This window comes from Hyperolius riggenbachi, chromosome 1 (assembly GCF_040937935.1).
Source record: "Hyperolius riggenbachi isolate aHypRig1 chromosome 1, aHypRig1.pri, whole genome shotgun sequence".
NCBI classification, from domain to species: domain Eukaryota; kingdom Metazoa; phylum Chordata; class Amphibia; order Anura; family Hyperoliidae; genus Hyperolius; species Hyperolius riggenbachi.
In genome coordinates this window covers 359,124,297-359,246,192 of record NC_090646.1, presented here as the reverse complement: position 1 = coordinate 359,246,192, position 121,896 = coordinate 359,124,297, and the positions used below count along the sequence as shown (strand labels likewise).

The window sequence follows — 121,896 nt, the reverse complement described above, 5'->3', positions numbered from 1 at the left end:
TTATTTATTATAGCACTGACATATTATGCAGCACTGTACAGAGTATAGTGGCGGAAAAAACAAGATATAGATCAATTAATTGTGATAAGTAGTGATAAAGTTATTGGCGAATGAACAGGAGGTGAAAATTTCTCTGGATGCATAAGGTAAAAAAACGACTTAAAGTGATCCTTAAGCCAAGTAAAAAAATGAGATTTACTCACCTGGGGCTTCCCTCAGCCCCCTGCAGCCAATCGGTGCCCTCGCAGCCCCGCTCTGACGCTTCAGGACCCGCCGGCGAACACTTCCGGTTTGGCCGTCACCGGCCGACAGGCATGGGAACGAGAGTGATTCGTCGCGTTCCCAGCCTGTATATCGCCCCCTATGCTGCTATTGCGGCCTCCTGAAAGAATCACTCGCATTCCCATGCCTGTCGGCCGGTGACGGCCAAACCGGAAGTGTTCGCCGGCGGGTCCTGGAGCGTCAGAGCGGGGCTGCGAGGTCACTGATCGGCTGCAGGGGGCTGAGGGAAGCCCCAGGTGAGTAAATCTCATTTTTTTTACTTGGCTTAAGGATCAAGTATTTAAATAATAGTAATCATTAACAAACTGTTTCCCATCCCCTACTTGCACCTCTGACACTGTGGAAATTCTTGGCAGGTTTTGGTGCGCCGTATCAATCGTTATATATAGAGTGCTTGGGGGGCCCCATTTAAAACTTGCACCGGGGCCCATAGCTCCTTAGCTTCGCCACTGGCTTCTGAGTTCTGCGATTCAGAGATTCAGTTACGCGTCATTCCAACAGATTTCCATTTTCCAAAAGGCAATTTTTGACTACTGCTGCAGAAATCTGTTTCTTATTGGAAAATTGAAAAAACGGCATTATGTCGCACATTTCCAACCATTTAGTTATGGTTGTAGAGTTAGAATCTTGGTACTAATTTTCAACACGTCACATTTGGTCATAACCAGTTTCTTTTGCTAGCACTGTCCGTGTTAAATATGCACATAAACTCAAAGCTGAAGTCATGTAGAGCCAAAATTGAAGTGCATTACACAGGTACCGAGTTCTTTCCTCAACAAAACGTCATACATTTTCACATACTCCCCCTGATGGTCACATTCGGTAACACGAGAATCTCATCTGAACTCTGCGCTGGCATCTGACACACTACAGCTTACACTAGAGCGCGATGATGCCAGCCCCAGTCTTTGACGGCAGCCATTTCTGTGAAGACTAATGTTTTACAATATGTTGGGTAGAGATCTTCACCACAATGGATTCTTTCTGCAGACAGCATGCAGACTTCCCTGGCGTGCAGCGTTCGGGGTGTGATTGGCTGACTGTAGCCGGATGCGGAAGAATCTCAGCGGTGGTGAGCTGTAGAGATGGGAAGTTCGGATCTTTTCAATGATCCGGATGATTCGAATCGGATCATTGAAGAGATCCGGATCTTTGATCCGAATCTCGGATCATTTTACTACCGGAAGCATTCGGGGGTGAAATGAACAGCAGGACAGGTCTGTGGACAGGAGAAGGGGAGGGAGTGGACACACAGAGAAGGGGAGAAGATGGACAGAGGGCAGGGAGTGGACAGAGAAGGGAGGAGGGACGAGCAGAGAGCAGAAATGTTTGCACGTAATACCCACATGCTGAAGTCATATGCTTTACATATATTTCACCTATATGTTCATCTGTACACTTTGAAAGTAAAGGTTGCACAGTGAAAGAAAGCATTCCCAGAAGATAAGTGCAGCTGTTTAGTGCCGAGTGCAGGAGGATCAGGATCATATTACGCTGCAATCACAGTGCCTGCAAAGTTACTGAGCTATGCTGAGCCAAAAGCTTCCAATGTGATCACTGTGCAGCACTACGGAACAGCCAGCCTATAATGGGCAGCACATTGCAGCCAGTATGTGTGCTCTACACATATCTGGCAGTGGCACCCATGTCCCCTCTCTCTCATCTACCTGTCTCCCTGCAAGGCTGCCTCCCATACAACAGAGCGATCCCTGCTTCCAGGACCCTGCTGCCCGCTGAGAGGGGGCGTGTCGCTCCTGGCCCCGCCCATTTTGCGATCCGAATCGTTCATTTTGATGATTCGGATGATCGACTCATAAAATAGATTCGGATCAAAGATCCGAATCGTTCATGATCCGGACAACACTAGTGAGCTGGCCGCTGCTGTGGCACAATGATCGCGGACCTGTTGTTATTCGGGTGAGAACGGGTAGGGGGCGTGTCTATTTGTAGTGGGATACAGTGCCAGGGGGTTCAGGACACATTTTAAGATTTTCATTTTTTTTTAAATTATAATAATTATTATTGTGTGCGTACATAAATGTACTTACACACTTTATTCACGCATTGCAGCTTTTACACGCTCTGGTCACGCTCTGGTGGTGGTTGTTTATATTTGCTCTGTTAATGTGCAAGATTTACAAACTACTTTGAGATATTTTTGGTATGAAGCCATTCCTGTTCCTTTAGTAAAGTGTGAGTGGATTGTTTTGCAGGTGTGCTACAAAAACACTCACAGATATGAAGGGTAGTTAGACATGTAGGCTTGATCCTGTGGGTGTCAGGCTAAACTAAGCCATATACATTTTGATGTTTTTCACAGTTGAGTACCACAGTGTGATGATTAGGATGTGGGAGTAATTGGCGCTATTATGTTTGAGGTGACGCAGTGAGAAAGTCAACAGGGAAATTCCGCTAACGAGATTGGGTGAACAACACCTCTAAGGGCCCGTTTCCACTAGAGTGAATCTGCATGCGTTTTCTGCATGCAGATTCGCATAGACAATACAAGTGGATGGGACTGTTTCCACTTGTCAGGATTTCTGTGCAGAAAAAATCTGCACGGCAGAGCCATCAGAATTCGCATACCGCATACTGCTATGCGATTTGCATACAATGTATTTATATTCAAAAAGAAGGAGGAGAGCACCGGTGTGGTGAATTTTTTTGCAACTTTATCAGATTTTGCAACCGGTTGCATTTATTTATAGGTATAGTTATCAGAAAGTGCAACCTAACCATTGCCTTTAACCTATCTGTGTCAGAAAATGCAACCCAACCAAACCCTATTCTCACACAGAACCCTCCCCTCTTGCTCAACTAATAACCCCCCTGGAGGGAACAATCCCCCCTCTTGCTCAACTAATAACTCCCCCCCCCCCCCCCAGGGAACAATCCCCCCTCTTGCTCAACTAATAACCCCTCCTGGAGGGAACAATCCCCCTTCTAGCTCAACTAATAACCCCCCCCCCCCCTGGAGGGAACAATCCCCCTTCTAGCTCAATGGGATCTGTGGTTGCAAAAAATTACAGGCCTGTTAACAGAGAGGAGCCACGCCTACACAGTCATACACTGTCCTCTATGGCAAGTTGCAAAATATGATGGGTAGCAAAATTTTTCACTACACCGGCACTGCTGTCATACACTTTAATCCAAAATCATTGAGAGTTAAAAATACACATTGTCCATACAAAAGTTGAAAGACACATACCATTGCTGGCTGTGGATGATACGGTGGGTGCGGAGGGTGCAGAGCCTTACGGCCGTTTCGCGCTTCTACGGAGGCTGCTCCGTAGAAGTGCAAAACGCGCGAAACGGCCGTAAGGCTCTGCACCCTCCGCACCCACCGTATCATTCCCAGCCACCAATGGTATGTGTCTTTCAACTTTTGTATGGACAATGTGTATTTTTAACTCTCAATGATTTTGGTTTAAAGTGTATGACAGCAGTGCTGGTGCTCTCCTCCTTCTTTTTGAATATAGATAAGACTTAGACCTGAGCACGCTGAAGACGTACAGTACACAGCACATACGCCCCAGCATTGGACTGTGCTGCCCCCCCTCCCCCTCACTGGATGGTAGACGGCTTTCGCAGTGCCAGCATCGCTTTCCTTCTTCTTACTTATATGACATACAATGTATTTAATAGGAAATTCGCATGTGGTTTTGGTATGCAAATTTTCATGCGAATTTGCACACGATTTCGCTTAAAAACAATGAAAAAGCACACAGGCACTGCCAGGGTTAAATTCGCATACATAGTCATCCATGCGAAATCATATGCGAATTCGCGTGAAAATTTGCATACAACTGCATGCAAAATTCGCATCTGCATGCAAATTTTTCCCGCGCCGATTCCCACCGCACAAGTGGAAACAGGCCCTAATACTCGCACAATATTTGCCCACATAGAATGCCTCAAATTGCAGACGGTCATGTGATTGGAGAACTGTTCCCTATGGACTTTCTCCTTGTGTTACCTCAATCATACAAGCTCTAGTTGTTTGGCTAGTCAGACCGCCATCAACTACTGTATGACCACCCTAACAGAGGCTTCCTGTGTCCACTGCTGCTGGCCGGGACCCTCTTACAGTTTGTGGCTGTGCTTTCTTTGTAAATGCCTGCCAGGATGAAGGATTACACCAATGCTTACATGAGTACCCGTTGCAACTGTAACCACCCCATATATTGTAGGACCTGTTACACGATTGAGATCTTCCTTTCCTTGTTTATGTGGGATACAGATTATATAGCTTTGTCTCTTAATTAAGAGTGCTGAGTTTGGTGTACTTGGCATTGATGTTCTGTTTTTATTATTTTGTTGCAGGACATTGCTGGTAAATGCAGGAGCTGTGTTGAATTTCAAGCTGTAAGTTTATTTACCGGTACCTTACTATGTTTTTAATCCTGAAATTGCAGATTGTGTTTTCAGGATGCAGTGAAAATGATTTTTAATAATGACAAGTTGTTCTAGTGCAAACTGGCCACATTAACCTCCCTAGATAACCTTCCAGATTTAGGGTCTAAAAGCCGTGACATTTTTTTTCACAAGCTTTAAGACCCTAAAAACAAGAAAATAAAACATACCACAGAGATATCTGCATCAGCTTCTGCAAATAACTCACCCAGGCACAGGTTTACCTTACCGCTCTGAGCTGCGGATTTCCATCCCAAGCCTGACTCTGGATTACTAACGAGGTTAAAGGGAATCTGAAATAAAAATTTCACTTTAAGTTTTATGGAAACCCGTGTAGAGGGAAGAACCTGACTAGCATAGAGCCTTCCTGATCCTCGGTCCATACTGTTGCTCCAGTGCTGTCCCTGGTTGAGTCTATTTGACTTGTTAGGTCAAATAGCTCTTTGGCACTTTTTAACCTCCATAGCTGTAACCCAGAGTCAGGCTCGGGACAAAAATCTGCAGTTCATAGTGGTAAACCCGAGCTGGACTCATGGTAGGCATGCAATGTGCAGGGTTGTCGCAGATCTATCTAGTGGTATGATCTTTAATGTCTAAAAGCTTGTGAAAAAAAATTGCACCACTTTTAGACAGTAAAATATGGAAGTAATCATACCGCCAGGGAGGTTAAAAGAACTTGCGTCCCAGATTAGTTCCGAAGAAGAGTGCATCCATACTGCACATGCACAAGTCCACGGTCGTGTATGCCTAATATGGATGCGCTCATCTTTGGAATTTTCTCGGGGATGCAAGTAGTTCTGAAGAGTGCCCAAGACCTATAACTTCAACAGGGGGTGGCTCGGGAACCACAGGACGGACCGGGGACCTGGAAGGCTCTATGTATCCAGAGCCTGTCTCTAAATATGTATGTATGAAACCTAAAGTTAATTTTTCACATTGCATTTGCTCTAAAAAAACTTACTGTCTCATTTCCTTTTATTGGAGATGCACTTAAATATGTTGCAATTTTGTGACTTCTTACTAAAAAAAATCGAGTTGGTTGTCTGTTAGCATCAGATACTGGTGAACATAAAAACTTGCACATTTTTTTTTCTAAAAATGTGGGTTTTTATGGAGAGTGAAGTTATTATACAAACACTCATATTTTAGGAAATGACCAGACTGTATATAAATATTGATATTAAAGCTACCTGTTTATTGTATAGGTCATCTTTGCTCTTATGTGTTGAGGCATGGAATCCTTTTATACACATTGAGGTTCACAGGGACATAGCACCAGTCATCCAGTCATCAGTGTCTTCTGGGAAGGCATGGACACCATACTTTCTGCTTCCCTGTTGTCTCTACTTATTGGCCTGGTGGGTGGTGTAGCCACAGCGCTGTTGCGAAAGTCATGTTTATTAAAACCCTGGATAAACCACACCCGGGTGCTGTGTGTCTATAATGATGTTACCTAGCACTCTCTCAGCCTGTCAATCCAAGCTGCAGCCTATCCGTTCAGCCAGTCAATCCTGTTTCCCAGTTCAGCCTGCCTGCCAGTCCAGGCCACAACTTGTCCTTTCCTGATAGCCTGTCAGTCCTCTTATATTGTCTTGCTTTCCTTCCAGCCTGTAACCTGTCTCTGTCCTGCCATCCTGTTAGTCCTGTCACCATGTCCTGGTCTAGGCAAACTGCACCACACATTCCTAGAACACTGGCTGACATCTGTTGGCAATGTAGCAGGGAAAATATGTCGGACACGCCACCTGGCCAAGATGGTCTGAACAAATCAGTGTAAATTATTACAAATATGACCTTATTAAAGAGGAACTTCAGCCTAAACAAACATAATGTCATTAGGTTACATTAGTTATGGTAATTAAAATCGATAGGTAATATAATCTCTTACCCACCCTACTCTGATAAGGTGTGTTAGCTTTGATAAGGCGTGCTATTTGTCTTCGTGAATCAAGCCCAGTGTGTCCACACTGCATATTACAACTGCAAATTAGTATATAGGATAGCAAGACTGAATATTGAAAACACTTGTATTGAAACATACAGTTAGTTAGGGCCATAAATATTTGGATAGAGATGTATTTTTTTTTATTATTATTTATTTATTTTTCCTAATTTTGACCAGCAAAGGTTTTGCAAACAAGTATTAGAAATTAACATTTTATTTCTAGTCTGTATTTCAACTGCATCTTGAGTTGTTACATTTAAAATTAATTGTGGCAATTTATAGAACCAGAATCAGAAAAAAGTTTGTCTCTGTCCAAATATGTATGGACCTAACTGTATATGGTGTAGGACAGGGGTGCCCACACTTTTTCGGCTCGCGAGCTACTTTAAAATTTGCCGAGGCCAGGAGATCTACCAACGTCTCAAATGCTAAGCACGCCCCCCCTCCCCACCCCCCCACCCCCCGCATAGGGCCCTCAGTGTAGTTAGCCAGGTATATGGGCCCTCAGTGTAGTTAGCCAGGTATATGGGGCCTCAGTGTAGTTAGCCAGGTATATGGGGCCTCAGTGTAGTTAGCCAGGTATATGGGCCCTCAGTGTAGTTAACCAGGTATATGGGCCCTCAGTGTAGTTAACCAGGTATATGGGCCCCCAGTGTAGGTTAGCCAGGTATATGGGCCCCCAGTGTAGGTTAGCCAGGTATATGGGCCCTCCAGGTATATGTACCTGCAGCGTAGGTTAGCAGGCAGGCAGAGGAGAAGAGGCGGCGAGGAGAGACTCTGGCAGGCCAATGGGATGCAGGAGAGAAGCGGCGGCGAAGAGAGAGGCGGCACGGCCGCTACGTCATGGCTGGAGGCGGAGCCGGGCACGTTACAAGCACGCACATTGCAGGCTGCCCGTCGCCGCCCCCAGCCATGACGTAGCGGCCACGCCGCCTCTCTCCTCGCCTGCATCCTTATTTGCCAGCAGCTAAACACGATGAGCTGCTGGCTGCAACAAACTTTTACGAGACGCGGCCTTACCAAGAAGGCGGTCGCGATCTACCGGTAGATCGCGATCGACCTATTGGGCAGCCCTGGTGTAGGATATATAATATACAGTATATTAGGCAGCTATATTTAATCCCCTACTATACTCATCTCGTTACACATTGCTACATACGTTTGTAACGGAAGTCAGTTTGAATCTGACATTTCAGTCTCTATTGTAGATTTCTCTATGAAGTCATTTGATTGAAACATCTTCCTTTTATGTGCACTGTTGGCTTTTAAAAATGAAAAAAAAAAAATGTTGACTGGCATGTTGCCCTGATGCAGGATCAAACCATTTATCCACAGTTCCCATTCATTGATCTAAGTCCCTGTGTCAGTGAACGCTGGCATCAATGAGATGCCTGTGTCATTGTGATGTTGGAAAGTAACACATCCACGCATTACTTCCTGTTTAGGGTACTAATAGTACGCAACAACAAGTAATGCATGTGTACATCTTTACATCTTGTGGTCAAATAGTAAAAAAAATAAATAAATATAAATATATATATATATATATATATATATATATATATATATATATATATATATATATATATATATATATATATATATATATATATATAATTTATTTTTTTCAATAAAAGCCCTACACATATTACAATGTACCCCCTACCTCCCATACTCTCCCATAGTTACCCACATGTCATTTTAAAAAAAAAATACATAAATAGTTGATTTAGGGACCGAACTTTTTAATAGGTATGTCAAGATGGTATATTACTGTTATTTTTTTTTTTTTAATATGGGTTTGTAAATAGTGATGGATGAAAAACTGAAAAAATGCAGCTTTATTTCCAAATAAAATATTGACGCCATACATTGTGATAAGGACACAATTTAAATGGTGTAATAATGAGGACAAATGAGCAAATAAAATATGTGAGTTTTATTTATGGTGGCATGTATTATTTTCAAATTATAATGGGTGAAAACTGAGAAATGATTTTTTTTATTATTCCCCGTTTAAAATGCATTTAGAATAAAATAAATCTTAGCAAAATGTACCACCCCAAGAAAGCCTAATTGGTGGTAGAAAGATACAGTTCATTTTGTGATAAGTAGTGATAAAGTTATTGGCAAATGAAAGAGAGGAGTGCTGACAGGGGAAATTTGCTCTGGTCCATAAGGAGGAAAACCCCTCAGTGGTGAACTGGTTAAGATTTGTGTGTAAGAGTTGGTTGACTAAATAACACTGACTTTATAAATGTTAGAAACTCCAGCTATAATTTTTACACTGTCCTCTTTCCTTCTGCATCATTTCATGAATTCTTTCAATATTTTGTTGAGTTGTTGATGTGCTTGAAAGACCTGGGGCCTACATTATCCTCCATGCCCTCTTGGCCGTCACAGATATGTTAGTGTCACTCAAGTATCTTTGTGTTACTCAAATATTCCCCATAAACTTTTTCTTGTTTTCTATCTATCAAGTTCATACGTTGTTCTGTTTTGTGAGATAATCTTTGTGTAATTTGTCTGCATCTAACAGTATGTGCTTCACATGCGTAATGCAAAATGGGCACCACGAAAATGTAGGCCCTGGAAATATCCGATATTCTACTATTGGGCAGTGGCAATTTCCAATTAGTAAAATATCGGTAAATTCCACCAATATTTTACTATTGCTAAACCTAATCATATTCTCACATAAACCCTCCCTCTACCGACGCCTAACCAAACACCACCGATTCCTAACTGAACAACACGCACGCATGCACGCACGCACACACACACACCCTAACTGAGCCCCTCACACTGATACCTAGCCATAACCAAACCCCCCAACCGTTCCCTAACCGAATCCCACAACCGTTCCCTAACCGAATCCCACCTATGCTTTACCATAATTCCACTGCAAACCTGACAATATCCGTGCTGCCTTTGCTGCTATACACTAAATATCGGGCGCAGGAAAGTTATAGGTGACAATGTTAATAGTGAATAAAAATAGAAATTACAAATTGTACTTGCAGTTTGTATAGCATGCGGCCCCGGTTCCCTCTGTTTTATAGTGGTTTATAGGCACTATTAACATGGGCACCCATGGGGCAACCAAACTTCCTTGGCGTCTCCTGAGCCCAAGTTTCAGGTTCACATAGCCATTGTCAAGTGACCAGCACAACAATGAAAATGGCAGTTGTGGAGAATGTTGCCTAGACTCTAAAGTCCACTCAATCACCTGGCATGTGTCACAAATGGTGAGCCACATAAAAACTCAGTCCTGTTATTTTTAGGCTGAATCCATACTTGTGTACCAGTTTTCTGTGTTGGGTTTTCTGCATGAGTTGTCTGACAGTGCTTAGACAAAACTCGTGTATGTGTGTGCTCTTTTTTTTTTTTTTTTTTTTTTAATTTTATTATTTTTATTTTAATTTTCCTTATACAATTTGGTCTGGGAAGTTTTCTATAAAATTTATATCCCAAATAGGGGTTTCATTTCTTTAAATTTACTAGCTACTTATTTTAGCCTAGCTGCAATAAATATTTTATTTCCCTCTCCTGTTAACAAATAAATGCCCCCACCCTGCAAAAGCACCTTATACTGGATGCTTCTGTGACAGCCAGATAATCTTGACCACCTTGCTGAATGCTACCCAGGAGTCTGGACCCCCCACAGAAATTAACATTACTGCACCTTCTGAACTGGAACACCTTGGCCAGCACTTCCAGATGTCAGCAATCGGGACCCTTAGCAGCATAGACCGCACAGAACTGGTTCATCACTGATGAACATTTGCCTCCCTCTGCCCCCCCCCCCCCCACCCATTTCTCCTTAGGGATGACAAATGATTGCCAAATGTGACTGGTGGCGCCATAGTATGGCAGCTTCGGCTCATGGACATTACCCCCCCATCCTTTCAGAACCTGTATGATCCAAATCCAATTCCGGGCACAACCCCCCGTTTGTGCTTGCCGAAATAAATGATTCCGATTATACTTATCCAACTGTAGGGCATAAATCATGCAGTCACATGAAAGCGCCCCCCCCCCCCCAATGATTCAGCAGGCTCACACTCTGGCTATTCACTCGCCATTCCCTTCACCTGGGCCACAAAAGGGAGGGCAATTGACAGGCCAGCTACTCCCTTGCCAAGAATCACCTGAGCTGCATTCTAGTATATACTGCAGGAGAAAGAGAGAAAATGGCAGCTGTCACCATCTTATTGACATCAGTGAGGAGGTAGGGGGGGGAATGAACAATGGTCTGATCCATGCGCCCTTTCCATTACCATGTAAACTCATAGGGAGATACGGTAGTTAAAGGGCTACTTATAGGGAGATAGTTAAGGAGATAGATTGATTAGATATATATATATATATATCTATCTGTATTGGCCACTCTTATATTCCCAGCAGAAAAGTCTTCTCAGATATCAGCTGATTTGTTATGCTGTAAAGGCTTGTACACATGTCGGATTTTCGCAAACGACCCGTCGTTTGGACGTCCAAATGACCGGTCGTTTGGATGTCAAATCAGGCGTGTGTACAGTCTGTCGTTCAGCTGATGAGACTGGACTTGAGCGATCCGCCAAGCGGATCGCTCAAGTCCAGTCTTATCAGCTGAACGACAGACTGTACACACGCCCGATTTGACGTCCAAACGACGGGTCGTTTGTGAAAATCCGACGTGTGTATGCATCTTTAGAGAACAGCTGATACAGAGGCTACAGAAAACCATGCAGAAGGCTGTCCAGCTCTGCTTCTCCCTCCGCTAGAAGCCGTCTGAAGCTCTCCTCGACAAATTTGCCCAGGAAAGGGGCTTCATGGGGGAAGGGGGAACCTGGCAGCTGATGGGGGAGGGTACAGTCCTGGCCAAAAGTTTTGAGACTGTCAAAAATATTGGAAATTACAAAAGTTGGTGCTTAAGTTTTTATAATAGCAATTTGCATATACTCCAGAATATTATGACGAGTGTTCAGATGAATTGCATAGTCCTTCATTGCCATGAAAATTAACTGAATCCCAAAAAAAACCTTTCCACTACATTTTATTGCTGTCATTAAAGTAACTGCTGAAATCATTTCAGTAATTGTCTTGTTAACTCAGGTGAGAATGTTGACGAGCACAAGGCTGGAGATCATTATGTCAGGCTGATTGGGTTGAATGGCAGACTTGACATGTTGAAAGGATGGTAATGCTTGAAATCATTGATCTTCCATTGTTAACCATGGTGACCAGCAAAGAAACGAATGCAGCCATCATTGCATTGCATAAAAATGGCTTCACAGGCAAGGATATTGTGGCTTCTAATATTGCACCTAAATCAACAATGTATAGGATCATCAAGAACTTCAAGGAAAGAGGTTCAATTCTTGTTAAGAAGGCTTCAGGGCGTTCAACAAAGTCCAGCAAGCGCCAGGATCGTCTCCTAAAGAGGATTCAGCTGCGGGATCGGAGTGCAACCAGTGCTGAGGTTGCTCAGGAATGGCAGCAGGCAGGGGTGAGGGCATCTTCACGCACAGTGAGGCGAAGACTTTTGGAAGATGGCCTGGTGTCAAGAAGGGCAGCAAAGAAGCCACTTCTCTCCCCCCCCCAAAAAAAACATCAGGGACAGATTGATCTTCTGCAGAAAGTATGGTGAATGGACTGCTGAGGACTGGGGCACAGTCATATTCTCAGAAGAAGCCCCTTTCCGATTGTTTGGGGCATCTGGAAAAAGGCTTGTCAGGAGAAGAAAAGGTGAGCGCTATTATCAGTCCTGTGTCATGCCCAACAGTAAAGCATCCTGAGACCATTCATGTGTGATGTTGCTTCTCATCCAAGGAGTGGGCTCACTCACAATTTTACCCAAAAACACAGCCATGAATAAAGAATGGTACCAAAATGCCCTCCAACAGCAACCTCTTCCAACAATCCAACAACAGTTTGGTGAAGAACAATGCATTTTCCAGCACGATGGAGCACAATGTCATAAGGCAAAAGTGATAACTAAGTTGCTCGGGGACCAAAACATTGACATTTTCGGTCCATGGCCTGGAAACTCCCCAGATCTTAATCCCATTGAGAACTTGTGGTTATTCCTCAATAGGCGGGTGGACAAACAAAAACCAACTAATTCTTAGAAACTCAAAGAAGTGATTATGAAAAAATGGGTTGCTATCAGTCAGGATTTGGCCCAGAAGTTGATTGAGAGCATGCCCAGTCGAATTGCAGGGGTCCTGAAAAAGAAGGGCCAACACTGCAATTACTGACTCTTTGCATAAATCTCATGTAATTGTCAATAAAGCCTTTGAAAGGTATGAAGTGCTTATAATTATATTTCAGTACATCAGATAAACAACTGAAACAAAGTTCTAAAAGCAGTTTAGCAGCAAACTTTGTGAAAACTAATATTTTTGAGAGTCTCAAAACTTTTGGCCAGGACTGTAGAGTCCGAGACACCCTATTTTTACAACACGGTGAATCTCTTCTTCCTGCAGAGGGTGCTCAGCATGGCAATACTTGCATAAGGAATCAGTGGCCCCTCCACCTCTATGCAGGTAAAGCTGCTGCCTTTCAGTGCCAAGCTTCGGCTGAGGTGCAGCTCTCCGATGCTTCTGACTCAGTGAAGCCAGATTGGAGATGCAGCTGTGGTTGGATCAGCCATTTGTTAAAGAGCAACTGTTAGGCATTAAATACAAAATTAATTTTCTATTGCAGGCTATCACAATGTTAAACAGGATGCTAACCAGGCAAATAAAAACAATCTTACTTTTTTCCAATTAGGTCTTCTCTCCCCATGCCCCCAGGCTCTATAAACGTACGCACGGCCGCAGAAGAGAAGTGACAGGCATGCTGTATCAGCCTGATTGGCTGAAGCCTCTGTCACTCACCTCTCTGCGCTGTGATTGGCCGCCTGGTCTCCCCTTCACTCTTCATCTTACAGTCGCTGTTAGTGCGTAGGGAGAGGGGGCAGAGGCTGTCTCCTGTCACTGCCTCGGCCCCCCTCCTCCAGAGGCATGTCCGCTCCCCCCCCCCTCTGCCCTTCTGCTGCCTGCTGCATTCTCCCTCTTCCCCATGCTGAATTTCGGGGAAGGATAAAGGCGGTGCACACAAACTCCTGGAATAATGGTTCCAGGCACTGCAGTTCCCTTCTATGCTCTCTGCACTGCCTCCGGTGGTAGTGCAGAGAACAGATGGGAACACCAGTGCTTGGATCCATTATTAGGTGAGTCTGTGCCTGCTGGCTTTATCCTCCCCGCTGTGCTCACAATCAGTGCGGGGAAAAGGGGGAGTGGGGGGGGATTCTTAAACCTGGGGGGCACAAGATGGCCCATGCCAGGAACAGAATTCTCAACATTTTACTATATCAAATTCAGTGAAATAAAAACGTGGACACTACAATACATATGTGATGTAAGTAGATCAAGTATATATCTACTTACAAATGTGTGGTTTTTTTTTTGGGGGGGGGGGGGGCACATATTGGCTAATAGTTTCTCTTTAAGTAATGAATTAGATCAGGCTTTCTCAACCAGGATTTCTGGAACCCCAGGGTTCCTTGAGTACTCTGCAGGGGTTATTTGGCATTTTTCTTCATCGTGGGGGTTGGGGGAAGTATGATAGCGAGCACACTATAATAGGGGGTACTGTAAAAAGAAGCACTAATTTGGGGGTCAGAATGATAATGAGCACATTAATAAAAAGCATTAGAATTTGTAATAAAGGGTACTGTAATATGGGGTGGTGGCATAAACAGCCACATCAGCTTTTAAAGACCATGCCAGGGCTTCCTTGAAATCCAAAAATTACTTGCAGGGGTTCCTTGAGGTCCAAAAAGTAATTGCAGGGTTCCTCCAGGGTGAGAAGGTTGAGAAAAGCTGAATTAGATGATATCCAGTCTGATTGTAGACTTTTCTGCTGGGGATATCGGGGTTGCTGCTTTGTTGATGGCTTATAGATACCGTAAATACTATATATTTGTGTAATATTTCTTGGGTAGGTAAATTAAAATACATTTTGAACATCTACATAAATGCATATTTGTTAGTATCTTCATGAAGCCATAAATCATCAGTGTAACCTTTTACTTTGTCATTGTTTCACTGACAGGAGGAGAAGGGAATCCCAGGGTTTTGGCGATGATCCTGCGTTGGCAACCACAGGTAAGTAATGCAAAACTGACTACTGGGGAGAAGCACTCATAGATCTATGCAGTGCATGTTTCTGGTTGCTGAACCAGCTAGTTATTATTCTGTACTTTTATGGTTCTGCAATTTTGTCTAGTGAGGGATTTTTTTGTCATAAAACAAAAACCAGTGATGTGTTTTGACATATAGGAACCAATTGGCTTTCAGCAGTCTAGCCTTGCCATGAAAGATGATTATGTCAGATTGATGTCAGCTATTCTAGTTTACACGCTTGTCTTTGACTTACTGAATGCATAGTGTTATTTGCCTATGGTCTTCAGCTTTGCCTCACGCCAATGTTGTAAATAGGTTGAACAAAGCCACAGGTAAGGACATTTCTTCCTGTTTTGAACTTCTTTTTAAATTCTTTCTGGAACTGGGTGAATCACGTCTTTTTTTGTGCCCAAGTCAGGTGCCCCTCTGTATGGAGAAGGTCCACCTTTAATGCAGGACTGAAAGCAGGAATGGAGCATTTCTATTTCAATAGCATTATACTGTCATTTTTATGATAAGAAAAAAGGCTAAGCACCTGTGAAAAGCTAAGGCTTGGTTCACATGCACAAAAAATAAACACTTTTTGTCCATTTTACAAATCGCCTAACGGACATGATCGTATTTTAATAATAGAATCTGTTGTTCACACATCATTTTGAAGCAGATCTATTATGGTCTTTAAATGCAAAGTCCCGACCTGCCTGATAATTTTAGATGAGCAGATGTGTTCTATAGAAGCCTATGTAGGATTTTATGTGGAAAACAATGGACCACTGCAACAGATATTGCACTGTCTGCTCCGGCTGGCCATTGGGACACTGACTCTGGTGTGGACCAAGCCCAATGCATTATTGTCCCTGTTTGCAGTTCCATTGTTTGGTTAGTCATTTGGATTTAGTAAGTCTGAGAAGCTCTGTGCTGGCATTTATTTAAAGGGAAATTGCTTTTTCTTTTGTTTAGCCAGTGTTTCAGTGTTGGCCCTATACATTGTATGGATAGGATGATGAATAATCTAGATGTTCTTATCAGCATTGAGGAAACTCAATATGAGACACCAGTTCAGTTCCATGTACTTGTGCAACTACACATACAAATAATCTCTTAAATCCAGGCTTGCTTTAATTCATATGGATGATTCAAGGAAGGGTGTATTTGAAACCTTGCCAGTTGTGATTTGTTCTTCATTTTAAAATGCTTACTAATTTATAAAATACCTCATTTTATAATACTTTATCTAATACTTACCGATCTTAATGCACCCAATCCAGTGCTTGATGCATGAATTTAAAATTCTAACTTAAGGGGGCCATACACTAGGCGACAACCAACAAATCGACCATCCAATTCGATTATTATAATCGAATTGGATGAAAATTGGTGCTGCCAAGTGCATGCCCGACAAAGCGACCAATTTTGGGAGAGAAATTGGCCGCACAGTCGATCGCGCATGTTGGAAAATTTCAGGCCGAGGTCGGTTGGTCCGGTGCACGATGATACGGCGGCTGATTTGCGAACAAGTGACGAGACGACAAAACCCCCGCCGCTGCCGCCGCAATGTATAAATGTATGCAGTGTGTAGTGCATTTATACATTACCAGTCCGATGTCAGCCTCCACGCGGTTTCCGTCCATCTCCGGGTTTCGCATACACGCCGGCGACGCTCTGACGTCACGAAGGCGCATAGCGGTTGACGTCAGACACTATGCGCCGCTAGCGTGTATGCGGCTGTTACCCGGCGAAATAGACGGACACCGTGCAGAAGCTGCTACAGGACAAGTAATGTATAAATGCACTACATTACATACATTTATATTTTTTTGGGGGCAGGGGCGAGGGGGACGTGGCGGCTCAGCCGATTCCCTGATGATTTCATGCTGAAATCGGACGGGAATTGGCCTGTAGTGTATGGGTAGATTCGATTAGAGGCAAATTTTATCTCTAATCAGAATCGATTAGAGATACATTTTTCTCTTGGTCGAATCTGCCCATAATCGTTCTAATGTATGAGCACCTTTACACTGATAGATTTGCAGCAGATTCGACCATCAGATTTCTGTCAGATGTCTGTCAGGTTGAATCTGACAGGAATCTATCTGATGTGTGCCACATACTAGGAACAGATTTCCAATAGATTTCAGGATGAAATCTATTGGAAATCTATTGAAAATCGATCTAAAGGCATTATTGCACCATTAGATCCAATGCAACTCTATGGGCCATCAATCTGCTGCCAGCAGCAGATCAACCTAGATCTTCCATCCTGTCAGATCGAGTTTCAATCGATTAGATCGAATCGATCGGTCGCTCGAAGGCTGAAATCGACCAGTGTATGGGCCCCTTTAATTCCGATTTTATTTTTTTTAGTGGGTGGGGGGATTTGAATAGAGCATAAAAGTTCCAAAACCTCTGATAAGCTTGGTTTTTAGGACAAGAGGTGAGGGGAGGGTACAACCCCTGTCAGATATTGCTAGGTCTCTGCCCAACTCATGGGTGTTAACAAAGACCAGAAGTGGGAGGAAATCTCTGTAATGGGAGTAAAAAAAGCAATAATAAATGACAGTGGTGCTATTTTTCTCTCTGTCTAAAACTGAAACATTTTTATCTTGGCTTACATAGGCTTTAAGCTCTCATTTGGGATACATGAGTAATACATTTAAAGTGTAACTCCAGTGAAAATAATGTAATAAAAAAGTGCTTCATTTTACCATAATTATGTATAAATGATTTAGTCAGTGTTTGCCCATTGTAAAATCTTTCCTCTCCCAGATTTACATTCTGACATTTATCACATGGCGACATTTTTACTGCTGGCAGGTGATGTCACTAGAAAAAGATGCTGCTTGCTTTTTTGGCAGTTGTAAACAGCTGTTATTTCCCACAATGCAACAAGACTCCCACAGTGTGATGCCAGGACTTCAGTGCTGTGAGGCACTGACATTATTTGTGGGAGGGGTTTCACCACAAAATCAGCTGTACAGAGCCCCCAGATGATCTGTTTGAGAAAAGAAATAGATTTCTCATAGGAAAGGGGGTATCAGCTACTAATTGGGATGAAGTTCAATTCTTGGTTATGGTTTCTCTTTAAAGATATCTAGTACATCTATACTGCCCCCCTCCCTACTTTTCCTATGTTTACATTATTGGTTTGAGGGTTAGGGGCTAAGCACGTTGTCTCCTCATTAAGGAGCAGCTTATTTATCTGCAGGAAAGCAGGTTTTCTTTACAGTATTAAGTGGATGCTAAACAGATAAAATGTAATTATACTTAGGATAATCCTACTGGAAAAGTATCCCTGGCTAATTAGTCACATGAAGTACTTTATTTTTAGATGAGCAGTGCTTTATTTTTTAGAATGCTATTATCGTACTTGTTCAGATCTGTGTGCCAGATCTAACGGCAAAATAATGGGTTTACTACGCTTGTTCAGTTGCCCTATTGCCAAGAGTGGGTGCTTTCAGGTTGCTTTATAATGCATCCAAATGGGAGTGTTTGTAACCACACGTGTCAGCAGTTAGTTTGGTTAATGCTCGGTGGGAAACTCGGTGGAAAACTGTCACGTCTAACAGGCGGCCGCCATAGTGTGTGTTTTTAAACCTAACTGGCAACTTTAGGACTCCATCAGGGTGCTATGCATCCTTTTTGCCTATGTCCTCATGAATGTAGTAGGGGTACTTTAAATTTGAAACTACTGGTAAATAAGGACTGGGAATCACTACAAACGATTTGCAGCAAAGTGCCGTGATTAAACACTGATTCACAAATCGTGATTTGGTTACTGCAGCAACAATGCGATCGTTCTGGGATTTCTTCCAAAATGGTGTAGTGCTAGTGAGACCACTGCCACAAGGATCAGCTCTTTGCAGATTGCAGGAAAAGGGCGAGTGTTGCAAAATCGCTCCCAGTGGGCACAAGCCTTTTGTGGATTCAATGGAAAGCTGTTCATGGTGTGCCAGGAGAGATCAAGCGGACACGTGAGACCTTCCCTGAAAGTGTTTTGTCTCCCCTAAAGCTTGTTCACACACCTGACTAAAGTCGGTTAAGGCGGCCAATAATCAGGCATGTATACAGCAGCGCCCAACCCACAAGGATTCCGCCTGGCGGATCAACTTACCCCCAGCGTGTGTGTCCCTGTTGTAGAGTATGCTTCTGTGTTTGACTGTCTAGTGACGTACATTGTGTGCAGCACTGTCTTGGGCTACACTTGGGTGTGCAGAATTATGTCTATGCCAGTATTTGAATTTCACATGCACAATTGTACTCCATCCTGACGAAGCCCCCACCATCTTGGGTATGATTTATGTTCCGCACTGTAGCAGTTTGCTTTATTAGCACCTTTGATTTAGCCGCCATCCAGGAGGCATTGTTAATTAAGGGCTGCAGCAGAAACAATTTATCTGCTTCTGGAGCATGTTGGTTGAAATCTACGTTCTGCATGTGGCTGTGCGGTTCTCACAGGGCATAGATTTGAACTTCCCTGCCGCGTGCTTCCGCCGCTACTGCCGATCGCGTCACTCTCTCCCTGCTGCAGTTCATTTGCCCTGCTGTCTTTATGACGGCAGAGCTCTGTGAGCCAGGCAGGAGCTGATTTCATTGGCTCCTGACCGTGTGATCATTGTGAGCCAATCACAATTATTTAAATTTATGGACAGGGTTGACTGGCGCACAGAGCTCTGTCATCATAGCGACGGCAGAGAAAGGGGCCTGCAGCAATGGGAGAGTGGCGGGTATGTGCGACGATTCGTTGGTAAGTGCCGTTTTGACATACCGGCAGTCTCTGGTCCTTAAGGGGCCAGAGACTGCTGGTACGCAAGTGGATAAAGTTGCTCCAACTATGATTATGCAATTGGCCTGCCTATAAAATATAATGTTGTTTGTGCTAATGACTGGTCATTTATATGACACTCCTGTCAATGGATTGGCGTGTTGATTTGTATTCATTAGTACATTAGGATCTCCTTTGTATATATGTATTGGCCTCTCTATACTATTTTCATGAATACAATTAAGTTACGTTTTATTTGCCAAAAGGCTCTAATTGGTTAATTAACGTTTCTGAGCCTCTGTGTTGGCAGCTTGGTGAATGCCAGTTGCAGTGTATAACCATGGATATGGGATAGCCATGGTCTGTCCCTGAAATATAAAAGCTGGCTGGCACATCATATTGGCTACAGACACCTAACATGTATGATTGGAGGTGGTCAGTCCGGGTTTCCGTTTGAGACATTTTGGTTATATACTGCCTTTCTCAGTACAGAATTTTTATAGACTATGGTCACAATGTTTGTCTGCATTGCTAACTTTCAACTAAGGGCCCTAACACACTGGAGAGCGTTTTGCGGGTCATTTTAATTTTAAAAAAACAACTCTTCCATTCACTTGCATTAAAATTGCTGCAAAATGGCCACGATTGGGATTTTAATGCAAGTCAATGGAAGCATTTTTTTTTAAAAAAACAGAACGACCCGCCAAATAGTCTCCTGTGTGGCAGGGCCCGAACACTGCTAACGCAACAAGTGAATTTAATCAAGACACTCTGAAATTGATGTGTATTCATTGTCTTGGAAAATACTTCAGCATTGCCATATGGAATATTTGAGTGGCTTTGGTCCATGTTTGCATGTGCAGGCCAGCAGTGATGGATAGAAGAGGGCGCTTTTCACATAGGGGGCCTGTATTTAATGTTTGTTATTCATGGGATGAAAGAAAAAATGTTTGTGACTATCTCTATGAGCAATTTTCTACATATTGATTCATGGTGTAACTAGGGTTCCTTCTTGTTGCAGTAGGTGGAATATATGAGTCTGTGTCTCTCTCTCTCTCTCTCTCTCTCTCTCTCTCTCTCTCTCTCTCTCTCTCTCTCTCTCTCTCTCTCTCTCTCTCTCTCTCTCTCTCTCTCTCTCTCTCTCTCTCTCTCTCCTCTCTCCCTCTCTCCCTCTCTCCCTCCCTCCCTCCCTCCCTCCCTCCCTCCCTCTCTCTCTCTCTCTTCTCCCTCCCTCTTTCTCCCTCCCTCTCTTCCCCCCCCTCCCTCCCTGAGCTGCAGCCACAAAGGCGCGCTCTACAGGCAGTAGCAGTGTTGGGGAACAGCTTGCCCAAGGTCTCCTCACTGAATAGCTTGGCTTATTGCACAGGAAGAGCCGAGATTCGAACCCTGGTCTCTTAACACTTAGCCAATATCCAGTCACCTACAATCAAACCTCTACTTAGTACTGGTATTCCCCAGTTAATGAACAAGATCAGGATTGTAGGTATGTTTAAGTGTAATTTGTACGTAATTTTTAACACTCTACCCCAGTGTGTCTCCAGTGTTTTCTTGTGCTTCCTCTGTACCTCCAGTGTCCCCCGCTTCCCCGTGCCTCCTCTGTACCTCCAGTGTCCTTCTCTTTTCCCCTGTGCTTCCTCTGTACCTCCAGTGTCCCCCTCTTCCCCGTGCCTCCTCTGTACCTCCAGTGTCCCTCTCTATTCCCCTGTACCTCCAGTGTCCTTCTCTTTTCCCCTGTTCTCCCTATGTACCTTCAGTGTCCCTCTCTATTCCCCTGTGCTTCCTCTGTACCTCCAGTGTTCCTCTCTATTCCCCTGTGCTTCCTCTGTACCTCCAGTGTCCCTCTCTATTCCCCTGTGCCTCCTCTGTACCTCCAGTGTCCCCCTCTTCCCCGTGCCTCCTCTGTACCTCCAGTGTCCCTCTCTATTCCCCTGTACCTCCAGTGTCCTTCTCTTTTCCCCTGTTCTCCCTATGTACCTTCAGTGTCCCTCTCTATTCCCCTGTGCTTCCTCTGTACCTCCAGTGGCCTTCTCTATTCCCCTGTGCTTCCTATGTACTTACAATGACACTCTCTACTCCTCTGTACCTCCAGTCTCCTCCGCTGTTCCCCTGTGCCTCCTCTGTAACTAGTGTCCTTCGCTCTTCCCCTGTGCTACCTATGTTCCTCCAGTGATCCCCTCTATTCCTTGTGCTCCATATGTACCTCCAGTGACCCTCTCTATTCCCCATGCCTCCAGTGTCCACCTCATTTATACACAGGAAAAAAAACTAGGTGACCATTACCTGCCCCTCCTACACCCCACTATGACAAACTGTTGTCTCTCCTGTCTACTCCCTGTAACAGACTAGACTTCTTCATTTGCATCCTCCTGAAACAGAGTACTATTTCTTCCAGCCCTTTTAACTCTTATTTGACACATGCAAATTCCCACCCTTCACTCTTCTGACAGTCACAGGGCCCCTTTGACAGCTGTTCACTACTGACAGCATCTTTTGTTCTTCACTAAACAGCTCTACACGGACTAATGCTACTGGTAATGCACAGCTTCACTGCAGGTCCAGGCTTGATCCTTGCTGGCTATGAATTGGTCCAAACCACAGCGTATTAAAAGCCAGCACTCAGTAGGTTCCATCCTGCGGTGAATTTGTGTTGTGACTGTTCATACAAATGCACAATTGACAACTGCTGCTGTTGTCAGTAGTAAGCAGCTGCTGAGACTATTCAGCTATGACTAAACCTGTGAGGTCTAAAACATGTAAGCTGTTACCATGGCTGTCTATGCAAGCTTTTAACTTGAATATGTTTAGCAATAATGTATACAGATTTTGTTGAAGCATGGTGCAGATGTATTTCACTTCTTTGCATTGTTGAATCTGGACTTTGTTCATCTCGGATCCAGTATTGCATAAGTTTAATTTTGTTGGGGGTTGAGCGGCATCTTCACTTGCCTTATTATTGGTGTTGGTGTAGGAAAGATATGACACAGAGGAGGTGGAAGATCTGAAAGGGGTAGAAAACTTTTATGGGTGGAAAAAAAAACAAAAAGGGTTAGTGTGTGTCACATTGATGGGAGAAGGGATGGGTCATATGTGTCACAGAGGAGGTGGTGGGAGCCATCCATAAAAGAAATGGGGAAAGAGAGAACATGCTGCCACTATTATACAGTGCAAAATTGTCCTTTGCTTCAATCCTCATCACTGATTTGTGTTTTCTCTTTTCAATGTGTAACTGCTTCTCCCATTTTATTTCAGGTGACAATATTCGTGAATTCCTGCTCAGCCTCCGATACTTCCGAATTTTTATTGCTTTGTGGAACATTTTTATGATGTTTTGTATGGTTGTGTAAGTATGAGCAGATATATCATAGCTGTAAATGCTGATCACTATAGCAACTTGAAGCACATTGAATGTTACTTTAGAAATACAACACTTGCAAAGTGACTTATGGTGGCCATACATGGTACAATAAAAACGTTCTATTATCCTGTTTATTCGATCTTAATGATCGAATGGAATGAAAGTTGAAATATTTTTTTTTCGATCAAGAAATTCGAACGATTATCCAGTTTTTTCGAGAAAAATCAGATTGGACATGCTGGAAACATCTTTATATTCGATCTAACGGAATAATCGAACTAAATTATCTAATCGAAAAAAAAAATTTAAAAAATTGTACCATGTATGGGCACCATAAGGCTAAGTTGACAAAAACACAGGGAGACTTCGTACAGCAGTTTCCAGATGTTTTCAAGCCAGGGACCCCTATTCAGTTAACTTTTCTCCCAGGAGATAATTTTTCATCTTCTCAACAAAATAACCAGTCAACATCTATCAATTGAAAAGTACTAAACAGTAGGTAAAAAATAAAAGTAAACTTAATTTGAGTATTTTCTTGTGAAAACATCTCCTCTGAGAAAACTCAAGATAAAAGTTAATTGAATAGGGGCCAGTATGTCAGATGTGGGAGGCTGCTACATCAGACTTTTAGCTGCTCGTCGGGCAAAACACCACCCCTCCGGGCCCCCAGCAAACAAATCATCATTGGGCCTACTGTGGCACTGCATTACATCTGATGATGAGAGTCCCTTATAAAAGCGATGTTTAGTGGTTTTGAGTATACTTGTTTTATGTATTCTCAATAGCACTTAAAGAGACTCCGTAACAAAAATTGCATCCTGTTTTTTATCATCCTACATGTTCCAAAAGCTATTCTAATGTGTTCTGGCTAACTGCAGCACTTTCTACTATGACAGTCTCTGTAATAAATCAATGTATCTTTCCCCTGTCAGACTTGTCGGCCTGTGTCTGGAAGGCTGCCAAGTTCTTCAGTGTTGTGGTTCTGCTATGAACTCACCCTTTCTGGCCCCTCTATGCACACTGCCTGTGTGTTATTTAGATAAGAAAGAAGAGAGAAGCTGCTCTAATCAGCTGGATAAATCGTCCTCTGAGCTGGCTGGGCTTTCACATACTGAGGAATTACAAACAAGGGCAAAGCTGTTTGCAAGAAGAAAAGAGCAGCCTGAAACTTCAGTGCATGGGGGAAAGAAACACACAAATGATCTCTTGAGATTCAAAAGGAATGCTGTATACAGCCTGCTTGTGTATGGATGTATTTTCTATGTGTGGGCATACTGTACATCAACCTACTTCCTGTTTTGGTGGCCATTTTGTTTGTTTACAAACAAACTTTTAAAAACTGTTTTTAACCACTTTTAATGCGGCGAGAAGCGGCAAAATTGTGACAGAGGGTAATAGGAGATGTCCCCTAACGCACTGGTATGTTTACTTTTGAGCGATTTTAACAATACAGATTCTCTTTAAAGCACATCTAAACTGACATGCGAATTGAAGAGGTAAACATGGGTACATACTTACTTCTTTTGTTTCTGCACTGCAAGAGTAATAGACCAGTACCTTTTTCTATGCAAATGAGGCAGTCAAGCAGCAGCTAGTGCAGCCCTGGCTCTACCTGCACAAAGATTTTTGATAACTACATAGCGCAAAATGTTCAAATGGTTATTATTGTATCTGTGTGGGAGCGGAATGAACCAGATTCTACCTTACACTGTCATGGCTATTATTTACACTTCACATCCGAATTGCAGCTAAGAATGTAAGTAAGTAAGAATGTACAAACTGCAGGAAAGGTCTGTACCATTACTACTATGCATACAATTATCTCATACTTCTATTTTTAGTTCACATTTTCTGTAAAAATAAAAATCTTAAAAGCAATCTGTAAAAGTAAAAAAGTTAGGTACTGTACATACCAGGGCTGTGGAGTCAGAGCAATTTTGGGTACCTGGAGTCTGTAGTTTCAATAAACTGAGGAGTCGTAGTCAGATGATTTTTGTACCAACTCCACAGCACAGTACCAACTGCACATGCATAAGTATGGCCACACCTGCACTGTAAGCCATACACATAGGAGAGTGTGGCTGCAAACTAGAAGAAGGTCCCAGCCAACGGGGGGAGGTCAAGAAGGACACGGGACACCTCTGGACTATCCAGAGGTTTCCCTTTATGTGGATAAGTATGTTAATTTTTTTTTCTTTTAAAGTTACTGATTTGCTTTAAGTATTTTTATTACAAAAAAAAGTTTTATTTTCTTGGAGCTTGGTTTGCACCTTCAACTGATAATGTGTTCAACAAAACCGAAAACCCAATGTTAACGTTAAATTCTGAAAGCATAATCCGAAATGTGTTTTAATGATGGGGTTTCCTGCAGCTATACACCAGTATGTACAGTACAAATGGAACATTCCTGCAATTAGTACAGTTTGCTGGCTTCCTTTTTCAGAAAGTGAGGTCTTGAAATCATACATCTTGTATAGCACAAGTCTACAGCACCCTATGCCAGCATAGTGAGTGATTATCTCCCCATCATCTCTTGTGCATAGATCTGTATATGAAAAAAGTGTGCAATGACCTGTGCAGCTAGTGAAACAAATGTGCAGCCTATTACCATGCTCCACCCTGTTCACTGCCTCTGACAATGCTATTTTCCATTACCTTCAATCACATTTTTCACTGCAATACTGGAACAAATAGACTTGTTCTTCCTACTTTGGGTGTCACATGGATATTCTTGGCTGACCTGTCCACCAGCTAAATCCACAGAGGGCTGAAAGCAAGTTGTACTCAAGCTGACAAGCACATTTTACTCATGTAAAAGCATACCTTGCTACTGTACAATGTTTGAATTGTATTCACTTATCAACCTTATTTGCCTTCTTCAATGTTGGGTTCATTTGGCCTTCAAAGAGGAGCTGTCAGCCATACTATCTCAGAAAAAAACACATATATAAGTAGATAAATACTTGCTCTACTTACATAACATATGTATTGCACTGTCCACGTTTTGATTTTAGTGATTTTTCTGCAGTAAAAAAAGAGAAAATCTTTCTTAGCATTTCCTATTTTAAGTGTCTCAGCATGAGAAATATTGGCCAGTCAGAGAGGAACAGAGGTGTGGGAGGGGAGAACAGGAGGGAAAGAGGCTTCAGCCAATCAGGCTGCATTTGTTTAGTCTGAGAGGAAGTATAGAAGCAAAAAAGGACAACCCAGCATGTCCTGCAACTTCCTTTTTGCGTATCAAATGTTGTGTGTGCCAAATAAGAGTCAGGTAAACTGGGGAATGATAATTTATCAACAAAAAAAGTAATAGTGATTTTAACTTTTGGATTACTTGGTTAGCATCCTTATTACTTGTTTACCAGATAAAAATAAAGAATTGATTTTTGATTTTATGCCCGACAGTTGCACTTTAAAAGCAGAAGAGTATGTTACACTACTGCTGTAGAAAAGCAGTGTCAACCATTTACAAAAAGAGCCACCAGGCTTTTTCATCGATAACTAAAGCTGTGTCGTTCTCAGAGTAACTATATTTTAATGAAAACATGAGCTTGCTGGGTAGTCTGTAACTCTGGGTGTTTTAAGTCCTACTCCATAGAACCACATTAATCTATGCCATGTACTGATGAGGATCAATCAATCCGAAACAGTCTGTATGCATGTTAGATTAGTGTGGCTCTTTAATGGGAGAAATCTAACTCCAACCTGAATTATTGCAAATACTTTAGGTTTTAAAAAAAGCTAATTTTTGTTTTTAATGCAAAAAAAAGTGAGAGCTTTCTTGTAACTACAAACTTGTCAGTCCAATCAGCAAGCAGAGCTCTAAACAAATAATACATTTACATTTGTGGTATTTATTATTTTCTTGACTAAAAAAAATCAAAAAAACTGACAAAAATAATGTGCTAAAGTTTCAGTTCCTCAGGTATTGCAGCTTTCCAATAGCCTCTGTACTGTTCACAGATTTCTACACCCTTCCCCCACACACAGCTTTCTGGTACAGACTGTCCCCTAGTCACAAACACTCAGGTTACAAATGTCTCATACTCAGCGTTGCCCTCATGTACAAAATGTACCATATTGGTTTTGTTATAACATGTTACAGAATCATATAAACTATTGTAGGCTTTTTAAAGTACATTGAACACAACCAAAAAGGATTGTTTGAACTGTATAAACATCTAGCTATCTATGTACCAGTATGTATAACTTCCCAGAACAGAACCTGTTTTGTAAGTTGGGGAAGCCTGCACTATCCATAGTTTACACCATTATTTTTTATATATAAATTTGTCTATTAAAAAACAAACCTAAAAAGTAATTGTAGCATTTCTTCTGCTATTATCAAGTGTTTTTTTTCCAACCTGTGTTGAAACAAAGTATTTACTTACGGTAACTGGCCATTTTGTGTTATTTTTTTTCTACTTTTTAGATTATTTGGGTCCTGAGTAGACAGAGACAAGAAGTACACTGGCTGGACAATGGATTTTCTACTCTACAAAGATCCTTTCACTTCCCACTCTGCTACCTTGGCATATTCCTGTAATACTTACCCGGTTCCAATTTATTTGTAAATATGTTTTCTGTATACTTGTAAATAAAGGACAATATGTGACTTAAAGAGCTTGGTGACCACAAAATAGTTTCTCAAATTAATTAAAATAACATTTCTAAAAAATCACAATATATGGAACATTTTGGAACGCTACAAGGTGGCATGGTTTGTAAAATGATTCTATGCTAAATGATCTTGCAAATCTCCTAAATGTTCTTCTCTTTGTGATGGGTTCTTCTACATTGCATTTATTTACATAAGCTGTTTTTTGGGTTCAGACTGACAGGTTGGTTACAGATTGGTTTTGTTTACTGTATTTGGTTGATGTTTAAATATACTACAACTTTTTAAATGCTTGGCAACAAGTGTCATAAAGAAGTAGGGATCTAAATTCATGAATCTTAAATGGTAATAAGTACATTTGTAAAACATATCTCTATGTATTTAAGTAAATAAAGCAAATTTGTAAATACCTTATTTTATCTTTCTGTTACTGTCCTTTGAGAGCTGACATTGAGGTTTCTTCCTATTTATAATCTTGTATTAATCACTTTGTGATATCTGTAGACACTAACAAGAAGACACAACAGTAAAGGACTTGTGTACAGTAAGGGAAGGTTATCCCATATAGCCTTCTCTGTACGCTCTCTCTCCACCCCCTCATTCCATTGCTGTCGCTACCCCCCCTCCCCCCTTCAAGGGGGGAGCAGGCATGTACGGAGAGCAGTCCTGATGGCCACCGCTCCCCCCCCCCCCCTGTTCTCCTCTTGTCCCCCTACTTTCTCTGGGATGCGAGTGCTTCCGAAGCCTTCCGAGAAGTCTGAAGGTGTGCAATTTGGGGAGGCGGGAAGGGGGAAGCAGTGGACCAACGGGACGGAAAGAAGACTGGGAAGGCTCTATGGGATCTAAAGCCTTCCCTCTCCTAACTTTTTTCAGAGTGGCCTCAGATTTGCTTTAAGGAGTTTGCTTAGCTGGTAATCCTGAAGGCATTTGGTGTATAGAAAGAATTATTTTATGGATCCTGGCATTGCAGATATTTCATGAACTAGCAGTACATAGGAATAAGTAGAATACAAACAGCCCCCATTCACATGAATGCTGTGCAGTAAGGCTGCTTTCACAGTTAGGGCTTGTTTCCACTGTTGCGACGCGATTTCGGCCGCATTCCGACGCTTGTAAAAACGCATGCGGATGTGTTTCCACATGCGTTTTTACCCGCGATTTCGCCTGCGATTTCGCATGGCAGGGTGCCATGCGAAATTAACCATGACACTGCCAGGGCTAAATAAAATTGAAAAAGGTGCGAAATCGCACGCGAAATCGCGGGTAAAAACGCATGTAACAAACGCATGCGTTTTTACTATTAAATACATTAGCGGCGATTCGCACGGATTCCCGACGCAGGCGAAATCGTTGGCTCTTTTGTGCGTTTTTTTCACGCTGAAAAAAACGCACCTCAACAACGCTACAGTGGAAACAGGCCCATCCACTTGTATTACATGTGCGGATCTGCATGCGTTGGACGCATGCAGATTCGCGATAGTGGAAACGAGCCCTAAGACGTTACAGGCGCACGTTAGTGCAGCCTGTAACGCAGCCCACCGCACAGCAATGAAAAATCAATGGGCTGTTCACAGTGCCCACGTTGCGTTACATTGTAACGCTTCACGTTATTTCAAAGTGCTGCATGCTGTGCGTTCTACGCGGCTAAGCCGCGTTAGACTGTTTGCACATGCTCAGTAGTATTAGAGGAGGAGGTCTCCCCCTCCTCGGCCAGGCACATGGCTAATTAATATTCACTGCACGGTGTGACGTGCAGTGTTTACTTCCTGGAGCGGCGCTCTGTGTGGCGATTGGCCGGCGGGACCACGTGATGCCGCATGCGTCCAAGAGTACGCATCACGGCATCACAGGACATATGAAGAGCCGCTTAACGTGGCTCGATCTGACGTCCAGCTTCTACCACACTATGCGTTGCGTTAGGTGCACGTTATGCGACCTTAACGTAGCATCTAACGCAACGTCTTAGTGTGAAAGTAGCCTAAAAGGATGAAAGAAGAAATGTTTGTTTATTGAGATGTGCTCCAATAATTTGAGTGGTTCCACAATGAGTAGTATACCAAAAGATTTAGCAACAAGTTGCTATACATGTGGCAACACAGTGCACTTATGGGGCATTAATGCTAGTTTGGAAGAACAATGTTGAGTGTTTAGGACCTTTTTTTTCCCCCTTTTATTTACCATCCTGATGAAGCCTTGAGACTCTACTGTCGTCTTAGTTTTCTGCTTTCCCCTATCTGGACTGAATTGTTTATATTACTTTTGGAATTGTTTAGAGAGCACATCAACAAACCTCTATGTTCTTGCTTGTGTTCCGCTTTGAGCTTACTCATAATCTGCTTTAAATTGAAACAGAGGGTTCAGAGGGATTTTGTAAAACATACTTATATTTTGTGAAGATGGACTTTAATGTTGATTAATAAATTAATTTTGTGTAAGCAAGAATATTTTCTTTTGCACCTAATCATCTCAGTCCATGTCCAGAACACCTATCGACCATTAATGCTTCATGTAGATATGAAATATGCATACCTTACAGATTCTACCATCTTATGCAGAGTCTTTTGAGGCTTAATGGATAAAGACCATTCTTGTTCCAAGATCAGTAAGTTGCAGAGTGGCTTTTCAAGCAGTTTATTGTCTAAAACAAATAGCTTTCCTGATCACTTTGGCTGTAATTTGCTGCTATAATGAAAATCACTCCATTTCTAATGGAAACAGGCTACTGGATATGAGCTTGGCCACATGGAAAGTGAAACTTTCTTACCACTTCCCTTCAGGCATACACTTTTAAGATGTGGTAAACAAGGAATAAATGATATAAATCATTTTCCACCTTGCCCTAATCGGCCTTGTTGCATTTGTCCACCACTGTGCTTCCAAAGTTTCTATCTAACAAAGAACTGTTTTTATCATGCATTATCAGACATTAATTGAGGGGACGATTAGTTGTTACACAATTGTATCATACAGTATGTGCCTACCTTAAGCAGATGGAAAATAACTGAGGGAGATATTTTCCCATCAAAAGTGATGCCTCAAATGTATTCCCTAAACCCATAAGAGAATCCAGTGGCTTTAGTTGAATTACCACTACTTTGGAAATAGATTTTCAGGCCTACCTCAACCACTTTTCTGAAATATAGTTTGTCATACAAAAAGATTACATTTATAGCTCCATAGTAGCCAAGGAAAGCTTGGTTTGCCCCTCTTCTACAGTACAGCTGATGTTTACATTTATACCACACTGCCTTCTGGATGTCTTGAAGGCAATGAACAATTGTCCTTCTGCTGGAACACTCTGTGGTGGGACAGGATTGGAAAAGTCTACCTCTTGTCATAGAAGATGTAATAGATGTTAGTTAATACTCTTCTTAATTATAGGATTTTTATTAGTGCTCTATTATGGGACACACACACAAATAAAAAACACTTTGACTATGTAAGGTTTGGTAAATGAGGTTAGAAATCACGCACTGAGGGGAACCTGTATGGAAGGGCCTGATAAATATTTTTGAGCTACCTTTCTCTAATAGGAGGAGGAGCATTCATTTGGTTGACCTCTCTTTCTTGGAGGAATCATGAAAATCCAAATACTGGTAAGTGTTATGAACTTTTGTAAGTAGAAAAACTGTGTAAATAGGAAAGGAGCTTGATTTTACAACATAAACTAGAAGCTGATTGGCTAGTTATTTTTAAGAAAGGATATGATTGACAGATAACCATTCAACAAGCAATTGGACCCTAGCTAATACTGCAATATTAAAATAAACACATCTGTAGTAGGTATACTCTGTAGTGCATAGCATAGCTTGGTTTATTTTTGTGGAAGGTAGGCTTACAGAAGATAGCAGTTATAGGAATTGGCAAGAACATGTTGAACCTGTTTTTATCCATTGATTATCAGCCAACCTCATGTCAAAGGAAGCTATCAGTGCTGCAACCAGGGTATTGTAGATCGTGTGTCATTGAAGATCAAAAATGTTATGTGTTGGGTGTCCCAAAGGGTTAATGATAAAGTTCTAATTAACAGTTGCAGGGCATGTCTGTTGGCTGCACACACAGTACTTGCACCTAGATTTTCTACTGAAAATTGTGATCACAAACGCACTGCAATGCAGTTACGATTTTCTTTTTATAACTTTTTTTTCCGTTTTTATGGTGAAACTGCATTTTTTGATGGTTTTGTAAAAAAAGGAAAACAAAAAACCCAAACTCAGGAAGAATGCAGCATGCATTGTGTTTGCAGTTATGGGGGAAAAAACCAATTTCATTAGCGTAAAAGAAGCACTTACTGTATGCTACCGCACAGGAAGAATGGGGTGAGAGGGGTAAAGAGAACAGTGCCTTTGTCCAACACTCAGATGAGCCGGCAGTCTGAGTCTCTCATTGACCATCGAGAAGGGCCACAGACCACCGTACATACTGTAGATTCTCAGCGCAGTACGCTCCTGATGATGTGGGCATTTTCCCATGCGCAGAAGATGCTGTCCCGTCAGGGGCTGGCAATGCTTCAGAGACTGCCAGGGGGATCTGAGAGAAGACCGGTGCTGCAGCGAGGGACACACGTGACCTCTAGGGGCTGGAAGAAGGTAGATTTTATTCATTGCCTCGGATATCCTTTAAGCCTGGTACACACCATGCAATTTCAAATCCGGGAATGGTATTTAGATCTGACATCGATTTATCATAGAAGAAAACAGGCGTAGAGATGTATGCAATATTTTGAAATTCCAATCAGATTTCTGGTTGGATATTGCTTGAAAATTGATCAAAAGGACATACACATGAAATGATAGTATTTTGGATTAATATTTTTCAGCATTTCTAATATGCTTGTGATCTGTCACTGGCAATCAGTGGGCTGTATGTATTATTATTATTATTATTTTTTTTTTTTTTATCAGATCTGGTCGTTTTTTTTCAATTAGAAGTGGGATCTTAAGTGAAGATAGCATTGTGTGTACCAGGCCTTTTAATGGTTTTAACCCTTCCCTGTATCTGAAATAAACCAAAACAATCTGGGCTTTGTTTCATTTTCTAATTTAGTGCTGAAAACTACACATCTGCAAATAGGTATGCTTTCAGAACAGGAGAAATGATGTAAATAATAATAGATGTTGGGTAACCCGACTCCTGTGTGTGCGCTGTAGTCCCCTCGCTGGTATGTGTGTATAATGCTGGTACACGCTACAGCCAGCACACTCTGCTGAGTGCTGACAGCTCCACGCTGCGCCTGCTCGCTGTCACTATGTGAGAAGCGGGGAGGAGGGAAGCTATGCGTCTGGACGTACGACGTGACGTGCGTGCTGCCCAGAGGAATAGTGACGCAAGACGTCGCTTGTGTGGCGTCACAAAGCGTGCGGCGGCGGATTTCCCGTCCTGCCTCGGGGCTCCCGGTCGCTCGGCTCCAGCTGGAGAGACGCGCCTGGGAGTCTCCGGTGTCGCCCGGGCCTGTGTGTGCCTCCCTACCCGGGAACATGCCGCGCCGCCCTCCGCAGTGATCCCTGGACAGAGGCAATGACAGCGGCTCCGGTATCCCCGCGGGAGATCAGGGAGAAGCTGGTGCAGGCCATCGATCCGCACAGCAATGTGAGTGCCAGGGCTGGGCTGAGGGTGCCGGGTGTGTGGCTGGGAAGGAAGGGAAGCTGGGCTGGCTGTGTGACCCGGTGTGGAGGCTCAGCACCCGGGGACAGGGCTGGCACTTGGGAGTTGGGGTAATGGTCTGCGGGTCAGCCGGTGTGCTGTGGAGACCGGCCACACGGCTGAATGACAGCAGCTCCTGCTTGCCTGCCTGATGGACACTTGTTGCGGGCACACTCTATGGAACATGGCCGGGAAGGGCGGCTCGGCAACAGGCCAGACCGAGTCCAAGCAGTATAGCTTCAGACTGCTGGGAGCCCGGCCGCATGGCGGAGTCATCAGTCGCCATGTCCGGGAAGCTTAGGCTGTACTTTTCAGGAAACACTGAGGCTCTGGCCTACTAGTAGCAAGTGATGGCTTCTTGTGGGAGCACCTGGCAGTGACAGGCGATGTGCCACCTCAATGGCTGTTCTACGTAGCCTAGACACCACAAATCCTAGCAGTACAGAGAAAATAGATCACTGAGACTGGCCAATAATGTGAATGGATACCCCAGATACATTGTTTTAATTTCAATATTGATCTTAGAAAGACTTTTCAACTTCCATTTGTGTGGCGAGCCCATTCATATCTACTATACCAGTTCAAAAGCTGAGATAGCACAGAATAAAAACATTTCTAAACTCCTTGCCTTTATGATTGTTCTACCCTCCTTCATACCAAAGTGACTTAAATCTGTTAGAGAAAATTACAATTCCACTTCTCCCAGCGCAGGATTTGGAAAGCGCTGGAAGGAGCCATTTTACATGATGTCATATCCAGTAAACGCGAAGCTTCATGGTAAGGAAACCATAGTATATTGCTGCTTACAATCTGCATAAGGACCACACAGAAATGCTTCCCCTCTGCTTTGCTCAGCCTTATCTTCTGTGTTTCATAAATTGGTGTATTCCCAAGCCTGTTCTCAAAGCCCACCAACAGACCATGTTGCAGGAAACTGCACACATTCACAGGTGGGGTAATTAGTGTCTTAGCAGAGCTGATTAACCAACTCTGGATTTCCACAAATCATGCACTGGTGGTGGTATTTGGGGGCAGGGTGGGGAAATACTTCCTTAAAGGGATACTTTAGGGGGTCGGGGGAAAATGAGCTGAACTTACCTGGGGCTTCTAATGGTCCCCCGCAGACATCCTGTGTTGGCGCAGCCACTCACCGATGCTCCGGCCCCGCCTCCAGTTCTGGAATTTGACTTTAAAGTCAGAAAACCACTGCGCCTGCACGCCCGTGTCCTCGCTTCCGCTAATGTCACCAGGAGTGTACTGCGCAGACACAGACCATACTGGGCCTGCGCTGTGCGCTCTTGATGTCATCAGCGGGATCGAGGACACGGCAACGCAGGCGCAGTGGTTTTCAGACTTTAAAGTCTGAAATTCCAGAAGTGAACCGGAGGCAGGGCCGGTGCATCGGTGAGTGGCTGCGCCAACACAGGATGACTGCGGGGGACCGTTAGAAGCCCCGGGTAAGTTCAACTCATTTTCCCCTGAACCCCCTACAGTATCCCTTTAAGTGTTTTTCAGACGTATGACCCTGTTCTGCCAAGGTGCTGGTTGAGACATCTCTGCCAATATTCTAGTGTGTGTGATAGGGCTGTGGAGTCGAGGAGTTGGAGTCGGGGCAATTTTTGGCACCCGGGGTCTGCGTCGGAGTCATGGTTTCAGAAACTGAGGAGTCAGAGTTGGAGTCGGAAGATTTTTGTACCCACTCCACAGCCCTGGTGTGTACAGGTGTCTGCTGATACTTCTAAATGATCTGACATGTGGAATCTTTAAGTTACAATTAGCTGATAAGTGTGTCGTTCCTATCCTTACTCTGCCTTCTGGAGCTGCTGTGTCGTTGTTGGTATTGCTGTTGTCCTCTCCTACTATAGATGGAGAAGTTGTTGCTTTGCTGTTGCCTAGTGACATGGCTGTACAGCTTTGGTGCACCTCAATGTCACCTGCAGGATCACGTTTGATCATGGCAGGCAACGCAAACCTGAGAAGATATTGTGTATGTTCCTTCATAATCAGTTTTTTAGTTGGTTAATTAGCAGCTTTCTGAATTAGTACCTGACCTGCTGCATGCCTGTTCAGGGGTTATGGCTAAAAGTATTAGACACACAGGGTCAGGAGGACTGCCAGGCAACTGGTATTGTTTAAAAGGAAATAAACATGGCAGCCTCCATATACTTCTCACCTCAGGTATGCTTTAAAGATATCTATACAGTAGAACACAATATTTCAGAGTATATAGTTTTGTCAGTAACTGTCCCTCTGAGGGTTAAGACTAACCAGCAAGCTCATGGTGACCCAGAACTCATTGGGGTGTGTAAGGGACTACAATGGTCCTAAAAGCCCCCTTACTAAGATGTTAAGAAAAACAAAAGTTTGCTTTCCTAAAACAGAATTTGCGATAATTCAGGTTGGAGTGAGCTCGAGATGTTTCCCAGGCACCACTGCTGAATATATGCAAATTAACCATTGTACCCTTAGAAGCTAAACACACCTCCAGAACCGCTGGAATGCAATGTGTCAGCTTGTTAATATGTACAGAGCCATAATAATCCAACATGCATACAGACTGTTTCGGATTGTTTGATCCTCATCAGTGCATGGCATGGATTAATTTGGCTCTATGGAGTAGGGCTTGTAAATCCGAGAGGCACAGACTAACCAGCAAGCTCATGGTGACCCAGAACTCATTGGGGTGTGTAAGGGACTACAATGGTCCTAAAAGCCCCCTTACCTTAACCCCTTAACATCTTAGTAAGGGGGCTTTTAGGACCATTGTAGTCCCTTACACACCCCAATGAGTTCTGGGTCACCATGAGCTTGCTGGTTAGTCTGTGCCTCTCGGATTTACAAGCCCTACTCCATAGAGCCAAATTAATCCATGCCATGCACTGATGAGGATCAAACAATCCGAAACAGTCTATATGCATGTTGGATTATTATGGCTCTGTACATATTAACAAGCTGACACATCATTGCATTCCAGCGGTTCTGGAGGTGTGTTTAGCTTCTAAGGGTACAATGGTTAATTTGCATATATTCAGCAGTGGTGCCTGGGAGACATCTCGAGCTCACTCCAACCTGAATTATCGCAAATTCTTTCTGTTTTAGGAAAGCAAACTTTTGTTTTTCTGAGGGTTAACAACCTAATCCCTACCACAGTCATATGTACATCTTTGACTAGGGCCAGTTTGAGTTTCTTAGGTAAATTGGTGATTGTTTTAAGCTATTTAAGGTCAAAACTAACCAGACTGGTTTATAAGGTCTAGCGGAAATAAAGTCAAATGTGAAAAGGTAAATGGGGAAACTGTTAAGAGTTTTTTTGGGTGGGTTGGCCAGTGGTATGTGGATATTTTGGTAATGCATCAAAGCGGCTGTACACAGGCTAGCTTCTCGGCCAAGATGGCTCCCCAACTGAGAACACCCTAGTATGTGTACTGGTGTTCATTTTTCCTGTTGAGTAACGTGACATTTGTGTGTTATGCTCAGTCGCTAGTCCTAATTCAGTGTAGGTGAAGTGTTTTCTCTCTTAATCTGTATAGGGCAAAGGTGCCCATTGTGTAGGTCGCAGAGGACTTCTGGGTGGATCCCACACCTCCCTGTCTGAGTCAGGGCTGTGGAGTCAGGACAAAAATCATCTGATTCCTCAGTTTATGAAACCTCCGACTCCAGGTACCCAAAATAGCTCTGACTCCTTGGTCTAATACTTACCAGGGCTATGGATTTGGTGCAAAAATCATCCGACTCCAGGTACCCAAAATTTCCCTGACTCCACTCCACAGCCCTGTTCTGAGTGATGTGCATCTGCTGAAGTTGTAACTGCATGTGTAGGTAGATTCTACCCGGTAGATCATTTTACATCTGTCATTTGTGAAGTTGCTCGCAAACTGATAATTTGTGCACCCCTGATATAGGGCAACATTTTTTCCCCATTATGTCTGAGACAGTCTCCAGTTTTTGAGAGTTTGAGTTTTGGAATAGAAGCCATAACTATGTTTGAGATTCACTGAGTGCTCCTTTCTGAACTTAGTATAAAGATGCATATGTGAAAGGTTTTTCTCTCTTGAGATTGTAGCGTAACCCCACATATGGCTATTGCATTCGCGGGAACCTGAAGGGAGTGTGATATGAGAACTGCAATATTGATGCATTTTAAAAATCTAATTTACCTGGTTGCTGTTCTGATCATTTGGCTTCATTGTCATGTTAGTCACACACCTCCAACATACATGCGGTTATGCCTCTTTCACACTAATCTGTTGTCTCCCAAGTGCCTTCTGGCAGTGGCTGCATTTGTAAGCGCAGGCATGTTTGTGCTTAACATGCGGTGTAGTTACCGAATAGTACAGCACTGCCTCCTGTCACATCTGAATGCGACTGCTTAGGTGTGCCACCATATGGCTAATTTCTCTCCACTGCCCTTGCAAGCACAAGGCTGATGCATGGCAATAGCTGCTTTTGTGAAGGATGCATAGCTTCATACACATTTTGTGAATTTTTTTTTTTTTTTTAATACATTGTAAAAATAAAACTGGTAACCAGGGATGTGGAGTCAAAGCAATTTTGGGTACCTGGAATCGGATGATTTTTGTACCAACTCCACGGCCTTGGTAAATATTAGATTAAGGAGTCTGAGTCGTGGAGTTTGATCAATTCCGGGTACCTGGAGGCGGAGTCTGTGGTTTCACAAGCTAAGGAGATGGAACCCTATTGCCCCAACTAGGGTTGCAATGGTATGAAATTCCATGGTATGATAACCGTCTAAAAAAAAAAAAACCATAGTATTATACAATTTGGACCCGGGGCCCACCCCTTACATTAAATAATATGCCCCTCCACCCTCCCCGTGTGGAATTCCTCACTCCCTTGGCATACATATGATTAAGCTGCCGGAAGATTTGGGGCACTGGGTAAAACTGTAAAAAGGCTCATCTTGCTGCTGCAAAAGTCCTGGTGGCGTTAGAGATAGGTGGCTGCAGCATAGGTAGCTAGCGATAGGTGTAGCCAGTAGTAGGTATACAGTACTGGAGGGGAAAAAAACACAGACAACGGGAGCCCAAGTAGTGCAGTATGTCTCAAATAGGTGTTCAAAAAAAAACTTCTGAAAAAGGGGTACTCACAAAGGTGGGTTGCAGATGGGACAACTGACCGATTCAAGCAAGTGGAGTGTTTAAACCTGGCTCCACTCAGGTATACCAGCAGTCCTGGGTCTGGTCGCTCTCTTAGCAAAAAGATCCTGCGTACCTTGATTACCACAGGTGGTGGGATCCCACCTTGGCTCAGGTGCGTAATGTTCCCCACCCAGGCAAGTGGGGGGGATATGGCACAGAAGTGGCAAAGAGGCGCCCAATTTCTATAAAATACTCTAAAATCAATAAAATAACAAAAATGAGGTGGCTTACCTCACAGATAACTCACTTTGATAAAGAAGTTTAATTGGGGAGATATAGCACAGGCCACACGTTTCGTGGGGCCATGCCCACTTCCTCAGGCCAAATAAAGTGCCGTTGTGGTCTAACAACCGCATTTGAGGCGCCCCAAATGCGGTTGTTAGACCACAACGGCACTTTGGCGCCTGAGGAAGTGGGCTTGGTCCCACGAAACTCGTTGCCTGTGCTATATCTCCAATTAAACTTCCTTATCAAAGTGAGTTGTCTGTGAGGTAAGCCACCTCATTTTTGTTATTTTATTGATTTTAGAGTATTTTATAGAAATTGGGCGCCTCTTTACCACTTCTGTGCCAGTAGTAGGTGGCCACAGCATGGGTAGCCAGGGATACGTGTAGCCAATAGTAGGTGGCCGCAGCATAGGTAGCCAGGGATAAGTGTTGCCAGTAATAGGTGGCCGCAGTATAGAGAGCCGAGGGGAGAGGCTGCGGCGGGGGGTACAAATACTCACTTGCTGGCTGGTCCTGCAGGGGGACCCAGTGGGCATTGTTTCAGGGAAATGGGACTCAAGAGCAGGAAGTAGAATGATGCCAGTACAGCGTACAGGACCCACCGGCAAGTGAGTATCCCCGCTATTCGTGTGCCTGCCGCTACGTCGCCCCGCCCACCGAAAACCGGTAAACCGTGATTGTACATGGTATGATTGCCATGCACAATCAAACCGTGGTATACTGTCATACCGGTATACCGTTGCAAACCTGGCCCCAACTGTCGCTTTGTACACATTTTGGTAAAATGTCACTCAGAACTGTTTCTGAGTTGCTTCACGTGTCAATGTATGCCCTTTGCCAAGCAGTGCATTTGTTGCATAGAGAGGGGGCGAGCAGAAGGGGATGTTCCACTATAGTTCACAGGGGAAGTGTTATTAAAGTGTACCAGAGACCTTGCTACCTTGCTACCTAAAGATTTGATACTTACCCGGGGCTTCCACCCCATTAACATGTGCGAGTCCTTCGCCAGCCTCCCATGGTCCGCGATCAGCCCGAATAATAGGCTTAGTCGGATCCAGTCTGGGTCTTCTGCACATGCACGGACCTCCTGCACATGTACAATAGACCCAGACTGACTGAGCCTATTACCGGGGCTGAACAGCAGACCACGGGAGGACAGAGAGGGAATCACGTGTTTATGGGGCAAGAGGAAGCCACGGGTAAGTATCAAATCTTTAGGTAGGAAGGTCTCTGGTTTACTTTAATGGTTGCATGACTGGGATCTTGCTCTGCTCATTCTTGGAAGGGAAATTGCCAATATTGGGGAACACTCCACTTGTGCTAGATTTTCACTTGAAATGATCAGGTGCATTTGTTATGGGCGAATACATGGCTCTATTATACCTCATCTGCAAACTCATGCTGGGTCAGTGGGTAAAAAGTATTGCAGCTGATAGACATGCACACAGGGCTGTGGAGTCTGAGTCGAGGAGTCGGGGCAATTTTGTGCACCTGGAGTCGGAGTTGTTGATTTCATAAACTGGGGAGTCGGAGTCGGATGATTTTTGTACAAAATCCACAGCCCTGTTAAGTATTAGACTAAGGAGTCAGAGTCTGGGAGTCTGAGCCATTTTGGGTACCCGGAGTTGGAGTTGGAGTCGTGGTTTCGTAGACTGAGGAGTCGGAAGATTTTTGTACCGACTCCACAGCCCTGCCTGCACAGCAGCCAGGCTAGTAGCATTTTATAAAGGCCACCAGCATTTGCAGCCCCTTATTCCTAACTTTAGTTTTACTTTGAAGCTTGAAGTAAAATACCGTATGGAGGTTGCTACAGTAATCCCCTTTGAAATATGTTAATCACCTACCTCTTGTGCAAATCCTTTGGTTTCAGTAGTTGGGGTACCTATTTGGAGCAAGCATGCAGATAGCGGAGTATGCCACATGATCTGCATATTTATTCTGAGAAATTGATTAAGGTGGGTTCAAACTAGGCACGTTGTGGTGCTTTATAACGCACATAACTGCACAGCAATGTGCTGCACTGTTCCCACAATGGGCACATTTGCATCATTGCATTGGCTCAGTTGTAATAATGCAAGCTGAGCTGCACACTACTGGACAACATGCATGTTATGCCTGCAGTATGGATGACTGGCGAAGATGTACCAAGCATTGTGACACGTTTTAACAGAAGACGCTTATATTGAAATGTGACACGTTCACACTGTAGGCAGTTTTGGTTTTTTTTCATGCTGGCGATTTTTGAAATTGCCCACCAAACGCTTTTGCAATGAATGTTTATGAGAAGGATCATATCAGCGCGGGTCGTGCGCTGTCCGGTTAGTAAGCGGTGCGTGGACCATTTTTGCGAGCACAGTAAATCCAATGCAGGAGACTTGGGCACACAGGGAGTAACTTCGGCACCATCAGACGGAGCTGAAGTTATTTTAAAACAATAATTCGGCTTCCAGCAATTGCTGCGAATTATTTCATTCCCCCACCATCCATGGCGGTCTGGAGGGGGAATAGTATTTAACACGGCTGGGAACTTGTGCAGCAGCAGGATCAGCCATATACAGGCTGTATCCTGCACCCAAGTCTCCCGCGCTGATTCCTCGTACACCATTTGTGAGGCGATTCCGCTTCAATGGAAAGTATACGAGAAACGCAAAACGCTCACAAAATCCCTTTTAGCGATTTGCGTTCAAATTTTTAAGAATAAATACATTACATTGTATTCTTTTTTTGGGTCAAAGTTCACTTCCTGACTTGCGTCAGGGAGTGAATTACAAAAACGCTTAGAAAAACGCTAAGCACAAATACGCATTGCCCACCCAAGCGCCGGAAACCGGAAAAAAAGACTGCTCAAAAACAGCCAAAGGCACATGGACATGCGAACGGAATGCAATGTGAACAAGGCCTCCAGGCCTGCTGACCAGGGCTGTGGAGCCGGTACTTAAATCATCCGACTCCTCATTTTATGAAACATCCGACTCCAGGTACCCAAAATTACTCTCAACTCCGACTCCTAATGCTGGGTACACACGTTGCGATTTCCCGCTCGAGCCGCGGGATCGTTTGGATCGATTCGATTATTTCCAACTTGTTCGATCGGGTTTCGATGGATACAGCCGTCGATTTTGCATATTAAATATGCAAAATCGACGGCTGTATCCATCGAAACCCGATCAAACATGTTGGCAATAAATCGATCCCGCGGATCGAGTGGGAAATTCGTAACGTGTCTACCCAGCATTAGTCTTAATTTTTACAAAGGCTATGGATTTGGTTTAAAAATCATCTGACTCCTCAGTTTACTGAAACTTCTGACTCCGACTCAAGTTACCCAAAATTGCTGTGACTCCACAGCCTTGATGCTGACAGCAACAGACAAGCATTGGACCAATGCAACAGATCTATGCATGCAAAAAGAACTGTTCACAAATGCTTGTTGAGTCTGAATGTGCTTCACTATAGCACAGCTAGCTTTTGCGAAAGGCATGCATTTGCTCCTGAGCTGCAACAGGGCAGTGTTCCTCTGTCATATACATACGCAGAATGCACGTGTGGCCAGGACATAAAGGCTGGTTCAAAAAATGTGAGCCAGGACTTTGACTGTACCTCTGATTGGTAAATTAATAATTTTTATAAAGGATCTTTGGTGCCTTAATCCATCTTGTATACTTAGGACTCCTGGGTGGTTTAAAGGGATTATTTGTTTGTTTTTAAAAACAAAAACAAAAAAACTGATACTTACCTGGGGCTTCTACCAGCCCCCTGCAGCTGTGATGTGCCCGCGTCGTCCTCTACGATTCTCCGTTCCCCGCTGCCATCACCGTTCTATTTGTCTAACTAGACAAATACAACTGCGGCTGCAGCCGCTTGCGTCCTAGCTCCCACTCGCATCTCCGGGAGCTTACTGCACAGGCACAGTACGAGAAAACTTAGAACCTCGCTCCTGGAGACACGAGCGAGGATACGAGCAGCAGGGCAAGCGCAGTTGTATTCGTAGTAAATGGAGAGGATGTATGGTTGGCACTACAGCAGGGAACTGTTGTAGAAGGTAGAAGCCCCAGGTAAGAAACCCCACAGAACCCCTTTAAGGTAGATTAGGTAGTGTGGATAACTCAGTTGTGTGTAAAAGATGTGTACATACGTACAAAGGTTGTTGCACATCAGGACTTGATCCCTCAGGTTTCAGATTGGGAGCAGAGTGCTAAATAAAAGTTTTTTTTGTTTTTTTTCTGCTATAGCTACAGCAGAGCAATACGTGCAGTTTCTATGGTGTGGGGAGGAGGGACGATAGATCTGCTTTTGGGGGCAGGGCAAGGAGGGGAACATAGTCCTAAAAAGTTATTTTAAATCGTAGATGAAAAATTCTCATAGTATTCAGGTCCAGAAACTATCATAAAAGCTGCATCCAAGTAAATCCAAGAGGCAGCAAATAGTTTTGGGAGCTGTACCTATTGAAAGCAGTTTAGGAATATACTGGAAAGTTGGGTTCCAAATCTAATTTTTAAGGAGCCCTAGCAAACTAGTTCATGAATTTTGCTGTTCAGCCTTGTATGTGTCTTGTATTATAGCTGGAATTGTTTCTGATGTAAGTAATAAGGTCTGTATATGTCTCGTATATACACACGAGGACTGTTGCTTGTAGTGTGAACCAGCCCTTATAATGTGTGATGCCATCCAAAATCTTTGTAGAGATCCTTGCCAGGTAGTGCTTGGAAAACTTTTGGTGCCCCCACGAGAAGGACTGGTCCAAAGCCTGTGATTACAGATAAGAACAATCAGATTAAAACATTTAAGGTAGCCATACATCTAGCGATTCTGATTCAATAAACAAAGTGATTTGACTTTATTAAAGAATCAACTTCAGTATGGTTGATCGAAAGTCAATCAACTAGTGACCCATACACTACAAACTATATCCTATGTGATTCACATTTGATCTGACAGATGTTGCCTCCATGCTCTGAATGCAAAAATCAATTCAATCGAATGACATTTGAACAGTAGCCGCCGATTCCTGTGCAATCGACAGATATCTTATACACTCGATTCTCTCTCCATTCTACAAAATGATTTAATCGAACAGTCGATCGTACAGCCAAATCGCAAGATGTATGGCTATCTTTACTGAAGGTGACTGCCCCGTACAGTCATTTATAGTGCATTTTACAGTACAGGTTTGTTTTAAATTTTACAGTTTTCGTTATAGTGCCCCTTTCAGTTTGGAGAAGACCGCAGAACATAATTGAGCTAGTAAACTTGGAATAAATGTAAATCTGACTATAGTGAGGATAGCTGAAAGTTTTTTTAGTGAACGCGTCTGTATTATCACAGTCCCATCCACTGCTGAAACTCATTTTTAAAGTGTTACCTGAAGTGGATTGAAATAAAAGAAAAATAGTGTATTTTTTAGACTATAAGACTCACTTTTTCTCCCCCAAAAGCAGGGGGAATAAGTCACTGCGTCTTATAGTCCAAATGCAGGGAGTTCCTGACTTGTGAACGCCTGCCAATACAAACCTCCAACCCGCCGCAATGTCGGGGGCTCCCTGTACTGTGCCCATGCAGATGAGGACACGGTGACACAAAGGAGCATAGAGGACAAAAACAGGCATAGAGGAAGACACAAGGACAAAAAGTGGACAGAGGAGGACACAGGAAGATACAAGGGGGCATGAGGTATAGAGGAAGACACAAGGACAAAGGGGGGACAGAGGAGGACACAGGGAGATACAAGGGGGCATGAGGTACAAAGGGGGTACAAGATTCCCCTTCTCCATGGATGCACCAGGTTTAGTATATATTTTTTCCCCTGGTTTTTGTCCTCTAAACCTAGGTGCGTCTTATGGTCCGGAGCTTCTTATAGTCTGAAACATATGGTAGATATGTGCCAAAAGGTGCATACACACATCAGACTATAGTCTTTGGAAAATGAAAGATCACAGACCAATCTTACCACCCTTCATGTAGTATGAGAGCCATACTCTACACAGTCTTTTCTATGGAGCTGAACTCCCCATCAGAAAAAAATCTTTGCAAGATGCTGCACACAAAGATGCTGTACACATTCAAGAGATCAGTATCTGCAAAAGATCTGTTCCTGCCAAAAATCCATTCCTGCAAATTGCAATGATAGTCTATGAGATCTGCAGATCATCATACACACATGATTTAACTGACATTCATCTGCAGATCAAGCAATCATCCGCAGATCTGAAAATCCATCCTGGTGGATCTGTTCTGCAGATGAATGTCAGTTAAATCATGTGCAGATCTCATAGACTATCGTTGCAATTTGCAGGAATGGATTTTTTGCAGGAACAGATCTTTTGCAGCTACAGATCTTTGGAGTGTGTGCAGCATGTTTTGTGTGCAGCATCTTGCAAAGATTTTTTTCTGATGGGGAGTTCAGTTCCATAGAAAAGACTGTGTAGAGTATGGCTCTCATGCTACATGAAGGGTGGTAAGATTGGTCTGTGATCTTTAATTTTCGAAAGACTATAGTCTGATGTGTGTATGCACCTTAAGAAGAGGGATCTTCCAGAGGCTTCCCACATCCTGGCCAATAGCATTACTAGGCATGGACCCACAGAACATATCCGACAAGAACGTGTAGGATATGTTCTTGTGGCCGCTCTCCCTACCATATACGAGTGTGGCTGTACTGTGCTTGCAATCTTAGAGTAGCTTGGGCAGTAGAGGTGGTCTCCAGGAGGACTTGGACCCTCTTCTAGGGTAATGCTGGGAATACATGGTTCATTTTTGAGGCAAATAGATGGTTAGTTAGATCATTTTTGACATGTTCGATCGTTTTGCAGCTTCATTCCTGATAGAAGTGAATGGAAAAAGATAAGAGAATCGAGCGGCAGAAACGAACAGTGTATGCCCAGCATATGTATCTAATTTTTGTTTTAATCCACTGCAGGTTCTCCACAAAGTAGACCTGAACTCTTGCACTGGACAGGAGGAGCACATTGGAAAAAATGCACCTTGTATTTATTTGGAGAGAGTTTAGGCTGCCTAATTCCCCCTCATCTGTGACTAAGCATTAGTTGTAATTTTGTCTCACCCTGTGTCAGCTGACTGCCACGGCAGATAAGCTCATTAGAAAGCACCGGGTGTTAACATCTGCTTCCTTGAAAACAGGAAGTAGAAACACTGCAGGTTTATTGCAGGATTTATATCAGCTGTAACAAAGAAATGGTTTTCTTTAATGGTTATTATGCTGTTGTGTATCTTTTAGAGCAAAGAGGAAGTTCTGAGTTCAGGTCCACTTTAATAGAATGAGGGAACGCTGGATATTCAGAGATCAGTAAAAAAATAAAATACATTACACCTTTGTTTTCAAATAATATATTGTCACCATACTTTGTACTAGGGACATAATTAAAATCTTGTGATAACCAGAACAAATAGGCAGATAAAATCTGTGGGTTTTATGTACAGTAGCAGTGTTTATATTAAAACTATAGGGGATGACATTGGAGAAATTGTGTATTTTTCCCCCCCCTTTAAAATGCATATAAATTAAAGGGGAACTGAAGAGGTATACGGAGGCTGCCATATTTATTTCCTTTTAATCAATACCAGTTGCCTGGCAGCCCTGCTGATCTTCTGCCTCTAATACTATTAGCCATAGCCCCTGAACAAGCATGCATCAGATCAGGTGTTGCAGACTTTAAAGTCAGATCTGACAAGACTAGCTGCATGCTTGTTTCTGGTGTTATTCAATACTACTGCAGAGAAATAGACCAGCAGGGCTGCCAGGCAAATGGTATTGATTAAAAGGAAATAAATATGGCAGCCTCTGTATACCTCTTAAGGTAGCCATACACTGGTCGATTTGCCATCAGATTCGACCAACTGACAGATCCCTATCTGATCAGAGAGGGATCGTATGGCTACCTTTACTGCAAACAGATTGTGAACCGATTTCAGCCTGAAACCGTTCACAATCTTTTGTGGTGGTGGTGCTGCCGCCGCTCCCCCCGCCCGCATACATTACCTGCTCCGCCGGCGCGACTCCAGTCCCCAGGTCACTGCTGCTCCGTCTCCGCTCTGGTCTCCGGCCCCGGCATGCTTTACTTCTTCCTGCCCGGCAGGAAGTTTAAACAGAGGGCGCTCTACTGTTTAAACCGGGCCGGAGGAACTGAAGCATGCCGGAGACCAGCGCAGACACGGAGCAGCGGTGACCGGGCGTAGACGTGCCGGCGGAGCAGGTAATGTATGCGGCTCTATTGCGTCGGTCGTCGGGTACTTGAACGCCGCTAGCGACGCGCTCCCTACCTGCGGGCGATCGACGCTAATTTTCCGCACGGAGCGATCGACGGGATCGGACGAAAAGGATCGAAATTCGGCGTGTAGCGCAAACGATTGGCAGCAGATTCGATCCCAGTGATCGAATCTGCTGTCGAAACGGCGGCGAATCGGGCCAGTGTATGGCCACCTTTACTTCAGTTCCCCTTTAAAGTAATTACTGAAAACAAATATCCCCAAAAAGCCTAATTGGTGGTTGAAAAAAATAAAAATAAATAAAAAAAAGATACAGATCACTTCATTGTGATTAGTAGTGATTAAGCTATTGGCAAATGAAAGGGATGAGCACCGAAAGGTGAAAATCTCTCTTCTCCGTTAGGGTAAAAACCCCTTTGGGGTGAAGTGGTTAATGAAGCGCAATTGACGAGGGGGGCAACATTGTTTAACCTGATTGTTGCCGTGTGGGTATGAGGCTTAACACAGGTCAGGGTTGCAAACTTTTGCCACATAATTTGTTTTTCAACCTGGCTGGATTTGCATTATCACAAAGGCCACTTCCACACTGTGTGCAATGCAGGTGGTCGGCGCAGTGTGTGGCACTTGCGTTGCTACGTGATTCTTCCTGATGCGGTTGCAGTCCCATTCATTATAATAAATATTGCATTGTATTTGCAAACATTTGGTGGAAGCTATGCGTTGCTTTTCCACAGTGAATTGCAACACCTTGATGGAAACCGTGCAGTCTATGCACTTCTGATTTCCCTGCAGAATCCACATAAACGCATTGCTGACAATGCGATCAGCAACGCACAAGTGGGCCCTGAGGAAGCAGTGAAATTGTGCATGTTGAATAACTTGCACTTTATCGTGTGTGTACTTCAAAGGACACTGCAAATGCCATTTTGAAGCCTGGTTAATGTCTATGCAAGGTCACAAGGTGTATGCATTTGTACGCGTTATCCAGGAACTTACTGCATACAGCAAGAATAACGTGATCCACTACAACACAGAGATGTGAACATGTCCATAAAATTGTATAGGCAGTGAGTACTTGTAGCATTATGAAATAATTCTGCATGTGAGTAGTGTTTCCGCCCCCCCCCCCCCCCTCTCCCCCCCTTTCATGATTTCCATTGTACCTCGCCTTAATAAATGAAACCAATTGTATACTTGTATTGTTTGTACAAATTGAAATGTCTGCTCATCATATCTTGTTTCATCTTTGTTCTAAAGCATCTATTGCTTTTAAGTTGCCTCCTGGCATGTTAAGGTGCCCATACATCAGGCAATGTATATGGGCAGATCGACCAAGAGACAGATCTCTCTCTGATCGTATCTTGTGACACCACCTCGCCGCCCCCTGTGCGGTTTTCCCTAATGTAAAATGTGCGATTAACACACCCTTAAACAGCCCCCCGCTTGCAGTATACTTGTCTGTTGCATGCCGGATTATGGAATGAGCACGGACCCATTGACAGACATGTAAAGTATACCGCAATGTTGATCAAGCATGTCAGCCCTATATCTTGCAGTATGTCCGATCAATACTTGTATCGGATGGTTGATTGGCCGCTGAGTCGCCGGATGTATGGCCACCTTTAGTTCATCTCAGATCTCCCCATAGCATGTGCACTGATGACCAGAGTGATAAAGTGAAATCATGGGCATTTTATGCAGCTTGCAATTAGGCCACTCAAAATCAACAGGAAGTGCACTTGATGGGCCTGTTTTGAAGCTGTATGAAATTAACATGCAAGCCTCAATTATTAGCATCTCATTGGCCATCTCTTATAGCCTGTAACTGCTTATGGTGTTCGAGGGTTTCTCTGAGATTCCAGTCATATTCCTGCAATCCTAGTGATCAATGGGCAACCCAAATCTTGTTGGCTCTATAAAAACCTATGATTTTTTTTTTTATTTTGTTTAAAGTCAGTGGGGACCTGGAAAAAAAATTGAACAGATACTTGAGGGAAGGCTCTGGGTCCTATAGATCCCTAGTTCGAGCGATGTCACCCCCTCCCCATAGAGCTTATTTGTCAAGCAGTCCACCTACTGGCCACAAGCGCCATTTGGCTGAAATTACATGCAGCCGAATGCGTTTCAGCACAACTGATGTGATTAGATGCAACTCCATGAGGAAGGGGGCTGTCCCACGCCTGTGCTGAGTGCTAGCAAGTGCCCAGCTAGTGGATGAGAACAGCTGACAGGTGGTGAATTCATCGCATTCAGCATCTCTTGGAAAAGAGGCCTTAAAGAGGAACTGTAACGACAAAACGTCCCCTGGGGGGTACTCACCTCGGGTGGGGGAAGCCTCCGGATCCTAATGAGACTTCCCACGCCGTCCTCCATCCCTCAGGGGTCTCGCTGCAGCCCTCCGTGCAGCGGTGACGTCAATATTTACCTTCCCGGCTCCTGCGCAGGCGCTCTGACGGCTGTCGGCTCTGAAGTAGGCGGAAATACCCGATCGCCGTCGGGTCTGCTCTACTGCGCAGGCGCAAGTTTCCGGCGCCTGCGCAGTAGAGCGGACCCGACGGAGATCGGGTATTTCCGTCTATTTCCGTGCCGAAAGCAGCCACAGCGCCCCGCTGGAGCCAGCAAAGGTAAATATTGAGGCTACAGTCGGCTGTCGCCGGCTGTTCGGTGGGTTGCAGTGAGACCCCCGTGGGACAGAGGACGGTGTGGAAATCCTCATTAGGATCCGGAGGCTTCCCCCACCCGAGGTGAGTACCCCCCCCAGGGGAGGTTTTTGATGTTACAGAGTCTCTTTAAAGAGGAACTCCAGTGAAAATAATGTAATAAAAACGTGCTTCATTTTTACAATAATTATGTATAAATGATTTATTCAGTGTTTGCCCATTGTAAAATCTTTTTGAAATCCCTGATTTGCATTCTGACATTTATTGCATGGTGACATTTTTAGTGTTGGCAGGTGATGTACCTGCTGCATGCTTTTTTGGCAGTTGGAAACAGCTGTAAACAGCTATTTCCCACAATGCAACAAGGTTCACAGGAAACTGCCAGGAGTACCACGGTCCTCAGTTTCTTGTGTGAGGGGTTTCACCACAATATCAGTCATACAGTTCCCCTGATGGTCTATTTGTGAAAAGGAATAGTTTTCTCATGTCAAAGGGGTTATCAGCTACTGATTGGGATAAAGTTACGTTAAAACAACATTTAACGCAGAATAACTCACTGCAATGAAAAATCAATGCCCCATTCACAGTGCACACGTTGCGTTGGTGACTAATGCTGCACATTAAGTGAACGTACTGCATGCAGTGCGTTATACACGTTATTAGTTGCATTGGACAATTTGCACATGCTCAGCAATGACTTGGAAGCATACTTCTCATTGCGTATATGCTCTACTGTATGCGACCTTAACGGGGCATTAAGTTGCGTTGCGACTTTTTTGTGGGCTTTGCGTTGTAAATTGCGTGGCGACTGTAATGTCGCATCAAAACGCAACGTCCTACTGTGAAAGAGGCCCGAGTCCCGGAGTTGGTTCAGAGCCATTTTGGGTACATGGAGTCTGAGTTGGAGTCGGTGGTTTTATAAATTGAGGAGTTGAGGTTGGAGTCGGGTGATTTTTGTACAGACTCCGCAGTCCTGCCTAGAAGTCTGTGTGCTCCCTTGCTGCATTTCCGCAATGCTTCACCGTCCAGCTATCCCCTCCGTCATTATCGCCAACTCTCCACCGTCCAGCTATCCCCTCCGTCATGTTTGCCAACCTGGTGTGTCTGCAGCTTTTGCTCACACACAAGCTGCTCAGGAACGCGCTCCTGTTGCTCAGTGTCCTGGGCATGTACAGGAAGCTCCCAGCGGCGCTAGCGCCATTGCGCAGAAGCTGCTAACATGATCAATACAGAGTGGACAACTGCAGCTTTGCAGGACTATGTTGAGGGACCACACAGACTTCTAGGGGCTGGAAGAAGCCCCAGGTAAGTAAAGCTTTACTATAACTGTTCATCTCGGATATCCTTTAAAGTGGAACTGACCTTAAAATTTGATACTATAAAAATATATGATGTGTTGCTTAATACTGCTTTAATAAACAAAAATGTATGTTTGCTGTAATATAAGTATCAGATGTCCTTATTTCTGTTACTGCATTCTAGTGCAGTGTATGCAGCCATATGTTGGTTGGCAGGTTTACCGTGCCATCCAGCTGATTTCTACTTCCTCCACCCCTCCTTCCTCAAGCAGCTCCTTTCTCCAATCACTGTGTAGTATGCAACTTAGCCTGTTGTAGTGTACAGTGTCAGTTACAGTGATGTCATCTGGCTGCGCCTGTGTATTTAATGTCTGCCTGTGTTTTCCAGCCTGTCATTTTTCAGCTTTTGTGTATGCTCTGCTGTCAGAGTGATTTATGGTGGTGGTGTATAGTGGTGTATGGGCAGCTGACAGATCTCTTATCAGATTCGATAAGACAGATTTGTCTCTTGGTCGAATCTGCCCATACATCGCTAGGTGTATGGCCACCTTTAGACACAAAACACAGACATAAACCCACTTATGCTAAGTAGTGTACACACCACAAAGACAATTACTAAATGTGGCCATACATCAGAAGATAATGGGCAGATTTGACCAGAAACAAATTTATCCCTAATTCGATTAGAGATAAATGCCTCTTGGTCGAATCTGTCCATACACTACAGGCCGATTCCTATCAGATTTCAGCATGCAATAATCAGGGAACCAGCTGAGCCCACCGCATCCGCCGCACTGCCCCCAAAATGTATAAAGGTATGTAGTGTAGAGCATTTATACATTACCTCTCCTGTAGCAGCTCCCGCACGGTGTCCGTCCATCTCGCCGGGTAACGGCCGCATACACACTAGCGGCGCATAGCATCTGACATCAGACACTATGCGCCGCCGGCGTGTATGCGGAACCCGGTGAGATGTACTGAAACCGGGTGGAGGCTGACACCGGACAGATAATGTATGAATGCACACACTACATACCTTTATACATTGCGGCGGCAAGGGTTTCGTTGTCTCGTTGCTCGTTCACAAATCGCCCGCCGTACCGCCACGCACCCGACGAACAAACTTCAGCTCGACATTTTGCAGCATGCGCGATCGACCATGCGGCCAATTTCCATCCCGAAATTGTTCGCTTTTTCGGTCGGGTATGCACTTGGCAGCACCAATTTTCATCCAATTCGATTATAATAATCGAATTGGTTGGTCGATTGGTTAGTCAGCTGATGTATGGCCACCTTAATAGCTGAACAGCTGAAAGGTGGGGGACAAGTCTCAGATGCACAAATCAGCAGATGTGAGAGGACAGGAGTGAGGCCCGCAAAAGAAATGCGTGTGTGTGTGTACACACACGCGGACGCACACACATACGCGCACATACGCACACAGACACATACTCACACAGACACACACACATACTCACACAGACAGACACACGCCCACAAACACACACGCACAGACACACGCACACACACAGACACATGCGCACACAGACACAGACACACATATATAGCTGCATTTCTTTTGCTGGCCTCACTCTTGTCCTCTCACATCTGCTAGGCTCCCTGTAGTGCTGTCTGCTTGTCTGTGTTCTAGGATTCTCTCCCCTCTTTGCTGGGCTTTCTCTGTGCAGGGAGGGTGTTTCTTATCTGTGCTCTTAGGCATGCATGTCTATCACCACTCAGGTCCGTCTGCTGGGCTGTTATACACTTCCTCCACTCTTTTACCTTCCAGAGTGTACTCTGCCCTCACTCCTCCCTTCCCTCCAAAGATGTCTTGTCTCTCTCCCTTCTCACCACTTCTCTGCTCTGCCCCCCTTTCTCCCCCCTTGCTGCTATCTCCGCTCTCTGCTCCTTCTGTCATTGGAGTCTCTTCATACACATGCTGCCTGATGACGTCTTGATAAACAGTAGGAACTCTCGCAGCACTTGACACAAGAAGCTTTCCCAGTGTTCTTTGCAAACTTGCCGGACAGTTGCCGACAGGCTACCTCACAGGGGGTGGAGTTTGTTTAACCACTTCAGGACCACAGTCTTTCTACCCCTTAAGGACCAGGCACTTTTTTTCCATTCAGACCACTGCAGCTTTCACGGTTTATTGCTCGGTCATACAACCTACCACCTAAATGAATTTTACCTCCTTTTCTTGTCACTAATACAGCTTTCTTTTGCTGCTATTTGATTGCTGCTGCGAGTTTTAGTTTTTATTATATTCATCAAAAAAGACATGAATTTTGGCAAAAAAAATGACTTTAACTTGCTGTGCTGACATTTTTCAAATAAAGTAAAATTTCCTATACATTTGAGCGCGAAAGTTATTCTGCTACATGTCTTTGATAAAAAAAAAAAAAACATTCAGTGTATATTTATTGGATTGGGTAAAAGTTATAGCGTTTACAAACTATGGTGCCAAAAGTGAATTTTCCCATTTTCAAGCATCTCTGACTTTTCTGCGCACCTGTCAGGTTTCATGAGGGGCTAAAATTCCAGGATAGTATAAATACCCCCCAAATGACCCCATTTTGGAAAGAAGACATTCCAAAGTATTCAGTGAGAGGCATGGTGAGTTCATAGATTTTATTTTTTGTCACAAGTTAGCGGAAAATGACACTTTCTGACAAAAAAAAAGAAAAAAAAAAAGTTTCCATTTCTTCTAACTTGCGACAAAAAAAAATGAAATCTGCCACGGACTCACTATGCTCCTCTCTGAATACCTTGAAGTGTCTACTTTCCAAAATGGGGTCATTTGTGGGGTGTGTTCACTGTCCTGGCATTTTGGAGGGTGCCTAATTGTAAGCACCCCTGTAAAGCCTAAAGATGCTCATTGGACTTTTGGCCCCTTAGCGCAGTTAGGCTGCAAAAAAGTGCCACACATGTGGTATTGCCGTACTCAGGAGAAGTAGTATAATGTGTTTTGGGGTGTATTTTTACACATACCCATGCTGGGTGGGAGAAATATCTCCGTAAATGACAATTGTTTTATTTTTTTTTTACACACAATTGTCTATTTATAGAGATATTTCTCCCACTCAGCATGGGTATGTGGAAAAATACACCCCAAAACACATTATACTACTTCTCCTGAGTACGGCGATACCACGTGTGGCACTTTTTTGCACCCTAACTGCGCTAAGGGGCCCAAAGTTCAATGAGTACCTTTAGGATTTCACAGGTCATTTTGAGAAATTTCGTGATTAGGGGGGTGATTGGGTGCAAACAGTGGTCTGGGGGGTGGGCAGGGGGGGTCTGAGGGGTGCTGTGGGCGATCAGGGGGCAGGGGGGGGGAAATCGGTGTGCTTTGGTGCAGACTAGGGTGGCTGCAGCCTGCCCTGGTGGTCCCTCGGACACTGGGACCACCAGGGCAGGAGGCAGCCAGTATAATAGGCTTTGTATACATTACAAAGCCTATTATACTATGTACATGCGGCGATCCGGGTGCTAGTAACCCGCCGGCGCTTCCGAACGGCCGGCGGGTTACTACGAGCGGTGGGCGGAGCCAGTCCCCGGCGGCTGATCGCGTCACGAATGACGCGATCGCCGCATAGCCACTCCCGCAGCCGCCCCCGCCGATGGGCGTATTGCGGTCGTTTGGGCCCAGTCTTTGCCGCCGCCCATCGGCTGGGGGCGGTCCTCAAGTGGTTAAAGATGAATCTCATAAATCATGTTTACATGTTTTTAACCTTATATTGTACACTTATTTTACTATGATTTTTAACAAGGATTCAGTTGGTACGTTTTAATATTGAGAGTTCAGTTCCTCTTTAACTGTAAATAGCTGATAAGTCTGGGTTGGATACTTTTAGTTTACACATGTAGGGATCTCCCATGGGCAGAGTGTAAAGTGTTATTTTTTTCTTTTTTTTTCTTTCTTTCTTTGAAGCAAACACAACTTCCCTTGGTCAGAGACGGCCTCACTATTCACATACTGCTTTTTGGGGGCAATCTATAAACACTAGCTTTGTTTTTCTCATTTGCTGCAGCATACCTGTCACTTAATGCATCAGCACATAAAACTGCCCCTTTTTTTTTTTTTTTTTTTTTTTTTTTTTAAATCAAAAATAGGAGCTTGCCAGTGGTCATGTAGATTCATGCTGGTGTTTTTAGATTTAGTGTGTTTCAAAAGTGCTGACGGTCTACATAGATTTTGTACAAAATGCTATGCTCCTGCTGTCGCCTCTTGTGGCATGCTGGATTTCAAAATTACTGACACAGGTTTGCATGCAAGGGGAGTTGTTGGTAAGCTCCCTTGTCTAGTAAAATGCAGTACTTGTATTTCATACTGATACTTCAAGTGGTAATTGTGCCTGGTCTTTAATTGGTGCTTTAACTGTATAACTTGATATCATTGTTTTTCTTACTTTGATGACTGTCTACACAGACAAAAAGCATCTTATCCTGAGAAGACCCTGTAAACTCCTGTCATGCACATCCGCAAAGTGTGTTTCAGAAGCGCTTTATAAGCAGTCAAGTGTGTGTGTGTGTGTGTGTGTGTGTGTGTGTGTGTGTGTGTGTGTGTGTGTGTCAGCTCAGCTTTGCTCATCGAGCCAAAAACTATGGTGATTCAACCAGAATTTTCCAATCCACTGACTTTTTTACCCCTCCTGGCAATAGTCTTGCAAGATCCTCTTGTAGTCTTTTGTGCTCCTTATTACTGTAGTACAACTGCATCTAAAACCTTGTAGTGTATTGAGACTTTAGTTACTTGTAGACATACAGTAGCTATGTATTCTCTAGACATGCAGCTGATTGTTACATTGTGCTACCGTATCTTTCAAGCTCATTTCATATCTTATTTCCATCTCCTTTCAATATCAATCTGTTTAAAAAACAAAATGAAATAGTTGTGCCAGCCTGCATTATTCTTTAATAATAATAATACCTTTTTTTTTTTTTTTTTTCTTTGTATAGCGCCTTTCTCCTGTCGGAATCAAAGCGCTTGCGAGGCAGCCACTAGAGCGCACTCAGTAGGCAGTAGCAGTGTTAGGGAGTCTTGCCCAAAGAGCTCCTTACTGAATTACTGGCTTTCTAATCATTGAGACTCTGTATTGATTATCATTTTTGGTATTTTTTTCACATTCTATTCAGCCTCTTATTTTCCTTATATTGCCATGGACATTTATAGGTGTTCTGTGTTTTCGCATCCATACACTATGAATGTGTAAATACATTTTTGTACAAAACTAAACTGTTTCCCCTATTCTTGTGCCAAGGACGTCTAAAGCTTGGTACACACCATGCAATTTCCCGTCCGATAGATGGGTCAAATAGGTTTCTGACAGGTCTGATCTGATTTCCGATCGGTTTTCTGATTGATTTGCATAGAAGTGATCAGAAAAAACGATTGGAAATCCTATCGGATCTATCAGAAATGATCTATTGATCCATCTATCTGATGGGAAATTGCATAGTGTGTATCAGGCATAAACGATGTTTAGTACAAAGTTCTTTGTTGGTGTCAACTTTCTACTTTACATGAAATATGCAAATAATTAAGTTGATGCAAAATTACGCCGAATCTTGCTGCAAATCTCTGCAGCTTGCAAGCCTTCTAGATTTGATTAGTCAATTTTCCAATAGATTTTCATAATTGGCATAATTCGCATAACTCTGTATCATAATTAGCAAAATTCTCAATCCTTTCAAATTTATTCACACCTAAAGGACAATCCTAGTGACTCTAGACTTTGGTAGATGTAGATTTGGGCAAAACATTTAATAAACACGATTCAAACATAGCTGGCGTATAGCTTTAAAAAAAAAAAAAAGAGAAAAAACTGGTAGTCTAAGGGTTAAATTTTGTAAGTGCACAGTGTTTTTAAAGGGACCCTGAGCAGACCCCATGGGTATGCATGTAAGCATACCCACGGCTATTTGGTAAAGAGGAGACACTCCCCGCCCCCTTATGCAAAGCGATCCTGTTCCCGGGCTGGCTGCTTTAAATTCCATTGTAACCGGTGACTCTATCAGTCCTGCTGTGCTCCGTAACAGGAAGCCTGCGGTACCTCTCTGCGCATGCGTAGGTTTCCTGGCTGCTTGCCCCTCCCTCTGCCTCATGTCATATTGTGGTTCACATGCGGAGGTGAAGAAGCCGAGAAGCCTGTGGGAGCAGGATCGCTTTGCATAAGGGGCCGGTGAGTGTCTCCTCTTTACCAAATAGCCGTCGGTATGCTTATATGCATACCCACGGCATCTGCTCAGTCCCTTTTTAAGGGTAAATACTACATTTCGTCAGAAAACCAGTCCATTTACTACACCTTATTTCGCAAACCTTGTTTCAACTCCTAATAAAAAAGGTGTAAAAGTCCACAAACACTCTAAAACTCTGTTTGTTTGAAGTCTGTCACCCATATCGAAGAATAGCAGGGCCACACCTCTTCCTTCACACTGGAGATCTGGATCACCCTCATTTCCTTGATATGGACAGGGATTTTGCAGGAGAAGGGAAAGATTTCCGGGAGATGTAAACAAATGAATGACTACATCTCCAACATGCATTGCGGCAGGTGGGGGGGGGGGGCGCTACATCTCCCAGCATGCACCAGCGGCCGGTGACAAATTTGCCGTGGTGGTCACTTTAAACCTCCAGATCTGTTCAATTGCGGCATTGGCACCTGGAAGATTAATGTCCTCATATAGAAGGGAGCTACAAGGCAGCCCCCGTAGCTAAGTAAATGCTCGATGTCCTCCACAAAGCGCACATCATTTTTGGAAGTCAGTTAAGAGGGAATTGCATAATGTGTATATACAGGACCTTCTAAAAAAATTAGCACATTGTGATAAAGTTCATTATTTTCTGTAATGTACTGATAAACATTAGACTTTCATATATTTTAGATTCAAATACACACAACTGAAGTAGTTCAAGCCTTTTATTGTTTTAATATTGATGATTTTGGCATACAGCTCATGAAAACCCCAAATTCCTATCTCAAAAAATTAGCATATTTCATCCGACCAATAAAAGTGTTTTTAAATAAAAAAAAAGGTCAACCTTCAAATAATTATGTTCAGTTATGCACTCAATACTTGGTCGGGAATCCTTTTGCAGAAATGACTGCTTCAATGCGGCGTGGCATGGAGGCAATCAGCCTGTGGCACTGCTCAGGTGTTATGGAGGCCCAGGATGCTACGATAGCGGCCTTAAGCTCATCCAGAGTATTGGGTCTTGCATCTCTCAACTATCTCTTCACAATATCCCACAGATTCTCTATGGGGTTCAGGTCAGGAGAGTTGGCAGGCCAATTGAGCACAGTAATACCATGGTCAGTAAACCATTTACCAGTGGTTTTGGCACTGTGAGCAGGTGCCAGGTCGTGCTGAAAAATAAAATCTTAATCTCCATAAAGCTTTTCAGCAGATGGAAGCATGAAGTGCTCCAAAATCTCCTGATAGCTAGCTGCATTGACCCTGCCCTTGATAAAAAACACAGTGGACCAGCACCAGCAGCTGACATGGCACCCCAGACCATCACTGACTGTGGGTACTTGACACTGGACTTCAGGCATTTTGGCATTTCCCTCTCCCCAGTCTTCCTCCAGACTCTGGCACCTTGATTTCCGAATGACATGTAAAAGTTGCTTTCATCCGAAAAAAGTACTTTGGACTACTAAGCAACAGTCCAGTGCTGCTTCTCTGTAGCCCAGGTCAGGCGCTTCTGCCGCTGTTTCTGGTTCAAAAGTGGGTTCATCCTTCCATCTGCTGAAAAGCTTTATGAAGATGATTTCATTTTTCAGCACGACCTGGCACCTGCTCACAATGCCAAAACCACTAGTAAATGGTTTACTGACCATGGTATTACTGTGCTCAATTGGCCTGCCAACTCTCCTGACCTGAACCCCATACAGAATCTGTGGGATATTGTGAAGAGAAAGTTGAGACTCAAGACCCAACACTCTGGATGAGCTTAAGGCCGCTATCGAAGCATCCTGGGCCTCCATAACACCTGAGCAGTGCCACAGGCTGATTGCCTCCATGCCACTCCGCATTGAAGCAGTCATTTCTGCAAATGGATTCCCGACCAAGTATTGAGTGCATAACTGAACATAATTATTTGAAGGTTGACTTTTTTTGTGTTAACACTTCTTTTATTGGTCGGATGAAATATGCTATTTTTTTGAGATAGGAATTTCGGGTTTTCATGAGCTGTATGCCAAAATCATCAATATTAAAACAATAAAAGGCTTGAACTACTTCAGTTGTGTGTATTTGAATCTAAAATATATGAAAGTCTGTTTATCAGTACATTACAGAAAATAATGAACTTTATCACAATATGCAAATTTTTTGAGAAGATCCTGTATATTTGTGTACCCTTTTTTTTGAGTTTTGCAAAAGTTAATTACCGGTTGGCCTCCGGCTCGTTGTCCAAGTGCAGGAATCCCGTAAGCTTGCAGCCACGCTCCCGTATAAGAATATTTTATTTTATTTTTTTTACTACAGGTACATGTTAAAAAATTGGCGCATAGAGTTGGAAATTACCCTTTTGTCTATATGGAGAGTACTTTGTAGGGGAGGTTTAGCCGCCCCTCTTACAGAGCCCTCACATCATGCACTATGCAGGCTGGTATTAGTTAGGATAGCAGAGCCCTAGAAGGCATTTGATAGAGTGGCATGGGACTATATGTTTGCGGTCCTATCAAACTTGGGACTGGGTCCCTCCATGATGACCTGGCTCCATTTAATGTACTCCAATCCAAATGCCAGAGTTCTAGCCAATGGATTCCTTTCAGAGCCTTTCCAGTTAAAAAATGGAACACGGCAAGGCTGCCCACTATCACCCTTGCTATATATACTGACTCTGGAACCCTTCCTGGACATGGTCAGGGCAAACAGCATTAAAGGTTTCACAATAAACGATAAGGAATATAAGATTGCAGCATTCGCTGATGACTTATTATTCTTTATAACTGACCCTGTAACATCTCTTCGCAACCTTATGGTGGCCTTTAATATCTTTGGCCATATTTCAAACCTGAAAATTAACTATTCCAAATCATGCGCTTTAAACTTAACCTTACATCCCCACACCTTAGACAAATGTAAAGACCTGTTCCCTTTTGGATGGGAACCAGAGTCACTAACCTACTTGGGTATAAAACTTCCAAGCAAACTGGAAAATCTCTACAACTTAAACTTCGCACCATTGGCTCAGAACCTTTCTAAACTGTTTGAAGATTGGAATGGTCTGACCTCCCTATCCTGGTTTGGGAGGGTAGCAGCAGCTAAGAAGACAGCCCTACCTAAATTTCTCTACATCAGTCAGGCACTACCCATACAACTACCCTCCTCATTCTTTAAAGAGATCCACAAACAACTCCATCAATTTATTTGGGCCAAGAGAAAATCTCGCTTGGCAGTGAACATCTTAAGACGCTTAAAACCGGATGGAGGCATTGGCCTCCCCAATTTTAAAACCTACCACTTGGCCGCTCAACTCTCTAGAATCATAGACTGGTCTGCACATGCAGAGGCGAAAGATTGGGTGAAACTTGAACAAACTTTCATAGATTCAGATCTGAGAACTTTCCCTTGGAACCCTGGCGCAGCACCAAAACTTAGAGACTTACCATCCTCTCATCAAGGCAACAATTAGTGCATTTAATGTCTCCTGTAAACACCATGCCCTATCTAACTCGCCAGGCCCAATGACTCCAATACTAAACAATCCCAACTTCCCTCCGGGGCTAGATAAAAACTACTTAAGGGGATGGACCCCCTTACACCCCTCACGCCTGAGTGACTTTGTGCCAAACGCAAGTAATGGACCACGAATTACTTAACCCTCTAACCTCTCCCACCCCAATTTCTGCTTGGAAATACAGGCAACTTTCACACTTTTTCAGGTCTAGCGAAATTGCCCCGCCCTCAAAAAAACATACACCCCTTTTGACCAAAAGTGCAACTCACCAGGCCCGCACCGCCACACAGTGTCGTGGCTATACAACCTCCTTAGCCCTGTAGACACTTCAAAACTTCTCCCTTTCCAAAGAGAATGGCACCAAATGTTGGGTAAAGAATTTACTGATGATCAATGGGAACAACTTTTCCTTAAAGCACATAAAACCACTTTAAACGCTTATGCACAAGAACAAAATTATAAATTCCTCACATCTTGGTACCGCACCCCAGCTAAACTACAGAAAATATTCCCTTCTTCCCCAATCTCTGTTGGAGATGCCAACAAAACAATGCAGACTTAAAACACATAGCATGGGAATGCCCCAAAATTCTTCCCATTTGGAGGAAAATTCATGAACTTATAAACACAATATCAGGCGACTCCCTTCCATTTCTACCCGAAATTTACCTGCTTCATGCCTCCTCAGACCATTTGAAAGCCTACAAAAAAACCTCTATTCCCCCATTTGATTAACGCTGCTAGAGCATTAATCCCATCAATGTGGAAATCCCCCTCCATCCCAACCACCCTTCAGTGGATACAGAGAGTTGAGCGGACCAAAGAAGTAGAAGAAGCTATTTTAATTGCCCAAGATAAAGCCGACAAAATTACACTCCTCTGGGCAACCTGGTATGATTTCCAAGACACAGACGCTTACAAATCAAACAATCCACCTGACAACCCAAACCTTCAGGATGATAATAATGACTGCCAATAGCAAAATGACACATGATGTACTGAAGAATCTGACCCTTCCCTAGACATAGAACTCACCCCCCTAATTCAATCCACAAGGTGACACAGACAATCTTATCCATCACCCTATTTGGGAAACACACAATACTAGCCAGGTACCAACATTGTTACTCCTCTACCACACTGGGACACATCCACCTATAGCCAACTCCACTCCAGACTGATGGTAAATATCCACACTTTCACTCTTGCTTCCTTAAAAGTTACCAATCGACCCCAAAACTCCAAACTTCAGCCTCTCAATATTAAACTCCTGTAATCCATGAGTGCCTCAAACAGCACTACCATCAAGCTCATGTACCAAAAATTGTATAAGTAAGCTGACTTACACTTGTTTAAATGTTTAAATGTTGAATATTATTGTATTGCCACTTGAAATCTTCAATAAAACTTATTGAAACAGGATAGCAGAGCCCTATGCGGGACAGTTCGGCCACTGTGGCTAAACCAGCCTGCATAGATGAAAAAGTATGTGGCTATGGCTAAAAGTATTAAAGGCAGAGGATCAGCACAATAGCAAGGCAACTGGTATTGCTTTAAAAGAAAATTGTCAGCCTCCATATCCTGCTCAGTTCAGGTGTCCTTTAACTTTATTGAAGTGACACTGTACCTTTGCCGAGCTCCTTGGTCCCCGTCTCCACAGCGCCGACACTGTCAGGAACAATATCGCCCAATACAGAAAGTCCCAGCTAAAAAAAAAAATTCCCCATCCAAATCCTGCAGATTCAATCACTCTGATTTTGATCAAAAGAATGTAGGTTGATTAAGTGCAGGGCATGAGCGGTGCTAGATAAACGGGCTATAGTGTTACACTAAGACCACTGTGACACTCCCCCCCCCCCCCCCCCCCCCCCCCCCCAAATCATGAAATCTGACTAAATGGTACATGACTCCACTAAAGAACATATGCCATATTGGAGGAATTTTTAAAAGATAGGCATGTTATATCATATTTTGAGGGATTGTCCATATGGGATGAGAATGGTTTATTTCAGCATGGACAAAGAGCTATGTAGACAGCGAACAATGATAGAAACCCTATATGCACAGCTTTTGTTTTGGATGCAAAGTGCGTTTGATGTTTCTGGGGGTGGGCTTAGCGCATCTCTGTAAGTATTCCAATCAGGCGGCCTGGTGATGCGATGATCTACCTTCTTTTGTAAAGTGTATAGGTCTATTTGCAGTATATTTGTCTGTTTTCATTAACAGTGGCTTTCATTTAGTGACATTGCTGTCCAATGTGTCCATAGCTGTTATTAGGTTTTGCCTGTTGTGCTTGCATACTAACATAAGTGAATGGGAACCTACATCAGCCAGGCAGTTCTGTAAACATAAGTTAGCAGATGAGACAAACCTAAGTCTTAATATTGTATACAGTAGTTTTGGGGATTTTTAACATTTCCATTCTATGTATTGTATTGGGGGGTTGGTCATCAAACAGTGCTACTTCCTTTTTGTAGCTTGGGATCCACTTTTAAAAGGAAAATGAAGAGCGGTATGTGGAGACTGCATATTTATTTCCTATTAGACAATACTAGTTTCCTGGCTGCCGGGTTCTTTGGCTGCCGTAGTGTCTAATTTGCACTCCTGAAACAATCTTGTCAGAAACATCAGATCTGCATGCTTGCTCGGGGTCTATGGCTAAAAGTATTAGAGGCAGATGATCAGCAGGGCAGCAAGGCAATTGATATTGCCTCCTTAGCGTTCTGGACGAGCTGAGCTCTTCCAGTAACGCCGCTGTGCACCGCTCCGGCCCTAGTGGGCCGATTTGCACAATTAATTTTTCAAATGCGCTGCCATCACTTTGCTAGCTGCCTGTTTGTTTTGCTCGCCGCTGATCCGCCGCGGAAGAGGGCCCCCGCAGACCCCTTGCGCAGCCTGGCCAATCACCGCCAGGCTGCACTATTGGGTGGATCGGGACTCCCCCTGACGTCACGATTTCTATGTCATCGCAATCGGGGAAGCCCATACAGGAAATCCCGTTCATAACGGGATTTCCTGTTGGGTAATAGCGCCGGCAGCGATCGGAGGGGTGGGAGGGATTTGGCAGGGGTTCGGGAAACCTGTAGCTAGCGCTAGGCTAGCTGCATGTTGAAAAAAAAATTAGCTTTAAAAAAAACCCTCCCACGGTCGTGCGCCGCAATAAATCAGAACGCTAGGGAGGTTAAAAGGAAGTAAAAATGGCAGCCTCCATATACCTTATGCTTTAGATTCTTTTTGAGTGTTAGGTGGGGGGTACGTTGCATTGTTTTATTTATATTATGTATGTGCTGCATTAAACTACAGTGTTCTACCTAGAGCCATTTAAGATGGGGGGGGGGGCGCCCGGGTAAATGCTTTTACCGACCGGACGTTATTTATAGCCTCCTTCCCCGGCTGGCTGAAGGTCTTTGATCTTCTTCACTTCTCTATTCAATTCAGCGGGGCAGCGGCTGTGTCAACGCAGACAGCCCACTGCTGTCAGAGACATAATCTCCTCCTCAGCTTCTTCCTATCAGCAGCGTGGAAGAGGGGCGGGGAAAGCTGGTAACAGCACAGAGCAGATGAGTCTGACCACGGGAGCTTTGAAGGAGCTGGAGGGCGGGTGTTGTCTGATTACGCTGCCTGTTAATTTGCGCTGTGCCATATGCACAGTATGAGACTGTGCGGCCACAGTTCCTATTTAATTATGCTTCTGGTGGTGAAATACTAAATATATCCGCTTCCTCACATCCTACACTCCCCACATTTTCAGGGTAGGGAGGGGATCCCCCCAAACCACATCTATGCCAAATTACAGCCCCAGAGCCCCACTGGTTCCTGAACCAGCGGGGTTCGGGGACTGCAATTTGGCATAGAGGTCGTTAGGGGGAGTCCTCTCCCTACCCTGAAAATTTTAGGACTGTATGATGTGTGGAAACGGAGATAGTTATTATTTTACCATCAGCAGCATAATTAACTTCACACTGAGCATGCGTGCTACTCAGTGTGGAAGGGAGCTTCTGGGCAGCGCAATCAGACATTACACGGGCATACGCCGAGGGAGCAGAGAGGTTGTGACTTGCATGGCTCTATTCCATTTGGTAAGTTATCTCCCTGGCCACTGCAATGGCAGACGCTCTCGTCCTCCTCTCTCTGTCAGTGCAGAAGCACAAAGCCCCCTCCCTCCCTTCATCAGATAAGCTTTAATGTGTCTGTTGGTTCATTAACAAATCAAAACATTTATTTACTCCAAATTGTTCAAGCATTGAGAGTTTACAACAGTTAAAATATAACCCTTTTAACCACTTAAGGACTGCAGTCTTAAAACCCCTTAAAGTGGATCCGAGATGAACTTTTACTCATTGCATAATTGTGTTCCTTTCCTATTGTTTATAGGGCATTCCTCAAGCCAAACACTTTTTTTGTTTTAATAGTCTAATACCCTATAAACTAAACAAGCCACGCCCACAGGTTTTCAGAGAGCCAAAGCACTTTCAGACAGTAGCAAGGGCTCATGGGAGCTCAGTCTGGGCAGAAGGAGGGGGAGGTATTACTAGCCAGAGATTTCAGAGAGAGAAAGGAGGGAGGAGCAGGGGGATTAGGTTGTTTTTCTCAAGATGCAGATAAGCCTGCCTCTGTGTAATGTTTACAAACATGGCTGCTGTCATTGTATCACAGGAAGAAATGATCATATTCTGTTGAAGCCGTTTGCAGCTAGATTTGCTGTGTAAACTTTCTAAACTTTAGATAAGATATATAGACAAGTTACTTGTTATAGTTAGTTTTTCATCTCTGATCCCCTTTAAGGACCAGACACTTTTTTTCCATTCAGACCACTGCAGCTTTAACTGTTTATTGCTCGGTCATACAACCTACCACCTAAATGAATTTTACCTCCTCTTCTTGTCACTAATACAGCTTTCTTTTGGTGCTATTTGATTGCTGTTGTGATTTTTAGTTTTTATTATATTCATCAAGACATGAATTTTGTAAAAAAAAAAAAAACCTTTTTCAAATAAAGTAAAATTTCTATATACATTTTTGTACAAATTTATTGTGCTACATGTCTTTGATAAAAAAAAAACCTTCAGTGTATATTTATTGGTTTGGGTAAAAGTTATAGCGTTTACAAACTATGGTGCAAAATGAATTTTCCCATTTTGAAGCATCTCTGACTTTTCTGAGCACCTGTCAGGTTTCATGAGGTGCTAGAATTCCAAGATAGTATAAATACCCCCAAAATGACCCCATTAAGGAAAGAAGACATCCCAAAGTACAGGTAGTCTCCGGTTTACGAACGCCCGACTTACGAACGACCTGTCGATACGAACGCCGTGAAAATAGCTCCGCCCCATCACAATGACTTCACGCCCCTGGGGGACTACCTCTTCTGTGCCATTTTAAATGCAGAGCAAGCGCAGCGGAAGGTAGAAAACCTCTCACCTGATCCTCGGCGGTAGAAGGTCCCATCATGGTGCCCGGAAGCTGCGCAGCCCGTCCTCTCGCTCCGTCCACTGTTCCCTGGCAGCTTCTTATGCGTCGCATAATGGCGCAATCCCCCCCCCCCCCCCCCCTAGTGGCAGCGCTTCCTAATTGCGTCATTATGCGACGCATGTGAAGCCGACACCGGGAACAGTGGGCGGAGAGATAGGACGGGCTGCGCAGCTTCCGGGCACCGCGATGGGACCTTCTACCGCCGAGGATCAGGTGAGATGTCTTCTACCTTCCACTGCGCTTACTCTGCATTTAAAACGGTGGTCCCGACTTAAGGACAGATTCAGGTTAAGAACGAGCGGACAGTCCCTATCTCGTTCGTTAACCGAGGACTACCTGTATTCACTAAGAGGCATGGTGCGTTCATAGAAGATTTTATTTTTTGTCACAAGTTAGCGGAAAATGACACTTTGTGACAAAAAAATAAAATAAAGTTTCCGTTTCTGCTAACTTGTGACAAAAAAAATGAAATCTGCCACAGACTCACCATGCCCCTCTCTGAATACTTTGGGGTGTCTACTTTCCAAAATGGGGTCATTTGTGGGGTGTGTTTACTGTCCTGGTATTTTGGGGGGGGGGTGCTAAATTGTAAGCACCCCTGTAAACCCTAAAGGTGCTCATAGGACTTTGGGCCCCTTAGCGCACCTAGGCTGCAAAAGTGTTACATGTGGTATCGCCGTATTCAGAAGTAGTATAATGGGTACTTATCCGTTAGCCGGGCGCATCCGGCAGGTGGCGACAAAACTCCACCAGAGCTACATCTTTCCCTACTATCCATGTCGGCCTGGAGGGGGAATAGTAATTAGCGCCACCTGCCGGATGTGCCCGGCTACACGGATAAGTACCGTATAATGTGTTTTGGGGTGTATTTTTTTACACATACCCATGCTGGGTGGGAGAAATAGCTCTGTAAATGAGATTTTTTTTTTCACACACAATTGTCCATTTACAGAGAGAGTTCTCTCACCCAGCATGGGTATGTGTAAAAATACACCCCAAAACACATTATACTACTTCTCTTGAGTACAGCGATACCACATGTGTGACACTTTTTTGCAGCCTAGGTGCGCTAAGGGGCCAACGTCCTAGGAGTACCTTTAGAATTTTACAGGTCATTTTGAGGCATTTGGTTTCTAGACTACTCCTCACGGTTTAGGGCCCCTAAAATGCCAGGGCAGTATAGGAACCCCACAAGTGACCCCATTTTAGAAAGACACCCCAAGGTATACCGTTAGGACTATGGTGAGTTCATAGATTTTATTTTTTGTCACAAGTTAGTGGGCAGTCGGCAAGTGGTCAAACACTGCAAGGGATGTGTCATGAGAGATTTAACAAGCAGTTTACAGCCAGCTGCAAGAGAAGCCTGGTACATGGCATTCACTCAGTCTCCTATCTCACTACACACACCTTTGTAATCTAACACCAAATGTCTTTCCCTAGTTTAAATTAACCCCTGATTCTTCAGCTTTCAGAATCTGCACATGAATGCCTAAAAGTTCAGTTTAGCCAATCTGGTCTCATCTGTTATGCTTAGTTCACAACAATGCAATTTTTTGATTGGTGGTCCAATCTTTTATTTCCGACACGTCCGATCTGATTCCCAATCTGTTTTCTAATCGCGTCTATACAAAATGAATCAGAAAAATGATCGCGAATCAGATCAGACCTGTCAGAAATAATCGATTTGACTGTCATTCTGACAGAAAATTGCATTGTGTGTACTAAGCATTATAAAGACAATCTAACTTATATGCTCACAAATCACTGTGCTTAAAATTAGCATAGTTTTTACTAAGTCCCTTCTGGGGTTCTCACCACCCCTGGTGCTGCCTGTGTGATTAGTCAGCACTCTTCTCTGGCTCCTAGTGTATGTCCAGCAGCAGTAGTCATGAACATAACATGGACGGTGAATGTTATCTGGTCTTTGTCAGTCATACATGTGATGATAGGGCTATGGCACCAAGGCCCTATTCACACTGGAATGCGTTTCAGGGGTTTTCCAGCGCTTTGCTGAACGCCAGTGATCAGCAAAGTGCTATGACAATGTTACTTTATGGTAGCAATAATAGTGCAGTTGTGATTTGTTTAAAATCGCTAATGTGCTGCCTGCAGCATTGTGGGAGCGTTCACAATGTGGCTCTTTCCCAAAAGAGATGTCCCCCTCTCCACCCAGCTGGTGCCAACCTCTCCAACCCAGTGTAACTCTCCCTCTGCCCTCAGTATTAGTTTACTTCCTCACCCAGTAGCAAACAGTGTGACCTTACTTCACCACCCGGCTACTTTTCCATGCCACCCGGCTGGAAAATATTTCTGGGGAGGACTCTGAACTACGTGATATGATGCCCATATTGTAATGCTTTTACTGAGTAACAGAACATGACATCTGTCTGTTGCCATGTTTTAGTAGTTGACAACAGGAAATGACTCGTGTGATAATTACTAGCCTATGATACAGAATGTAAGGAGAGTTTAGAGACATTACAGCACCATTGTGTGAAGAAGTCTTGTGACAGGAAGCACTATGAATTATCCCTCCTTTAGGGGGTAGGAACCACACAGGCATTTCCTGTAACCAAGACAGTGTGAACTTTTAAGTGTGCTACTGCTCCTTAGGGCTGGTTCAGACGGGCGTTTGGAGGCGTCGCGTTCGTTGGCGTCGCGGCGGCAATGCGTTCGGGCTTTCAGCAGCGTTCGCATTGCGTTCGGGTGCGGTCGCGTTTTTTCTTCCTGTAGGGGAACATTACCCGTCGCGGTTAACCGCCCCTGGAAGCTACATGTAGCTTCCAGGGGCTCCTTGAACGCCAGGGAAAATCGGGATCGAACGCCGCGTTCGTGTAAATGCGCGTAAAAGCTTGGTACAAATGCTCCCATTCACTTGAATGGGAGCGTTTTTAACGCCAAGCTCCAAACGCTGGCGGTAAACGCTGCACAAACGTCCGTCTGAACCAGCCCTTACTCTGCCTCATCTGACCTTGGGGATAGGGGAGAAGGTGTTGAGGAGAAGGTGCAGGGGGTAGAACACAGCTAAACTTGCCATTTTTAAACCCCGGATTATACATTTATATATGGCTGCTTTATAAAATATACATTGTTCAAAAAAAATGGTTCACTTAAAACATACTTTAACTCCAAGTTAATCACACTTCTGTGAAATCAAACTGTCCACATAGGTAGAAACACTGTTTGACAATCAATTTCACATGCTGTTGTGCAAATGGAATAGACAACAGGTGGAAGTTATAGGCAATTAGCAAGACATCCCCAATAAAGGTGTGGTTTTGCCTGTGGAGACCATAGACCACTTCTCAGTTCCTATGCTTTCTGGTTGATGTGTTGGTCACTTTTGAATGCTGGCGGTGCTTTCACTCTGATAGCATGAGACTGAGTCTACAATCCACACAAGTGGCTTAGGTAGTATACTCGTCCAGGATGGCACATCAATGTGAGCTGTGGCAAGGAGGTTTGCTGTGTCTGTCAGCCCAGTGTCCAGAGCATGGAGGCACTACCAGGAGACGGGCCAGTACATCAGAAGATGTGGAGAAGGCTGTCAGAAGGCAACAACTCAGCAGCAGGACTGCTACATCTGCCTTTGTGCCAGGGCTGTGGAGTCGGTACAAAAATTATCCGACTCCATCTCAGACTCAGATTATGAAAACTCTTGTCTCCAAGTACCAAAAATTGGTCCAACTCCAAAGCCCTGCTTTGTGCAAGGAGAAATGGGAGGTTTGGCAGTTGTCAGAGAGCACCAAGATTGACAAATTTGCCACTGGCGCCCTGTGCTTTTCACAGAAGAAAGCAGGTTCACACTAAGCACACGAGTCTGGCGAGGCCATGGAGAACATTCTGCTGCCTGCAACATCCTCCCGCATGACCGGTTTGACAGTGGGTCAGTAATGATGTTGGGTGGCATTTCCCTGGGGGGTTGCACAGCCCTCCATGTGCTCACCAGAGGTAGCCTGACTGCCATTAGGTACCGAGATGAGATCCTCAGACCCCTTGTGAGACAGTATGCTGGTGCGGTTGGACCTGGGTTCCTCCGAATGCTAGACCTCGTGTGGCTGGAGTGTCAGCAGTTCCTGTAAGATGAAGGCATTGATGCTATGGACTGGCCTGCCTGTTGCCCAGACCTGAAACTAATTGAGCACATCTGGGACATCATGTCTTTCTCCATCCACCAATGCCATGTTGCATCCACAGACTGTCCAGGAGTTGGTGGATGCTTTAGTCCAGATCTGGGAGGAGGTCCCTCAGGACATTATCCGCAACCTCAGCAGGAGCATGCATGCCTAGACATTGTAAGAGAGGTCATACAGGCACATGGAGGCCACACAAACTACTGAGCCTTATTTTGTCTGGTTTTAAGGACATTACATCGAAATTGGATCAGCCTGTAGTGTTTTTTTTACACTTAAACTTTGAGTGCGACTACAAATGCAGACCTCCAAGGGTTGATGAATTTGATTTCCATTGATTTTGTTGTCCGCACCTTAAACTATGTAAAGAACAAAGCATTTTAATAAGAATGTTTCATTTATTCAGATCTAGCATGTCTTATTTTTGTGTTCCTTTTTATTTCTTTGAGCTATGCATGTACGTGTGTGTAAATTATAATATATATATATATATATATATATATATATATATATATATATATATATATATATATATATATATATATATATATATATATATATATATATATATATATATATATATATATATATATATATACATTTTATTTATTTTGAATGACCCTGGGACCTTTAGAACTGATACATTGTGTCATCAGAAGTGATTATCTGGCATAGTTCAGTGTTTCTTTTGCTATTTCAGTGCATTTTTTTTTCTCGTTTGGTGGTGGTGATGAAGCTTGCATTGTTTGCTGAGTTGAAGACTGTGTCCGCACAGTTTTGTTGTGGTATCTTTCTCCTGGGAAACCTTTGCCCTGCACAGTTATGGCTACTTGTGCTTGAAGATCAATAGTTGGGGACACCGGTAATCGTGTTCTGTGTGCTGAACACTGTAGCAGTTACAAAAGTCTACAACTGATTATATATCAGCAAAATTGATGTCAGGCTTTAGGCCATTTTTAAAGTGAAAAGGGACGAAAATGGTAAACAAAACTTGTGTTGAAGCAGAAACCATATTTTCTTAGTTGTTGTTGCGCTTCTCCAAACAATTTCACCCTAGCCGAACTGTACAATGTGCAACTCAAAGGGGGTATTCCCTCGGTAAACTATATCTATATTTGGTATACCCTTCTCAGAGCTGAGTAATTTACTAGTCACAGATCTCTAATTTCCCATAAAACATCACCCATTCCTATATAGCCATAGTCTCTATTGCATAGTAGATGTCCTTCAGGAAACTTAACAATGTCCCTTTAAATCCATATGTGGTCTATAAACAACGTAAATCTTCACTCAGGAGGCTCCCGGTGCTCAGGAGGCTCCCGGTCGTCTCCGGTGGGCAACCTGGCCAGGCCCGGCTGCCAGGTCGGGCTCTTCTGCGCTCCAATCTGCGCCTCACGGGGGTGCGCTGACTTCTTCGGACGTCCTCTGGGCTGTACTGCACAGGCGCAGTAGTTCTGCGCCTGCGCAGTACAGCCCGGAGGACGTCAGATGACGACAGCGCACCCGCGTGGAACGCAGAAGAGCCTGTCGTTGGAGCTCAGAGGAGCCCGACCTGGGAGCCGGCCTGGTCGGGTCGGCCACCGGGAGCCTCCGGAGCGGCGGTGAGGGCACATCCTGCCTGCCACGGGCTGGAGGAAGCCCCAGGTAAGTGGATATGGATTTTTATTTTTTTTCCCACTCCCTGACCCTTCCCTTTTAAGATAAGACAAACTACATTACCCATAAGCACCTTCAGCACAGAGATCAATTCTCGCGCCAGGCCGCGCGATTTGTATTCTTTACTATTTACCTGGGTCGGTTACAAAATTTCTACTACATATCTCCTCACCATTAGCTCTATCCTCCACCTCCTACACCGTGCTCACAACCAATCAGTGACCCTCCTTTCTCCAATCAGCCCTGATCCGCTTCCCTGTGCCCAAATGAGCACGTCCGCTGGTTACAGGTCATCATATTGGTGCATCCTTATACTTTTCTTCTCGTACTCAACTCCTCCCCTCAGTGTCATCTCCATAACAACATCTCATATATGTGCATATATGCCCCTATTCCCAATATGGTGCCCTTGTTAACAATGTATGTATATTGTGTGATCATGCCCACATTTCCACAACATAGATCCCATATAGCATGGCAACCAGTTCCCCACTCTTACATACTTTAGCGATCTCTTTACACATAAATAAATACATTTTAAAATATGTATATTGTTTTTATAATATTGTATTTATAAAGCGCCAACAAATTACGCAGTGCTGGACATTAGTTTAGGTTACAGACAATATTTAGGGGTGACATACAGCAATATGACAATACATGAATACAAGAAAGACCAGATCGTGCAGCACAGTATGAGTACAAGGTAATGCTTAGTCAGTCACTGGAGGGGGGCATGGAGATTCGGCAAGTTAGGTTCACTCAGATGCATAGCATGGGTTCACAGTAATAGAGGTGCATGATCAGGTAGGACACGAAAGGAGGACCCTGCCCAAAGTCTTACAATCTAGAGGGCATACATCCCATCTATCCATAAATACATCCTTAGATCAGTGTTGCCAACTCATCTCTTTAACCAGCTGAGCGGTCTGGACGAGCTCAGCTCGTCCAACACCGCCAGCGGCTGCCGCTCAGGCCCTGCTGGGCCGATTTTAACGAAATAAAAAGCAGCACACGCAGCCGGCACTTTGCCAGCCGCGTGTGCTGCCTGATCGCCGCCGCTCTGCGGCGATTCGCCGCGAGCAGCGGCGAAAGAGGGCCCCCCTAGCCGCCTGAGCCCAGCGTAGCCGGAACAAAAAGTTCCGGCCAGCGCTAAGGGCTGGATCGGAGGCGGCTGACGTCGGCTGACGTCGATGACGTCACTCCGCTCGTCGCTATGGCGACGATATAAGCGAAACAAGGAAGGCCGCTCATTGCGGCCTTCCTTGTTTATTCTGGGCGCCGGAGGCGATCGGAAGATCGCCTCCGGAGCGCCCTCTAGTGGGCTTTCATGCAGCCAACTTTCAGTTGGCTGCATGAAATAGTTTTTTTTTTATTTAAAAAAAACCCTCCCGCAGCCACCCTGGCGATTTAATCAGAACGCCAGGGTGGTTAATTACTGACACATCTAAGTTATACAGGTTCTGGGGCTATTTGCACATAATCAGTGCCTTAACTGCATCTACCTAGCCACACAACCTGTATAATTCATGTGTCAGTAATTAAAGGGATGAGTTGGCAACACTGCCTTAGATGCTTCCAAAATTCAAACATTGCTACAGAGCCTCTCTGATTAATCATCTGATATAAAACAGTTTATGTCCAGCTCCATGTTTAACCCACTAGGTGTGAGTGTTTGTAATTTTAAATATCCACCTTGTTTCTAACTTCGATATTTCCCTTATCCTATGACATCCCCTCCATCCCGGCACAAGCTTTTGAATCCCACAGAATTTAAGATAAGGGTCTCTACCATGTTTCAGCAGAAAGTGTTTAGACACACTGTGTCCCTGAAACCCTCTCTATATTTTTAACCTATTGCAGACCGCCGCAGTATAAATCTACGGTGGGCAGGGGCCGCTGCGGTTCTGACCGGACGTAAACTCTACGTCCCATTGACCGCGCGCCCCTGCCCGTCTCCGCCGCTGATCCGCTTTTTTAGTTTTCTTTTTGTTCTCCCCACACACTGCAGTCCACATGGGCACCATAATAGGTACACCACGTGGGTGCTACAGCAGTGGATGAACTCTTTAATGCCATAGGACTTCCCAGTTTAATTAGACACAACATTCCAATACTGGGAATTATAATCCAACAATACCGCATATTCAAACTTTATTGCATAAGAATTTCTCGCTTGGTTTTTTCCCCTATTTCTCAGGCCGTTTTCATCAATTCCTCCCGATTGTACCCTTTCTCCATAAACCTGTCAACTAAAGTATCTACCTGATTAATATAATCAAGGTAGTTAAAGCAATTTCTTCTAATCCTACTAAACTGGCCTTTTGGAATATTCTGTAGCCATTTTGGATGATGGTAACTATTGGTTGGTATGTAGGCGTTTCGGTGTGTTTGCTTAAATGTTTTAGTGCCTATCTCCCGCCCCTCTTTTGTAAACCACTATATCCAATAAATCTATTTCTTCTAGACTCAATTTGGCAGTTAATTTAATGCCCACTTCATTATCATTGAGCCATCTCAAATATCATTCTAATTCCCCCTCCCATATCCAGAACAAATCATCAATAAACTTAGCAAAATATTTTACTTTAACACTATCTCCTTGCTGTAGGACATCCTTCTCCCATCTATCCATAAAAATATTTTCCTTACGCTCGGTGCATATTTTGCACCCATTGCACATCCAAGGGTTTGGAGGTAATACTTTCCTCCATACAGTAGCAGCAAGATCTGAGTGGCGGTAACAGGATAGGGCATATCACCCGGCATCAATGACACTCGACGTATAAGACTCCTCCTGACTTTTCAGAGGATTTTTAAGGGTTAAAAAGTAAGTCATATGCCAGAATATACAGTACTCTTTTATCTTGAAATAAAAATTTAAATATAAAAATATAAAAAATACATTTGCAGCAATACGCAATGAAATTTCCCTCATTCATCTCTTCCTTTCGACCGCCTCAGGTAGTCCCCTTACCTCCCATCCCAGCCGCTCCCTTGTCTCATCCACCCCTCACCTCTTTAGCTCTTGCCACTGTTGATGAAGTCAGCCTGCTGCTAGCATCTCTTCTCCCCGCCCCCCCCCCCCCCCCCACCCTGAACCTGTACTTGCAAACACCCTTCGCCCCCACTTCCCTGACCTGGCCCCAGTCCTCACCTCCTTGTTCAACCTCTCCTTTTTCACAGGCACCTTCCTCAAAACCTTCAAACAGGCCACTGTACTTCCCCTGCTGAAAAAAAACACACTTGATTCATCCCTACCCTCAAACTACCGTCCAATCTCCCTCCTTCCCTATGCCTCTAAACTCTTCGAACGACTGGTCCACCAACGCATTACCCAATACCTCAACACCAATACCCTACTTGACCCCCTACAGTTTGGATTCCGGCCTGCACACTCAACTGAAACGGCCCTCGCCAAGGTGGTCAACGACCTTACCCTTGCCAGAGCCAAAGGCAGTTATTCCACCCTGCTCCTCCTTGACCTTTCCTCTGCATTTGATACTGTAGACCGCCCCCTCCTCCTCCAATCACTACAGTCCATGGGCATCTATGATCTTGGCCTGGAACTCCCCCTACCTATCCAATCGCTCCTTCACGACTTCTTTCAATGGCTTCTCCTCAACCCCTGCCCCCCTCTCATTTGGGGTCCGCCAGGGCTCTGTTCTCGGCCCCCTTTTTTCCATATACACTTTCTCAACTGGCCAACTTATCTCCTCCCTGGGCTATAAATACCACCTTTATGCTGACGACACTCAGATTTACCTCCCGACCTCCAATAGGTTTTAAATCAGGATGATACCATTTATTGGCTAACTAATAAGAATAAGCAAGCTTTCGGCCTTGCAGCCTTCATCTGGCTTACAATCCTGTATGCTTGCAGGTTGATGGTACAGACAGCTTTATACATGCAACATCAAAATGGAAAATATAGATTTTTTTTTTCCAAGCATAGATACAAGTCATTAAAATGCCTTAAGTAAAACAGAACATCTAAATGGGGAGGGAAGTTGTTAGCTGAGATAAGAATCCTTGTTTACGCCATACTCCTAGACCTGGGAGTTGAACTGACACAGAGGTATCGTAAATTCTGAGTTCACAAGTTTAGCTATATAGGCTGAGAGAGTTTAAATATCAGCCTCATACCAATATAAAAATACCCTACTGCTACTACCTCCTAATATCTCATCCACCATGAACAAGGTCTCCTCATGTCTCTCAACAATTTCCTCCTGGATGTCATCTAGGGTCCTGAAGCTTAACCTAGACAAAACTAAGCTCCTGATATTTCCACCCCTCCCAGATTTCCCCCTCACAATCGACCACATAACCATTTGCCCTACCTCCCAGGTCTGCTGTCTAGGTGTCGCCCTGGACTCCCCCCCCCCCCCCCCCCCCCCCCCCAATCCAAAATGTCACTAGAGGCTGCAATTTCCACTTCCAAAATCTCTCCAAGATTCGCCCCCATCTTAACCCCAGACACGACCAAGCTGCTCATCCATGCCCTCATCTCCTGCCTTAATTACTGTAACTACCTCCTTTCTGGCCTCCCTTTGAAATGCATTGCCCCCCTTCAATACTTGACAGTATTGCCCCATGGCGCACCAAATCAGCAACCAGAAAGCTAATTGGTTTGACAAAACCATCAGGGATCTAAAAAAGAAAGGGTGCAGACTAGAAAGACAGTGGCGTAAATCAGAGCCTGAGGAGCACAAATCTAGCCTAGTTGAACACCTCAGACAATACCAACAAGCAATAACCAACAAAAAAAATCAGACTATCTTGCACAAAATATCTACAGCCAACAGAGCTGGTCAACTCTTCCACACAGTGGAATCACTCTGCAATCCTTACTGCCTCAAAGCCCCAACCACATTCTCCAGGGAAAGGTGTGAAGAATTCTCTGCCTTCTTCACAAACAAGGTGTCTACCATCCGTGCCAGCATTACACCAACAACATCAATTGACCACTGGACTTTGCATCTGCCTACTACCGTACCACCATGGCAAGTCTTTGACACTGAGTGAAGAAGATTTTAGAATTCTCATTCAAAGTCTCCGCCCCACTACCTGCGACCTGGATCCTGGCCCAACTGGATCCTTAATGCAGTGCCCAGAGCTGATCAGGCTCGTTGCAAAGTGGACTTTACCCAGAAGAACTAAAGAAAGCGATCATAAAACCCCTCTTGAAGAAACCATCACTAGATCCTGATTCTGTAACAAACTACAGACCTGTGGCGAACTTACCATTCCTATCAAGTTATCGAGAAAGCAGTCGCCAACCAGCTAGAAGCCAGGCTTACAGATAACATCTTTGATACTTTTCAGTCAGGATTCAGGAAAAGGCACAGCACAGAAACTGCATTAGTCCGAGTAATGAATGATCTACTTACTGAAAGGGACAAGGGTGATTGCTCAATTGATTCTTCTTGACTTGTCTGCAGCATTTGATGCTGTGGATCATGAAATACTAATCCAGCGACTGAAGAATTACTGTGACCTAAGGGGTACTGTTCTTATCTGGTTTCAGACCTTCCTATCTGGCAGGACACAGCAAGTATGTCTGGGCACACACTACTCTAATCCAGTGCCACTTCCCTATGGAGTTCCACAGGGTTCTGTACTATCACCATTACTCTTTGCAGTCTACATGCTCCCACTGGGCAAAATAATCCAAAACTATGGCCTAGGATACCATTGTTATGCAGATGACACACAACTGTATCTGTCCTTCAAGCCTGGCACCCAAGACCCATCAGCATCCATAAATGCGTGTCTAGTGGATTTACAAAATTGGATGAACACCAACTGGCTGAGGCTGAACTCTGACAAAACAGAGGTGTTGGTGGTAGGTGGTTCACACATGATGGATAAAGTTCAAAACGCTCACCACCTCAAACTAGCAATTGGGGGAGATACTGTACAGTATAAAGACTCTGTGCGAAACCTTGGGGTGATCCTGGATGGAAATCTAAAACTCAAACAGCAGATATCAGCGGTCGTCAAGTCTTCCTTCTTCCATCTAAGAAATATAGCGAAAATCAAACACCTTATCCCAGCTGAAGACCTACCTGCCCTGGTTCATGCATTTGTATCCTCCCGCCTAGACTACTGCAACGCCCTATTCATCGGATCTACAGATAAGGTTCTGCGCCCCTTACAGCTAGTACAGAATGCTGCAGCCAGACTCCTAGCCAATGCCCCCCGCAGCTCACGCATCACCCCAGTACTGCAAACTCTTCACTGGTTGCCGGTAAAATGGAGAATCAATTTTAAGAGCTGCCTGCTGACATTCAAGGCTCTACACGAAATGGGACCCAAATACATAGCGGATCTATAGGAAATTTATGCACCCTCCGCTCTGCCAACAAGATGAAGCTGGTTATTCCCAGGATACACTTAACATTTGGTGCTCGGGCCTTTTCCTATGCAGCCCCTACTCTATGGAACTCGCTTCCACAATCAGTACGAGAGGCTCCTTCTCTTGACAGCTTTAAAAAAGGATTAAAACTCACCTCTTTTCCCTAGCCTTTGAGACTGCATAATGCAGGGTCACAGCGCTTTGAGTTCCCAGGGAGAAAACCGCTATATAAATATTATTGTTGTTCAATCAGTTATGAACGTGGCTGCAAGACTCATCCATTCTTTGCACCGCTCCGCATCCACATCTCCCCTTTGTGAATCCCTGCACTGGCTCCCTATCAGTTTCAGGATAAGTTTCAAGATTCTATGCCTGGCGTATAAATCTGTGCACAAAACCTGCCCTACCTACATCTCGGAGCTTATTCACAGGTATACACCAGGTCGTCCCCTCTGATCCTCCAATGACCTTCGCCGCCTCCTTCCCACGCATTTCCCACCCCCATGCGCACCAGCAGGATTTCTCAAGAGCCGCCCCCACCCTCTGAAACGTCCTTCCACCACCCATCAGACTTGCTCCTTCCTTCACATTCAAGCAAGCCCTCAAAACTCACCTCTTTAAGATGGACTACCCACCCCCTACCACACAGTAACTCTCTACTGAATATTTATTCCTCAGCCCCACCTAGTGTTTCCACCCCCCTCCCCTTAGATTGTAAGCCTCTGGCAGGGTCCTCCCTACCCTTGTGTAATCTACAGGATTGTGTGCTCTTTTTTTCCTATGACAGCCTGGACTTATATTACTGGCCTACCTAACCAGCCCATATTTGCTAGATCATGTATCTTGTACCATTTGCCTTGTATAACTTTGTTCTATGTTGTATAACCTTGTTCTGTTTGTCATTGTTGTATCATTGTATATATTGTCCCGCGCTGCTTTACAGGGAGTACAGAATAATTAGGCAAATGAGTATTTAGACCACATCCTCTTTATGCATGTTGTCTTACACCAAGCTGTATAGGCTCGAAAGCCTACTACCAATTAAGCATATTAGGTGATGTGCATCTCTGTAATGAAAAGAGGTGTGGTCTAATGACATCAACACCCTATATCAGGTGTGCATAATTATTAAGCAACTTCCTTTCCTTTGGCAAAATGGGTCAAATGAAGGACTTGACAGGCTCAGAAAAGTCAAAAATAGTGAGATATCTTGCAGAGGGATGCAGCACTCTTAAAATTACAAAGCTTCTGAAGCGTGATCATTTAACAATCAAGCGTTTCATTCAAAATGGTCAACAGGGTCGCCAGAAGCGTGTGGAAAAACCAAGGCGCAAAATAACTGCCTATGAACTGAGAAAAGTCAAGCGTGCAGCTGCCAAGATGCCACTTGCCACCAGTTTGGCCATATTTCAGAGCTGCAACATCACTGGAGTGTCCAAAAGCACAAGGTGTGCAATACTCAGAGACATGGCCAAGGTAAGAAAGGCTGAAAGACGACCACCACTGAACAAGACACACAAGCTGAAATGTCAAGACTGGGCCAAGAAATGTCTCGAGACTGATTTTTCTAAGGTTTTATGGACTGATGAAATGTGAGTCTTGATGGGCCAGATGGATGGACCCGTGGCTGGATTGGTAAAGGGCAGAGAGCTCCAGTCCGACTCAGACAACAGCAAGGTGGAGGTGGAGTACTGGTTTGGGCTGTTATCATCAAAGATGAGCTTGTGGGGCCTTTTCGGGTTGAGGATGGAGTCAAGCTCAACTCCCAGTCCTACTGCCAGTTTCTGGAAGACACCTTCTTCAAGCATTGGTACAGGAAGAAGTCTGCATCCTTCAAGAAAAACATGATTTTCATCCAGGACAATGGTCCATCACAAGCGTCCAAGTACCCCACAGCGTGGCTGGCAAGAAAGGGTATAAAAGAAGAAAGATGAATGACATGGCCTCCTTGTTCACCAGATCTGAACCCCATTGAGAGCCTGTGGTCCATCATAAAATGTGAGATTTATAAGGAGGGAAAACAGTACACCTCTCTGAACAGTGTCTGGGAGACTGTGGTTACTGCTACACACAATGTTGATGGTGAACAGATCAAAACACTGACAGAATCCATGGATGGCAGGCTTTTGAGTGTCCTTGCAAAGAAAGGTGGCTATATTGGTCACTGATTTGTTTTTGAATGTCAGAAATGTATATTTGGGAATGTTGAGATGTTATATTGGTTTCACTGGTAAAAATAAATTAAATGGGTATATATTTGTTTTTTGTTAAAGGGAACCTTAACTGAACGGGGGGTAAAGAGTTTTACTTACCTGGGGCTATTACCAGCCCCCTGCAGCAGTCCTGTGCCCTCGGAGCCGCTCTGGAATCCTCTGGTCTCCCGCTGTCACTTAGTTTCGTTTTTGACGACTCACCAGTCGCCGGCCGCCATGCGTATTGGACGCATTCACCAATGCAATTAGCGCTATTGCGGACCACAACGCGTACAAAAATACGCGTTGCCGCATATCTACGCGTGCGGAATGCGGCAATAGCGCTAATTGCCTAATAATTATGCACAGTAATAGTCACCTGCACACACAGATATCCCCCTAAAAAAGCTAAAACTAAAAACAAACTAAAAACTACTTTCAAAAATATTCAGCTTTAATATTAATGCGTTTTTGGGTTCATTGAGAACATGGTGGTTCAATAATAAAATTATTCCTCAATAATACAACTTGCCTAATAATTCTGCACTCCCTGTATAAATGCAATAAATATAACCTCTTGTGTCTGTCTTTACCAAGGGGTGATTTATAAAGTAGGGAAATGTAAACCTGGGCTATGATTGAGATCCTGGAGATAAAGAGAACACCAAGAGCCCAATATAGTGTAGTATGTACTGGTAATGTATAATTGGAAGAGTAATAATATTTAATACTCACAAACCAGGGTTACCAAGTAGGTAACCACTGTCAAAGCAGGTGGGGAGATTGTCCTGACCCCACTCAGGATTAAAAAGTCGCTCTCTGTAGTAGAAGCAAGGGTACAACCCTCCACCAAGGGTGGACTTGATGTAGATAATAGGATAACAGAGGCGCCAACAGGATAAAACACCTAAAAGAACTTAAAAACCCATCTTGGTAATAGAGGAGGCAGTGGTGGACTCACCTCCTCCAAGCAGAACACACGACTGTGGATTTTCAGTCAAAACAATTTTATTGGATACTCCAAATAAAGTGCAACGCGTTTCACGGGATACAAACCCGCTTCATCAGGCAATAACAGATAGCTAGGAGTAAACAGCATCTGCCAGTATCAACGCTGAGCGCCTCTGTCTTTTTGATTGAGATCCAGGTCATATTAAAGCATACTGGAGGTTGCTAAAAATGTATAACTGTTGTATCTTTGGTCAAATGCACTATATACGATCTACAGTTTTATTAAGAAATAAACTGTCCAGGACTTTTAAAACTAGATTTTTGCTGTGGTTGCTTGTATATTGTTGGCCACACACTGATTATGACCTGATATGCCATATCGATCTGTATCTTGATTGAAATTCAATTGGTTAGTGATCCATTTCTTCTCCGTATGCTCAGTCTCGATTGAGTTCAGCATCAAGCATCATTTTAGGCATACGCATCGTAGTGCTTGATGCGAGCGAAACAACCATAGGTCCCTCACTGCTCTTTCCCCATCACAGATTTCCCAGCATGTCTAATCAGACGTGCAATCGATAAACCGCTTAGAGTGGATTGACTATGGTATTGAACCCCAGCTAGGCTAGCAACTATATACATCTCGAGGGATGATAAATGTTGCCGTGGAGAAAACGGTGCCCTCTTCCACTTATTGCGTTCATGCCCTAAACTGAGGGAGTTTTGGTCTGAGGTCATAAGAATCTGTAGAAAGATAACCTGCAAAGGATAGAAGATTCACCTGGCAGTATGTTACTACACATGACTAAAGGTAGCCATACATCAGGCGACTTGGCAGCCGATCGACCATCCAATTCGATCATTTTAATAAAATCAGATGAAAATCAGTGCATGCCTGACCGACAGTGCGACTAGTTTCAGTCCCGAAAGTGGTCTCCTAGTCGAGCGCACATGCTACAAGATGTTGGGCTGACTTGCTTGATCGGGTGCACGGCGTTAACGGAGTGCAATTTCAGGCCAATCGAACGTGACGAACCCCCCTGGCGTCGCACGCAGTCACCTTATTAGGCAACCACGTGGCGCGTGTGTATGCAGAATAGAGTGTGCCCGGAGCCAAAACCTTAGTTAAAAAACCTGAAAATTGTACTCTACTGATGAGGAGAAATAAAGTCCAGGATGACAAAAGTTGGGGTAAGTTAGTTAGAATTCTAGCAGCTGATCTAGTGAGCCAGCCCTTTATTACTTACTGACTTCCTAACCTCAGCTTCCGCCTCCTGGGCGAAGCTAATTACAGCTGAGGAACAGCTCAACACTAGGCTAGATCTGCAACTGGATAATCCAGTCTAATTTTACATCCTTCCCTTATCTGGCTACATAGATTATGAAGTTATAATGAATGAAGGGGAGGGGAATAGAAATGTCTAAAATTCAGTATAAACCAAATGTGAAGTGAGCATAAAGTGGCTGCCATTTTTCTTTTCTTAAATGCAGACTGTCCCCTATTTACAAACAGGTTACCCTCCAGGAGTTTGTGAGTGGAATTTGTTTGTGAGTTAATGTGTTCATAGGGAAACTTGGATAAAAATCTCACTTTCGAGCAACTTTGGATTTCGACCTTTAGGCTACTTGCACACCAAGACATTGCGTTAGGTGCTACATTAAGGTCGCATAACGTGCACCTAACGCAAGGCCTGGTGCTCTTCGATGTGGACGTCAGAGTGAGCCACGTTGTGCAGCTCACTCTGGCGTCCGTGATGCCGTGATGCGTACTCTTGGACGCATGCGGCATCACGTGGGCCCACCGACTAATCGCCGCACCAGGAAGTAAACACTGCACGTCACAACGTGCAGTGATTAATTAGCCATGTGCCTGGCCGCTCTCCGCTCCTCCCCAACATGACTGAGCATGTGCAAACAGTCTAACGCGGCTTAAGCCGCTGTAACGCCGTAGCATGCTGCACTTTCGGAAGAACGTGCAGCGTTACATGTAACGCAACGTGGGCAGTGTGAACAGCCCACATGTGTTACATTGCTGTACGTTGGGAGAGCGTTACAGGCTGCACTAATGTGCGCCTGTAACGTCCCTGTGTGTAAGCAACCTTAGTATAAAGTTTTTTTGGTTGTCTTCAATTTGCTTTTAATTTTAAACTACTTACAAAAGCTTATACAATACTGCAACATATAACAAAAATAACAAACAGCCTTAATCTATGTTATGTACGTGGAGACAATTTTGTATGTATGAAAAATTGTAACGCAAGTCGTTTGTAAGTAGGAGATTGTTAATGCCAGTTGGCCATTTTTATTAATTTTTTAAATTGTGCCAGCATCTTCCATGGTGCTGTACACTAGAATAAAAGGTATAACAATACACTAAATAATACAGCAGTTAATAGTACAAGACAATGGTGGATTACAGCTTATGGAGTGAATAAATCCATTAGTTTTTTACATAATGGTGGAAGATATACACTAACTTTCCACAGTATTGTAAGACAAAAGAGGAAGAGAGCTGTGGCCAGACATCAGGCAACTTGGCTGATCGACCACCCGATTAGATTATTATAATGAATAAGACTGTGCCGCCAAGTGCATCACTGATCGCCTTTGCGACCAATTTCGTTCCTAAAATGGTTGCATTAATCGATCGTACATCCTACAAGATGTGGCAGTAACAGTGAGCGATATCTGGACCGGCGTCAAAACCTCCAACGCTGCCCCCCCTCAATGTGCCCCCAGCACCCTTCACATTACCTTTATGCGTCTGCTGCTGGCTCATGGTGCAGTCCTTGGTCCATACACCCTCCCGACCAGGTTGCTGGTAAACATGTGGGGCTACTGTAGGACGAAGGGCGGAGCCAGCAGCAGACATGTACAGGTAATGTATAGTGTAGTAGTATGCCACAGCGCTGTTGATCAAACTCGTCAAAAAACACAAGCGCACTCCACTTCTAGAGATCCCTCCGTAGCGATGTCACAACCTGTGTGAACACTCACAGTGCAGAGAATCAAATAGGGATACTCTCAGTGGGTTTCATAAAACGTTTTCTATGTTATTTCAATAAAAGGCAGCCACAATCATCTATGGTACACTTGCATAACGATAGTCCTAATCCACTTAGGACCCTCTCTGGTGTATTGTTTCCCACCACAGTGGTACCACTACCTCCTGACTGGCACTTTGCAGTCGCTGCCCACTCTCCTCATCCTGACTAATTTCGGTGTCCCGCCGTCTTCAGGGAGTAGCCCTTGAATGTGGTTGCCTTTTTGGAGTTTTATTTTTAGCCAAACCCAATTATGGGCAGGACCCATTTAGCTTGGCGGAAAAAAAAAACTTCTGATTCTAAAATCAACCATGGTTTAATTTGGTCCATTTTGGAGCTGCCTAAATTTGCATAATCATGCATCAACTTGAAATTGTTTGCATCTTCCTAACCCAGAGGCCGTAAAATTGAACTGGCTTATTTTTGGGTCCGTATGATGCTTTTTCTCACCCAAACATTGGGGGCTTAGTCATTGCATCTTATTGTCCAAAAGCGAAAGCGAAGTGCCAAATGTATGTCTGTCCATTCTCTGTAATGGTGCGTTACATACGGAAATCTTGCATCGGATTTGCCAGTCTAATGTTGATTAAATGTTCAACCTTTTGACAGAACGGTCTACAAAAGGTGGCCATACATCTAGCGATTTCACTTTGACCATTTGCTTCTATCATTTTATTAAATAGTGTGTTCCTAAAGAAATGGAAGCCTCAATAGCATCCTATTGAGGCTTCCCTCAGTGCTCCGATGTCAAGCCCTAAACAGGTTTATGGTAATGCATAATTTCTATATGGGAAGAATTTACTGTCAGTTATTACTGATTCAGTATGTCAAGTGCACACACACATTAGATGTGAACCAATTCATTGATTACAATAGGCTGTCAAACTAATTCATCTTTACCTGCAGCAAACAGGAACAATGCCTTCATATTTATTGACTATCATAAAATTTAAACTGCCCATGTAAAATTGGTATTGCATTATATTCCTTGTTGCTCAAATGTTTTTGGAAGCAGCTTTCATAATATATCATTATTAAGAGCTGACATCCTCCACAGTGCTTTACAGCATAGTCTTGTTAGTAACGGTTTGTCAAAGCTCACCATCTAATCCCTACCATAGCCACACTCATATATTCCTATCATAATCTGATGCCAGTTATAGGGAGTAATTTTAGGAGAATGCCTTTTCTTTTTTTTTTTTTTTTTTTTCTTTTTTTTTTTTGGAGGGATGTGGGAGTAATACTCACAATTGTTAGTAATTGCCTCTGTAGCTTTCATCTGTCCTGTAACCCATTTATCATCGAGGACATTGTCATTGTTTTAATCTCTATAGTGTGCCCTAAATCCTGCCTTTCTATGCAAACCTGTTTGCTGTTACTCTGGTATTATCCCTTCTTAGCTGCACATCACACACTTTTGTGCTGTGTGTCCTCTGTCACTGGTTTGTGCTAATCTGTTATAACCTGATCACTGTCCTGACATTCAGTCCTATAAATAGCATTTAGCTCACTATTTATAGAACTGACCCAGGGCATGATGTGGTGGTAGCCCTACATTGTAAACAGAGGCTATGCATGCTGTGTACAATTAAGTAGTTCCATAACCAGGACAACAAAGTTATGAGTAGATAAGCAATAAAGTCTACCTTTTAATGCGGATAGTAACAGAATAACTGACCAATCCTCATGTGAGAGATACCATAGAGCAGACTTGTGTTTTCCTGTGGTTGAGAGTATACAATAACCTTTTACTCTATTCCTGCATTATGTGTTAATATACAAAAGTTAGTTTGGCAAAACCTTTTGTATAAGTACCAAAGCAAAAGGCTTGTTTTTTTTCCCCTTTTGCTTGCCTCTTACCTACATGAAATATTTTCTGAATGTTTCAACTGTTTAAGGCCTCTTTCGTTGTGTTGGTGACTAACGCTACATGTTAAGTGAAAGTACTGCATGCAGTGCGTTTATACATGTTGTTAGCTGCATTAGACTGTTTGCACATGCTCAGTAATGACTTGGAAACCTACTTTTCATTGCCTGTATGCTCTACTGTTAGTGACCGTAACGGGGCATTAAGTTGCATTGTGACTTTTTTGGGGCGTTGCGTTGTAATCTGCGTTGCAACTTTAACGTCTCATCAAAATGCAACGTCCCACTGTGAAAGAGGCTGAAATGTATTGTACTTTTTTACTTCCAGTATGTTGAAATGTGATGGAGCATTTTCTTTTGAACATTTCTGTGTGGGCAGTATGAACTATGGAAACACTAAAGCTGTTCTGATTTTATAAAGCTTTAGGTATACCTATCGCTAAACACCCCCTTCGCTTAGAGCATAGTTTAGATTTTTCTTGGATTCCTTTATTTATGAAACTTCAACATTATATTTCATTTTAAAGTGTAAATCTACTCTGACCCTGCTGAGGCCCTGGGCTTCACACTCCTCCCCTTGGTGTTCTGGCATGACACTGTGCATGCTTGCTTCACAGTAGTATCATTGTGCCAAGTCAGAGGCTGGTTGCATGGTTATGGAGAGGAAGGAAACAGGAGTATGGTTACATAGAAAGAGTGAAGGCTAGAGCAGCACTCCAGGTTTGGCTACTTTCACAACAGTGGCAGACTGGGGATAAGTGAGCGTCGCCAAGAATAGAAGACTTGTGGCAGGTTGGTATGCTTTTCTGGAAATATCCCTGCCTTGTGACAGCACTCTAGCCCTAAACAATGAAAATTTAGCTCTACTTTAAGTGTATACTATAACCACTTGTTGCTCATATCGATGCGTTTTGTTTGTGGTTTTTTTTTTGGGGGGGGGAGGGGGGTGGTTGATTGGAGGTAGCTGCTTAATTGTTAAGGGGGGGGGGGGGGGGGGGGCACTGTTTGCTCTAAAAGATTTACAGCCTTAAAGAGAATCTGTATTGTTAAAATCACACAAAAGTAAACATACCAGTGCGTTAGGGGACATCTCCTATTACCCTCTGTCACAATTTCGCCGCTCCTCGCCGCATTAAAAGTGGTTAAAAACAGTTTTAAAAAGTTTGTTTATAAACAAACAAAATGGCCACCAAAACAGGAAGTAGGTTGATGTACAGTATGTCCACACATAGAAAATACAACCATACACAAGCAGGATGTATACAGCCTTCCTTTTGAATCTCAAGAGATCGTTTGTGTGTTTCTTTCTCCCTGCAGTTCTCATGCACTGAAGTTTCAGGCTGCTCTTTTTTCTCCTGCAAACTGCTTTGCCCTTGTCTGTAATTCTTCAGTATGTGAAAGCCCAGCCAGCTCAGAGGACGATTTATCCAGCTTGTAAAAGAGAAGAGAGAAGCTGCTCTAATCTAAATAATACACAGGCAGTGCAAATAGAGGGGCCTGGAAGAGGGACTTCATAGCAGAACCACAACACTGAAGAACTTGGCAGCCTTCCAGACACAGGCTGACAAGTCTGAAAAGGGAAAGATACATTGATTTATTACAGAGACTGTGATAGCAGAAAGTGCTGCAGTAAGCCAGAACACATTAGAATAGCTTTTGGAACTTGTAGGATGATAAAAAACAGGATGCAATTTTTGTTACGGAGTCTCTTTAAACCTTCTACTGTCCCACAAAAAAAAGTAGCACAACAGTGTTCAAACAGTTAAACACACAAATTTGTTCTGCAGTGGAAAGCTCCTTCAGCTTATGATCTGCTTATGAAGAGGTGATAACATTCTTTCGTTTACATTCCTCTTTTGCTACAATTAGTTGCAGCCAGCCACGTACTGAAACGGTACTGTACTGAGCTGACAAGCAGAGACATATGAGAAATTATCACCATCTCTCCAACTTATTTTTTATGGGGGGGTGGGGGATGAGGAGGAAGCACTCTTCCTGCTTCTAGTAGTGGGCTCTTACATTGTTTTTTTGGAGTGACCTTTGCTGGAATTGTTACCTGGAGGCAGACTAACGCTGGAGATACTCACCCACCGGATTATGTAATGATGGGGGAGAAACTGTAGACTACTTGTGATGTTTGGACTTGTGTATATACAGGTAGTCACCGACTTATGAACGACCCGCCGATACGAACGGCATGGATTCTGTTTCCATGGGAACAAGTAAAAAAAACTTTTTTCAAATTTTTTGAGAAAATCGATTTTAAAAAATTCAAAGAAAAAATGGCTTTTAAACTTGTATAAGCAGGTACAGAGGGCAGAGGTGACAGAGGACACTGGAGGTACGGGGACAGAGATGGCACAGTGTTCCAACTTAAGAAAAGATTCAGGTCCCTATTTCGTTTGTTAACAGGGGACTAACTGTACTGTATTTTTCATTTGGAATATTTGAGATGTGCCATATACTATTTGATATGGATGCATCATTCGAATTGGCAAGTTGTTTACGCATCGGCAGGTCGCAGCGGCCGTTCCATGTCAGTTCACGGAGAGAGTATCCGTGAACAGCCTGCGAGCCTCCAATCGCGGCTCGCAGGCTAATTGTAAACATGCGGGGAAAAAATCCCCGGCCAGAGTTCTTCCCCTAAAACTAGGAACAATAATATTTGGCAGGGCTGTGGAGTCGGTCCAAAAATCCACCGACTCCGACTCAGACTCCTCAGTTTAGAATTCCACCGACTCCGACTCCTCGACTCCGACTCCTCTAATTTGCATATTACAATTTTGTTGATTAAAAGTATGTAACATGAAATTCGTCTCTTAACTGCCAACGCTTAGGAATTTTACAAGACAACTGAAGTGAGAAGGATATGTAGACTACTATATTTATTCCCTTTAGACTAAAACTAGTCCTTGGTAAGAGTACTTGTAAAAGGTACAAACCGGAACAAAGAACATCTATCAGGCCCTAGGCAATGTAAATGTGGGTATATGTAAGAATGATGTGCAGGTACTCTGCAGGGAAATGAGGAGATTCTTCCTCTATTACACATTCTTCATGCACAATCTGAACAAGGTTTATGGGTGACAGACAACACCTCTGTGTTCAATGTGCACAGCATTCTCAGTGGATTCCCTGCAGCTCTGTGGGGAGTGCATATGTAGAGTATAGTACTACTGTGTAACAAAGTAAACCTGAGACAGATGAAATTAAAGTTTTATACATACCTGGGGCTTCCTCCAGCCGCCTTCAGGATAATCAGTCCCTCGTTGTCCTCCTCCACCACCTGGATCTTCTGCTATGAGTCCAGGTACTTGAGCCAGTCAGGCGTAGTGCGCATGCACACACTCCGCCGCCAGGAGCATACTACACCTGTGCAGCACTATTGCGCAGGTGCAGAATGTTCCTGGCTGTGGGAGCGGCATGCGGCCGGACAGCGCTGACTGGCTGAATTACCAGGATTCATAGCAGAAGATCCGGGTGGTGGAGGACAGCGAGGGACTTATTAGCCTGAAGGGGGCTGGAGGAAGCCCCAGGTATGTATAAAACTTTACTTTTCATTCGTCTCAGGTACCCTTTAATTTGTAGTCACCAAACCAAATTTTAACAACATATCAAATTATTTGATTTCATCAGCAAAGGGAGTGCATACATTTGCATAAATCAGCATCAGTGCAGAATTATTTCCATCTCATTGACCATCTCTATTAGTGACAAAGCTACACATCAGGCTTTATTCTTACAGCATAGATGTTATTTAGTATATATAAGAGATTCCTGTGTACACATCATATATACAGTCACAATCAGATATGTATATCTGACCTTAAAAATATGGGGACTGCTTTATTGAAGCAGCACAAGTAACTAATTTTGATTGGTTTATTTCATTTTTGTGGACTAAGCACAGCTATTACTGTATATATATATTGTATATATACATTATTTTTAATGACTATTATCTGAGAAATAGAACATTTTATCATATTTTCTATTTTAATTTCAGTTACAAATTCATTAGGAGTCGGAGTCGGTGCATTTTTTTTCCGACTCCGACTCCAGGCACCCAAAATTGCCCGACTCCACGACTCCGACTCCACGACTCCGACTCCACAGCCCTGATATTTGGCATCAAGAAATGTGTACAGCAAAGTAATTTAAATTCAGCGTTTGTGACAGGATTGCTCGAGTTTATACGTTCTCCACCCCACTGTAACTTAAAGGATAACTGAAGTGAGAATATGGATGCTTCCATATTAATTTCCTTTTAAAGGGAACCTAAACCCAATGATAAAAAAAATGAGTCACTTACCTGGGGCTTTTACCAGCCCCCTGCAGCCATCCTGCGCCCTTGACGTCACTCCTGGATCCTCTGGTCCCCCGCCGGCAGCTAGTTTCATTTTTGCTGACTTGGAGTGACGTCAAGGGCGCAGGTTGGCTGCAGGGGGCTGGTAAAAGCCCCAGGTAAGTGACTCATTTTTTTTATCATTGGGTTTAGGTTCCCTTTAAGCGATACCAGTTGCCTGGCTGTCCTACTGATCCTCTGCCTCAGGGTCTATGGCTAAAAGTATTAGAGGCAGAGGATCAGCAGAATAGCCAGGGAACTGGTATTGCTTACAATGAAATACAGTAAACCTTGCATTCAGTTTGTTTTTTGTGCCAGATCTTTCCGCTTCCAACAGTTCAAGCCACAGATTCAGAGCTGGTATGCAGCTTGGGTGCTCTGTCTGACCACAATTACCCCATGCTTTTTTCAGATTTGTGGTTAATCCACTAAAATAAAAAACTGCAGTAGTGCCAGTCAACCAACATTGTTTAAAATAAAATGTCAGCCTCCATATTCTTCACTAAAGAGTCACTTTATGGAGGAGGTAAACTTTTTAATAGTAAAACCGTACAAAGCGGTCAACCCTCTAAAGCCTCATCTACACGCGTAGATGAGGCGGCAATGTGGCTTATCAACCGAGCCGCTGATGCCGCAGGCACGCGGAAGAGGCGATCCCGCCGGATCGGAGCCTCATCTACCCGTGTAGATGAGGCTTAAGTTGATTTTGAAGAAAATATTTTCACTAAATTTACGATGAACTCAGAAAATTGGCTTCCCCTACATTCTCAACAGCTGAAAAGGAATGCTTAGTGAAGATACCAGAGGTGTCCACTAGTGATACGATCTTGATTGTACTGTCCTACCAAATTTGTATAGAAGGGTACAGAGTGAATATACAGTACTTTAAACAGATCATTTAGGTAGTCCCTCATTTTGTAGAATTGTTAATATCGTACAAGTAAGATTGTATCATTAGTGGGCACCTTTTCGAAAGTATAGCAGTTTTATAGAGTGTACATAAGGGCGGCTTAAAGAGATCTAGGAACTGTGGCAGCAAAGTGATTCAAATACAAGCAAAGCATGATGTCGCTCAGCGTGGATGATTGGTACGCTAGATCTTTCCTTTCTCAGTTGAACCCATCAGCAACAATCTTCTAACAAGTACTGTTAAAGAATACTCGAAGTGACATGATGAGATAGACATGGGTATGTATAGTGCCTAGCACACAAATAACTATGCTGTTCTTTTTTTTTTTTTTTTTTTTTTTTTTTTTTCCCCCCCTCTGCCTAAAAGAGTTAAATATCAGGTATGTAAGTGGCTGACTCAGACAGGAAGTGACCCTCACTGATAAGAAATTCCAACTATAAAACACTTTCCTAGCAGAAAATGGCTCATGTGAGCAAGAAAGAGATAAAAAGGGGAATTTCTTATCAATGAGGGTCACACTGTAGTCACTTCCTGTCAGGACTGCGTCAGCCACTTACATACCAGATATGCAACTCTTTCAGACAGAGAAAGGAAAAAAAAGGAACACAGCATAGTTAATTGTGTGCTAGGCACTGTACATACACGTCTATCATCATTTCACATGTCACTTCGGGTATCCTTTAAGCTACATACAAGAAGAAGGATTTGGGAACCCACAGTGCCACTACCTGACAAACCAGCAGTCCCCGATCAATCTTTCTGCCACAGAAACACGCGATGGCGCATGATGGGCGTGAACGCGAAATCAGAACTTACAGGTTTTGGACTTTTCCGTCTCTTCATGGGGGATTCTCTGGGTTTTCTTTCTACAGCATTTCCTCAACCGTTAACCCTCCCGGCGGTATGAAAAATTCCGCCAGGAGGCAGCGCGGCAGGTTTTTTGTTTTTTTTTTTAAATCATGTAGCGAGCCCAGGGCTCGCTACATGATAGCCGCTGCTCAGCGGCATCCCCCCGCCCGCTTCGATCAGGAAATCCCGTTCAAAGAACGGGATTTCCGGGAGGGCTTCCTGCGTCGCCATTGGCGACGGGGCGGGATGACGTCACCGACGTCGTGACGTCATTGGGAGTCCCGATCCACCCCTCGGCGCTGCCTGGCACTGATTGGCCAGGCTGCGCACGGGGTCTGGGGGGGGCCGTGCGCCGCGATGGATAGCGGCGATCGGGCGCGGGGCGGCGGCGATCGGTGTGCTGGCGCAGCTAGCAAAGTGCTAGCTGCGTCCAGCAAAAAAAAAATTAAGAACATCGGCCGAGCACGGCCGGAGAAAACCTCCTGCGCGGCTTACCCCGAACTACGTTCGGGGATACCGCCAGGAAGGTTAAACGGCCATAATACAGTATTAAGATACCAGTCTCCCAACTCACTTTCACACTATGTTGTCAGACTTAGCGACTGTCTTTATTTAGCAACTGTGATTTGAAAAAAAAAAATAATAATCCCTGAGAATGCCCCATGAGTAGATGGACCAGTCCAAAACCTGTCGGTTCTGTCAGATTTTAACTGCTTACTTTTTTTCACCTGAGTGGTTCTTTTAACCTGTTAAAACCTTTATGCACAAAAATATATAATACTGGCCTTTGCTGTATGATTGATTTCCCTGCCCTGTGAATCCACCATATGTAGCTTAATGTACATGAAATGCCATTTTCTTTTACAATTCTGAAAACTATACAATATTTAACAGTAAAGATTTTAAGATTCGTGATACCCAGGGCTGTGGAGTCGGTACAAAAATCATCCGACTCAGACTCCAGGTACCCAAAATGGCGCAGACTCCAACTCTGACTCCACAGCCCAGGTTATACCTTTACGGTCATGTTGGCTGCCTCCTATACATTCTTCTGTTACATTTACTACTGGCTGTGCTTGAAAATCAGAGGTGTTCTTGGTTCTGCATAACACTTTACTGTTGTACCAATAGACAAAACTCTCTATTTTGCGTTGCCACTCGTGGGTGTGGGGATTACTACTAGGGTACTTTGGGAATAAAACATGTTAGGAAGCTGCTTGTTTTTGTTTTTTCAACTAAATAAACGTGTGTGTATATATGTATGTGTGTGTGTATATATATATATATATACTCCTAAATGATAAATTAGCCAAAATACAAAAGGGCCTACTTATGGCACGATGGTTTTGATCAGAATAAGTCTGTTGGAATAAGTGATGTAATTTTGCCATAGTCCTCTTGTTTTTGAGTAAAATGCAAATGGATGTCTGTTTTCTGCTGAAATATTATCATTAGACACACCAAAGTCATAAACAGATTCTACTCCCTGATCGTTTTCTTGCTGAATTGGGCTGCTGTTGACACAGGCCTAGCTTTTTTTTTTTTTTTTTTTTTTTTTGTCCCGCCCCCTTATAGTTCTGAAGTGATTTTTGCAAAGGTTTCCACCTCACAAAGCACAGTAAATTGACATACTTCTGGTCTTCTGCTTTATTTTCAGATTCGTAACATGGTGGCCGTGATGGAAGTAATCTCCAGTTTGGAGAAGTATCCGATTACCAAAGAGGCACTGGAGGTTTGTACAGGTGTCATCTACCCTGTTTTTACACTTATTGAAAGCAATTCAGATTTGTTTTTTTATAGGTTAAAGAGACACTGAAGCGAAAAAAAAAAATATATTATGATTTGTATGTGTAGTACAGCTAAGAAATAAAACATTAAGATCAGATACATCAGTCTAATTGTTTCCAGTACAGGAAGAATTAAGAAACTCCAGTTGTTCTCTATACAAAAAAGCCATTAAGCTCTACGACTTTCAAAGTCGTGGAGAGGGCTGTTTTCTGACTTTTATTATCTCAACTGATAACTATTTACTTTTTGTCTGGCAGAGGAGAGGTCATTAGTTCAGACTGCTCTGAAAGAATCATTTTGAATGCGGAGTGTTGTGTAATCTGCACATATTAGAGAATGATGCAATGTTAAAAAAAACACTATATACCTGAAAATAAAAATATGAGAATATTTTCTTTGCTGCTAATCTTCTAGTAATTATTTATAGTACACAACCAATTCATTAAATCATATATTTTTTTCGCTTCAGTGTCTCTTTAATGAGGGTCTGAGAGAGAAAGGAGGAGAGAGACCTTTAACCTCCTTGGTGGTATTCCCAAGTAATGCTCAGGGTTACTTTTTGCAGCAATAAGTGGTAATTTAAATCTACACTCGTGGATACTGCCTGGAGGACGGCATGCCTAAATTGACACAGAGCGTTCAGTCGCTCACCTTGCTGGGGTCCAGCGGCTGCAGCCCATCTTCTCGGTGTCCTCCAAGGCTCCTCATCTCTGTGTCCAAAATTGATGTGTCTCATGACAGAGCGTGATCTCAGCATAGAGATCACACCCCCTGGAGGACAGTAGGGAGACTAGCAGGAAGTGGCCAGATCCTAGGGAGATGACTAATGTACACTCTGCATAGGGGATGGGGGGACCTACACTAAACTGGAGGGGGGCACCCGCTGGCTACCTATACTAAAACCTGGGGGGTGTTGAGAGCACTCTGGCTACCTGTAACGGGTTGAGCACTTTCTTTTTACCTGGGGGGGGGGGCGGCACTGCCTGGCTAATCATAAAGGGGGAGGGGCTGGGCAATCTCTGCCTACTTATACTTTGGGGACCTCTCTAGCTATACTGGCAGATGGGGGGGCACCTTCTAGCTCTAGCCATCTATAATGGGGAGTGGGGGCTCTTCCTGGCTACCCATAACGGGGCACACTCTAGGTACTTGGGAAAATGAACATATTCTTGTTTGTGGATGCTCTTGTTTGCCTTACCCTTAAGGGGTGGCCAATGAGATGTAAATAATTCCAGCTTGTGTGAGAATGTAATATAAATGGTATGCAGCTTGGAATTGGGTCAACCAAAACGGGCAGGAAGTTTAATTGGCCAAATTCCAAGCTGCATGCAAGCCAGATTTATTTGCATCCTTTGACTGTCTGACATACCCTATCACATTTAAGTTATGAATGCTAGATTTTCAGGTGACTATCCAGTACATGGTACAGCTGTTCTGGGAAATCTGTGGCCTGCTTTTTAGCTATCCACAAAGTTGGTTAACCCTTTGACTTTCCTGACTTAAAGGAAACCTGTAGTAAGATGTAAGAATATGGAGGCTGCCATATTTATTTCTTATTAAACAATAATACAAGTTGCCTGGCAGCACTACTGATTATTCTGGCACCAGTAGTGTATCACCCACCTGAAACAGGCATCTTGTCAGATTTTTGTCTGAAACATCTGTTAGTCATGCTTGTTCAAGGTCTATATCTAAGTATTAGAGGCAGATGATCAACAGGGCAGCCAAGCAACAGGTATTGTTTACAATTTAATGTGTCAGCCTCTCTATCCCTCTCACTTCAGCTAGCATTTAAGCTGCAGCAGGATGCCTACTCTTTTTCTACCCAATCCATTCTCAATTGAGCATAATGTGCTACTTGGCACAAGCAACACATCAAATGAGGCCGTACTACAACAGTCTAACCTTTTTGTTTGAGCGGAAAAGTGAAGCACTAAATTTGATTTCATTAAGTGAAGAGCTCTGGCATCACTTTTTCGTATGCTCACACTTATCATATATATGTTTTGTTGAAACAAAATTAGTACCTAGATGAAAAGTTTTATATTGAGTTTACATTTTTCTTGTTTAAGTTTGTTTCTTTTTGCCCTTAGGAAACGCGGCTAGGAAAATTAATTAATGATGTTCGAAAAAAGACCAATAATGAAGATCTTGCTAAACGTGCAAAGAAACTTCTGCGTAGCTGGCAAAAGCTGATAGAGCCAGTACAACAGAATGAACAGGCTGCCAGAGGTGCTCCCAACCCGCAAGGTTCAACCAATGGTGGTAGTGCTCAGTACTGTAAGGGAGAGCCTAATCCAACTGCACTGTTAGGTGGTAAGCCTATTCAGGACCTTAAGGCCAGGAATGACATCCAGAAGGCACATTCACCCAAGGCTGAAAAAGTAGTCAGTCGGAAGAGGAAAGGGGAACAAAGAGATGGTACACAACCCCTAGCTTGCAAAGCTGGTAAGCCCAACCAGGAGATATTTCAAAACTCTTCCCCTTTACCCACCAATGGAATTGGTGGCAGTCCCCCAGAAAACCTACTTAGTCCCCTTGATGGCGGTTCACAGACTAACCGGCTGGAATCTGCTGAAAATGATAAACATATTAAAATTCCTGTGAATGCAGTCCGGCCTCACACGAACTCCCCTGGACTTGTAAAACACCCAAGCACTTCCTCTTTACTGAAAGTGGCTGTCCTACAACAGCACAGTGTAGGGCTAGAAGATGCCCATTCTCATCAACCACGAAGTCCACGCTGTTCCTCCTTTAGCCCTCGTGGCACTAGAGCAGAACTAGTGACACGGCAGCACACAACCTACGCACCAAAGGGTTCTGCGCCCAGCCCCTCACAAAGGCTGCCTGGTGTAGACACTGCACATATACCCACTTACCAATCTCCTGCGCACCCTTCTACACCCCCTGCCATAGCAAAAAGACTGGAGTCTCCTAGAAGGGATTTTGCAGTTTCTTCACCTAACAGGTCAGTGGAGCCGCTAGTCTCTGCTGACTGCCACCTCCAGCAGTCACCCCGGATACAGCACACCTCACTTGGGCATCGCAGTGGACAGCCTATTACAGATCCTCAAACACCCTGCAGTAGCTATTCACCAGAACCCTCCAAAATGGACAGCGATGACGCAGCTTCGGGTTCAGACAGCCGAAAGAAAAAGAAATCTCGTAATCGGGGTGAACAGGAAGGATATTTAGCAGATGGAACTAGCAAACAAACGCGAGTGAAAAAGGACCGCAGACTAAAATTTGATTTCATAACTGGTCAGATAAAACCTTTAACAAGCAAAGACCCGTCGCACGCTGAGAGTTCAGCCCCCTCAGAACAGCACAGGACTGAGACTGACAAGCAGGACCCCAAACTCAGCCTGCCTAGTCCTTTTGAACAGACAAACTGGAAGGAATTGTCTCGAAATGAGATCATCCAGTCCTATCTCAATCGTCAGAGCAGCTTGTTGTCTTCCTCTGGTGTACAGACGCAGAGTGCACATTATTACATGTCTGAATATTTAAAACAGCAGGAATGCACTAAGCGGGAAGCTAGAAAAACTCATGTTTTAGTGCCACTTGTCCTACCAAGTGAGCTGCCTGGAAAACACAGGGAAGTAACTAGTGCTGACATAAACAGACTACATAACCAACATTGGCCTGGTGTCAATGGCTGTCATGATACACAGGGCAATTGGTTTGATTGGACGCAGTGCATTTCCTTGGACCCTCATGGTGATGATGGTAGATTAAACATCTTGCCTTATGTCTGCCTAGACTGAGCACCTGTCCCAAATCTGCTTTCTCATATCTGTGGTTTTCACTGCAAACCATGTGTCGCTCAGCGGCCACTGCTCATCATAGAAGATTTAAATGAGAAGTCCCTGTTTTTGGGGGATGTGAAGGGTGGGGTTGTAGAGAGCCTGGAAGAGGTTTTGTCCACTACACCATAGGAATTCTCTTCCTCTGCTGGAGCTCCCCCTGTCTGCCTCACCCGTTCTTTTGTGCTAAATGCTGCTACCAGATAACTCGACAAAGGATTACAGAAGGGGGTCAATACATGCAATGGAACGGTGTGCAAGGGGGGTTTCACTTGGAGTTCTGAAACTTATAGCAAATGAGCTATAATAAAATATATGAAAAAATTGAAGTGTTAAGTTCAAACCTACCCTTAAATTGCAAAAAGTTGATTTTTTTTCTCCGGTACCTGAGAAAGGGCTGGAATAAACAAAATATATATATATATGACAGGTACCTAAAACTTATGTGAAAGAGGATTTAATTAAGTTGAGAATAAGTTACCTTAACAGAGTATGCATTATTTATTTGAATTAATGTTTTTGTTTTGTTTCTGTTTTTTTCCCCATTTTTTCAGATTTTATTTCCATTTAAAATTTGACAGTAAGGCATCTAAACAAAAGCCGTGAAATAGAAGTGTTCCAAGCATCACAGCTGGTCCCTTTGAGTTGACTAGGGGAAGAGTCTTAATCATTCCTTCCCACCCCAACAAATTAGTACATTCTTTTATTTATTTATTTTCCTTCTTGTTTTTGTGGTTTTATATGCTTTATGCATTTTACCATCTTAAAACCGTTCAGAACTCAAACTGCTGCTAGTCTCCTTTATCATCCCAATTTAAAATCCATCTCCCTACAATTTAGAGGAACTCTAAAGTCAATCACAGTATGTTAATCTACTACTGTATACCGAAACACAAGTGGTTGTTAAAAGTACTTTCCCAAATAGAAAACTGTTGAAATTTCACCATCGCATGATTGGATTTGCAGCTCTGCCCTGCTTCTTTATCTCCCTTGCCACTCACTCCATTATGAGGAGTCCTGCCATGTGTTGTTTTGTTTTGTTGTTGTTTGTGTGTGCTTGACGCAAGACAGCTGCTGTATGTGTTCAGCACAGTCTAGGAGTGAGCATGAGAAGAACATAAGTTAAGCACACACAAGAGCAAACAGTGTGAATTCCCACAAGGGATTGGCAAGAAGCTGCTTTGGTTCAATTTAAACCTAGTTTTACCTGGCTGGATTAGGAATAGGTACCTTTTATGGTAGGAAACTGCTAAAGTACTTTAGACAAACTTTTCTGTGTCAGGATGCAGTGGTGGATTAGTATACTTGGACCCCAATACAGGTTCACTTTTAAATCTCTATATACTTCCACCTACCACTCAAATTCTCATACAGTTTTTAACCATATTTCAGTGTTTTCCACATCTATACTTTTTAAAAATGAGCCGTGTTCATTCTACCCCTAATAACCAAGTTTGCAAATGACCCTCGCCTCTAAACATAAAGGTGACAGATGGTGCTACCAGCTTCTAAATTGTCCAGAGGCCAAACACAGGAAGGGCCAGTCTGTATGCTGGGGATAAAAAAAAAAAAAAAAGTAAAACTACTTGCTACCATTCCTTTTAGATGTAATCTGCCTTATGGGATCTCCATCATAAACGCGATTTATTATTTTTTTGGGCAAAAAAATTACATAAAAAAGCCTTAGTTGAATGTACAGTAAGACTTCTGTATTTCTGATATGCAGAAGAGAGCAACTTTGCTAACTGGTCCTATCAGTGGACAAATTGTGATATAAATGTGGAAACCATAATAAAAAAAAATACAAATTGTGTTTAGTTTCTTTTTCTGCTTTTCCCCTCCTTTCCTTTTTTTTTTTTTTTTTTTTCTTTTTTTTTTTTTTTTTGCAAATTACCTTTACAGATCTAAATTTCAGTACATCCATCCAATTTCGAATGACCATTTTAATCACTTCCTTGTAGTTTTAGAGCTTGCCTAATGCAATATTTTTATAGTACTCAGTCTGTTGTCCCGCCTCTTACTTGATGGAAGAAAAGTGGTAAAATTGGCCAGTCAAATTGGATGTGTGTTCGCACCCTTAGGCCTATAACCCACTAGAATCGTTTTTTCTAAGTGGTTGTGATTTGAAAAACTTGTGGTGTTCTAATGCTAGGGGTTATTTTTAGAAAATTATATCCCTCAAGTTGGATCACACCCATAGCCTTACATTAACAAGAGCTTTTCAAATCACAAGTACTTAGAAAAAAAGTGCATCTAGTGGGGCCCATGTCTAACTATTTCAGACTTACTTGTGTTATGGATTCTAGATCTTGTTCGGTGTTGTGAGCATTTGGTTGGCCATACATGGGAAGATGTCTTTCAAAAGCTGTTTGGTGGCTAACAAAGATGGACAAGATGCTAATTGTATGCATTGATGCCAGTTTTCTTGCATTTTGAATGTAGCTTGGGTTTGAGTCAGTCAGATACAGTTGTTACTGCTACTCCGTCTAATTCAAAGCTGCATTCAAATTGCAAGGAAAGTGTAATTTTCGTTGGTGTGCCTCTAGATTACTGACATGTGGTAGATGTACAGGGTCTATCATTATGGTGCCAGGTAAAATAGCAATTGATGATTGATTTTGGTCTATGAAATACTATTTGTACACTTTTTGTTTTTTGATTTTTTTCTTTGCAAATGCTTCAGGGCTGTGGAGTCAGTAGATAAATCCTTTGACTCCTCAGTTTCTGATACTTCTGACTCCGACTCCTCTGTAGATGTGGTCAGTGAGATTTCAAATAAGTGCATGGTGACTTGTACAACTTTTTTATGCAATTTTTTTACAGCTTGAAAATGGGCCAATTAAATTCTGTAATGGCAGCATTTGATTGGTCTATATTCAAGCTGAGTACATTTGCATAAACCATTGCATATTCATATGGCTGCATCAACTCAATTGCATCTCACTGACCATCCCTTTTACACTTTTCCATATCACCAAAGTAAGAGTGAAATGGAGGTCATATTTATTTCCTCTTAGGACAATTCGAGATTGCTTGGCTGTGCTGCTGATCCTCTTCCTCTTAATACTTTTAGCCATAGACTCAGAACAAGCCTGCAGATCTGGTGCTCTGACTGAAGTTTAACTGCGCATGCATGTTTCAGGTGTGTGATTTAGATACTACTGATCAGCAGGAGAACCAGGCAATTGGCATTCTTTAAAAAGAAATATGGCAGCCTCCATATCCCTCTAATTTCAGGTATCCTTTAATAGGCTAATGTATTTTAGGCTACCTTCAGACTGGGGCGCTGCCTTATAACGAGCACATAATGCAAAGCGATGCAAGTAAAAACATTTGCGGTGGCCTGCAATGTAACGCAGGCAGAGATGGAAATTTATATTTTAAAATTTGAAATGACTCAGAAATCCTGCATTGCTGGACACTGTGTTGCTGATCATCACCTTTATTTACATTGAATGGGATCATGCAGCTCTGGGGAGGTAGTCTGCGCAGTGGTTAAGTGTGGACATTAGACGTGAATCAGTGACGTGACAGCACATTCTGATGTCGCTGTGGATATCAAAATGCTGAAACAGCCGAACTTCACACTAGTAACACAACTGCATACTGGGCTACAGACTGCAGCTGCGCATCGGGGCTACAGTCTGCCAGCAGAGTAGTAGTTCATTATTACTTTTTTGTGTGTGTGTGTGATGGGACTTTTGTAGTTGCTGTATATTTTTTTTATTACATATAAATTCATTAGGAGCCAAAGTCCATACCTTTTGTCGACTTCAGGACTCTAAAATGTCTGACTCCACAGCCCTGAAATGTATGCAACTTGTAATTGTGTGATTTTAAAATCCTCTGCATTTTAATTTGTCCAATTTCAAGCTTCATCAAATTTGCAATATTAGTATCTCATTATCTGTGCATCTAACGAGTGCTTACAAATATATTGGAAACCGCTTTGGTAATAGGTGTTTGAAGAGTATGTATTTTATGTTTTGTGGCCTAAAGATTGTATACCTTGTGATGGTTTTCTTTCTATGGAGTCGCCGATGCAAGTTTTCCTTCATTTTTTGGTGGTCCGACTTTCATAATGAAGGATGTACTTTAAGAATTGACAAATCATCAGGCCATTCCATTAGCAGCCGGCGTTGAGTGGTACATTTCAGTGAACTACTAACTGCAGACCCAAAATGGTGGTAAAATGCATAGGATTAATTTGGGGAATAGGTCAAGTTAAGGTTTATGAAGCGTACCAAAATTCCACATGCTAATTTTCATTGGTTTGACTAGAAAACCTAGTGTGTCAATTACATTGCCTGAACATAGTGTTCTGATTCCTTGTTTGGTGATGGAGGGCTCGATTCATTATAATGCACTAAACAGCTGACTTTACCAGAGAATTTCTAACATTTTGTTAGATGTCAATTCACTAAGGTTGTTACTGCATGAAAAAAGTAAAATTACTGACTGGTGAGGTAAATTACCGACTTGTGTGGTAAATACCTCAATAAATGTCAGTTCACAAAGATTAGAGAATTCTGTAAAACAAGGGTGATGAGTATTTTGAGACCAGCCTGGAGTTGTTGGTAACTAACAATCAGACCTTTGGTAAAATGAACAGCCAAAGGAGGCAGCCAATAGGCCACCCCATCCTACTACTTAAACCATTGGTGCCAATACACTGCCAGGCAGCACATTATAAAGTTTAAAAAAAACCCACTATACTGCGCCTGCGTTCTGCACATGAGCAGTAAGATTTTCTCGTACTGCGCAGGATGCTCCCGGCAACGGGAGCACAATTAAGGATGTGTGTGGCCAGGGCTGCGCAGGGCCATCGACTCGCTGAGTCTCCGGAAGGACACCAGAGGATCGTTTTGTCACAGCCTGGGCACAGGGTGGCTGCAAGGGGCTGGTAGAAGCCCCAGGTAAGTTAAACTAGCTTTTTTTTTTTGTTTGTTTCCTTTTAAGGGATGCTTTTTTCTGTTTTTTGCTGTAACAAGCAGCGCTTGCAAAGGAATGGTTCATGTAAGGGAGACCAGCTACAGAATCAGCAGAACTCTGGCCAGAAGTGGGAAAACCTCGCCAGAACAGTTTGCTGCCGAGACCTACTCAACAGCTGATTACACTTCTACTTTTTACTGTACAGGTCTTTGGGCTGGTTCACACTGCAGCACTTTTTAAGTGCCAGTGATTTAATGCTAGTCGTGATTTAAAAAGGAAAAAATCACATCACTCAAGCAAGAACCCTCACACAGCATTACATTAGCAAGAGCTTTTTAAATCATTGTCACTTAGAAAAGCGCTTGTAGTGTGAACCAGCCCTTAGTGAATTGATCCCATGTTTTTGGGTAAATTACCAAACTATTACCACACGTTTGAAAAGTCTAAAATACAGAATGTGGTACCTTGCCAACCTTTTTTTTTTTTTTTTTTTACCTAACATGTCTCGGTGAATTGAGCCCCAAATTTCCTGTAACCTAAACGAATGTTTGCAAAATGCTTAATTATCTTCAGCCTAGATGCTGCAGAGCTGCTCAATTGGTGTGCAGGGGACACTAGGAGAAGTTGGGAGGATCGATGGTGAGCAAGCAAAGTCACAAAATGCAGGTTTAGCACAAAGTTGGTCTAGCTAGCATTGGCTTAGGAGATGCAAGAAGATATAAATTAATTTCCATGAGGCCCCTCTGCCAGAAATATTACTGTGAAGCATCTTTTCAGATCCAGGGTCAAGACCAAGTGGCTGAAGGGAGCTTTGTTGCTGGAACTCCCGTGGTTCTTTCACCAGCTACAGAGAGTACTTGAATGGGAACCTGCTGTGGAAAAAAAGAGGCTGACATTTTTTTTAAACAATACAAACTACCTGGCTGTCCTACTGATCATCTTCCTTTCAGGGCCGGTTTCCACTAGCAGGCAAATCGTGCGGGAAACTGCCATAAGGAATGATGGTGCTGCCGGCCGAAAAGGCTTGCCATAGCGATTCGGCCAACCTGCTGTCCGTTTTTGTGCGAGCGCATGGCATGGCTTCCGGGATTCTGCTGCACACTGGCAGAAAAGGATGTCTCGCTGCGCATCTTGTAGGATGTGTGGCGGCTAGTGGAAACCCAGCCTTATTCTCTTAGCCATAGACCCTGAACATGCATGCAGATCAGATATCTCTGACTGGATTAGCCACATGCTTGTTTCAGGTGTGTGATTTAGATACGAATGTCAGAATGATCGGCAGGTCTGCCAGGCAACTGGTATTGTTTAAAAGGAAATATGGCAGCCCCATATACTGTAACAATATTGTGTGACACCATTTTGTCCAACTCTGGATCTCCAGTACTGCATTAATTTATTGTAGATACTGTATACATAAATGTGAAGTAAAGGGTGGTCATCAAATAAAATAATTTGTCCATCCCAAGATGGACACAGCTCTTGAGAACTGGTGTTGCACAACCCTGGTCATCAGTCTAAATTGTTGAAGGTATATATTATTTAGTATTTACACAGTGCCAACATCTTCTGCATCCCTTTAGAGTATATAGTCTTGTTACGAACTGGCCTTCAGAGGGGCTCAGTCTAATCCCTACCATATTGATCTGCCCATTGCAGTCTAGGGCCAAATTTGGGGGAAACAATTAACTGATCTGCATGTTTTGGGGATGTGGGAGGAAACACTAGTGCCTGGAGGAAACCCATGCGCATATGGCATTAATCAGACAATATTTTATATGCCATTTGACAGAACAGACTTTGAAGCTGTCTGCTGAGAAAAGCCCAAATAGTGCCCCATTGGTACATCAAATGTAAAGGTTAAAACTGGTAAAGATTGTATGTCAGCATTTTTTTTTTTTAAACCAATGTTTATTGAATTTTAAACCGCTTTGTTGTTCAGTGGAAGTGCACTGCTTCTATGAACCTCCAGTACTGGAGGCATCTTCTCACATTTGATGCAAAAATGTATGAATTTTTGAAAACTGCTACTGCTGATCTCCATTTAAAAAATACATTTTGTGTACTTGTCATGCTAACATTTTGCCTTCTATTGTTTGACTCGCACACCCACAACATGCAGGTAGTTTAGTGAGGTCAGAACATGGATGTGCATGCCTATTCAGGATCAAGAGCTTACCGTATTAAAATATATATGCATAACGTAGTTTAACAAATAGTCCATTCTTCATCACCTCAGGATATGATACATATAGCGTCTCTGGAAAAAAACAACTTTTATGGCCAAAAATGCCATGTGCAATGCTTTTTTTTGGGGGGGGGGGGGGGGGAGTCTGCTCAAAAACCTTAAAAACATAACTGAGTCCAAACAAAACAGAGTCCAAAAAAGTTCACTCATAAAGGCAAATAAGCACTTCAAATTCATAAATACATAATATAGCACCAGGTGTAGGTAAATACTTCGGTGATCTATCACTTACTGGTATGTTGAAGGCTTACCAGCCTCGAGTAGCCTGAGCTACAAGCCCAAAAACGACTCAGAAATGGTGTCCTCACTCTCTCACTGGCTTAAAAGTCCTCTTTTAATTCCTCATATAAGGCAATTGCTCATCCACCAGGATACTGAGGAATACCTAGCACAGAGTGACCCAGAACCACCTGAACCTTTGTATATCTTCTATCTTTTTGTTGTCTCTTCTTTTATTCTCTTGTTGTTTTTCTGCAGGCAGGTTGTGGTGTAGCGGAAGTTCTGGGTTCACTAAACTTCAACTCAGAACTTCCTCTCTGCTCTAAAAGATAGGTAAGCATAATAACCTTTAAAGACCACTATTTCTTTGTTACAGGCAGCTGATACAAATCCTACAATACATCTCCACTGTTTCTGCTTGCATATTTAGTAGTAGTGCATTGTGGGTAACCACAAATGTTCATTTATAACTGAATTATTGCAAATTTCCTTCTTTTTTAAGAAGGCAATTACACCAAGCTTTGCTTTTTTAGTAGGAGGGCTTTTTGGTCCCTTTTATCCCCCTATACATTCCTAGTAGTTTGGGTCACCCTGAGCTGCTTGGTTACTCTGCTTTAATGGAAGCAGACATATTGTTTACATCCTATGCTTGCAAATGAGCTTATCTATGTGGCAGTCAAGTGACACAGTGGGGAGATCAAATTACAACTTGATTATACACAGCTGAGGGGGGATTAGGCTAAATTCCCTAAATACATACAGGGTGCATTTCTCTGTTTTCCTTCTGCCCTGTGCAAGAGTTCAGGTCCACTTTAAACAGGTCCTTCAGAATTGGCTTTCTATAGCAAGAGGCCAGTTTAGTCAATCTTAGAGGCTATGAATTTGATCTACTAATCCAAAGAAAGGCAACTCCAGTATGTGTTGAATAAGAAGGATTTTCTATTTGTGTTTTAATTAATCTTAAAATAAGGTATATGCTTTGTTTATAAGATGCTTTGAAAGATTGCATAAAGGGTTCCTGAATTGACATGATATGAGATATACATATATTAATAGTCCTACCAAGAAATTGGTCTTAGACTATAGGGAAATTAGCGAGCAGTTTAATTCAATTGTGCACTGGCCTTCCTGTGTAGTTAATGCAATAAAAAAAAATATAAAGCAAAAAGGCCCTACATGTGCATTATGAAAAAACTATTGGTACAAAAAATATATAACTGTGGGAAAGTAGACTGTTTACCCATTAAAAACATTAAAACCCAGTTAGAACAGGAGAGATCGCTACATCACATAAGCATGTAAATCACTCCACAGGCCACCAATGGGTTACTGCGTGCGGCGATCGCCCGACATCATTCTATGCTAATCGCTTTCGCCACCTGTTTGGTTTGGCCATGTGTGGACCCACCACCTGCGCACACCAAGAGGCCTCAAAAAAGCTGCACGCACCCTTTTAGAGTGCAAAAACCAATGAGGTTGCAATGCGGGGACCTTTTTCCACTAACCTTTTTTAATAAAGTCCATATGACCTTCTATGCTGAAATAGGTGACCATGCAATCTTCCTTAAAGTCAAAACCCTATAAGGCTTTCATTGGTAGTCCAATTTCTAGACATATGCATTCAGCAAAAATGCTTTATATATTGCCATCGTGTACCTGAATTGCTGCACTGTCGCCAGTATTGCCTGTTTCAGTGTCCCCTCATTTGTATATCCGTGTCCCCTCACGGCTCCTGCGTTTGTGCAGCTAGCTGCTCCGGCAGCTTCTGATCCAGCTATGCGTGTGTACACCCTCCACGGACTTCAGCGGTGCTCTAGCTGTATGTTAGCGAGCTCCACCACTTGCCTTACAGGTGACTAGCGTCTTCGCTTGCAGTAAACCGCTGCCGTGCAGAAATTGGTCTGTAGTTCCTTTCTGGTTTCCTGAACCGCATGTTTAAAAACAAAAACCCTAGTTCTATCAATGCAAGTGACAGTCAATGTCATGAAAACTAAATAAAATGCAATACACTTTTGCATGGCTGAGGAAATGATGCTGAAAAGTTCAGGGTCAATACTTCTAGTTGCAGCCTAATGAAGTGGATTTTACATCAAACTACCTTGGCTGCTGTTTAAAATTCAGTCTTAATACAGATCTTAAACAGAAAATAAAAAATAGGAAGGAAGGAGGTGCCTCCCAAAATATTACATATCTAAAAACCATTTAAAAGATAAAACTTACCTCAAGAACGAAGGGTAGCTGAAATAAGAATATAGTAATTTTAATTGTAAAGGGGTCTACCGCAGCGGTAGTGATCTTGGAGGATTGAGGCTTCCTTCTTTCTAGGTATATGTTTTTAGGTCACAATTGCACTCTAGTATTCTTTTAGTTGGTCTACTTTTAGAAGAAATGTTTTTAAACAAATTATCCTTTTATCAAGACCATTAGAAAAGCACAGCATCCTGCTGTTCTGGTGAAGAGGATTTACAAGTAGGAAAATAAACTGAAGATGGCAGTCTTTCTGTTTCAGGGATCTGTTGTAAGGTGATAAACTGTTGGAAAGAAAACATTCCTGAGCAGAACTTTTAATAAGAGTCTGCATCATCCATCTGAAGATGGCTTTATCCTTTGAAGGCAGGAAGAAAGTCTGATTACGAAGATATGTTCTTATAGTTTGAAATTATTTATTTAAAATTTTCTATTGGCTTTGTACAGAGTGACCTAAAAATAGCTTTCACTTGTCCAGAGACTGAGGTTATTAACCTCAAGGAATCCAAGTAAGAAGATCCAGTATTAAAGGACCACTATCGTGAAAAAAGGAGGCTTTTAAAATCTGACAGAACCGACAGGTTTTGGGGAATTCTCAGGGTTTTCTTTTTGTTTTTAACAGCATTTCCTTAACAGCAGTTGCAAAGTACAACTGACAAAGTAGTGTGCAAATGAGTAGGGAGGCTTGGCAGTTAAACTGCTGATCAGGAAATGCTTTTGAAAGCAAAGAAAACCATGAGAAACGCCCATGAGGAGATGGACTGGCCCAAAACCTGTCATTTCTGTCAGAACTGCCTACTTTTTTCGCGATAGTACTTCTTTGAAGAACTCCAGTGAAAATAATGTAATAAAAAGTGCTTCATTTTTACAATGATTATGTATGTTACGGCCAGAACCCGAAGTGTGGCCACTTCGCGTTCTGGCCAGCCACTTCGAGTTCTGGCCGGCCAATGTGCGAAGTGGCCGCAGCGGAGCGGCCAATGTCAGAAATGTAATTACTACACCAAGCTACAATGTATTTTACGGCCGTCTCGCTGCGGCCAGATGTATAACAACCTGCTTAATTTCATTAAATATAGCCGGCGGCAATGTAATAGATGAAGCCGCCGGCTTTCGCACTGCCTCCTCTCCTCCTCCCCAACCCCTCCCCCGCCTCTCCCCTGCCTCCTATACGATACGGAGCAGCCGGCGTTCGTCGCGGCAGGGGAATCCTGCCGTTCCTGCAGGGCGGGTGCTCTTCTTCCCCTGCCGCGACAAACGACTCTCGGGGACACGTGTGTCCCCGCCGGCTGCTCCGTATCGTATAGGAGGCAGGGGAGGAGGAGAGGAGGCAGTGCGAAAGCCGGCGGCTTCATCTATTACATTGCCGCCGGCTATATTTAATGAAATTAAGCAAGTTGTTATACATTTGGCCGCAGCGAGACGGCCGTAAAATACATTGTAGCTTAGTGTAGTAATTACATTTCTGACATTAGCCGCTCCCCTGCAGCCACTTCGCACATTGGCCGGCCAGAACCCGAAGTGGCTGGCCAGAACGCGAAGTGGCCACACTACGGGTTCTGGCCATAACATGTATAAATTATTTAGTCAGTGTTTGCCCATTGTAAAATATTTCCTCTTCCTGATTTACATTCTGACGATTATCCCTTGGTGACATTTTTACTGCTGGCAGGTGATGTCAGTGGAAGGAGATGCTGCTTGCTTTTTTTGGCATTTTGAAACAGCTGATATTTCCCACAATACTACATGGCTCCCACCGTGTGATGTCAGAACCATGGTCCTGACATCACAGTGGGAGGGGTTTCGCCAAAATATCGGTCATACAGAGCCCCTGATAAGTTTGTGAAAAGGAAAAGATTTATCATGGGAAAGGGGGTATTGGCTATTGATTGGGATGAAGTTCAATTCTTAGTTACAGTTTGTTAGAGCATGTTCTGACCAGGGACAAGGAAGAATTAATGTAGTCGCCCAACTGGCTAAAGTAATGTGAATAGTAAATATTCAAGTCGAACTATTATGGGGACATAATATGAACATTCTTTGCATCCAGTATTGCCTGTCGGGTATTAAATTTGAGTGCTGTAATAGAGGCTTGACTTTGATGGAGGTTACTATTGGTTACTGTGTTCATGTCTTAACCATAGATATTGTGAGCCCAGTGGTGTCTAAAAGACATGGGCCTATGTGCAATTCACTTTGTCTCCTGCATTTTCACACCTTGTTATAAAAGGCTTTTAAAATCACCAGCAAGCAAGAAAATACAATTGTGAAATGCTTAAAACTTATTCTAAAGAGAATATGACAATTATCTCCTAGGATAAATCTGAGAAATAAGTAATGGCATATGGACCAGGGAGTGCTTCTAAAAGAAAAACTGAAACCTTTTGGTTCCCCCTTGACGACTGTGAGCCAAAGCTTATCGGTAAGAACAGATCAGATTTACTTAGGGTCCAAGGTAAAAAAATCCACTTACCTGGGGCTTCCTCCAGCCTGTGGCAGCCGTCCTGTGCCCTCGCCGCAGCTCCGGAGGCTCCCGGTCTTCTCTGCTGCAGGACCCGACCTCGCCAGGTCTGGTTCCGGGTCGGCATCTTCTGCGCTCCACCGCGTGGGTCACATTGTCCAGCCGACGTCATCAGGACGGTACTGCGCGGCAAGTGCACAGGACGGCTGCCACGGGCTGGAGGAAGCCCCAGGTAAGTGGATCGTTTTTTATTCCTTGGATGCTCTGGGAACTAAAAAGATTTATACATACCTGCGGCTTCCTCCAGCTCCGATTGCTCCCACACCGCTGTCTTCTGCAGCGTCGTTACCAGGTCTCGCACTCCCATCAGTCAGAGCCAGTCTGACGTAAGAAGTGCACCCTCCACGTATCTCTCCAGCGGCTGCTGGAGAGATACGCAAAGGGCACACTTCTGCGTAGACTGGATGCGACTGAGATAAGTGCGGGGACCCGGTACTGGCGCTGCAGAAGACTGAGGGCGGCGGCGTGGGGACGATCGGAGCTTATGGGGCTGGAGGAAGCCGCAGGTATGTATAAATCTTTGTATTATCCTGAGCTCTTGAGTCCCTTTTAAAAAGGAACTTTAACCAAGGATTGAACTTCATTCAAATCAGTAGCGGATACCCCCTTTAACATGAGAAATCTTTAACCTTTTCTTGAATAGTTCATCATAGGGGTCTGTATGGTGGATATTGTGGTGAAACCTCTCCGACAGTGTGATTTCTGATAGTGTAATGCTTAAGTGTACTACCTCTGACATAGACCTGAGTTCAAATCTCTGCTCTTCCTATTCAGTAAGCCAGCACCGATTCAGTAAGGAGTTGTTTGGGTGAGACTCCGTAATACTGCTACTGCCTACTTAGTGCGCTCTAGTGGCTGCCTCGCGAGTGCGCTCTACTGACTGCTTTGCAAGCACTTTGAGTCCGATAGGAGAAAAGTGCTATACAAATATAGGAATTATCATTTCATGACCAAAGTCCTGACAGTTTGCTGACTGTGAACCTCGTTAAATCATGGGAAATGGCTTTTTCCAACTGCCAAACAAGCAGCGTCTCCCTCTGTGTATAATACACTCAGAATATTCTGTACAGATCACCTGGCAGAGCTAAAGATGACACTACCAGTGATAAATGTAAAGGAAATCTAAACCATTGCTGAAAGAGATTCACTTACCTGGGGCTTCTCCCAGCCCCCTGCAGCTCTCCTGTCCCGCACCGGACCTCTACGATCCTCCGGTTTCCTGCCCCGGCTTAGTCTTGTTTTCCACTGACTGGGAGTCTGTGAGCCACTGTGCCTGCGCGACCCTCGCCATGCGTAGCTCCACTCGCATTCCCGTCCGCAATAGTCCTGTGCATAAGCCATGGCGGGAGACCGGAGGATCGTGGAGGACCGGCGCGGGACAGGACAGCTGCAGGGGGCTGAGAGAAGACCCTGGTAAGTGAATCTCTCTTTAAGCAATTGGTTTAGGTACACTTAAGAATGTAAATCAGGGAGAGGTAAGATTTTACAATGTGCAAACACTGACTAAACAATCTGTAAATGAATAAGCAATTGTATTATGTTTTAACTACAGTTCCCCTTTAAGTGGCAGCTACTTAGTCATTTAGAGTGCATTTTATATTTCAAACTAGCTGGTTGCCCGGGTATGTATTTGGCTGGTGTTGGCATACTTTTTCTAACTCTAACACACAATTACTCAATGACCAAGTTTGGGAGCTTTGCGGTCTTTGGTATTAATAATTTGCATTGAAATGAAAAAATCTGGCTGTTTGTGGCTCCACCCCCTTTTTTGAATTTTAACCCCAGTCACCCAAAAACGAACTGTACCAGGTTTGAGACCTGTGCCATTAACAGTGTAAGAATGGCAGCAATTAAATATTCCCCTTGAAAAGCAATAGGTGAAGTTTGAGTCACTTTTGTAGGCTCCACCCACTTTTCTGAATATTAATCCCAGTCAACCAGTTACCAACTGTGCAAAGTTTAAGAACCCTGCCATTAACAGTGTAAGAATGGCTGCAGTTTACATTTTCCCAGTGAAATTTGTATTTTTCTCCACCCACTGATGACCCGGCGTTGCCCGGGTATGTATTTGACTGGTGTTGGCCCCGCCCACTTTCTAACCTTAACGCTCAAACACTCAATGACCAAGTTTGTGAGCTTTGGGGTCCTTGGCATCAATAATTTGTATATTTCAATATAAACAAATCAGATTGGATGTGTGTGGCTTCACCCCCTCTCCAGCATTTAAATCCCAGTCACCCAATGACCAACTGTAGCAGGTTTGAGGCATCTGCTATTAACAGTGTAAAAATGGCAGCAATTTCAATATTCTACTTGAAAATCAACAGGTGAATTTTGATTGAATTTTGAAAATTTATAGGGCTCCACCCACTTCCCTGAATATTAATCTGGGCAAAGTTTGGGAACCCTGCCATAAATAGTGTAAGAATGGCTGCAGTTTACATTTTCCCAGTGAAATTTTTTTGGCTCCGCCCAGTGTTTGTAACCTTGACACAGTCACTCAATGACCAAGTTTGTGAGCTTTCGGGTCCTTGGCATCAATCATTTTTATTTTCCCATGAAATGAAACAAATCTGATTCTCTGTGGCTCTGTCCCCTTTTCTGAATTTTAACCCCAGTGACCCAATTACCAACTGTACCAGGTTTGAGGCTTGGCAGCAATTTGAATATTCTCCTTGAAAAGTGACATGTGATTTTTTTGATTGGCATTTTTAGGCCCCACCCACTTTTCTGAATATTAATCCCAGTCACCTAGTAACCAGCTGTGCAGTTTGAGAACCCTGCCATTAACAGTGAAGAAAGGCTGCAGTTTACAATTTCCCAGAATAATCTGTTTTTAACTCCACCCACTTTTTGTAACCTTGACACACAGTCACTACTCAATGACCAAGTTTGTGAGCTTTTGGGTTCCTGGCATCAAAAGTGTGTGACTGGAAGCAGTTTATCCAGCAAAGAAATCTGGCTGTTTGTGGTTCGACCCCTTTACTGAATTTGAACCCCAGACACTTAACGACCGACTGTAGCAGGTTTGAGGTCTCTGCCATTAAAAGTGGAAAGCTCCGTCTACACGGGGAGATGTTGTGGCGATCCGGCGGCTCGATTAGCCGCCAGATCGCCTCTTCCGCGTACCCGCCGCGTCCCCCGGATTCGAGTCCCCGCCGGCGCCGCTTATCTTCCGCTCGATTCCCTGCCATTGTCCCCTCGCGGAGAGCGAGCAGGGAATCGGCGGTGAAGAGATCCGTCCTGTCGGATCTTATCAATCGAGCTGCATTAGCGGCTCGATTGATAAGGAGCATAGCGGCCGCATCTACGTGTGTAGATGCGGCTTTAGAATGGCTGTAGTTTCAATATTCCCCTTGAAAATCAATAGGTGAATTTTGATTGGCTGTTGTAGGCTCCACCCACCTTCCAAAATCTTAATCTCATTCACCCAGTGACCAACTGTGCAAAGTTTGCCATTAACGGTGTAAGAATGGCTGCAGTTTATTTTTTCCCAGTAAAAGTTGTTTTTGGCTCCGCCCACTTTTTGTAACCTGGACACACAGACACTCAATGACCAAGTTTGTGAGTGTTAAGGTTCCTGGCATCAAAAATGTGTGACTGGAAGCAGTTTATCCACCAAGGAAATCTGATTGGCTGTTTGTGGCCCTACCCCTTTAGTGAATTTGGTCCCCAGTCACCCAATGATCGATTGTAGCAAGTTTGAAGCCTCTGCCATTAAAAGTGTAAGAACAGCAGTTTAATATTCTCCTTGGAAATCAATAGGTGAATTTTGATTGGCTGTTGTAGGCTCCGCCGACTTTCTTGAATCTTAATCGCATTCACCCAGTGACCAACTGTGGCAAGTTTGTGAACCCTGCCATTAACAATCTAAGAATGGCTGCAGTTTACATTTTCCTATTTAAAATGAATGGCTGAAATTTGATTGGCTGCTTTATGCTCCGCCCACTTTTCCTGGATTTGTAACCTTGGTCATAAAGTGACCACCTGTGCCAAGTGTGGGGACTCTAGCTTGATTACTGTGAGAATGGCAGCCTTTTACGTTTTTCCATTGACTTGAATGGGTGAAATCTGATTGGCTGTTTGTAGCTCTGCCCAGGTGTGCAGGGGGGACCCGAGACCCCCAGAACATATCATCTCATCCCAGTTCGTTAAAATCGGTCAAGCCGGTTTCAAGACACACGCGCGCACGCACGCACACACACACACACTATTTTAGATGTGTTATTCGGACACTACTGATGCATAAGAGATCAGCTGGATGAAAGTAGGCAACTGGTATTGTTTTAGGCCTCGTCCGGTCTGTTTGTATCAGGCATGCATCAGGCTGCCATCCGGATCCGTGGGCAAAAAATAGTGAAATTTAAATAAAAAATGTTGGGGTCAGCAGAAGGTAGAATCAGGTTCCTCCGCTGTAGGCCTCACCTCCACCTCCGACATTCTGCCAAACAGCTCCAGCACGTCTGTCACTGCTGCTCCACTCCAGACATGCTTGGCCCATGTGTCCCCATCCGAAATGGCCGCTTGGATACGCATAGGAAGTGTGGTAGAACGTCAGGTTTTTGTAGGCAGTGTGTTCTGTGCCTTCCGTTTCCCATTGGTTTCTGTGTTCCGGATGGTGCTGTCAGGCTCAGGTCCGGCTCTGGTCCGGGTGCGTGGGCCGGAGATCCGGACCCAAAAAATAGCGCATGTTGGAAAAGTGTCCGGATCCGGTCCGGCACTGTACGGAACGGACACGTGTGAACGTCCGCATAGACTTTGCATTGCTATGCGGAACATACGTTCCGTTTGTACAGTATACGGTCCGGATCAGATCAGGAAAATCCGGACAGGGAACACTGTGAACCGGGCCTAAAAGGAATACGAGATGAAAAACTAACTATAACAAGTAACTTGTCTATATATCTTATCTAAAGTTTAGACAGCATATGTAGCTGCAAACCGCTTCAAAAGTTTATTTATTCCTGTGATACAATGAGGGCAGCCATGTTCTGTTTGTCACAGGCTGAGGGCTGGAGATGCTATCAGCTTGCCTGTGTGTAAATTCAGTCCCATATCCTCCTCCCCTCTGCCTCTGAAATCAATGGCTAGTAACCTCCTCCTCTCTCCTGCCCAGACTGAGCTCCCATGAGCCCTTGATACAGTGCCAAGGCACAAAAGGAGCTGTGGGCGTGGCTTGTTTAGTTTATAGGGATTTAGAGTATTAAAACAAGTATTTGGCTTGAGGAATGCCCTATAAACTATATGAAAGGACCACAATTATGCAATGAGTAAACGTTTCTCGGATCCACTTTAAGGCAGCCTCCATATCCCTCTCCTTTAAGGTGTTCTTTAAAGAGAACCTGAGGTGGGTTTGAAGAATATTATCTGCATACAGAGGCTGGATCTGCCTATACAGCCCAGCCTCTGTTGCTATCCCAAACCCCCCCTAAGGTCCCCCTGCACTCTGCAATCCCTCATAAATCACAGCCACACTGCTGACAAACAGCTTGTCAGAGCTGGCTGTGTTTATCTCTATAGTGTCAGTCTGCTGCTCTCCCCGCCTCCTGCAGAACTCCAGTCCCCGCCTGCATCCCTTCCCTCCCTGCTGATTGGAGGGAAGGGACGGGGGCAGGGACCGGAGCTATGCAGGAGGCGGGGGAGCAGCTGAGACTGACACTACAGATGTAAACACAGCCTCACAGCATGGCTGTGATTTATGAGGCATTGCAGAGTGCAGGGGGACCTTAGTGGGATTTGGGATAGCAACAGAGGCTGCGCTGTATAGGCAGATCCAGCCTCTGTATGCAGATAACATTCTTTAAACACACCTCGGGTTCTCTTTAAGTTCCCTAAATAGCACATCAAAAAAATTAAGGTTGTGATACGCTGGGAAAATGCAATATCGCTAGAGGGATGGAATACCGATCCCTGCTGACTGACATGCTTTAGGGAGTGTGTATGCATTCAATCTTGAATGTCCAATTTTACCGCATCAATATACTGTAGTGCAAAAGCTCACACAAACCTAAAGGCATGTACACACGTGATAATTGTCGGCCGATAATGACCGTTTCAACTGACAATCGTTTGTGTACAACAGCTACCTATCCATACTGCACGGGCATTGGGAGTTGGAAAGGGCACTGGATCCTTAAAGAGAACCTGAACTGAAAATTTAAAGTCAAAATAAACATAAACACGTCATACTTACCTTCTGTGTAGTGTGCTCATCAATCTTTCTCCTGTCATGCGTCCTATTTGTCCACTAATATCAATGGAATTCTCTGTCCTCCATTTTAAAAATGGCCATTACCCCATAACAGCTTCCTGGTCAGCACACTGTTAAACTGTAATAATGCCCACTTGAGCCATAGTGAAACATGGACATTACCTTGCACATTCAGTTGTAACTGACAGCAACTGGTATTTTTCAGTTCTGACAAAATCTTGTCAGAACTGGAAGGAATCCCTGTAAGAAGAAAATGGTGAGCTTCTGAGAGGAACTGATGGTGAGACCTGTATGTAATATTTATTTGCAGCTACATCATGTGTTTATTTTCAATAAGTTTACTTAGTACAGGTTCCCTTTAACAACCCCTGATGCCTGAGCAGGACTGATCAATGTTTATACATCCCCACCCCCACCTGCCAGAATTATCTGCTCTGTCATGCACTCCATAGCAACAAGAAATGCATTGCTAGCCAGAAAGCTAGCGATGCATCTGTACAGCACCATGCACAAAATTGTTTCCTGATCCCCCGACTTGCGACAATCTCGTGTGTACTTAGCTCAACTACTCCACGACCGCGTAACGCCAATGGGCGTGACTGTGGCAGCCCCAGAACCGCCTAACGCCAATTGGTGTCCAGTCCTGGGGCAAGGTTTTGCAGGAGTTCACGCGCATCTCCACTCTGATGATGGAGCTCCGCCTTCAGTCTCCTAGCGGTGATCGCGGAAACAGCCGTCTATTTAGTTAGTACAGCGCTGCGATCTATGGCAGCGCTGTACTGGGGACAGCCGTGTGACACGCTGTGCCCTGGGAGACACAGAAGTGATCCGCTATGATAGGCATACGGAGGGAGGGGTATTAAAATATAAAGAAATACAAGGAAATTTTATTTAAAAAAATAAATTAAATAAACATCGGGGGGGGGGGGGGGGGGGGCGATGTGACCCCACTAACAGAAAGCTCTGTTGGTGGGGTGTAAGAGGGGGGGGGGTCACTTGTGTGCTGAGTTGATGGCCCTGCAGCGAGCCCTTAAAGCTGCAGTGGCCTTTTTTGTAAAAAATGGCCTGGTCACTAGGGGGGTTTAAGCCCAGGGTCCTAAAAAAGGTTAAGGGTCTTAGAGGATAGCACATAGAACAGGATAACTTTCTAAATAGACTGCTGCTTAACTAGTTTTTTTTTTCTGCAAGGCAATATAAAAACTTATGTTAGACTGAACAGAGGCGCCAAAAGAGGCTAAACAATATTTAAAATGTTAAAAATTGCTTAGGAGGCAGTGGTGGACTTACCTCCCTCAAGCAGACACAGGAAAGCTGTGTAATTCAATATAGGAAAAAAATTTTAATGGTATACTCCAAAGGGTTTAGTACAACGCGTTTCGCAGGTCTACAACCGCTTCATCAGGCAGTATAAAGTAGGAGCACACAGCAACGTAATGTCCGCCTTTGTCACAAAGGCGCCAGGCATTACGTTGCTGTGTGCTCCTACTTTATACTGCCTGATGAAGCAGGTGAAGACCTGTGAAACGCGTTGTACTAAACCCTTTGGAGTATACCATTAAAAAAAAATTCCTATATTGAATTACACAGCTTTCATGTATCTGTTTGAGGGAGGTAAGTCCACCACTGCCTCCTAAGCAATTTTTAACATTTTAAATATTGTTTTTACTCTTTTGGCGCCTGTGTTCAGTCTATAACATATTATATATCCACCTTTGGTGGAGGGGGATACCCCTTCTTCTCACGTCTACAGAGAGCGACTTCTTAAATCCTGAGTGGGGACAGGTCAATCTCCTCACCTGCTTTTACAGTGGTTGCCTGGAGGTAACCCGTGTTTGAGTATACATTTTACTCCTTTCTCAAACATATCAATTGCCTTAACCTACTACACCATATTGGGCTCTCGGTTCTCCTTTCTTTATAATATAAAAACTTAGAGGAAGGGCTTTTTACCACTCAGCCAAGAGCTGAGAATTTCCCTTGTTCTGTTTCAGATTTGGACAAGCTTTATACCATGTGTACTAGTGTTAAAACATGCAATGCACAAGTAGAAACTAGATGGCACACATTCCTCCACAGATGTATAAAATACAGTACAATCTAGTTATAGTAAACCTCTAAATGTAGAAAACTCAGTCCTCAGGTCCCAGCAACTAAGTCTGTATACTGTAACTAAACAATGTATGCCTAATTCTGATTTAAAACTTCTAATACACCGTAGTAAACTACTTTTCCTGGTCCCTTGGAAACTAGTTTTCTTGGTCCCTTGGAGTTTACTATAAAGGTATTCTATTGTATAAATAAATACAGTAACCTCCTGGTTATCTGTAACTCGGGCAACTGGCACTCTCAAGTAACCAGAACTTGCTTTGGTTTTCTTTTTTTTGAAGGGGGGGGGGGGGGGAGAGAAGCAGGTGCATGCTGCATGCCTCTCGCCCTCACTAATGTATACCGGAGCTCCATGCACTCTTTGGGTGTTGTAACTGCTGACTTTTCTGCTGTGGGCTCCCAATGTGTTTCACCCGGAGGGGGAAAGCCTCTCTAATGCAGTGTGCAGCGGGAAATACATACCGGAGCTCCATGCACCATCCTCTTCAGGTGTTGTAACTGCTGGCTTTGATGCTGTGGGCTCCCAATGTGTGTCACATGACATGTATTGAGTAATGTTTAAGCATTGGTACCCATACGGAGGATGCAGCAGAACAGCTGTAAGTAGTGGAGGACAACGCCCTGAGTTCTGGTATGTGTTTTCTGGTGCACACTGGTCTGCATTAGTGAGAAAGTGTGCCCTGTGTGGTGCAAAGTTTAAAGGGAACATTACGCGAGAGGGGATATGGAGGTTGACATTTACTTTTAAACTATACACATTGCCTGGCTGTTCTGATCCTCTGCCTCTAGATTTTAGGGTCCCACCACTGGCTGAATTTTTTTAATGATCAAACTTTCTCTGGCCAGTATTCTTTAAATTCTAACAAGTTGATTCACTAAACTGCGCTGCTACACTGGTGAGTTAGAGGCGTAACTAGAAATCACTGGGCCCCCCTGCAAAACTTTGGATGGGGCCCCCTTCCCCTGCACATTGAAGAGGGACTGTCTACAAATCTTTCTCTAAAAAACTTTGTATGATTTATCAGTGGCTTAGCAGATGCAGTTATTAGAAAAATTGTGCGGAGAGCAGAAAGTTTCTTCTCTCATTGCTCTTAGTTATCAGTCTGTCAGGATGGGGCCCCCTGTGGCTTCTGGGCCCCCCTGCAGTTGCATCCCTTGCAGGGTCTATTGTTACGCCCCTGGTGAGTTACCAAGTGAGGGTGAATCTGCCATAAGCAGCTCCTATGTAGGTAGTGCTTCATAGTCATACTAGCTCTTCACCATAAAATAGTCATAGGCTGTTGATGTAGCTTCAGCACCTAAAACCTGGTACACACATCCAATTTTGATTGGCCAATTTTACCACCTCCATGTAGTATGGGGGCTTACCTACACAATTCTTTCAGAGTATTCAAAATCTGCTGGCCCTTATACTATATGGAGGAGGCAAATTTGGTCAGTGATTGGTCCATCAAATGGATGTTTGTATGCACCCTTAGACAGGGGACACACTTGTCTTTCAGTTTTCTGTGCGCATTTCTCTGCATGTGTTTTCTGCACACCATGGCCCATAAGTAGTTCACTTTTTCTCGTGAGTTTTCTCCTAGGTAGTATAAATGTTCCGTTCCAACTACCACCCAGTGTCACTTTTCCCATTTGCATCCGAATTACTTGAAAGCCATATACACGCTGAATTTAAAGTGACACTTAAGCCTGAAATAAAAAATTAGTTTTACTCACCTACCAGCCCCCTGCAGCCATCCCATACCCTCTGTCACTCACGGATCCTCTGGTCCCTCGCGGCCAGCTAGTTTAGTTTTCGGTGTCAGGCCTGGCCATGCATCTGCTTCTTCACGTTCCAGTCCACAATAGCGTCCTGTGCAGGTCGCTATTGCGGACTGGGATGCGAAGAAGCGGACGCATGGCCAGGCCTGTGCAGTGCGCCTGTCGGCTGAAAACGAAACTAGCTGGCGGCGGGGGGCAGGAGGATCCACAAATGTGACTGCGAGGGCACAGGACAACTTCAGGGGGCTGGAAGAAGCCCCAGGTGAGTAAAATAGATTTTTTTTTTATTTCAGGCTTAAGCATCCCGTTATTTATTTGCTAACTGCCTGCTTGATCAGTCCCACTCTAGCTTCCACTCTAACCACTCCCTAGAAACTGCTCTTACTAAAGTTGCCAATGATCTTCTTACATCTAAATCCAAAGGTAAATTTTCTTTACTCATCCTTCTTGACCTGTCAACAGCATTTGATACTGTTGACCACACCTTACTCCTACAGATACTTTCTTCTGTAGGCACAAAGGGCCTCACTCTCTCATGGTTATCTTCCTAGCTTTCTGCAAGGTCTTTCACAGTCTCTTAGGGCTGAGACACACCATAAAAGCTCCCCAAACGCTAGAGGTTTCAAAAGCTCTTCCCAATGTAATGCTATTGTTTTTTTTAAAAAAAAAACCTCATCGCTCCAGTGTCCATAGACACATAGGATAACATTAGCTGGAGGTTTCAAAGACTCAATACGCTCAGAAAAACTCCTCTGGTGTGCACCAGGCCTTACTCTGATCAGCTCTCTTCTCCTCATCCTTTGTTGAGGGCTCCTCAAGGCTCTGTGCATGCCCCCTCCTCTTTTCCATCTGCATGCACGGTCTTGGTGACTTAAAGAGAATCTGTATTGTTAAAATCGCTCAAAAGTAAACATACCAGTGCTTTAGGGGACATCTCCTATTACCCTCTGTCACAATTTCGCCGCTCCTCGCCGCATTAAAACAGTTTTAAAAAGTTTGTTTGTAAACAAACAAAATGGCCACCAAAACAGGAAGTAGGTTGATGTACAGTATGTCCACACATAGAAAATACATCCATACATAAGCAGGCTGTATACAGCATTCCTTTTGAATCTCAAGAGATCATTTGTGTGTTTTTTTTCCCCCATGCACTGAAGTTTCAGGCTGCTCTTTTCTTCCTGCAAACAGCTTTGTCCTTGTTTGTAATTCCTCAGTATGTGAAAGCCCAGCCAGCTCAGAGGACGATTTATCCAGCTGATTAGAGCAGCTTCTCTCTTCTCTCTTATCTAAATAACACACAGGCAGTGTGCATAGAGGGGCCAGGAAAGGTGAGTTCATAGCAGAACCACAACACTGAAGAACTTGGCAGCCTTCCAGACACAGGCCGACAAGTCTGACAGGGGAAAGATACATTGATTTATTACAGAGACTGTCATAGTAGAAAGTGCTGCAGTTAGCCAGAACACATTAGAATAGGTTTTGGAACTTGTAGGATGATAAAAAACAGGATGCAATTTTTGTTACGGAGTCTCTTTAATCAACTCATTTGGGTTTCAATACCACCTATATGCAGACAATACACAACTGTACCTCTCAGCCCCAGACCTAAACTCCCTTCACACACGTGTTCCTGACTGCTTGTCTGCTATATCCTCCATTTCATTTTGCATCTTAAAACTTATCATTTTTGCACCATCTCTGTCCACCACTCTGCCTGAAATGAAAATAAATGTTTATAACACTTGCATAACTTCAGTTCCCAAAGCATAGTGCTAAGGGGTAATATTTGACTCATCTCTCTTTTATTCCTCATGTTCACTCCCTAACCAGCTCCTGTCGTCTCCAACTCAAA

At 43.6% G+C, this 121,896-nt stretch overlaps 2 protein-coding genes across 3 annotated transcripts; both read left to right on the top strand.

Moving 5' to 3' along the window:
- Positions 1–1,304: 1,304 nt before the first annotated feature.
- Positions 1,305–27,528, top strand: SMIM7 (small integral membrane protein 7). Of its 2 annotated transcripts, XM_068234214.1 has the most exons (6): positions 1,305–1,362; positions 2,157–2,199; positions 4,606–4,647; positions 14,723–14,775; positions 22,805–22,895; positions 27,340–27,528. In XM_068234214.1, exons 2-6 carry the CDS (start codon positions 2,174–2,176, stop codon positions 27,353–27,355), a joined length of 228 nt encoding a protein of 75 aa, XP_068090315.1. In that variant the 5' UTR covers positions 1,305–1,362; positions 2,157–2,173; the 3' UTR covers positions 27,356–27,528. The 2 variants fall into 2 exon arrangements, with proteins under 2 accessions (XP_068090315.1, XP_068090314.1); XM_068234213.1 differs by lacking the exon at positions 1,305–1,362 and having other exon boundaries at positions 2,112–2,199.
- A 5,332-nt stretch (positions 27,529–32,860) lies between these two features.
- Positions 32,861–99,582, top strand: MED26 (mediator complex subunit 26). Its single transcript, XM_068234209.1, has 3 exons — positions 32,861–33,114; positions 93,863–93,937; positions 96,087–99,582. The coding sequence occupies exons 1-3, from the start codon at positions 33,043–33,045 to the stop codon at positions 97,758–97,760; spliced, it is 1,821 nt and encodes a 606-aa protein (XP_068090310.1). The 5' UTR covers positions 32,861–33,042; the 3' UTR covers positions 97,761–99,582.
- The last annotated feature ends 22,314 nt before the right edge of the window (positions 99,583–121,896 follow it).

Bases quoted from the DNA above. Each gene is read 5' to 3' on its own strand.
- SMIM7 (XM_068234214.1), top strand. From the start codon at position 2,174: ATGATCGCGGACCTGTTGTTATTCGG. The intron at 2,200-4,605 runs GTGAGAACGGGT...ATTTTGTTGCAG, and splicing joins GCGGACCTGTTGTTATTCGG to GACATTGCTGGTAAATGCAG. The intron at 4,648-14,722 runs GTAAGTTTATTT...TTTCACTGACAG, and splicing joins GCTGTGTTGAATTTCAAGCT to GAGGAGAAGGGAATCCCAGG.
- MED26 (XM_068234209.1), top strand. From the start codon at position 33,043: ATGACAGCGGCTCCGGTATCCCCGCGGGAGATCAGGGAGAAGCTGGTG. The intron at 33,115-93,862 runs GTGAGTGCCAGG...CTTTATTTTCAG, and splicing joins CCATCGATCCGCACAGCAAT to ATTCGTAACATGGTGGCCGT. The intron at 93,938-96,086 runs GTTTGTACAGGT...TTTTGCCCTTAG, and splicing joins TTACCAAAGAGGCACTGGAG to GAAACGCGGCTAGGAAAATT.